Consider the following 141,459-nt stretch of genomic DNA (forward strand, 5'->3'; position numbering starts at 1 on the left):
CCCAAAATTCTACTAAAAAAAATTTTTGCATCTCATTTTCATTCCTCTGAGCATTAGCAGCCTCGTTTCCTGATCATCAGTTTAAGTATCCAGATATTTAATTTGTAATAACCCTGCTCGACAACTCACAAGGAACATCAGAGGGGACATGAGAGAAGTCTGCAGCTAAAGGTATGGGCCCATGCGATTTGCAAAGTAAAGCAGGGAAGAGCCGGATTTGGGATCAGAAGAAAGGGTCTCTAGTTCTAACCCAGCCACTAATTAGCTCTATGACAGCTAATCACCCTTACTAGCTATGTGATCACTAACTAACTGAGTGACATAACCAAGAGCTTTTAACTTCAATTTCTTCATCAGCAAAACACAAATTAGCATATCTCTCCTCTATTTTCCAGGGTGGATATAAAAGAAAGAAATGAGAAAGTCTGTGGGAAAGTGTTTTGTAAAACTCCCAGTGCATTACACTCTATGACAATATTTCACGGCGCTTGGAGTTTCCTCTTAAATGGAATTTTGCCAGTGAGCAGGTGTATGCAGAGAAGACTGCTGGTTTAGTGGGGTGTAGACTGACCTGGAGAAATAACAGTGGGTTTGACAGACTTGAGTTTAATTCCCAGCTCCATAATTTTCTAGGATGTTCTGCAAGCACATTATTTGATCTCTCTAAATAGCAATTTCATCATTGGTAGAATGAAAATAATAATACCACTGTCATGGCTTGCTGTGAGAATTGAGTTAGATAATATGATATAGTGTTTAGCACAATGTTTGGCAAACAACAAACTGTTAAATGTCAGCCATTATTATGGTCATTATTAACCTTATCGATTTAGTTTCATCATCTGTAAAATGGAAATTAGAATTCCTACCATTTCTCTACTTTACAAAGAGGATTATTGGATGAGGTCTGCTCAGGTGTTTAAAGAGTCCTTTAAGAAAAGTCACTATATAGATAGAGCGTTATTATTCCAAGATTCAGTTTTGCTCCCTGGTAACTAAAGTGATGCAAAAGTGTATAAAATAACACAGCTGTAAGGATTTTCAAAATTCTTGGTCAATAGGGGTTACCTTTTTCTTTTTCTTTTGTTCCTCTTGAGCCTTTATTTGTCTCCTTAGATCTTGCTGCAGCCTTTTCTTCTTTCTATCCTGTGTTCTTCATTTGCTATCTATATATTCCTCTCTTGAGTGTGTCTAGTTAGAAATTTTAAAATTAAACTGTGGAGGCTTTGTGTCTAAACCTGTAATTGCTTCTGACATAAAATTAGGAGATGTTATAAGATTACAGAACTGTCTCTTAGACAACAGTGATCAGTGTTAAAAGACACTTAAGAGCATCAAAATACAATGTACAGACTTTATTTTAGATTCTGATTCAAATTGAAAGCACAAAAATATTGAGACAATTGGGAAAATCTGACCATTAAGTGCATGTTTAATGATATTAAGGTATTATTGCTATTTTTTAGTGTGATATTGATATTGAGGTTATTTTTTCTTAAGAGATACATTCCGAACTATTTATAATTGAAATGATCTGGTATTTGCGAATCACTTCAAAGTCACCTCAGGTGGGGAGCGGGGAAGGTTGGAACTAGGTGGTAGGTACACAGGGGCTCATTATTCTATTCTCTTGACTTGTGTATGCTTGAAATTTCGTATAACAAAACTTTTAAAAATAATGATTGGGGGCGGGCCATGGTGGCTCAGCAGGCAGAGTTCTCACCTGCCATGCCGGACACCCAGGTTCGAGTTCCGGTGCCTGCCCATGCAAAAAAAAGAAAAAATAGTGATTGGGAAGAAAGTGTGTTTCAGTAAGCTGAACACAAGAAGTGTAAATGATTAGCGCAAGGAAACCGAAAGTAGAAGGAGGAGGCAATTTGAATGGGAATTGATTTCCTGGATATTTTCCATTGTAAGTTTCCTTCCCCATGAATAAATTTATTTTCAGAAAAACTTCTGGGAATAGGTGCTAAAATTCATAGAGATTTAAAACAGATATGACTCTCAGATATCACCTACAGAAACTAAACTTTTAAAGATTTTGCCCAAGGTTGCATTTCTTAGGAATAGTCAGCGTCAACCCCAGAGCTCATGTGGTGGACTCCAGCCACGTCCTTCCTTCCCATTGCTGAACTGCCCATCACACACCCTGAACACAGAGGAATGAGCACTCAGTTAACACTGGATGAAGATACAAATGATGACCAGTCCACTTACTTCCTAACTCTTCTCTGTTCCTATTGTGTCCTCAGCCTTCAACACCCAACTGAATTCTTACAAATTAGCTGTCCAGTGTCTAGCTAGGTTGTGTGAAGGCAGTTGAAAGGCAGAAGGCCAGAGTGCAGAGAAAGAGGATTTGTGCATCATACACAAATCCTTCACACATCCCCAACCTGATCTTCATCAAGATAATGGAGGCCTCAGGTATGAGATGCCCCCCACCTTGTTCCCCTTCTCCCCCTCTACAAACCTATCCCAAGGTCACACACATCTTTATTTCCTTCCTCCCACTTTCAGTTGTGTCTACTGAAGGTGTATCCTGCCTCCTGTGGCTTTGAGCCAATCTTCCCTCACTTGCCCTTCTTTATCAACTCTTTCCTCTGCCTTTATTCTCTCCTTCTCCCGTGTCGCAATAAAAGTACTCAAGCTTCTTCCATTAAAAAAAAATCCCCCCCTTGGGCTTTCCTCACTCTGTCAGCAAAGCTGCTGTTCTAAAATTGATCACGGCTTTGTATGCACAACTATGTGATACTGTGAGCCAGTGGTTCTATAATTCAGATGCTTTGTATGGTGTGTGAATATAACACAATGAAACTTCATTATTAAAAAAAAAGAGTCTCCTGTGTTTCCTCACTTCCTATCTCCTCCTCCATCCTTTGCCACTGGGCTTTCATCCCCACCATTCCCCTGAAACTGTGACCTCCATACTGGGAGGTCCAATGGAAATGTTTCAATCCTTAGCATTTTGGACCTCTTGGCTACATTTGCCATGGTGGTTCACTTACTTCTTAATCTTGACTTTCATGACCTCACACTTTCCTGACAGCCCTTCCACCGGGCTTTGTTGACTCTTCCTTCTCTGCACCACCCCCCAACCCCCATAGTGCTGGCATATCCCCACTCTAACCTCGACTTCCTGCTCTTCTCTCCTTGCATGCTCCTTGGGCAACCTCATCCTTGCCCATAGTCCTATTTACACTGAATTTACTGATCATTTTGAAATATTTTTCTCCAACTCTGGCTCCTCTTTCAATCTTATAAATTCCTATAGCCCAAAGTTTACTGAACATAGCACTCAAATATCCCACAGGCACAACACATGCAAATATGTCTAAAATTTGAGGAAATAATCTCTCCTTCTCTTCCTGGCTCATTTTACTCATACACATGGGTATGTCATGGGTACCTCATGGTTCTCACTCTCTTCACTCCACTTACCTGCCTACTACAAACACACACACACACACAAACACACACACACACACACACACACATCTTGGCCTTCTCTGGAATTCCTGATCTCAGTTTCTAATACCATCATCCGCTGAGTAACTCAAACTAGAAATAGGGAAGTAATCAGAAACAGCTCTTTTTCTTTCACCCTCTATAGAAAATTAATTACAAAATCATCCTGATGAAAGCTCCTTCACAGTTTTCAAATCTTGCTCCTGTACATCCTTACAGCCACTGCCCTGGTTCAAGTTCTAATGGTGTCTGTTCTCCCTGATTCAGTCCCCTTAAATTCAGTTCCATTATGCAGCCACAATCATATGCTTAAATTGCAACTATCGGGCAGGCCATGGTGGCTCAGCAGGCAGAGTTCTTGCCTGCCATGCTGGAGACCTGGGTTTGATTCCTGGTGCCTGCCCATGCGAAAAAAAAAAAAAGAGTAGAATTGTAAATATTACTATTCTTGTACTCACATCGCTGTAGGCCACCCGAGGCTAGGATAAAATTCAAGTTTTAATAAAGATTCTGAGACATAAATTCTCCAAGATCTGGGTCCTGCCCACCGGGAGAGGTGACCACCATACCCCTGACTCATGCTTCAGGCTCCAACTATTCCAAATTGCTTCTGATCTTCAGCAAATACCATGGGGCTCCACATCTCTGGGCCTCATTTATGCCATTTGCTCACCAGGGATGCCCTCGAGCCCATGAAATCCTACTCATCCTTCAAGGTGCATGTTGAAGACCGTCTCCTCCAGAAATCTCCTCTGAACACCCAGATTTGGTCAGTGTCCCGCCTTGCGCTCCCATGACTCCCACGCATACCTCCCCGCCTCAGCACCTGGCACAAGAAGGTGCTTGCAACTTACTTCTCCTGAACAAACCCTAAGCTCAACAAAGGCAATGAACGTCTAGCCATTCACCCATTTATTCTACTAACTTTCAAGCATCTCCTCTGTGCTAAGCAATGTGCCCAGCATAAGGACTCAAGGTAAAGATCTATTTTTCATCTCCACATCTCCAACACCTGGCCTAGTGCCTGGCACTAAGAATATGCTCAGTAAATGTTTGTGGAACTTAACTGAACCAGCCAGCAGATGGGTAAGTGAGAGCATGTCTGACACAGGGTGCTGGCCAAGCGAGGCGGTATGGAGTAGTAGAAGTGGCACAGGCTTCTAGGGTCAGACAACAAACGTTGACTCCAACTCTACCTCTTCGTGGCTGGGTCCTATTGCCTTAGGGCTTTGCTTTCTCACCTCTGAAATCAGAATTATTAAAGCAATGCCAACTTTCCCTGTTACTGTGAGAATTAAATGAGATATATAAATACGCATGCCTTCTACATTATCCAGTCTTACAAAAACGTGAAGCCGCGTTGGGATCATCAGAATTATAAGAAGACAGAGACCCAATAAGGGTAGCATAGAGGCTGCAGTGGACAGGGCAGCTGGGCCAGAAATAGGGAAACAGCAGGACCTAGTTTTAAAAGCCTTGTGGCTGAGATGAAAGCAGGAGGTGCAGCCACAATTGAAATGTGGCTCTCTCCTATCTTTCAGTACCAGGAAACTGGTTATCAATCTCTTCCCCTCCATAGGCAGTAACAAAAACTTTACCCTTTGCCATCAGGGGCTACAGCTGTGGGCAAAAAGCAACTCTAGCACTATGCACCGCCCTCCTCTGAACATAAAATAAGCTCTTTCTAATTCTCCATTTTTAATGACTTTAGGCAATGGCTTTCTTTCCTCCCTTCCAGCTCCATTCTAGCCAGTCACCTAGAATCAGGCAAAAAGGGAAATCCACAGCAAATGGATCCAGAGATGGGGTCCAGCCGCTGCAAGAGCAGCATGACATAGTGGTGTCAAAAGGGGACTCTGCAGAGATGGGCTCTCCTGTGGAGATTGGCTCCTCCCTTTGCAGAGCGCTTAGGGAGATGGGAGTTCTCAGAGGTGTGCAGGGAGGTGCCTCGCTCTGGGGCATGTTCCAAGCTTACATTAACGCCTGCACTGGGGGGCGGGGGGAGGGACGAGGGCTGTGTGGGTGCATCCTGTGCTCAGAGACGCTAAGCACATCCTCCTTAATTGCTTTTCTTGGGAGACAGACCCTGGTCGGAATCTACCTTAAGCCCCTCAGCTATTGTGAGACCCTTTTTCTTCCAGGGCATTTAACATTTTTTTCTTACTTGGAAGGAATCAAAAGCCTTTTGGGAATTTCATACAGAGGAACTGATGAAGGTCCTGATAAGGACATCGATGCTGCTCAGATAGTGAAAAACATCCTCATCCCCAGGCACGGAGGAAAAGCAAGAGAGCAATTCTAATGTGGGTATATGAACAAAGAAGAAATGGGAAAGCACAAGTGAAAATAAAAAATGCTTTCATTTTTCTAGCTGAATTTGATCACGTGTCCTAGCTTCCCTGAGTATCAATTATCCTCTGGGAAGCTGGGAGGATTAAACAACATAACGTAGGGAAACTGTCTAGCAAAGCTGCTCAACACGGAGCAGGAGCTCCACGATGGGGCTATCATTGTTCCTTTTATCCAGTCTCCAAGAAAACCCTTGGGGGTAAGCTGAGCACATGCGATTGTACCCATTTTACAGATTACAAATCGCAGGTGCTCAGTGGCCTGAGTGGTGGGCCCACAATAGACCAGTGAATGGCCCTAGCGAGACTTGAACACAGGGCCTCCAGGGCTCTATTCATTCTAGGCAGCATTTCTGTGATTCTGCTGCTGATCGACCACAGTCGGAGATTTCTGACTTATTTTTAGTGTTCTGCTTGGCCATCCATGCACACTCTCACTCAGTTCCCAAAAGTGCCTATTATTTGTGAAATGGCTGTTGTGGCTAAGGAAGGACTGTCTTCAGTTCAGAGTTCCTTGGCCCATGGGGGAAAGACCTTAGCCACACTAGCAGGCTTCATTCAACTGGACAAAGAATAGAGGGAGGTTTTCAGATTCCTGCTTATGCAAGGCAATGTGTGCAATTCAAAAAATAAAAGAAAAACAAAAGCAACAAAAGGGCCCCATGCCTAGGGCAGCCTCAGCCAGGATGACACAATTCATGGCCTGCTTTGGCCTGGCCATGGGGACGTGTGGGCACACACCATACTCTCTTCTCCTCACTCACCTCAGTCCCATCGACGTTTCTACTCTAACACACAATTTCTCCCAAGAACCTCACTCTAAAGATTGGGCAGAGGGCGAACAGTTAATAAAAACTACTTTACCAGATAAATTGTCTGTCCACGGAGCTATCATTCCCAAAACATTAACAATAGCCACACCGGCATCGTAATACCACATTGCATTTTTAGAAATTTAACTTTCCCGGAGCACTTATATGATCTCATGATAACAGTTATCTCACTCCCCCACTTTCCAGCACCTCCTCCAATCTTCCAAGAAAACTGAAGTTTCCCAAATCTGTGGGAACAAATAATCCCAAAATAACCCAAATTGCAGGATGGGGTATAGGTTTCCCTTCGTATTTTATTAGACTGTAAGCACGCCAAAGCCAGGACGTACACAGACCTTAAAGCCAGGTTTTGAATTCGTGGTCGAACAACAGATTGAATATCGAGTGGCCCTAATGCTGAAGGAGAACAGCCACCCTTCCCCTTGGAAAAAGTCACCAACAAAACGGCACTGAGGACACATTTAGCTGATGCCAAGAACTCATCACCTCCTGTAGGTGGCAACTGTGCCCTCAACTCTCTGCTTGGAAACTGGAGACCTCCAGTGTATTTTTATCTCACTCCAACTCACTGTGCTCATGAGTCGTTCTGCCCTGGAATTTATCACCCATGCTAGTCACCAGCAATACTGGAGACCCCCTGCCAACTGGAGACAAAACAGATGCTGTGTGCAGCCTCGCTGCTGGGCGGATGACCTGTTTAAAACAGCGGCAAAAAGAAAAATATGAATGAAACAAAAAAATGAAGAGATGATGTCATAGTCCAGTTATCAGCCTATAATATTTGCAGTGCCCCATGAAGAGAGGTGAGGGACGACAGCATCTTGTTCCACCAGAAAGCAGGTTTCAGGGGATCTGGAGAGCTGGAGTTGAGGAGGAGCGGGAGCCAGAAAAGCTATTTGCAGCTTCGAGTCTACTATTTAGGAAGGATGGACACGTTCCTGCACCCTTGCTCCTGACAGAGTTGACAGAATTCATCTGCTCTAAGGAGCTCTGTTAGAGGATAAATGGAAATGATGACAGGAAGGCTGTGCCTTTTCTGCCCTGAGGTGTCGGATACCTCCCAAAAAGCCTTGTGGCTCGGACTGGCCATTTCAGGACCCTTACTCGGGCCCGTTCCAGAGGGAGCTGTTCTCTTACCTGTCCGGGGGTGGGCAGCGCAGCAGCGAAGGCGTGGCTGGAGTGGGCGGCAGCAGGGCATGGCCCGGGGAGCCCCTGAGTGACCGAGTCGGCCGCCTCCTTGTGCACCGGCGAGCGCGGCGCAAGGGCGGCCCAGGGCGCCAAGGCGCGCCTAGAAGAGCTGCTGCAGCATGCTGCTCCCGTGCGGCTCTTCTCCCGGCTTTGCATCTCCTGCAAAGGGAAGGAGCGAACGGCAGGGGAAGGGGGAGGGAGGCGGAGGGAGGGGAGGGGGCACACTGACAGATGATGCGCACAGCCACGCAGAGCTGGGGGAGGCACCGCAGACCGGAGCAGGATGGCACTTTCTCCCGATGACAGCCTGCTCACTGGCAGCTGCCTCTGAGGGGCCGGGGTTGCTCTCAGAATTCAGAGAGAGGCTGAGTGCAGGGGGGGTGATAGAGGACAAGGGTGGGGGGGGGGGAGACCACCTGGGTGCCAGCAGGAAAAAAGAGGTAAAGCTGGGTCACTGGCATGGGGGAGCTTTGGCTCACAAGACTAACCCCAGTGGAAGTATTTGCTTTATGAGATGGTGAAGGGGAAAGGACAAAGTCCCATATTCCTGGCCTGGTTTCAAAGTTGCCTCTCTTTCTTTCTCCATAACCAACAAGCAAGGCCACTATTGCTTAGGAATTTGGAATGGCTACAAAATGTACACCAAGCACAGCTCCAATATCTTTAAGAGGGCATTGGAAAATTAGACACGAAAGAATATGATGCATGAAAGGTTCAGTGTCACTTCTCACTCTATGCTCCAGGCAAGCCTGCTTGCCTCCTCTGCCATCCGTCCCACTTAAGGCCAAGGTTGTTGTGGTGGCAAGACTAGTAGCAGAAAGGGGCAATGGGACGGGGAAGGGATGGAGAGATCAGATCATGTGATGCTTCTGTCTGATAAGCTCCATCTGAGTGGCCAGGAGCAGAACCTTCTGGACAGCCTGAGCCAGTGCCCGGAGCAACCTTTGAGGATGAGAACTGACCCTTGGTGCCCAAATGCAGCAAATTTGCTGCATAGGACCCTGAGCTGACAGTTAATCACTGTGTTTGCTACCCCAGCCAGGAAAAGAGGCTGGCAGGGAAAAGAACGAACAGTGGAAGCCAGAGAAAACCACAGGATGCTACAGCTGGGGAACATTTAACAAACGCTGCTAACTAAGAGAAAAGAGATCTTAAGTAAGGGTCTTCTCTGGAGGGAAGCAACGGGATGCAGAGGGGGCAAAGAACTAGATTGCAAACAGATTTCTAGGGAGCTGTAGTTCCTCACTACATGATAGTTCTGTTCCTTCAGGCCTGTCTGCTGAGGTCCTGACGAGGCTGACCAGGAGGAAGGATGCAGAAGCCCTCGGAGATGGACGCTACGGTTGGGACACTGCCACGGTCAACTTTTGTGATCATGGTCTTGCTGCTGCGTAAAAGGCCACAACAATTCAGCAGCATCTGTTCAATGCAGCACACAACCATTGGGGACCAACTAAGTGCTGTGGAGGAAGTAAAGATAACTAAGACTGTTTTTTCATGTCTTAGGTCATCCAGAAGAGGAGATAGATGTTGAAATAACCAAATCAAATGCCAGGATGAGCAGGCTAAGTACTCAAAGAGTACCAAAGAATGACTGGGAGAGCACGGAATAAAGGAGACTGAGTCCAACTGGGAGATACAGAGAAGTCATCCTGGAAGTTACATCATCTGACCAGCACAATGAAACTTAGGTGCGAGGTTTGACATTCACAATTTAGGAGTGAAGAGAAGTTGAAGCTGAGAAAGAGTATCCAGAGGTGCCTAGCGCGTTTGGAGTAGAGAGAACGTTCTTTCTAGGGAGGCTGGAGTAGAAAGTAGAGGGAGCTAGGAGGCCAGTGTAGAGTAGTACATTGCAATCAGACAGTAAAAAAAAAAAAAGTTAAATAAAGATGTGCTGCTGATCATATCATTTTCATAATCAGACAGGTATTTTTGGAAGATACAAAGTGGAGAGAGATTGGAGGGAAGTGAAGCAAATCATAGGTTAGTGATAATGCCTAGAGGAAAGAGGGTGAGAGCCAAAATAAGACAGTGGACTTAACTTTGACAAAGTACAAAGATCTGGTAAGACAGAGAAGGCTGGACCTGATCTGATATTAGAGATGGGGGGATTCAGAATGGGAAATGATGGGGAGAAGTTGAGAACGAGTCTACTTTGTTATTTGAGAACTAGTTTTGAAGGCTAGAGGACCCAGGAGGAAGAGTAGCTTTGGCCTGGTAAGAGAAAAGCTGTGGTGGGTTTGTCTGGGGCAGTTAGACTCTATTAATATCCTAGGGCAGAAGTTGAAGAGGGGATGATATCACAGTGGAAGATCTTAGCAAAGAGATAGGGGCTTGAGAACTCTCTAAAAGGATGAGATCATGGGAGTAGATGGAATCACTTAAGGACAGCAAGAGAAGAAGGGCTGAGGACGATCCTTGAGAAGTGACTAAATTAATGGAGAAATAGAGAAAGAGGAGCCAACCCAGGATACTGAGAAATAATTATCAGAGAGAAACAGTAGGAGAACCAGAGGAATCAAACATTGCAGAAAACAGTAAAGATGAGCTTTTGAGAAGAGTCAAATACTGCTGAGAAGTCAATGTTAGTGAGAACTGAAATGAACGTGGCCAGCTTTGAAATTCAGTCATTGGTGACTACTGAGAAAGTGGATAGAGTAATGGCCTCAAACTTCAGCTGGCATAAGAATGCTCTAAAAGACTTGTTAAAACACAGATTGCTGGGCCACCACCCCCCTCCCCCCAGAGACGTGCTGCAGTAGGTCTAGGATGGGGCCTGAGAATTTGCATTTCTAACAAGTTTCCGGAGATGCTGATGTTGCAAGTCTCGGGACCACCCTTGACAAGTACTGTCTTTGGAGTGTTGCTTCCCAGATTTTCACATTAAAGCACACACAGAATATCATTTTCACATGGAATACTGGAGTAAATGGAGTCCGGGGTCCTGCCAGGCTCCCAACGGCTGAACGAAGAAATATCTCAGCACACTGTAGCATACTCTAGGCACACAGGTTGGGAAATTCTGGCTTAAGGGAATGAAAATAACAAAGGCAAAATAGCAAAATATGAGTGGATAGGAAGTCCATCAATGCAACAAAAATCGAGTTTGCTTTCAAGAAAAGGACTGTCTCTTTCATCTTTGTATCTCCAGTGTCAAGAAAGTACTAGCGTGTATAAGGACTCTATATTTGTTATAATAAACTGAGTTGAGAAGTTTGGCTGAGATGGAAATGATGCTTAGTTTCCGACAACATTAAGGTGAAGTTGTTTGTTTTGGAGAGTGAGGTGGGGGAAGTTGTTTCCTGCACAAAATACAGAGACAAATGAAGAAAGAAGAAAAATATCCAGGACTGGCAAGTTAGAAACATTCCTTTACTTATCTCTCACTGAGGAATTTCACCTCTTCCTTAGTGAAGAGTGATTTCACTGCACTGAAATTTGTGGTACATTTACACAGCCTTATGATAAGTATTTCTCAAACTGTATATATACTGTTATCTGCTAGATGCAGGGTTTTTGGAACCTTCCTCTATTATAAGAATCCTTTTATTAATTCACTTGTCAATACTCTTTTTTGGGGGAGGGGATGGGAAGAACTTAGTATATGAGAGGAAGAGATTAAATGTATGAGAAACTGACACCATCTAATACCTTCTCTTGTTTTTATTTCTTTGAATTGAAATGAATGTCTCCCATTAAATTGTAAGCTGTCTGAGAGCAGAGACTATGACTAACTCAATTTTTTATTGCCAGCACCTGTCACATAGTAGATGATCAAAAATCTTCGTTTTCAGAAGGAGAAAATAAGAGTGAGAAAGGAAAACAGGAGAGAGGGAGGGAGGGAGAGGAACAAAGGAGGCAAGGATAAAAGGAGATGGAAGAGGAGGGGAGCAAGAGCACAGGTAGAGTAATGACTGCCAAAGGCCTTAATCCCAGAACCTGTGAATATTTTACCATATACGGCAAAGGGACTTTGCAAATGAGATTAAGGTGAAGGATTTTGAGATGGAGAAATGATCCTGCATTACCTAGTTGGGTCCAAGCTAATTATATGACTTGACTGTGAAAGAGGAAATCAGTAGCGGGCCAGAGAGATGAGATGGAAGAAGAGGCAGGGAAGATTTGACTGTGAGTGGGACTCAGTCGGCCATTGCTGGCTTTGAAAATGTTGGAAGGAGGTCACAGGCCAGTGGATGTGGATGACCTCCATAAACTGGGAATGGGCCTTGGCTGGCAGGCAGTAAGGAAACGAGAGTCTCAGTCCTACCACTGCAAGGAACTGAATCTTGTCAACAACCAAATGAGCAAGGAAACAGATACTTACCTAGAGCATCCAGAAAGAAACACGGCCCTGTTGACACTTTGATTTTAAGACCCAGGTAAGACTTCTGACCTAAATTGGTGTGGTTTAACTCATTAATGTTTGTGGGAATTTGTTATGGCAGCTGTAGAAAATGAATACAAAGGAGTTGGTCTTGGAAGTTGTGAGGATGTTCCTTGCATTGTAACAGGAATGAAGCAGGAAAAGATAGTGAATATTAATAGAACAATGCAGAGATACAGAAGAGTGTTGAAGTACCCAAATCAGAAATCAGATAGCCGCTGTCTTTCAGTGAAATAAAATAGGAGGTATAAATATCTCCCTAAGAGTATCACATACATGCACACGCACACACACACTAGTGAATGTCTGAGTTCAGTCTTAAATAATTTTTTAGGCTCCCTACTCTTCCAGAAAACATGGATTTATCTCTAGCCATTGTCGAGGAGAGCTTCTTTTGCTGTCCCATACAATATATTCTGTCATAAGGAATACAACTAATGCTAAAGTTTTAAGAGGAGAAAAGTGTGGGTGGGGTGGGGTGGGGTGGTATACCTTCCCAAAGCAGGAGAGAAGAAACTGTGGCAGCAGACAGAATCTGAAAACCTGAAGAAAGAAAGTTGAAAAAACAACAGAAATAAAATAAAAATAATCCAATCTTTGGGTAGAGGAAAGTTAGAAGATTCCAAGTCAAAAGAAAATAGAATGGATGGATGGATGGATGGATGGGAGAAAAGATGAATAGATGGATAGATAAATAGATGAATAGATAGAGAGAGGTAGCTAATATTCAAAGGAAGAAAACCACTGACCCTTACTAGACAGATCACTTTAGATGTAGATCCATGAAAGTTCAATCCTACCCATTCTTGGGCACAGGTCTGCATGCATGCATCTGCACACACTCTCACAGAGTTTAAATTTTGCAAGCATTTGAAGGTTATAAACTCCATTCACCTCTCCCTATTTCCATCTCGATAGACACAGATGGGAGTGATGCAGAGCAAGTGCTCTAGAGTTACACATGTGTTCTAAGCTCAAATCCCCATTCTGCCACTTACTAGCTTAACCTCTCTATGCCATAGTTTCTTTACCTATAAAATAGGGATACTCATAGCACCTGTCTCATAGGGTTGTTATGAGTTTATATACGTAAAGTGCCTAGTTTTTTATATGTAAAGTGTCTCCTGCTCTGTCTTGACTCCTCAAAACATCCTCTATTCATCTTAGTTTAGTGCATTGTTTTCGATTACCTGGTTTCTGATCTGTGCCATCTCCACAAGAATATAAGTTCCATGAAGGCCAGGGCTGTATCTGTCTTGTTTTACTTTGCTTCCCTCGCATTGTCCCAGGTGCTCAAAAATGAATGACTAAATGGAGTGTTAACTCTCATCCTAGATAATTAAATCCATTGAGTACAGACATAGAAGTGTTTTTAAAATGTTATCAGTATCTAGCTCTGGCCCTTTGGGTAGGTAATTTAATGATTTTGGCTCTCCATTTCCTTTTCTGTTGAATAACAGGCTAGGTTATCTATGAATTTATTTCCAACTGTATAATTATACAATTCTGTACTACATTTCTCCTCCTCGCCTCATTTGAAATAAATTGTTAAATCAGTTTGGATAAAAGATGCTTAGTAATTTGATAGGATCATTACTAGGTATTATCTGTCACTAAGTGTGGTAGATTGCTAAAGGAAAGGCCCTCAATTTGTTCACAGCTTTATGTATCCAGCACTCAAACAATGTCTTCCACACTGACTCTAGTTTGGCCAAGTGACTTGCTATGGCCAAGAAAATGGCAAATGGGGCACAAGCAGAGCCTTAAAAAGCACTTGTGAATTGCTGTTTGCTCTCTCTTGCTGCCCTTGGAATGCTGCAGCCTCCAGGTGAAAAAACTGTCATCAGCTTACTGGACAAATAGAAGCATGTGATTCCATTGCCACTTGCACCAGCCAGGAGCTAGTAAACTTCCAGATATATGAATGAAATCATACTAGCCAATCCGACAGCTCACTGGAGACACAAGTGTGAGCCCAGCCAAATTGGGCAAGCCAGCCCAGACCAGAAAACCTACCCAGCTAACCCACAGAATTATGACATAATAATTGGTTGTGTGCTTAAGCCATTAAATATCAGGCTTTAAATATCAGGTTTCTACACAGCAGAAACCCATGGATACATTATGGAATAGCACAAATTTCAAAGCTCACCCTGGCTACTTCCCGCTGCATAGCCTGCACACCAGCCATTTTTAACTTACCCACCCCAACTTAATTTCTAGTTTATACTAGAATAAACACAGGGGGCCCCACCTCAATCAAGATGGTGAAGTGGGAAACTTCTGGGCTCCATCTCCCCACAGAATCTTTGAACAACCTTCAAGAACTGGCAAAAACATCTTTCTCAAAGTTCTAGGAAAGAGTTAAAGGACGGCTATACTAGGGCAAGTCTTAAATCAAGAAAAAGGCAAATTAGAAATGACAGGATTTCGTGGTACCCTGCTTAGCCCCTCCCCATCCCCCTCATTAGTGCAGAGCCAGCCCATTCTCCCTGTGCAGGTCCCTGTCCTGGTTTTGGAGGGAGCAGAGTAACCCTTGTGCACTTCCTGGGAGCATGTATGTCTAGCCCAGTCTGTGTGGTGCAGCCAGAGGGACTGAACCAGGACTTTTGTCGCAAGCTTACCATCCCAGAACTTTTCCTGTGTGTAAAAGGCAGCTCAAGGAGTTCTCTTATAGGCTGCTGTGAGAGAGCAGTTAAGTCATGCTATGTAGGGCAATAGATTGCTGCTGTAAGACAGTGCAATGCTCAGGCTTATGAGGAAACTGTTCTTAAGGAAGAGGGGACATTCTTATTTGTGTAGACAAGGGAATTCCCAGGGCTATATGAGCATGCCCAGGGCAAGACATGTGCAAGAAGGATCAGGTGGCCCTATACTCTGGTCTCAAGCTATTCTCTTTCCCATAATTTTTTTGGGTGTATGGTCTGGGAATCAAACCCAGGTCTCCCACATGGAAAGCAAGCAGTCTACCACTGCACCACACATGCATCCCTGGTCTCGAGCTATTCTAGAAGTAAACTGTATGGATAAGCTTTGAAGAAGAGCATTTGCAACAGGCCATTCTTTGAAGACTGGATAATGTGTTCTTTTTTTCCCTTCCTGGTTAGATCCTAGCATTCAAGGGAAGCTTTGTAGTAACACTAACTGGATACAACCTTAAGAACAGATGTCAGGAGTTCAAATTACAGTGATAACACATTAAATTATCAAAATATCCAAGTTTCAAAAAAACTCAAAACATACAGAAACAAAATAAAACAAAAAAACAGGAAGCAACAGCCTAGGAAAGGAAATGATTAAAGCATTAGAGACCATGAATGAGGAAGATAACACTTAGGATGCACCAGGCAAAGACTTTTAAAAAATAGTCCTAAATATGATCAAAGAGATAAAGGGAGACATGGATAAAGAGACAATGGAAAACAGGAAAACAATATATGAACACAAAGAGAATATAATAGAGAGATGGAAATTATGAAAAGAAACCAAACAGAGCTGAAGACCACAGTACCAGAAATAAAAAATTCCCTAGAGGGTTTCAACAGATTGGAACTGACAAAAGAAAAAATCTGTGAACTTGAAGATAAGACAATTGAAATCATCCTATCTGAGAAACAGAAAGAAGAAAGAACAAAGAAAAGGAAACAGAGCCTGAGGAATTTATGGGACACTATGGGACATACCTATAAATACACTGTGGGAGGCCCAAAAGCAGAAAAAGAGAGAATATTCAAATAAATAATGATTGGAAACGTCCCAAATTTAACAAAAGATATGAATATACACATCTGAGATGTTCAATGAACTCCAAAGAGGATGAACCCAAATAGACCCACACCACAACATATTATAATCAAACTGTTGAATGGCAGTGCTAAAGAGAAAATTCTGAGAACGGCAAGAGAGAAGCAATGTGTCACACACAAAAAAGCCTCAATAAGATTAAGTGCCAATTTCTCATCAGAAACTGTAGAGGAAAGAAGACTGCGGATGACATATTTAAAGTGCCAAAGGCAAAAACTTGACAACAAAGAATATTATATCTGACAAAACTGTCTTTCAAAAATAAGAGAAGAATTAAGGCACTCCCAGATATGCAAAAGCTGAGAAAGTTTGTAACCACTAGACTGGCCCTACAAGAGATGCTGAAGAGAGAGTTTTGTAGGTTGAAAGGAAATAATAATAGACAATAGACAGAAACCACAATAAGAATCAAAGATCTCCAGTGAAGGTAATGATATATATAAATATAAATGCCAGTATTTTGGATTTGTAACTTCACTTTTTATTTCCTATAGTATGTAAAAGGCAAATGCATAAAATGTAATTATCAATCAGTGGTTCGGAACTCACAATGAATAAACAGGTAATTTGTGACAAGAACCATATAAAGGAGGTGGACAGAGGGTTATAGAAATAAAGTTTGTGTATACTACTCAAGTGAAGTTGGTATCAAAGCAAACAGGATCATCATGGATTTGGGATATTAAATTTAAGTCCCATGGTAGCTACAGAAAAAATATCAGATAAAATGCAAGTTTATGGAGGCAGAAAGGAGACTACAGGTTACCAGGGACAGGGGCCAATGGAAATGGGTAGTACGCATAATGGGTGTCGAGTTTCTGTTTGGGAAGATGGGGAAGTTTTAATAAAGGAAGTTGGTGAGGATACCACAGCATTTTGAGTGTGGTTAATCCCCTGAGTGGTACGCTTGAGAGTAGTTGTGATGGGAAAGTTTATGTCATATATATGTTCCCACAATTTAAAAATATAAGAAAGAACAACTAAAGAGACAACAGATTGTAAATATGTTACCACAATAATAGTTTTAAAAACCCACAGAACTGTACAACACAAAGAATGAAACCCTAATGTAAACTATGGACTATAATTATTAATATAATTACAATAGCATTGTTTCATCAATTGTAACAGTTACCACACTAATACAAAATATTAATAATAGGGAAAACTGTATGTGTAAGGAGGTATATATGGTACCTGTACTTTCTGCACAATTATTCTGTAAACTTACAATTGTACTAATAAACATACATAAATAAATAACTACCCTCTCAAATAAATAAATAAATAAATAAATGTGCTAAAATCTGAAAAAGAGAGAGAGAGAGAAAGACAATTAAATTTAATATGTGATCCTGGATGAGAAAAGACTTAAAAGGACATTATTGGGACATTTGAAAACATTGGAATATAGATTATAATTTTTATATCAATGTTAAATTTCTTGAACCTGAAGACTGCACTTAAGGTGGTTACTTAAGTCAATATCCTGTTTTTAGGAAACGTATATGGCATCATTGATAATGTATACATTATACATAGAGTTGTAATGTATACAATGTACAACTTACCCTCAAGTGTTCAGAAAGTGGATAGGCGGAAGGTGGGAACACAGGAAGGAGAGAGGGAGGAAGGAAGGGGGAAGGAGGGAGGAAGGAAGGAAGGAGGGAGGGAGGGAGGGTGGGAAGGAAGGAAGGAAGGAAGGAAGGAAGGAAGGAAGGAAGGAAGGAAGGAAGGAAGGCAGACAGGCAGGCAGGCAGGCAGGCACGGCTAATGTGGCAAAATGTAATTATATTGTCGGACCTGAGGTATCTAGGCATGGTCCAATTCTCTGTGTGGCGTTTTTGGTAACCTGCTGTAAGTTTGCAAGTACTTCAGAATAAAACTTTAAAACATAATAACAATAAAAAGAGCAAAGATAGGAACCTACACAAATCCAGGCTCACTAAGATAGTTTGTTTCTTCTGAAAGCTTGGTCAAACTTTCTTTGCCTTAGAATGGTTAAATTTTTCTTGAATGTAATATGTATATTAATTTCCTCACCTATTATGACAGTTATCTTGCTGAATGTCTCATTTGCCTAAAGGAATTATCCTTCCTTGTATTTCCTCCCATTGCCTAGTGCAGCCTTTCAATGATTTCCAGACTCGTAAACCTGTTAAATTTTTGAAATTCCTAGGCAGCACAATATCATTGCCAACCTTTTACTTTTCAAATAAGAACATTAAAAAATGCTTACCTACTATCATCATCATTTTATAAAATAAAGATACTCCTAATGCCAATAAAAGTATGAAGGACATAATCTCAGAATGAAAGATAGTTCTCTCCACAAAAGTCAATTTGCGATCTTGCTCTCTCATATATAGGTACATAGAAATTGATCTGAAGATACACAATACACACACACAAATATACACGTACACATACTGCCTAGTGCTATTTTTTTCTCTCGTTTTGCTGTGGTCAGTGATAACTTTACGTTGGACTGGCTCCTGTAGATATATTGGATTTGAGAATCATTGGTCTACATTATTGCATACATAAAATGGTTTCCCGGTGGAATATCAAAGGACTCCACAGTTAGATAAAATGTCTTACATAAGGAATATCTTAGCATTCATAGCTTCTGTAAAAGATGGTAGGCTTTTTTTCAGCTAGAATTCTGGAAACCTATGCTGAAACAGGTTCTAACCCCTCTCATCCCATGAGAAAAAGTTGCAGAGTCACAAAAATGGACACATTGTAATAAATAGATACAACTCACATTTTGCAGGGCATTTTGAAAGAAAACAAACCTTCCTTCTGTCCAGGCTACTAAGAGCTATGCAGCTATCCCAGCTAAAGAGCTCTGTTGAGGGTCACTCTGCAGGCAAAGTCTGAATTTTAAGTAACTGCAAAAGCACCTACAATCATTCATCCTTACTTAAAGCTATTTAAGAAAGCATTCCTTCTTTTTTGGTGTATTAAAGAAGCTAGAGGATTTACCTGAAACTGTTGAACTATAGTGCGATTAGACTTGATTCTTTTTTTTAAAATTATTTTAACTAGAACCCAGGTCTCCAGCATGGCAGGTGAGAATTCTGCCACTGAGCAGTCACCCAGACTTGATTCTTGAAGATGCTTTTTAGGTGTGACCGTGTGACTATGAAAACCTTGTGATTGACTCTTTATCTGGTGTATGAAAAGATGAGTAAGGAAAGAAAAAAGCAAAAAAATGAACAAATAATGTGGGGAGAGAGGGTCTGTGGCATATTTTGGGCATTCCTTTCTACTTTTAGTTTTTTGGAGTAATGAAAATTTTCAAAAATTGATTGTGGGACTTCCGGAGAAGATGACAGCTTAGTAAGGTGTGCGCGTCTTAGTTCCTCCTCCAGAACAACTACTAAATAACTAGAAACAGTACAGAACAGCTCCCGGAGCCACGACAGAGACCAGACACACAGTGTACCCCAATCTGGAACGGCTGGACCGGCTACGAGTCTCCGCTGCAGTGAGGTCCCTGAGTGGCGTGCGCTTCCCCGGGCCGCGGTGGCTGGCGGCCGGCGCCCCTCCCTCCCTCCCTCCTTCCCGGTCTGGCTGAGAGACTCGGAGAGGTGAGTTCCCCAAGCCGCAGGGGCTGGCAGCCGGTGCCCCTCCCTCACTGGTGGCTTCTCAGGCCGGCTGGGAGCCTCAGATTGGCGGTTCCCCAAGCCGCGGCGGCCGGCGACTGGCGCCCCTCCCCCACGCGGGGCTTCCCGGGCCGGCTGGGAGCCTCAGATTGGCGGTTCCCCAAGCCGCGGCGGCCGGCGACTGGCGCCCCTCCCACACGTGGCTTCCCGGGCCGGCTGGGAGCCTCGGATCGGCGGTTCCACAAGCCGCGGCGGCCGACGACTGGTGCCCCTCCCACACACGTGGCTTCCCGGGCCGGCTGGGAGCCTCGGATCAGTGGTTCCCCAAGCCGCTGCGGCCGGCACCCCTCCCCCACAGGCGACTTCCCTGAGGGAAAGGAAAGAGTCTCCAACAGTAGTAGAGACTGAGTCCAACCTAACACCAATAGTGGCATTAATGAACAACTTCTGACTACTAAAAATAGGCCCTCAGCTCAGGCGAAACTGATCAAGGCAGAAGTTGCCTATTGGGCTAACTGAAAAAGAGGAAAGGGGGTGAAACAGAGCCTTCTGTGGCTGTTTCTATGGAGGCTTCATTGCCTCTGGGCTCAGCGCTGGGATTACATAGGTTACAACTGCCCCAAACGCAGAAACAGGCTGCTTTTAGGGCTCTCTACCACCTGAACCTTCCCCGGGAGGGGTGAAACGCAACTCAGGTGGAATCCCTCTCTCAAGGAATTCAGATCCCAGGACTTCACAATTTGAAGCCATTAAAACCAACCTACAACCTTTCCTCTGTCTCCACCACACACCCAGCAGCGAGAGTCTTCCAAAGTTAAAGGAGCCACAACATCTTTTGCTGGTGGGACCCAAAGACAGACAAGCACCACGTACTGGGCATGATAAGAAAAACAGAGCCCAGAGACTTCACAGGAAAGTCTTTCAACCTGCTGGGTCCCACACTCAGGGAAATCTGATTAAATGCCCAGATGCCAGCAAAAAATAAGAAATCACACCACAAAAATTGAAGATATGGCCCAGTCAAAGGAACAAACCAATAGCTCAAATGAGATACAGGAGCTGAGACAACTAATTCTGAATATACGAACAGAAATGGAAAACCTCTTCAAAAACCAAATCAATAAATTGAGGGAGGACATGAAGAAGGCATGGGATGAACAAAAAGAAGAAACGGAAAGTCTGAAAAAACAAATCTACAGTAGAAGAGATGAAAAAAATAATGGAAACCTACAATGGTAGATTTCAAGAGACAGAGGTTAGAATTAGTGAACTGGAGGATGGAACATCTGAATTGCAAAAACAAACAGAAACTATAGGGAAAAGAAAGGAAAAATTTGAGCAGGGGCTCAGGGAATTGAATGATAATAGGAAGCGCACAAATATACATGTTGTGGGTGTCCCAGAAGGAGAAGAGAAGGGAAAAGGAGGAGAAAAACTAATGGAAGAAATTATCACTGAAAATTTCCCAACTCTTATGAAAGACCTAAAATTACAGATCCAAGAAGTGCAGCATACCCCAAAGAGAATAGACCCAAATAGGTGTTCTCCAAGACACTTACTAGTTAGAATGTCAGAGGTCAAAGAGAAAGAGAGGATCTTGAAAGCAGCAAGAGAAAAACAATCCATCACATACAAGGGAAACCCAATAAGACTATGTGTAGATTTCTCAGCAGAAACCATGGAAGCTAGAAGACAGTGGGATGATATATTTAAATTACTAAAAGAGAAAAACTGCCAACCAAGACTCCTATATCCAGCAAAATTGTCCTTCAAAAATGAGGGAGAAATTAAAACATTTTCAGACAAAAAGACACTGATAGAATTTGTGACCAAGAGACCAGCTCTGCAAGAAATACTAAAGGGAGCATTAGAGTCAGATACGAAAAGACAGAAGAGAGAGGTATGAAGAAGAGTGTAGAAAGAAGGAAAATCAGATATGATATATATAATACAAAAGGCAAAATGGTAGAGGAAAGTATTACCCAAACAGTAATAACACTAAATGTTAATGGACTGAATTCCTCAATCAAAAGACATAGACTGGCAGAATGGATTAAAAAACAGGATCCTTCTATATGCTGTCTACAGGAAACACATCTTAGACCCAAAGATAAACATAGGTTGAAAGTGAAAGGTTGGGAAAAGATATTTCATGCAAATAACAACCAGAAAAGAGCAGGAGTAGCTATACTAATATCCAACAAATTAGACTTCAAATGTAAAACAGTTAAAAGAGACAAAGAAGCATACTATCTACTAATAAAAGGAACAATTAAACAAGAAGACATAACAATCATAAATATTTACGCACCGAATCAGAATGCCCCAAAATACGTGAGGAATACACTGCAAACACTGAAAAGGGAAATAGACACATATACCATAATAGTTGGAGACTTCAATTCACCACTCTCATCAATGGACAGAACATCTAGACAGAGGATCAATAAAGAAACAGAGAATTTGAATATTACAATAAATGAGCTAGGCTTAACAGACATTTATAGGACATTACACCCCACAACAGCAGGATGCACCTTTTTCTCAAGTGCTCATGGATCATTCTCAAAGATAGACCATATGCTGGGTCACAAAGCAAGTCTCAACAAATTTAAAAAGATTGAAATCATACACAACACTTTCTCAGATCATAAAGGAATGAAGTTGGAAATCAATAATAGGCAAAGTGCCAGAAAATTCACAAATACGTGGAGGCTCAACAACACATTCTTAAACAACCAGTGGGTCAAGGAAGAAATTACAAGAGAAATTAGTAAATATCTCGAGGCGAATGAAAATGAAAACACAACATATCAAAACCTATGGGACGCAGCAAAGGCAGTGCTAAGGGGAAATTTATTGCCCTAAATGCCTATATCAGAAAAGAAGAAAGGGCAAAAATTCGGGAATTAACTGTCCACTTGGAAGAACTGGAGAAAGAACAGCAAACAAACCCCAAAGCAAGCAAAAGGAAAGAAATAACAAAGATTAGAGCAGAAATAAATGAAATTGAGAACATCAAAACAATAGAGAAAATCAATAAGACCAGAAGTTGGTTCTATGAGAAAATCAACAAGATTGATGGGCCCTTAGCAAGATTGACAAAAAGAAGAAGAGAGAGGATGCAAATAAATAAGATCAAAAATGGAAGAAGAGACATAACCACTGACCTCACAGAAATAAAGGAGGTAATAACAGGATACTATGAACAACTTTACGCTAATAAATACAACAATGTAGATGAAATGGACAAGTTCCTAGAAAGGCATGAACAACCAACTTTGACTCAAGAAGAAATAGATGACCTCAACAAACCAATCACAAGTAAAGAAATTGAATCAGTCATTCAAAAGCTTCCCAAAAAGAAAAGTCCAGGACCAGATGGCTTCACATGTGAATTCTACCAAACATTCCAGAAAGAATTAGTACCAACTCTGCTCAAACTCTTCAAAAAAATTGAAGTGGAGGGAAAGCTACCTAATTCATTCTATGAAGCCAACATCACCCTCATACTGAAACCAGGCAAAGATATTACAAAAAAAGAAAACTACAGACCAATCTCTCTAATGAATATAGATGCAAAAATCCTCAACAAAATTCTAGCAAATCGAATCCAGCAGCACATTAAAAGAATTATACATCATGACCAAGTAGGATTCATCCCAGGTATGCAAGGATGGTTCAACATAAGAAAATCAATTAATGTAATACACCATATCAACAAATCAAAGCAGAAAAATCACATGATCTCTCAATTGATGCAGAGAAGGCATTTGACAAGATTCAACATCCTTAGCTGTTGAAAACACTTCAAAGGATAGGAATACAAGGGAACTTCCTTAAAATGATAGAGGGAATATTTGAAAAACCCACAGCTAATATCATCCTCAATGGGGAAAAATTGAAAACTTTCCCCCTAAGATCAGGAATAAGACAAGGATGTCCATTATCACCGCTATTATCCACATCGTGTTGGAGGTTCTAGCCAGAGCAATTAGACAAGAAAAAGAAATACAAGGCATCAAAATTGGAAAGGAAGAAGTAAAACTATCACTGTTTGCAGATGATATGATACTATACGTTGAAAACCCAGAAAAATCCACAACAAAACTACTAGAGCTAATAAATGAGTACAGCAAAGTAGCAGGTTACAAGATCAACATTCAAAAATCTGTAGTGTTTCTACACACTAGCAATGAACAAACTGAGGGAAATCAAGAAACAAATTCCATTTACAATTGCAACTAAAAGAATAAAATACTTAGGAATAAATTTAACTAAAGAGACAAAAGACCTATACAAAGAAAACTACAAAAAACTGTTAAAAGAAATCACAGAAGACCTAAATAGATGGAAGGGCATACTGTGTTCATGGATTGGAAAACTAAATATAGTTAAGATGTCAATCCTACCTAAATTGATTTACAGATTCAATGCAATACCAATCAAAATCCCAGCAACTTATTTTTCAGAAATAGAAAAACCAATAAGCAAATGTATCTGGAAGGGCAGGGTGCCCCGAATTGCTAAAAACATCTTGAGGGAAAAAAACGAAGCTGGAGGTCTCGCGCTGCCTGACTTTAAGGCATATTATGAAGCCACAGTGGTCAAAACAGCATGGTATTGGCATAAAGATAGATATATCGACCAATGGAATCGAATAGAGTGCTCAGATATAGACCCTCTCATCTATGGACATTTGATCTTTGATAAGGCAGTCAAGCCAACTCACCTGGGACAGAACAGTCTCTTCAATAAATGGTGCCTAGAGAACTGGATATCCATATGCAAAAGAATGAAAGAGGACCCGTATCTCACACCCTATACAAAAGTTAACTCAAAATGGATCAAAGATCTAAACATTAGGTCTAAGACCATAAAACAGTTGGAGGAAAATGTAGGGAAATATCTTATGAAACTTACAATTGGAGGCGGTTTTATGGACCTTAAACCTAAAGCAAGAGCACTGAAGAAAGAAATAAATAAATGGGAGCTCCTCAAAATTAAACACTTTTGTGCATCAAAGAACTTCATCAAGAAAGTAGAAAGACAGCCTACACAATGGGAGACAGTATTTGGAAACGACATATCAGATAAAGGTCTAGTATCCAGAATTTATAAAGAGATTGTTCAACTCAACAACAAAAAGACAGCCAACCCAATTACAAAATGGGAAAAAGACTTGAACAGACACCTCTCAGAAGAGGAAATACAAATGGCCAAAAGGCACATGAAGAGATGCTCAATGTCCCTGGCCATTAGAGAAATGCAAATCAAAACCACAATGAGATATCATCTCACACCCACCAGAATGGCCATTATCAACAAAACAGAAAATGACAAGTGCTGGAGAGGATGTGGAGAAAGAGGCACACTTATCCACTGTTGGTGGGAATGTCAAATGGTGCAACCACTGTGGAAGGCAGTTTGGCGGTTCCTCAAAAAAGTGAATATAGAATTGCCATACGACCCAGCAATACCATTGCTAGGTATCTACTCAAAGGACTTAAGGGCAAAGACACAAACGGACATTTGCACACCAATGTTTATAGCAGCATTATTTACAATTGCAAAGAGATGGAAACAGCCAAAATGTCCATCAACAGAAGAGTGGCTAAACAAACTGTGGTATATACATACGATGGAATATTATGCAGCTTTAAGACAGAATAAACTTATGAAGCATGTAATAACATGGATGGACCTAGAGAACATTATGCTGAGCGAGTCTAGCCAAAAGCTAAAGGACAAATACTGTATGGTCCCACTGATGTGAACTGACATAAGTGAATAAACTTGGAATATGTCATTGGTAACAGAGACCATCAGGAGTTAGAAATAGGGTAAGATAATGGGTAACTGGAGCTGAAGGGATACAGACTGTGCAACAGGACTGGATACAAAAACTCAAAAATGGACAGCACAATACTACCTAATTGTGATGTAATTATGTTAAAACACTGAATGAAGCTGCATCTGAGCTATAGTTTTTTGTGTTTCATATATTTTTTATTTTTATTTTTTCTCTATATCATCATTTTATTTCTTTTTCTGTTGTCTTGCTATTTCTTTTTCTAAATCGATGCAAATGTACTAAGAAATGATGATCATACATCTATGTGATGATATTAAGAATTACTGATTGCATATGTAGAATGGAATGATTTCTAAATGTTAGTTAATTTTTTTAATTAATAAAAAAATCGATTGTGATGATGAATACACAACTATATGATGATACTGTGATCCAATGATTGTGTAATTTGGACGATTATATAGTATGTGAATATATAATATATCTCAATAAAATTACATTAAAAAAAAGAAAGCATTCCTTCCAACCCAGACTGATATTGTCCTAGGACACCAGAAGTGGTTGACAGACAATGCAGAAGCAAATGAAGGAAGAGGAGAGTCTGCACCCAGTAGGGTCATTCACACGGTCCTTAGATGGGAGAGACTGGAAGTAAATATCAGAACACACTACAATTTTTGTACATATGCACATGCTTAGGACAAATGTTTAGTAAACATTGTATATACATTCTGCTTCCCTGTAAATGTGGAATTTTCAAAACTTTCACAGACTCCCATTCCTACATCTCCTTACTTATGAGAATCTGCACCCATATATAGTGCTTAATATAAATGTGTTGAAAGGATGAGTTTTCTGCTGGGGGGAGGATTTATTTATTAATTTAATCAACATGTATTTGTTTAGCACCTCCTTTGAGCCAGGAACTGAGCTAAGGATACCATGACTATGGATACTTCCATGAACAAAACAATTTTGGTTTCTTTCCTAGTTCTCATTCAGCCTTCTACATTTCTGTCCCTCTGTCAGAACCCAAGCAATTTAAGAATCCACCACCATCTCACAAAGGTAATTCATGACACCTCAAAGCCATTCTCAGCCATGGTCCTCAAAGCCTGTCTTTTGTTCCTAAACAGCTGTTGCTCCAAACCTGGTCTCTATCTGACTCTAAACCCTTAGGTTTGGTGTTCTAATTTCAATCCTGCCTTTGATCGTTGTATCAGTCAGCCATTGGTTTGCTACCACTCAAAATGCTAGTGGCTTAAAATAACCCCCATTTGTTACTGATCATTTGTCTCTGAGTCATCTGGGTGATTCTACTTTTCTGGGCCAGGCTTGGCTGATCTTGGCTGGGCTGGTTCATGTATGTATAGGCAGTTGGTGGGTCAGTGGGATGGTTGGTGTGGGATGGCCTCACTGACATGCCTGGTACTTGGCTGGCTGTTGATGGGGTCATGGGGATAGTCTCTCATCATCCATCTGGCTAGCCCTACTTTTTTCTTTAATAGCAGAGATCGTGGTCTCCAGAGAAGGAGCAGAAGCACAAAGACCTCTTGAGGACCAGGCTTGGAGCTGGTAGATGGTTTCTGCCCTATTCTATTGACCAAACCAAGTTACAAGGCCAGCCAAGGTTCAACAGCAGGGAAGTAGACGCTACACCTTGATGAGAGAAGCTGCAAAGTCACATTATAAAGGCATGGATAAAAGGAGAGGTAGCGAATTGGAACCATTTTTAGGATGACTCTACCTGAATCTTGGTACTTAAATTTATTTCTAGGACTTGGATCTCTCAGCTTTCCCTGATGATCTTAGACTTGATCCACTTCTTTGACATTTCCAACCCTGCTGCCTCAGATGGAATCTCTACCTGTCGGGGGCAGCCCCTGAAGCCAGCCCCCTCCTAAGAAGAAGGAAACGCAGACCCTTTCTTTACTGGGTCAGTTCCCTTTTTCTTAAATAATCCTTTTCTTGTCTTTAAAAAAGGAACCCCTTCAGCTATTGTTAAAAATAGATATCTGAACCAGGCTGAACTCCAGCTGACAACTGTAATCAAAATTCTGATACCCAGAGAGGGCAGACCACATAAGAAGAACTGTTGCAAAATGCTACTTTAACAAGGCTTATTCCTTGTTGGAAGACAGAAGTGAAATAATAAAATACTATATTATCTTCTTAATTCTGAAAGACTTGTTTTTCTCATATTTTAGCTTTCTAGAATCAAGATGCCTTACAATCAGAGTGTGGCTCTCACGTGCTATGGTGGGTGCACCCTCCCACCAATTCCCCTCCAGAAAATAAGCTGCATTAAAAACGTAATGCATCTTACAACTGATAGATTCTTATAACTAAGAAAATGCTGTAGTGGGAAATCTCCGTTGCCAAATGCTAGCCAAGTGCATCTTAGAATGATTCAAACTGAAGTAGGAGAAAAGTAAGGGTATAAGAACTGGCAGGGTTTCCAAAAGCTGCTGTGTATCAGTTTGTCCAGTTCAGGGTTTTAGAGGTGATTCTGGTACAGTGGGAAGGATTTCACAAATATCTAGAATCCAGATGTCCCTAGAAGCCATTGGTTGTGATCACTTTCCTCACTTGACATTTACTAGAATGACTGATGATCCCTGGAAGTGAATGAATGCATTTGAGTTCCCCTGTCTGTCCCTTCCCCTACTGCCCTCGGCAAAGGGCTATGCATCAACAACAAGAAAAAAAAATAACAGGGGAGAAAGAGACCAAATCAGGAGGAAGAAGCTAAAGCCACGCAAACTCCACAAACTGGTTGACAGCCTCTGAATAAGGAGCTGGCCTCATCTGGTCCTTGTGTGACTTGCTTCTTTGTTTAGACTGTCTTATTGATCGTAAGTGTTAAGAGGGCAGGCACTGGAGCAAGATTGCTTTGGTTTGAATCTCCTCTCCATCAGTTCTGCACCTTACTTCTCGACCTACTGGGCCTCGGTATCCTTACTTGTAGAACAGCGATCATAAGTGAACTGATTCCCACCTGCTTCCAATTATGTCTGCCACATGAAAATATTCAATAAAGTCAGTTCTTTATTATTATTACCTTCTACATGAAATTTCTGAAAAATAATTCCACAAATTCCTAGAAGCAGCCTAAAGCCCTTCCCTGATATATAATGACTTTCCCCTAATATTAGAGCCACATGCCTCTTTTCCCAAGGCTTCTGCTATCTGATGACTGAAAAAAACAATCATCAGCATTATTTAGGTGAGGGTGAAGCTTTGTGATTGAACAAACTCCTCTATCAGTGTTCAAAATTTCACCAGTCCTGAGTAAGAAAAGGGCAGAGTCATCTCAGCTGGCGTCTGACATTTATCATTATTTTGTTTAACCTTGAAATAATCCTTACTTAATAAGCACAGAACTCAGTGCATATATCAGAACAAGGGGGAATTAGAATGCGTGTGTAAGTGTGGCACAAGTCTGCGTAATGAACGTGTAGTTTCATATATTCAGAATGTCTAGGAAGCTCTTGTAGACTTATTGTATGTCTGCAAAAGAGAGCCTAGAGAGACACAAACTATTTATTTGGGTGAAATTAGACTATCTCTTGTGAATTTGAAAAGGTTAATGCAGAAGATAGCTTATTGCGTAGAGGGAGTTATGATTTGCACATTTCGAATCATCTTTTCATATTAAAATCCACCTCTCCTCTCCTGCTGTATTTTCATCACCCTCGGCACAGGCCCTTCCCCGGGCCAGCAGGTTTTTCTCATGGGGATGGAGGCAGGTCCTTATCAACTTTGCTTATTCCATCTAGGATTAAAGGCATTGAATGGAGACCCATAGCTGAATGGGCATCTCACCACAAGGCTCAGCATTTAGAAATCAAAGGAGCTTTCATGGTGTGTGGTGGAAGGGGGTGGAGCAGAGAGAGGAGAAGGCTGACTTTTGCAGGCATGTCGCACCTCACATCCTCCCGGGAGCACAGATTAGCTTAGGAGCCAGGTTTACAGAGGCAATAGTGCCAAGGGAAGCTGCCTTGAGAACTCTCCTACTGCAGCCCTTGGGGAAAGATGCTTTACCACAGAGAAAGAGGAAAACATTTTACAGAACAGGCCAGACACGCACTACATGGCGATGTCCTCAGGAACTCCCATGCAGCTCCCTTTGGAGGCCCTCCTCCCTGCGCTGTGGCTCCCTAGAGTTGGGTTCCTTGCTGCAGGGATGTCAGGAATCCAAGGGGATTCACAGAACCCTGGGGATCCGGATGGAGTTTTCAAATCCCAGGCGAGGGAGGCAGGGAAAGCCCCTTGAGTGGCCCACAACGTGCTGCAGGCCTGGGGCCTTCCTGGCAGGACTGGATATCTCTATTTCCTGAGCCAAAATGTCTGAGATCTGGAGAAAGGGATCCCTGGAGGCCTGAGAAACGCTGTGCTCCGGCACGGTTCAGCTGCTTGATTAATGACATCTGAGAGGACTTGAGACACATTTAATAGGAGAGCAAACTCTTACAGAGTGCCTGCCCTGGATAAGCTCGGGGACCTCCACAGCCCACAGAGGAGCCTGCAGAGGGCAAAAGCCTGGGAAGAGGCTGCTTGGGCCTCAGCTGAGTCCTAAGTGCATAACAATGTGCCCTGAGAATCGGGGGAGAGAAAGGCTCCATCTGCTCCTGCCCAGTTCTCTGCTCCATTGAGGGGGGCGTCCCTCAGCTGTTAGGTAGGGTCCTGCTCTGCTATTGGCTGGCACATTTTCAAAGATGTTCTCAAAGGCTTTTATGAATCTGCTGTTGCTGGGCAGCGGCTAAAACCATTTGCCCTGGGAAATGGAAGGAAGCAGGTGTAACCACTCACCCCAACCTGACACCCCCCCCACACACACACAAAATGCATGCACTCTACAACTGAGTGAGTTAATTTGTCTCTGTACATTTTAGTGAACATTGCAGTCTCTTACCCCTCAGCTCTCTTCCCTGCACTCCTAAAATGCAACCATGAGCTACCCTTTTCTGAACTCCTTTTTCAGTGGAAAGGAACTGCCAGTCCAGGGTGGTACTCCAGACTAGAGCCCAGGTTCAGCCGCAAGCTGGCTCTGGCTGCTGGAGACACAGGCTGATTCTTCCACCTTCCCATTTCTATAGGCTTATGAGCTAGTGGAGTTGCTGGAAGTCGTAGGTGTCTCAGGAAGACCAAACGATTTTTGTTAGATTTATCTTATGGAGTACAAAAAACCTGAAATAGTAGTTTACTTTAAAATCAATGCAAAGAAGTAAAACACTAGTAAATGTTTCATCACATCCCTTTTGCTTATGCATTATAAATAGGCAGCTTCTGGAGTATTGGATTAAAACAGCAAGACTTGTCTTTAAAAAATGATGCAATCTCTAAATTTGCTTAAGTGATGAAATTTTATATTTGAAGGCACTTTAGCATCCTTTCACAGTCGACATTTAATTTGACCATCATAACAATCCAGTGAGCTATTTAACTTTGAGGAAATTAAGACACCAGAAAAGAGCTGATTTATCTAAGAGTTAATAACAAGTAAAATAGCAGAACTGGAATCCAAAATCAAGTTTTCTGAGTCCCAATCTAATATTCTTCTCAGGCTTCCCAATTTAAATGATTAAATTGCACATATTGGTAATTGTTATAAGAAATTTGGCATATAAACTTGCCCGAGGTGTTTGGTATGCTTTCTTGCGAACTTCTTAAGTATGTCAAATTGATGTTTAGACTCTCTTTTTTCCCTTCCTGTAGCTCTGTGCCAAAAAAGGCAAATAAGTTAAATTGGTGGAATAGAGGCTACAATTGTGAGGATTTGAGCTGATATGCTCAGGGTCACAATTGGGTGTTTTTGAGCAGAACTGTGATATTGTCACAGCAGCGTTGTAGGAAATTCAATCTGGCAGCAAATTGTCTCAGACTCAGAGAAAAGAGACAGGTTAGAAATATTACCTCCCTTTAGCCAAATCCATTTCCAATTTTCTTTTAGGACAAAAAAAGTGTACCCCTTAAGGTGAACCAAAAAGAAGGTCCCTACAGGGCTTACATCAGAGGTAGCTACTGCTGGGAGGATCTAAGATTCCAGGTTTGACCTCAAAGCTACTTTTAGATGTGTCCTGTCCAGTAGCCTGGAAAATTGAATGATACTTACAAAAGATCTTGGCTTCCTGCTGGAGACGGGGTGAGGTCTGGATAAAACTGGGAAGCAGGACTCCCTACCAAAATGGGCAGAGGCAAAGGGGTTTACTTAGGGGACCAGTAAATTCTTACGCTGAAATCTTTGAGCTGCCATCTGCCCTCAGAGCTTGTCACTGCTGGGTTCTCTATTTTGAAATTAATTGTCTTATATTTCATACACTCTTGACAAAGGGATCAACCAGCTAAGCTGACAAACCAATGGGAGAGGGTAAAACCCTAAGCAAAATATTTATAGTTTATCTGTAACATCCTAAAGAAGTTCAACTCTTTAATTTTGCTGTTGAATTGACGATGATGATGGGAATTTCAGAAAAGTTCAGAGGCATGGGTCAGACTGGTAGCAGAGAGATTTTGGAGATGAAAACATTTTCCCTTAGATTTACACCCACTAGGGGCCCACTACCTCCTTATATTCGCAATCTACTTAACTAACAGAATATGACTCAGTCGGTATGTTTCCTCCTCTAAATGGGAGTTCAATGGGTCATTGCAGTATGTAGGCAAATGACGAGAGGTCAGGAGCATTTTGAGCAAGCTCATTCATGCACTCACCCATTCATTCATCCAGAGATTTGCCTATTGAGTGCCCATTGTGTCGCGCATTCCACGATGCTGGACAGATAGATGGCTTCTGAACAGTCCTCACAGATTATACAATTTCAAAGTCAGTGCCCTGATCTGAATTTTGCAAAGACCATTCTTCTCCAGGCTTTGACTTCTACAAACTCCCTACTCATACTCCTTTGAGTGGGAAGACCTCATTCTCTGGCAACCCAAACTTCTGAGAGAGAGAGACTTGTGTTGTAGTAAAAGCTGTAAACCAGAAATGTACCCTAGGGCTAGGATAGTTGTGTCATCTCAAGAGGAAGTTACACTAATCTGAATAAGTCACTGTTCTGGGCCCACAGATCCTACTGATTCCCTCCCCTGACCCCTGAACTAACCTGATGAGATAACAAATAGGCTTGGAGCTTGAATAGGGGTGGACTAAAGGTAGATTTCCACAGGCTTCAACTCCAACAAAGATTATCACTTTTGTTTTTGTGTCTTTAACTCATCACAACTCCAGGATTTTTTTAACTTTATTTTCTCCTATTTCATGCTCACGGCATCCTCCTTCCCCAATTCTTCTGTCCTAAACTAGAAATACAGAACCAATATGAACTATAACCTGATTATCTGTAAAATTTGGGGCAGCACAGACTCATGGATAATAACCACAGACAATTCTGAGAATCATTTAAATTTGCCTTTGGCCTGCATTTGTTTATAGATGAGCATTTCCAAGTAAATTTATCTTCCCATGTTTTATATTCTCCCAACACGCATTGATTGGGAAGGCAGAGAGGTACACATGGGGTGGATTTAGTATTGAGAAAAGCTGGTTTCAGATAAAAACTGGTAGGAGTCAAATCACAAATTTTATCATTCATATAACAAATATTTATTGAATATCAAGAAATGGTACAACCTGGTGCAGGACATATAAAGTGGGAATGATAGGATATAGTCTGGGCCCTAAAGAGGTGGGAGGAAGCAATATATAGAGACTTAGGAAGACAATATGTAAAGGCCACATTTATCATTCAAAAGTTCACACTACAGCTTTAAATATGAGCCTAAATAGCACTGCATTAAACATGGATAGACACAGGGCAAAGTGAAACACAGGCACCTTTTAATCCCATGTGACTCAGAGAAATAGTGATCCTTCCGATAACCATAACTGCAGTTTCTGTATTTCTTTGCTTGTATAATTAGCAGAATCACTTTCCAGGATACATGAGAGTTCATGATAATGAGTTGGCGTGGTCTCACCTTGAGATTGCATGTCTAAATTTATTGAGGTTAAACCATTCCCAGGCAAGCCCCATCACAGGTCTGCCTTTTGGTTCAAATCCTTATACCTGGAATCTGTAAGGCAGGAGCCTCCCAAATACAGTCCTCCCCAGAAAAGAAATGTACCAACTTGGGAAAAGCAGATAAGGCCGTATGAGAACACCTTGGGCCCACACCCAAACAGGGACAAACATACTAAACCTTCACCCAGACTCTTCCCCCTAGAGCAGTTTCTTTTCCATTCCCTCTTTGTCAATCCCACTATGGAAAGAGGAGGTGACATTATGTGTGTGTCCCTTGCTGGGTGTAAATCCCAGATGCATCTTCACTTCCACCACTCCTGGCCAAGAGGACTACCTCAGAGACACAAGGTGTCCTGATATCTTACTGGGAGTGAGGGTGGCCCATGCTATGGGTAAGTGAAGAACTCACAAGAGATGCTGCCAGCCAGGCTTACCAAGGATGAACGTTGTAATTATCAGCCCCATCGGCAGAGGCACTCACACTCACACCACATAAACACACCCATTTGTGCACTGCGCCGAGTCAGATACAAACAGGAGTTCCAGTCATGGGTCGTGACCTACGAAATTTATTTCAGAAGTTTAGGGCAGCATTTTCATACATAGTAAGGGTTAAGTAATGTTGTATGAAAGAACACATCTATGTACATATATATGTGAGGTGTTGGTAAAGATATATTTCTTACTCTGTATCATTAAAAAAGAAAGATATACTCTAGAATATACAGCATTGATATGCCTGAGCATGAAGTGGAAATCCTGAGAAATGATCCTATAGCACTCATTGAATCCATACTAAGGTAAGAGTAAATATTTGTATCATGTACAAGCAAATGAAAAATAAATAAAAAGACAGGGAATGTGTAGGGTGAAGTTCCTTTCTAAACAAGGCTGAGTAGAGGGCAGTTGTCAGTTCAGCTCTGATCCTTGTGGGGTTCACATTCCCAGAAATGCCTCTCATACCGCTGACTCCACGAAGGTACCCAGTAGCTTCTCCTATAAAGGAAGAGAGTTTTAGAGCAAGTGGGGTGAGTTGCAGAGGACATAGGAGCAAACAGGGCCTCTCTTCAATGCCAGATTCAGCACCCCAATATCCTTGAGGAGCTTTCTGGAGATACATCTTATAAATCAGGACAATAATTTGGCTCCCCTATTCAACTGGTGCTGCTTATTATGCCACCTGCCTGGGCTGAGATACAGAGGAGAGATTCGAAGACCAGGAGAGAGCACATCCTTAACCACCACAGTAGGCAGGCCTGATGCCCCCAGAGTGCCTTCCCCACCCACACTGACTCTAGAAAGGAGTCTATATCAAGGTAACACTTGAGATGATCAGTCATTTACACTCAGTATGAACTCATTTCAGATTCTTTTCTAAAACCAGGTATTTAAAGGAGCAAGGAAAGGCCTCGAAGACCCCATGTGCCTTAGAAGAAGGCTATTGTGAAAGTGTGGAGGAAGGAGGCTAGCGAGGCAAACAACCTTTTTTTACTTTGCTTTGCCCAGAGCTCTTCCAGCTGAGGAATGTGGCCTCCTGCCCACAGAGAACACTGCAGCCAACTGCAACTTGAGCCAACTTTCTAAGAAAATTGGCCGACTGAGCTTGGCTTTGAGCCTAGAAGTCCAAATCTAAGTAGAAAGCAGGGTAGAATATGCCTAGAGGTTCAAATAATTTGATTTTAATATTCATCAAACCATCCTTATTCCTTTTTCTGCCCTTCTCTATCCCCACCCTCAAGAGAATAACTAAAACAACCTCCTAATCTGGGGCCAGTTGATCTCCGTGGTGGGGCTAGGAAAATTCTAAGGGCAGAGGCACTGATGACAACCATCTAATCATCATCATCAACGAATAACATTTATTGCACATATTCTATAAACTAGCAGGAAGCTAAGCATTTTATGTAGATTACAGGCATACATCAGATATATTGCAGGTTTGGTTTTCAGACCACTACAATAAAGTACATAATAGCACAATAAAGTGAGCTACACAAATTTTTTTTTTGTTTTCCAGTGCATACAAAAGTTGTTTACACTATATTGTAATCTGTTAAGTGTGCAATGGTATTATGATTACAAAGACAATGTGCATACCTGTGCTGGTTTGAAACTGTTATGTAGCCCAGAAAAGCTATGTTCTTCTAATCTTATCTTATGAGGTCAGACCTATTGTTGGGTGCGACCTTTTGATTAAGTTGTTTCCACGGAGATGTGACCCCACCCATTTAGAGTGGGTCTTAATCCACCAAGTCCTATAAGAGGGAGGCTTTTTGGAGAAAGCACAGATGCTTGGAGACAGAATTGCCCCAGAAGAGGCTAAGCAAGGACCCACAAGTACCCAGAACCTGGAGACAGCCAAGAGAAGCTAAGAGATGAAATCCAAAGTTTGGCCCCGAGAAACTAGGAAGGGACCCACAGGTGCTTAGAGAGAGAAAGCCACTGGAATCAGAAGCTGAAAGCAACGAACCAGGAGCAAGGACCAGTAGATGCAAGCCACATGCCTTCCCAGCTGACACAGGTGTTCCAGATGCTGGCTGCCTTTCCTCCGAGAAGGTATCTTCCTGTTGGCACCTTAGTTTGAACATTTTTCATGGCCTTAGAATTGTAACTTGTAACTTAATAAATCTCCTTTATAGAAGTCAATCAAATTCTGGTATATCACATTCCATAAGCTTTAGCAAACTGAAACAATACCTTAATTAAAATGTGACTGAGATACGCAAAGTGAGTGCACATTGTTGGAAAAATGGTGCCATCAGACTTGTTTGACACAAGCTTGCCACAACCCTTCAATTTGTAAAAAAAAAACAACAACCATGAAGCACAATAAAGCAAAGCACAATAAAATGAGGTATGCCTGTATTTCTTTAAATCCTTACAACAGCCCATGCGGTGAGTTGGACTACTATTTCCATTGTACAGATTTAAAACTGAAGCTTTTAAAATATGGCTTAAAGCCAAGGTCACATAGCCTGTAAGGAGTGCAGATGGAATTGAAAGCCAGGCAGTCCAACTCCAAACTCATAACCAGTAAGTTAAGCAGCAGTAAGCCCTGGGAAGCAGGGCTAGTCAGTCAAGGAATCACCAGGGAAAAGCTTGCTTCCTTCTGTGTGTCTTCCACTTGGACCTCATCCCTTTACAACATGACCTAATGAAGGAATTTGCCCCTCCCAGGTAATAGTGAAAAGGAAACCCTGGCCTGAGTTTCACTGTGCCTGATTTAGTTTGCCAGAACTACTATAGAAAAAAGTACCCCAGAATAGTTGGCTTAAACAACAGAAATTTACTGTCTTCCAGTTCTGGAGGTTAGAAGCCCGAAGTCAAGGTTTCAGGCAGGCCATGTTTCTTCTTAAAGAGAAAAATCTTTTCCACATCTCTTCCCTGGCTTCTGGTGGGTGGCCCATAATCCATAGCATTCCTTGGTTTATGGCAGCAAAACTCAATCTCTGTCTCTGTCACATGACCATCTCTCCATCTCTCTTTACTGACAGTATCCAATTTTCCTCTTCTTATAAGGACTGCAGTCATTTTGGACTAAAGGCCCACCCTGATCTGGTTTGGCCTCATTTTTCACTAATAACATCTTCAGAGCCTCTTTCCAGTATCAACTAGCTGCATTCCCCCACCCCATAACATTTACATCTCTTTCAACATGAAGAATTTAGGATGGCCATTACTCAAATATCCTTGAAGATTAGGAGAAGGATCAAATGAGAGGGAGGAGTCGTAACAGAGAGGATAGGATTTAACAAATGATTGTGACTATTGAATCACTATAGTGATATTTCTTGTTTGTCTCTAGTGTATTAGAACAGCTAGAAGGAAATACCTGAAATTGTGGAACAGTAACCCAAGCCATACTTTGAAATTTGCTCCATAACTACTTGTTAAATTACACTTTGAAATTTTTCACTTTTCTGCATATATGTTATATTTCACAATAAATTTTTTAAGCCTCTTTCCAAATAGGGTTACATTCATGGGACTGAGGATTAGGACTTGACCATACCTTTTTGGGTAACACAATTCAATCCATAACAGTGTTCTTCAAAGAAATGCATGAAGGATAGGCAGACCTGCTCACAGCTGCTCTCCACCACTGCAATCATGCCCTCTTTTTGGAGGCATGGCCAGGTTCCCCCAAACCCAGAGATGAAATATGGCTCAGATCAGGGGTATGAAGCCACCAATGGACTGACAGCATAACACCTATTACTTTCACAGTGTCTTTCAGCTACAAAAATAAGGGCAGGATAATTTTAGAGTTGCACATCTTAGCACAGCTCCATCTCTCCTGCTACCAGTCTGGCTCCCAGACAGAAGCTGATAATGTCCTTCTGTGCTGAAGTCCTTAGACCCAGCCAAGTACCATGGCCTCCAGAGTCTTGGGATTAACTTTGTGCCTGGGGGGAACAGGGCACAGGGCAACCAATGCCTTTTCCCAATGTTTCAGGAGCTTTTGCGTCAGCAGTAAGCTACTTCCTCTGTGACCACATGCATGAGTTCGTGACCTCTGGTCAACCAAGGAGACGCAGTAGTTCTTAACATCTGCTCACTGATGCACAGCTCCGCTGTCTCATTCTAAGCAAGAAGAAGATAGGGAAAAAATTACTTGTGCAGAATGCTGGGAAATCGGACAGCCTTTGACCCAGGAATAGCAGCCTAACTAAAGTTTTCCACACACCTCTGTATTTCTTTCTTTGGTTTTAGTGACTTTGGCTTTTCATGATTTTCCTCATACTTTTGTCAATGTGATTTTATGTATTTATGTGTTTTAAAAGTCCTTTTTGAGGCATCATTCACCCTTTTCTCACTTTCACACTTTTATTGGTCTTATTCATTAGTGGGGAAACTTAGAGTCTCATAATTTCCACTCTTAGCAGTTTTACTCTACGCAGCCCTTCTCTTTTTCTCTCCAAAGACCAAGCATCAATGCTTTTGAATGCACACACACACAAAATAGGAATTGAGCTATGAAGTCCACACCCACTCACACCCACACTAACAGACACACACCTCTTCCTACTTGGGCCAGGGCATGCTTGACTCATATTCACCAGAGCCACTTGAAGACAATGACTTTTCTCTAACTGTGGTGTCCAAATCAGTGTGACACCTAATACCTCAGTTTTAGAACCCAGGAACTGAGTTTCCTTAGCTCTTGGTGAACTGTAAGGGACACCATAGGGCCAAAGACTGGATGAGCATGTGCCATGGAGTGTACCTGTTTTGCCACCAGATGACACTATATTTCATTGACACTCCCTTGCCAAGATGGAATCTAAAGTCCTGACAAGCTATCTCTATCTTTTTTTTAAGAAAAAAAAATGTTTTTAAGAGAAATGCACAGAGTTGCAAACTATCATCAAGCTAACTTTTTATTGACTTTCGCTACTGACCCTTACTTTTTTTGTGCACTTGAAAAACATCTCTTTGCTTCAGTTTCCTCATCAGCAAATGGGAGTAATAAAAAGCATCTCTCCACTCAGGTCACTGTGTCAAATAAATGTGAAACAGAGTTTGGTCGCAAGCAACTTAAGATGGTTGTTAACCAACTTAACCAATGAGAAAGCTCCCAGATGCAGGAGAAAAACTAAATAACCCAGGTCCCAGAAAAAGTAGGGACCAAGGTAGCACTAGGATTACAGAAACCAGGAGGCAATCTCCTCAGTGTAGCCCTGTCAGAATTAATTGACTCAAATTATTTTTCATCCTTGCGTTACTGAACTCAAATTTCCTATGTCCAGGAAAGAGAGCCTGATTAGTGTAGCAAGGGTCACATACACATCTTGTTTGATTGATGGGCCCCAATCCAAAGATTACATGCCTCAGGGGATGGGTGGTTTCCTAGAGGAAAATAGAGATGCTGTTAGCAGAAGATGATAAAGAATGAAGGACAAGAAAAACAAATGGTGTCCACTACGTCACAAAAAGTGCCTAACATGGTGCCTGAAAAACAGAAAGTGATCAATAAATGTAGGTGGTAGTAATATTTCATGGAACTCAAGAAAGTTAAATTATTTTAAAGAACCTCCCATGGAAGCATTTTCCCAAGTTTAAAGGATACATTTTGTCCCCTCCTTTGCAGCCTTTTCCAAGAACCTTCATGCCAATGCAAAGTGACAAGTATCAGGAAACCAAAGGCATTTTTAAGCAATCGCAGGTGTGGACCATAATGCAGGTAGGTACAAAATACTGGCAGGAGACCCACCTATATGTGGGTTTTCTGCATTGGGGAGGGGGATAAGGTCTCAGGAGTCACTGTTAGCCTAAAATGCATCAGGCTGGAGATCAGGAGATGAACCAGTAAGTTCCCTCCTGTATTCAGCTAAGCCTTGATAATTTACCTCCTCTGAGTAACAGTCAAATACACTGATTCTGGCAAGCATTAGCCTTCTGAATAGATGATGTGGCTGCTGCATCATGATGTGTCCTGATGGGTGCCAGGTAGAGCTCCCTGACCCTGTTGTCCATCATTCTGCTATTATATTGTCATTCTTCCAGTTTCCCAGGAAACTTTTCAAAATGGCACAGGTCAGCAAATACTTTACCTTTGCAAAGGTTTGCTGTTGTTCAGCTGAGAACCAAAATAGGACACAGACTGGGTACCTGAGTAGGAAGCAGAGCACCTGACTAGGACGAGGCCCAAGAGGGTGGAAAGGAGGGCTGAGAAGAGGCTGGGGCACACATTAGGGACAAGGATTTAGATGGCTACTCAGTGGACTGGGCTTAGCTGGCTTTGGCCTCACCATGGCCTGTGGAGCCATTCAGCCAAAATGACGTGGCAGCCTAGCATCACCCTAACCTCTGTCTGTGGGAGCCCGAGGGCGTGACATCTGCATTGACTGTCAGGAATATGTTGGCCCCAGATACCGTCTAGATTCCAAAAATCTCCACATGCTGCATAGAGTCTGGGATCTCAGCTCCTTGAACCAGGAGTCTCTATCTTGGGCATTGTACCATGCTAATCCCTATTTTCCTCCTCAGCTTTCCACCATCCTAGTGTTTCTAATTTTTGTTGTGAATCAAAATAATAATTATTGAATAGCTGCATACATAGCTCTCTGAACTATCAGAGTGTAAACCACAGTAAAGGCAATGATTTTTGAGAGCTTATTAAATGCCAAGAACTTTATATTACTTGTTCTCCCAGAATAACCCCACAAGGTAGGCTTGTTACTGCCATTAGCAGGTGAGGAAATCTAAGTCTGGAGCATTAAGTGGCTTGTTCAAGGTCACACAGATACTGAGTAGCAGAGCCCAAACTCAAATCTGCCTAATTCCAAAGCCTTCAACATACTCTTTGCCTCTTAGAAAAGGTTGCTGGACTTATCTTCATTTCCTACTTGTGCTGAGCAGCCTCGCTGCACACTCATGAAAGACTCATGGAAACACAAGTTTTTCCTGAAGTTTTTACTTAGAGGTTCAGAGTATAAATATTAGCAATACTTGGATGTCAACCTATAGTCAGGCTTGACCTCAGTGCTTAGGACACAGTAAGCCCAGACCCTGCCCTACAAGCGAAGTAAATAAATACATCTTGTTTTATCTGAATTGTCTCATGACATCCAGCTTTTTAGTTTGTTTCTAGAGTTCTTATTGATATTTCTTTTCAATGTGTTCACATATCGCCCACAGTTAGAACATAAAAATGTCCCTGGTTTGGTACACCATATGAACAGCATTTGCACCTTTCCAAAATGCGGGCATCCTTTAAAATATCCACATTTTATAATAAACAATACCATCTAGGATGTTCCAGCACAAAAGTATTATTTTCCTTCTGCTCCTCTATTGTAGTCATGGAGACCCCAAATCTGTTTGAAATGAACAGACAAAATGAAAAGCTGTCCAAAAAGTTGGAATCAGGGAAAAGAATAATGGCAGTTCATATTTCAGTGGTATTTGTAACTGAGGAAATCTGTCACTGTACAGACATTACCTCATTCTGATCCTTCACAAAGGTAAGATAAAAGAGGTATTCTCTTCGTCTCTTAAAATCCACATAGGATCAATGATGAAAACCATATAAAAAGGAGTTTGGGTCTGTGGTGCATTGAAATACATAGCTGAAACCCAGTTATTTGACATCAGACTAGTCAAATTAATAATTTGAATTTAATATTTTAACCAGTTAAATCAGCCTCATTGGTCTACACAGACAAGAACTGCCAAATCATTTGTCCCAAGACAAGCCATGGAAAACAGCTGAGAATAAACCCAGGTCTCTCCTTTAAATATACTGCTTTTAAAAAAACCAACATGCTCCTACCCCATTCAACCTTGCTCACCTCAATTACTGCAGTCGCCCCAGATAGCTGCTCACTACCACCAGGGAGCTGTCTCTAAAATACAATCTGATCATTTTACTCCCCATTGACTATGGAATGAACTTGAAACTTCCTGACTATACGAGGTCTTCCGTGAGCTGACCTGTTGCCTAGTTTCCTGTCTCATCTCTCACCCCCACTGCCATGCTGCATCTCTAAGATGTTACTAGTCACTACAATTATTTAAACACTCTGCTGCTGCCTAAGACGTTTCCTTTGCCTGCAGCGTGACCTCCTACACACCCACACGCACCTGAAACCCCGACCCCATCCTTACCTGCTTGTAAAACACCCATTTCTCTTTTATCTTTTGTTATTACTCTCTAAATAACACTTACTCACAAAAGAAGTACACAGAAAATACAGTAAATAAAGGAAAGTAGAAACAAGAAATTTAAAAATACACACCATCCCATTACCCAGTCCTGTGAACATTTTGGCTCATTCCTTACAGTCTTCTTTATGTGCACATATATACACTTTTTTTTTTTACCACACCAATTTCAGTTCTGAGACTCAACTCAAGTGCCAGCTCCTATAAGAAGACATTTCTAACCTTTCCTCCCCCTCATTTCCCCAAACTTCATCACGCTCACTCCCACTCACCCTTCAGGTCTCAGCTGAAATGTCACATCCATAGACAGGCCTTTCCTGACCCCCCAACATAAATTACATCACCCCAGTTACTGTCTTTTTCCTGGTACATTGTTCTTGCCCCTCATGACGTTATCTGAATTTATAATCATATATTTATTTGTGTGTTGGTGCCTTCCTGTCTTTATTCCCAGGAGACCAAGAGCACCACGACAGCAGGAACCATGATTGATCATATTTAGATCTGCATCTGGTACCATTTAACACACAGTGAACATGTCTTACATAAGGAAATGAATGGCAGCTCCCTTCATGCCCCCCCACCAACAACTTACCACACTATCATGGCACCTTATCATTTTATTATTCCAGTTGCCTATCCCTAAACATGTACTCCTAGAAGACAAAGGCTGTCTTTAAGTCTATGAAGTCATACTTACATAGGAATCATAGCTATCCCTCCATACTTACTGCAACGTCCTGCACATGGTAGGTATCCAATCCATTTTGAGGGATGGGAAAAATGAACGAGTGCATTGCTCCATGGGCAGGACAGTTTGTCAGTGACTCCCGTATCAAGCTTTCCTCTTTGGTGATCCTGTTTTTCACATCTTTCTGGTTTTGTTTATTAGCGCTTCCATATGATACCTAAGCGTAGCTAAGTTGTGAAAACATTGCTTCAAGCTCCACGTTTTACATTTTCCGAAGTTAAACATCCACATCACTGAACACATATGGACAATTGAATATATTTCCATCCAGGTATTTGACATCTTCTTGGCTCATTCAGAGTCTAAAATGAAAAAGAAATGGGTGCTTTGCACCTCCATCACCACTACAGAAAGAAAAATAAAATAAATAATAAGGGTAATTAAACCCACATTTCCTGTGCACCATAATCTTTCTACACTCCAAAAACACATTGATTTATATGAGACAACTGTGTAATGTAGAGATATCAGACAGTCTGCTTTCGATTGCAAATAAGAAAGTGGTTTAAATACGAATGACACTTATTATCGCACATAGTAAAAAGCTTGGAGGTTAGCTTATTCAGCAGCTCGGCAGCATCAACAAAGACCCAGGTACTTTCTACTTTTCTGCTATTTCTTTCTTGGAAAATGTCTTCCTCGCAGTTCCAAGGTGCAGGAATAGTTCCAGGTGTCACATTTACAACAAGCAGCATCTTGCAAAGAAAAAAGCAATTACTCCATGTACCTCTCTGAATTAGCAAAGAGAGGCAGAAGCCACCCTACCCGCGCTCAGTTGTCTTCTTCTAGGCCAGGATCGGGTCATATGGCAACGTTTAATCCAGTCATTGGAAAGGGGAATAAGATTATCGTGACTACCTTAAATTGGTGGTTTCCAAACTTTTGCCCACATCAGAGACACTTGGAGGGTTGGTTGAACCACAGATTGCTGGGCTTGACCCTTAGAGTTTCCGATTCAGCAGGCCTAGGATGGAGCCTGAGAATCTGTAATGCAAGTTCTCAAGTAATGTTGATGCTGCTCATCCTGGACCCACGTTTTGAGAATCACTGGCTTAGATCCATCACGATGGAGAGGGACCAGGAATCTCGGTTTCTTAAGAGGAACACAGAATATTGCCTTTGTTATCAAGAAGGCAGGTGGAGGTGGGGGAGGGGGAGTGGCTGTTGGCTAGCCATCAGTGTCTGCCACACTGAGATGGAGCAATAAAAACTGGAATGTGTTCAGAGCTTTTAATGTACCAACAACTCCTCTGAAAACAAGATGCATATTCTTTAATTCTCCCGGTTTCCTTTGAGGTAGCCGTTCATTATGCCCATTTGAAGATATGTAGATTGAAAGTCAGAATGCCATATAAACTGTGTATAGCCATAGTGCTTGCAAGTATGTGGGTTTAAACCCATAGCTGTGTGACTCCCACAGCCCATGCTCTTATCTGCAATGCAATTTAGGAAACAAATTTGCATTCTAGTCCTGCTGCTTTTCTGGGCCTCGGATCATGGAGGTCCCAGGGTCAAATCCAAATGTCACCACCTGGTTACACCTTGGGAATGATTGTAGGTTAGTGGAGAGTGAATGGGCTTTGGGGTCAGGCAGAAAACCATGCTTGTACCTGGGTGACTTGGCTAGGTCTTTTAATCATTCCAATGTTAACTCCCTTCAGGGTATAATGAACATATTAACACTTGTCTTCCAGAAAATTTGAGCAAATATGGGATAAACATGTTTTGCCCAGACCCTGGCATATAGTGAGCAGTCAGTATGAGTAGGCCTTATTGCTCTTCCTAGTTTCATGACTTAGGATACTCATCTGTAAAACTAGGGTCATAAAGAATAGTTATAAAGACAAAACAAGCTCAGAGAAAATGCATTTTTAAGAATTGGAATAACTCTGCATTATAGTTGTATGCATATGGTTAAATGTGAGTCATATTGTGTACTGTTATTAAAAAGTGAAAATCATCTCATCTTCAACCTCAACAAAAGGAGAATGTTGGGTCTGAGGTTGAGGGAAAGATTGGGGAGGCAGAAGAAGTTATCAGAAACATCAATCACCTTCCTAAGGAAAAGAGTCAGGCTCATTTTTCTTCTTGAAACTAGAAGTGACTCCTTCCAGTTTACATGCCCATGATTCTGCACTGAAATTGTTGAAATAAACAAGATGACACATGTGGCCTCAGCACACAGATGGAATCTGCTCCCCACCTCATTTCAATGCATGATACGCTAGATGGAACTTACCTGTAACTAAAAGTTCTGATGGTCTGGTTTTTCAGACCGTCCTGGTGGACCATCTAATCTCAAAGAATCCCGACCCCTTTCTTTCACTTTTGATTCCCTTCCCTGATGTGTTTTCTTCACATAAGTTACAATACTGGTTTACTTGTTAATTATCTGCTTCCTCTATGAGACGGTAAGCTCCAAGAGGGGAGAGATTTTTCTTCTCTTGTTCACTCTTTTCTTTCTTATTCTAGGGATTGAGAACATTCCCTAGAACAATGCCTGGCATACAGTAGTTACTCAGTAAATATGTATTGAATGAATGAATAGATATTTATAAAACAGAGACAAGCTCATCTCTTTTTCAAAACTTGGATTTTTACTGAGTATGAGACAGTGGCCCAATTATGTTAATAGTATGCTCATTAATATTTCATCAAAGGAGAGAATACAAATGAAAGGAGTATGAAAACTATTATCCATGCAGATAGGATCTCATCTAGAGAGCATAAACTATGTGCTGAGATTTGGATATATCTCCACACATCTATTTAGATGTGAGGGCAAAGCACCTCCTGGGACCAAATATGTCCTAAAACAAGAGACTATTGAGAATATACAAAAAATATCAGGACAAACCAGTATTGAAGGAGTATTTCTGAGCCTGGCCAGGTTCTGTTTCCCAGCTTATCTTCTAACGTAGTCTCCTACATGAATCCTGGAGGGAGAGGATTAAGGATAAAAACCAAATGGGAACAGAATGAATTCAGCATTTGAGTAGAGAACAACTAGCACTTGCACCTGGAAGGGAGAATGTCAAAAATGCTATCAAATGTGGGCAGCACCATGGTACCTTCAGAGGTATTAGATATGCCTTCATAGGGCAGTGGTGACAATGCCTGCATTTGGCACTGGCAGCATTTACAGAATCAGCCACACGCTGGTGGACATCAGCAATGGAGCCTTGAGTGGACGTCTATAGCATCATAGTGACATTAATATCTCAGTGATCAGAGATTTCAACTAAACTGACTAGAAAGGAGAAAACCAGTGGACCCCAAATGACAGTTGAGAAGACTCATTCATGAGTACATATTAAGCAACTCAGAATCTGGACCCCCAGAGCAAGATGAGAGAAATGTGAGAAGGGCAAGAGAGCAACAGCACTGCTTATGGCTGCTGTTGTGACTCTCTTTTATAGAGAGTCTTCTTTTTTTATTTTTAATCACCATACTGGTACATGCTTTAAAAAAGATGTAGCCTAAATGAAACTGGGTCATCTTAAGGAACTCTCCTCTCACCTTGAACCCTTTCCTAACCTGTTGACAAATGGAAATGGTATGTATTTATGGGAATGCCTGTGCTGGCTTGAAAGGAAGTATGTCCCCTAGAAAATCCATGTTTTACTCTAAATTCCATTTCGTAAAGGCAGAATAATCCCTATTCAATACTGTATGTAATTAGATCATCTCCCTGGAGATGTAACCCAATCAAGAGTGGTTGTTAAGCTGGATTAGGCGAGATGTGTCTCCACCCATTTGGGTGGGTCTTGATTAGTTTATTGGAATCCTGTAAAAGAGGAAACAGTTTGGAGAATGAGAGATTCACAGAGAGCGGTCTTCTTGAACCAAGGTATCTTTACCTGGATGCCTTAGATTGGACATTTCTATAGACTTGCTTTAATTGGGACATTTTCTTGGCCTTAGAACTGTAAACTAGGGACATTAAATTCCCCTTTTTAAAAGCCATTCTGTTTCTGGTATATTGCATTCCAGTAGCTAGCAAACTAGAACAATGTCTAAAGGGATTCACAGGTAGGTATGCACCTTTTATCCCAAATCAAAACTTCTTTAAAATTGCTTTTAAAAATTATTTTTCTCTACCCCAACACCCTCCAGAAATATTGAAATTTCCCCATACACTCCAGTCTCTTTGTTGTCTCAATTGCTTTTCTTTATTCCCCATCAGTCCTGTGTATCTTATTAGTGTACTCAGCCCTCTACCCTCTCCCCCTCCATCTCTACTTTACTCCACTCGCCACCACAAAGACCAGGAGCTCAGCGGCAGAAAGTATCCTTTCCCTGGGAAGTAAGTATGAGCATTTAAGATCATTTTCCCTGTATCACAGAAATCAAAACCAGAAAAAAAAAAAGGTTTTTATGTGAAAAGAGGGTAAAAAAAATTAAACTTTCTAATGATTTATTAATAATAAATGCATTTTTACAAGAAGAAGAAAATACAGTAGATATAGATTCAGAGAAAATAGTAGGATACCTTGAGACAAGAAAAATAGAACTCTGGACATTTTCAGAATCAGAAGGAAAAACAATTTTTCATTTATACAAATTTTGAGGGGGGAACAGGAGAAAAACAAGAAGCAGGGACATCAAAATAAATGCAATATGCTTATTACATACATTAAATCTAAAGCCACCCTTGTTAAGAAAATTAAAACATGTTACATACTACAACTTGGGTTGCACACCAAGTCATGATGTTTTTCTTCAAATATGATCCAAGCTCCCTATCTAATTTGACCACATCTATTTTTTCCAGTCTAATCCACTAGACTCCAAAGGCTCCAAAGAAAATTTATATAGTCTTTGTTTCTGAACTATTCATACAGCTTCTTATTGGGATATTTCACTTTTCAATCATCTGGTTGCTTTATCATGAATGAAATATCTTAAATATTATATTCATCAGTTCAAATTTTTCCTGAAGAAAAAGTACACCTGAAGGGGAAAAGCCTCTTCTTGATTTTTCTTGGTTTTCTTTTCTTTATATACCCTCAGGCCTTTATATTTGTTTTAGAATACCAAATGTTACAACTAGATTCTTGAGAAATAATGACTGACTTTAACACCAGATTATCATAGAAAAATGACTAGACCTAAGATAGCAGTGGTCTACATTGTATAATACGTAGGTACTGAAAGTTTTTTCACAAAAATCATTAGCCTGCTTTCTGGCTTCAAATTCCTCCTATGTAAGAATAAATCCTTTTGGGTAGAAGCCCTGGGTTTTCTATTATAATGAAAATATCCATGAAAAGGATAATATCTCATTTCTCTGCTTGAAATCATCCATTGGTTCCCGCTGACTACCAAAACACATTCTAAGTTCCTCAGCTGCTCATTCAAAACTCTGAGATGGGTCCCGCTGACTTCTCACCATCATCTCCGCTGTCGGCCTTCAGAAACTCCCCACCAGGGGCCACTGCCCTTCACCTGTGTGTCCTGAGCATGCCCAGGGCAATCTTTCCTCCAGGATTTGCTGACGTGTCCTCCCCTAGAGTGCCCTTCTCTATTTCACCACGTGTGCCTAGCCTATGATGCCTACCTCTAGCGTTCAGTCTACAGTACTTAAAGTCTGCCTTGATTATATATATATTTACCTCCCTGAGTTAGTAAGGCCATCTTTGGTTTAAATGGACAGAAACCCAATTTATCCATTCATTCAAGAAATACTTATTTAGCATCTATCCTATGCCGAGTTCTACGAGTTAAGGGCACAAGAATGAAAGGGGCAGAAAATGACAAACAATTTAAACCCAGTTAAGGACTGAGGGGTGGAGAGAAGGTGGGGACAAATGTATTGGCTCATATAACTGAAAAACTAAATTTCAGTGAGTCAGGGGTACATTTAGTCTAATAGAGAAATGGCTCCCAGAAACACTTCTGCCTTCTGCTGTACGGACTCTTTCAGCTTTATGACATAAAGAGGCAGGGCCAGAGTTCATGTCATGATATGAAAGTGAACAGCACTGGAGATATGTGGATAGTGGAGGAGTAACAAGTTTGAGCCTACTGAGCTAGAAGCTAATCTGAAAAATTCCTCCAATCACACACACGTAAAATTCTGAGCAGAGAATGTGGCTTCTTTAATGTCTAGTCAAAATGTAAGTTCTCTCCTATCAGTCATAAACTCTCTAACTCAATTTTCACCATACTGTCTTTTCCTTCTTCATGGAGATAAGCAAAATTCGACTTAGAACTGCTGTGTTTACAGGGAACAAACCTGTAGCACTACCACAAGTTGTGTGTGTACAGTTGCATGCTTGATGCATCCACTACCCTAGAATACCTGGCCCCTCTTGTCGTGATGAAGAAGGTAGTTCTGGAAACAATTTTGCAAAATTGCCAACAACACAGCAATTTGTTGTCCTGAAGGAAACAAATAAGGAAACAAATGTTTTTTCCTATACATTTATTCATTGAAAAGTCAGTGTATATAGTATAAGAATAATCTGGTTACATAATTGCATTTGTTATCCATTTATGAATCACAAATGACCACAAAACTGAGGATCTTAAAGCAGTGGTTTCTGAGGGTCAGGAATCCAGGAGTGGCTTCACTGGGTGGACCTGGCTTAGGATCTCTTGCAAAGTTGCAGTCCTTTGGGACTGCACTCATCTCAAGGCTTATCTTTTTTTTTTTTTTTTTTTTTTTTAATTTTTTTATTAATCAAAAAAAAGAAAAGAAATTAACACAACATTTAGAAATCTTTCCATTCTACACATGCACTCAGTAATTCTTAGTATCATCACATAGATGTATGATCATCATTTCTTAGTACATTTGCATCGATTTAGGAAAAGAACTAGCAAAACAGCAGAAAAAGATATAGAATGTTAATATAGAGAAGAGAATTAAAATAATAATACTAATAATATATATATATATAAAAAGGAAAAAGAAAAAAACAAAAACAAAAGATACCAACACACAAACAAACAAACAAAAAACCATATTTCAGGTGCAGCTTCATTCAGTGTTCCAACCTAGTTACATTACACTTAGGTATTATTGTGCTGTCCATTTTTGAGTTTTTGTATCTAGTCCTGTTGCACAGTCTGTATCCCTTCAGCTCCAATTACCCATTATCTTACCCTGTTTCTAACTCCTGCTGGTCTCTGTTACCAATGATATAGTCCAAGCTGATTCTCGAATGTCGGTTCACATCAGTGGGACCATACAGTATTTGTCCTTTAGTTTTTGGCTAGACTCACTCAGCATAATGTTCTCTAGGTCCATCTATGTTATTACATGCTTCATAAGTTTAGTCTGTCTTAAAGCTGCATAATATTCCATCGTAGGTATACGCCACAGTTTGTTTAGCCACTCGTCTGTTGATGGGCATTTTGGCTGTTTCCATCTCTTTGAAGTTGTAGATAATGCTGCTATAAACACTGGTGTGCAAATGTCCGTCTGTGTCTTTGCCCTTAAGTCCTTTGAGTAGATACCTAGCAGTGGTATTGCTGGGTCATAATCCATTCTGCCATTCTATGTCTTTTGATTGGGAAATTCAGTCCATTAACTTTTAGTGTTATTACTGTTTGGATAATATTTTCCTCTACCATTTTGGCTTTTGTATTATATATATCATATCTGATTTTCCTTCTTTCTACACTTTACTCCATACCTCTCTCTTCTGTCTTTTCGTATCTGACTCTAGTGCTCCCTTTAGTATTTCTTGCAGAGCTGGTCTCTTGGTCACAAATTCTCTCAGTGACTTTTTGTCTATAAATGTTTTAATTTCTCCTTCATTTTTGAAGGACAATTTTGCTGAATATAGGAGTCTTGGTTGGCAGTTTTTCTCTTTTAGTAATTTAAATATATCATCCCACTGTCTTCTAGCTTCCATGGTTTCTGCTGAGAAATCTACACATAGTCTTATTGGGTTTCCCTTGTATGTGACAGACTGTTTTTCTCTTGCTGCTTTCAAGATCCTCTCTTTCTCTTTGACCTCTGACATTCTAACTAGTAAATGTCTTGGAGAACGCCTATTTGGGTCTATTCTCTTTGGGGTGCGCTGCACTTCTTGGATCTGTATATTTAGGTCTTTCATAAGAGTTGGGAAATTTTCAGTGATAATTTCTTCCATTAGTTTTTCTCCTCCTTTTCCCTTCTCTTCTCCTTCTGGGACACCCACAACACGTATATTTGTGCGCTTCATATTGTCATTCAGTTCCCTGATTCCCTGCTCAAGTTTTTCCATTCTTTTCCCTATAGTTTCTGTTTCTTTTTGGAATTCAGTTGTTCCATCCTCCAGTTCACTAATTGTAGCTTCTGTCTCTTTAGATCTACCATTGTAGGTATCCATTGTTTTTTCCATTTTTTCTTCTTTGTCCTTCACTCCCACAAGTTCTGTGATTTGTTTTTTCAGATTTTCTATTTCTTCTTTTTGTTCAGCCCATATCTTCTTCATGTCCTCCCTCAATTTATTGATTTGGTTTTTGAAGAGTTTTTCCATTTCTGTTCGTATATTCAGCATTAGTTGTCTCAGCTCCTGTATCTCATTTGAACTATTGGTTTGTTCCTTTGATTGGGCCATATCTTCAATTTTCCGAGCGTCATCCATTATTTTCTGCTGGTGTCTGGGCATTTGATCAGATCTCCCAGCTGGTTGAAAGGTTTTTCTGTGGAATCTCTGGGCTCTGTTTTTCTTTTCCTGCCCAGTAGGTGGCGCTCGTGGTGGTCGTTTGTCTGCGGGGCAGTCGGCCCGGGAAACCGCACGTGGAGGCGGGGGTCGCTGGCCGTGGCTTGGGGGAGTGCCGGTCCAAATTGCCCAGCTGGTCCGAGACGCCAAGCGTGATGGGAGGGCCCCGCTATCCAATGTTCCCAGTCAGACAGGGGAGCCACGTGAGTGGAGGGGACCCCAGACGCCAGCCACCCCAGCCGGGAAAACGTGCACCCCTCGGGTATCTCACAGCAGTGGATTCTCCCTACCCGTTCAGCCGTTCCAGAATGGGGTACGCTGTCTTTTTTGGTCTCTGTCGTGACTCCGGGAGCTGTTTTGTATTGTTTCTGTTTCTTCAGTTGCTTTTCTGGAGGAGGAACTAAGACCCGCGCGTCTTACTAAGCCGCCATCTTCTCGACATTGACTTTTAAAATACCTCAAGGCTTATCTTGAGATAAGGTTGGAGAATCCATGTCCAAGCTCACTCACAAAGCTGAGGCTGGGCCTCCGTACCTTGCAGGCTGTTGGCCAGAGGCCTCCATTCCTCACGTCTATAAGCTGCCTGAGTGTCCTCATGACATGGTGCCCAGCTTCTCCCAAAATGGTGATCCAGGAGAGAGAGAGAACACAAGAGAGTAAGAGAGCGCCCAAACAGAAGGCACCATCTTTTATAATCCAACATTAAAAATAATAATGCTATCATTTCTGCCTTATACACTTGTTCACCTGGACCAAGCCTGCTCCGGTGTGGGACGGGACTACACAAGGGCATGAATTCTACAAGGCCAGGTCTCTGGAGCCATCTCTGACGCCACTCATCATAATAACTGCATAGCAATTTTAAAATGTATCTAAGTTGTTCCTTTGTGTGCGCCTTCATTTCAGATTCTTTGCATTTTCATCAGAATTATTGATGATGCCAAATGTTTTAAGCATTGTAGAAGCATCTCATAGAGTTAATTACTAAAACAGACCCCCCCAAAAGTAGCAGATGTGCACAGTACTCGCTGGCTGGACTGCTGGTAACTTCTTATGGACCCAGACTGGAGGTGTCTTTTTGGGGGAGGGGGTCACTTTTCATTATTTTTCCATGTTATTGCAGCACCATTTGTTGAATTTTTGTTTGTTTGTTTGTGTTAGGGGGAAGTGCATGGGCTGGGAATCGAACCCTGGTCTCCAGCATGGCAGGTGAGAATTCTACCACTGAACTATCTTCGCAACCCCCAGACTGGGGGTTCTTAGACCAAGAAAAACATTGTAATCTACTTCTTAGACCAAGAAAAACATTGTAATCTACTCATATAGCTCCCAAACTAGCAAACACTGCCTGTCACCCAGCAAGGTCCTTGAGAAAAAACACACAAGAGAGGGGAAACTCTGATGAGAACTATGGCAAGAGACAGGACCGCAATCAAGGGCCATTTTGCACGAGGAGGCATGGTAGGTAAGGTGTGCTGGGTAGTGTGAGACCCAGGAGGAACTGATCCTAGGAGTGGGGAGAAGGACCTAAAAACAATACGTGGCCACATGTGCCACTGGGTTATAGGCTTGGTTTGTAAGGCTGGTAGTATTCTAGAGGTGGTATATTTTCTGCCACATTCTATGTCTAGAATTCTGGCGGGTTCAACCAGACAGTGGGGCCTGAAGTTATACAACTGTGACTCAGTCAGTCAGGCTTTCTTCAAACCACAGGGACAAGAAAGATATGTTAATGGAGCTTTAAAAAAATAAATACAAGCATAACTCCTTTAACGTAACAAAACATTAATGTTAACAATTGATGAGTAACTAATATTTGCACACATGTGAAAGAGTACACTACAGTTAAGAAATTATGAACACTTAGGTACAAGTAATGCAGGTGTTTCAGCTTCGACCATTATTAATCACTGCTTAAATTTCCTCGGGAAATTTTTAACATCTGGGCCCAGTACTCCTACTCAACAGCTTGCAGTTTGTAGTACTTTGGTTAATTGCAGTGACGCTGGCATTGATTGCCCTTGAGAATGAATTTCATTTGTGACTGCGTATTGCTAATCCCAGAAAATTCCTTGGGTTGTCAAATCTTGTTTTAAACTGCATTGGGGGTCTTCTAAGTTTTTCTCTGTAAAATACGCACATATACATCTTCTAATCAGTCCTGGGTACCCTCTTTTCCTCCATGGTAGAACCAGGTTAATGCAGTCCCCCAAGCCCTGTGCTCTGATAACCTGACATGCCACTGTAATTTCCATTCCATCACCAACTTCTCAAGAATGATAGAAAGTAATGTGCCCAATGCTAATGAAACGTGATGTCCTAGCCATCTTTACAGTCACTCTTAAAGTGAGAGAGAAAACCGGTGATGGAAGAGCTTGCGTACTGCAGTAGGACTGTGACCTTGAAGGAGTCCTGTAGCCACCATGTAAAGGTTTTCGACATGGGCTTTAGTGACATTGGACCCTCCTAGCCACAGCTAGCTTCTTGGAACCAGATGCAGGGACAGTCAAAGGTGAACAGCCCACCAGAATTCCCCACCCCATTCCAGCAACTGATGATGAGCTCTAACTTTGGACAGTGCTTATCACATGCCAGAAACTGTCCTAAGCATTTTCCAGGTATATCTCATTTAAAAATATCACACAGTTATTAAGAACGTGGAGTCACACTGCTTGGATTCAAATCAGATTCTTCTACTTCCTAGCTGTGTAACCTTGGATAAATTACTTAATCTCTCTGTGTCTTCATTTCTTCCCCTGTAGGTTGGGGTACTATCAGCCATGTCTTACTGGACAGTTGGGAGAATTAAAGAAGTTAGTATAGAGTGCAGGGAGGACAGTGTGTGGCACATGGTGGGTATGGCTTAAGTGTTGGTTATTAATAGCACGTCTGGACTGATGATGGTTTATGACTTGGAATTTTTCTCTTCTTGACATTTCAAGGGAGCAAAATTGACATTTTTCTACAGACATGCTTTCTATTCAGTCTCATAAAATGTGAAGAATTTCAAAATAAGACCTTTTCTTGAAAGACTCATGACCTAAACAGAATTAAGTAACTAAAAAAATAAATACATGTAATGTTATAAATTCTAGAACCCCAAATGATTTTGCAAATATTAGAATTATGATATAATCTGTATTACAATTAATTCAATGCTATAAATATTTGTAGGTTCAAAAAATACCTACTTTTTCCTAAAGTAATCTAGCTAATGTATTCTTTTATTATGCATATTAATTGGTGTCCTTTACCTATTTATTTATCTGTAAATTCTTAATAATTGTTTTTATATATAAAATTAATAGCTTTTAAAATCATGAATTATTGCAAAGTTTACTATTGCATTAATAATATATATTCATACTTTATTTGATTGAGAGATTTGAATGAGCAAAGCACATAAAAAAAGTTTCACTTCCATCTACATCTAGAATAAAAACTTAATTGTATTTGACATGTTCTAATATTCTGATATTAACAGCAAATCCAGAAGACATGATGTTTATTTACCAGGTACATTGTGTTGGTATTTTATGATGGTAACCTAAATGATTAGACAAGCTTTGTTCACACTGATGTTCAGGCATGTCAGATCTGACAATGAAGTAGGCGTTTGGCTATTTGGGCTTCCAAAGACCAAACCAGCCCAAAGCTGAAAAACACATTCTGGCTGAATCCCAAAGCCAAAGCCAAGCTTCAATGTATCTCTAATATGAAAGAATATTATATAGCCATTAAGGATGATAGTCAAAAAAGCAAACATGGAAAAATGTTCAGTGACATTAGAGTATATAAGAAAAAAAAGGATATTTCATTATATAAATAAATTATTCCACACTGTTTACATCTGAACTCTTTAGAGCCCAGAGAACAGAGACCTAGTTTAGCTAGCACAGGTAAAAGAAGTTTAGTGCAAGGATAAATATAAAGCAATATGGATAATCTCAAAGAAATCCAAGAGCAGGAACTTAATGGAGCTGAAAAAGAGGAAGAAAAATCACAGGAAGGTATGTGCCCTGCATTCTTCGTCTAGCATGGTGGAATGTCAAGAGGCAATGATAGAACCATTTGTAACAAAGGTACCACATCATTGCAACATGTTAATAACAGGAGGCATATATCAGAATGCTGTATTTTCTGCACTACAGTTTCTCTAATAAAAAAAATCATATTAAAATGATAGGACAAGAAGAGGAGAATTAAGGATATTCTTTAAAGTTACTAACAATAACTACATTAAAATTAGAAAGGAAAGAGGAAGAGAATCGCTGTAAGGTAATATTCATTTGATAGGAGGGATTCCATAGGAAATATCTTAAAAATGACCAATCAAAAATTAGTAGGACAAGTGTATTATTTAAAAATAAGCTAACTAACAAAAACACTAAACATAGAATCACTTAAATTTGGTAATGAATGGTGCTGATGGTGGCACAACAGTGAGAATGTAATTAATACCACCAAAATATATATTTGAGAGTGTTTAAATGGGAGATTTTATGTTGCACATATGGCACTGCAAAAATATTTTTTAAAGTAAAGCCATAGAGCCATATAATGCAAAGAGTACACCCTATTCTGAACTGCGGACTTTACTTAATATAATTCTAATGTTATTGGTTCATAAATAGTAACAAACATAGCACATTAAAGCAAAATGTTAATAATAGGGGAAACTGTAGAGGAGTTTGGAGGTACGTGGGAACTCTGACATTTCTGCATAATTTTTCTGTAGGCATACAACTGCTCTAAAGCAGTCTATTCAAAAAAACAACAGAATCACTTAAAGGTGGTTGCCTCTGGCTAGTGGGAATGGGCGTGAGACAAGAGACCATTGCTTCTATTTTAAAGCTATCTGCTTTCTTTTTAAATACAGGGTTCATGTACTACTTAGATTAAAAATTCCACATCAAATGGTTGATTATATTAGCAATGTTCTTTCCCTAGGACATTTATGTCTGGATAAATGTTAAAGATGTTGGCTTGCATGTAACTTAATTTCATTCACCTCAATTTGTTAAGGCTCAAAAGTGAGTCCTTGTCCCATGTGCACAGTCAATCAGTAGATACTGGGATTTTTTAAAGAGAAAGAGTTTATTGCTAAACACAAAGTAAGGAGATCAGAAGGTCTATGGGGCATAAATCTGTCTCCCTAAATTGGTGAAATTTGCAGTGTTTTATAACATTTAAACAAAGGCAGGCAGGCTTAGGATAATGAGCAAGGTGGTCAGCTATGGGCCAACTTGTCTTACTTCATTAACAATCATTAAGGAGTCTCTGTGCAGGAGCACCGGACTTCAGGGGGCTGAGTGCAAGGTCACCTGACTTCAGGGTTACAAAAGAAGATAAGGGGATACAAGCAGGGCCAGTTACAAGTTGTCTTGCTATTTATAAGGTGCAGTTTCAAAACATTGCCTCAGCAAAACAAGGCATCTAGGTTAGAGTTCAGTGAATGTGATAATTAGGCAAAGTTTTCTTCTAGGTTAGCGTTCCTTTTAATCATGCATATCTTGGCAGTTAAAGCCAATTTATGCTTTAAATATATGGTATAGCTGGATGAAAACAAGAACTTACCTATAGGGTATGTAAGTGGGGATTTCAGAGATTGGGGAAAACTGAAATGGAAACTTTTGCTTTGGAAAGTAGTCAGTGTGGTGGGGTGGGGGATGGGGTAGGGTATAAAAAATGGGTCAGGACCCACTACTAATATACCTTAATGTGAAGGGGGATCCTCTTGGCTGGTGAGGTCCTGGCCGATGTTTCTTCCTTTCTCCTGATATTAGAAGGCAGTACTTCAGCCCACAGCCATCCCATATGCTCTCTTCCACTAGCTATGTCAATTCTGATAATTGGCAAATGTGGGAAACTTCCATTTATATTCAAAACTCACATCCACTGCGAAATTATTTCTCATTTACATTTAGTAACTCCATCAGTCACATCATAATTCATTATTCTAAGAAAATGTGCATTGTTCTGTAAATGTGAATGACTTTAAAAAACAAAGCACTATTTAAAAATTTATAATGTCCTTTCCTGTGTTATAAACTGAACCCTGGTAAATCAATATTAACCTGCTGATAAGTAATTTTGTACATTAAAGATTATATATAGATTTAATACCATTTTCACCTTTTATTTAATGAATATTTAATTCAGAAACCTACGAAATAATAGGTAATTATAGCTCTACAAGAACACATATTGACATGTAGTTTAAAAGACTGTGAAAGGTGCCTTGTGCTTGCAGTGAGTTTATAATTTGAACACAAAGAAAAATTTTAAGGTTGCCAATCAAATATTCATCAGAAGAGAGAAGGCACGGAGGATCCCACTTCCTCAAGGCACATGTGCAAAGGAGAAGCTAAAAATAACACAGGCCAGGTTTGGCAGACCTTGTTTAGGCAGAATTCCAAAAACATCCAAAAAGGGCTGATGAGAAAAGTTTTCCTAGCTTGAAAGCAAAGATGACACCATATAGGGGACAAGTTTGAAAAAAGATTGTGACGATAATGAGCAATGGGCTTTTGAGAAAGGAACAAATGGGCAAGTCCAAGAAGTTTGAATTTCATTTCCCATCCTTTCTTTCAAGATCTTTTTCTTGAACTGTTCTTCAATAGCTCCAAACCCTGACCCTTCAATGGGCCGGGCCCTTTCTACTGTTCAAAAGAAACTCTTTCACTCTAATGTGTAAGGGAAGTTTACATTTTAAAAAGAAGATCATTTGGATAAAGCAATGTATAGCCCACATAGCACAATGGTGAAGTTTAAGACATGCACACTCTCACACCAATAGGTGTTCACATTGCATAAAGATTTTGGCCATGTTTTAAAAAGAAAATTTTATAGTCCTCCCTGTAACCTCCTTCTACCTTGCTGTGAAAGTACCTAGGCCAATAGATCTCCAATTTCAACATGCTTAAGAACTTTTTGCAGTGCCATGACTGGCCAGTCCCATTCCCTGAAACTGAGATTCTGAGTCAGCCCCAGCAAGCTGTATTTTTAACCAGCACTGTAAGCAATTCTGATATAATCATCCTTTGACCCACATTTGAAAATCACTGCATTGCCCTGGAAGAGGAAAGGGTTAGAGAAACCTTCACTTCTCTCTGCGGCAGGGAAATCCATCAGGGCAGGTTTTCTGAAGAAAAGAGGTTCTCTGACCTGCATTCCATCTCTCAAGGGTTTTTAATTAACATTTCATTCCCAAGAACAGACACTAGTCAGTTTGTGACCTGGTAACTCCTTCCGACACTCACTCAGCAAGACATCTACAACCTCTTGAAAATTTAGATAGAACTAGTCTGATAATCGTTTATTTCTAGAACCCACAAAGCTGGCTGTGCAAAGTGATTTGGCTTCATGCTATATTTCTAATTTATCCAATTTGCTGCTTGTTGGTTGACTGTGCTTGGCAGCTGAATACCATACGATTCCTAGATTTCTGCAATGTAAAATAAATCTCCTTTGCTCATATCATGCATTTCATGCTCTATCCTATCCCATAAAGAAACCCCACCAACTGTAGTAAAAACATTTCCTTAGAGTTAGAAAAGATGGGAAAATCTTTTCCAAGCTCAATATCTCGAAATCACCAGTAGTTAAAAAGAAATCTTCTATCTACTTTTTTCTCAAAAGCCCACCCTAATTAAAGTAACATTATTTAGTCTCAGCATAATAATGAGCACAAACACAGGCACTGCAACTACACAGCTGGACTCAACAATGAGATGATCACTTAGGTGGCCTAGCATAAACTCATGGCTAAAAAATTACCATTTAAGTGAAAACACAAAATTTACAAATTCTCAGAGAGTGCTTGCAAATGTCCTTGGATCTCCAGTGTTCTCATCACTGCCACTTGTTCCTTATGTGATTTTATTTGTGGTTCCACATCACTCTGAGCCTCAGTTCCACCTAAAGTAGATTGCTTAATGAAAGGCTGCCAGTTCTATTATAGTATGTCTGGGAGGTAGATCTCATTGGGAGGGACTGAAGCCTGGAAGACCAATTGGAAAATTATTGTAATGGACCACGTGTGAGAAATAAGAGCTGGGACTAAATTAGTGAGAGTGGGAGTGAAAAGAGATAGACACAGAAGACTTCAGAAATTATCAACACTAGTCATTGACTGGATGTATCTGAAGAAGGGGTGTGAGGAATCCCCTCTCTAAAATATACCAGACTCCTTCTTTGCCTAAGCAAATTCAACACACTGAATATAATTTCATCTCTCTTTGATTATTAAAGGCCACAAATCTGAAGTCTTATCTCATCTTTCATTATTACTGATGAAAATTTATAGGATTAGAAATTTGGGGTACATCGATAACAATCTCAATATTTCAGTAAAAATTTCTTTCTGTATAAAGTCCCCCCACCCAGCTCCTTTCACTCTATTATCATTCACTCTTCATTCAAAAGTGACATTTATGAAAGAAATGTCCATGATTTTAGTTGACCTCTGGTTAATTGATATTTTATAGAGTGTGTTTCCTGTAAGTAAAGCTAATTAGGATGTCTACTGCAATACTGCTACAATGCGTTTTTTGGAGTTCATCAGATAATGTTGAGATTCATCTCCACTATTGACACTATGAGTGGTGAGGGACTAGCATGGATTTGAAATCAAAAGACCAAGCCATTTATTACCTGGGTTACTTTGAGCAAATCACATAACCTCCCTACCTTTGATTTCTTACCTACAAAATGGGCATACTAAACACCTGCCACAACTACCTTACATGGTTATTGTGGAGATGAAATAAATAAATGCAACCCAGAATACAAGGCTAAAGATTTCTCAATAAATACTAGAGAAATATGATCTACTATAATTAATTAGGTCTGCAATTCTCTGATGTTCCTTTGCAAACTATACTCTTAGGATATTAACTAGTCTGTGAAAACTAGAAATCCATCTTCAAAGAAATTTGGGAAATTTTGTTCTAAGGTAAGCAGAGCAATCCTGACAAATCTTATTCCAGAGTAATGCTTTGTGGATCTATAGCTACATATACACATACATGTACACACACACACATACACACACACACACATCACTATAACAACAAAACTATCACTTTATGTTGTTCTGTCCTTAATGTTATGAACTATCTTCCAGGCTACTATATTCTGAATGCCAAGAGCAGAACCTGCCCAACAGTGGACACTAAACAAATATTTGGTGAATGAATGTACACATGAGCAAACAGAGAGCAAACTAGGTGGTGGAATTCTAAGAGACTGGGAAAGATTCATACCACTGCCTCCAAATTCTTTCCCTTTTCTGGCTAGTGTTTAAAATTTTAATCAATAGAATTTAAATCCTTTTGCCAAAATCTCTCAGAAGAGGATAAGGCTTCAGCAAAAGTGTTCTCAAACCTACTGAGTTGAGAAAGTGATGGTGGTAATTTTGAAGAACCTGCACAAGAAGCAATGTTACTGATAGAAACTGAATGTTATTTATTATGTAGGTAATAGGAATGTGCTATTGTATGACATTAAAAATTGAGAAGCCCCAGGAGTACACTTTGAAGACAAAAGAAAGATGGTGGCCACAGTAAAAAATAATCAAGTGTTCCTCACCCTGGGAACTTTGAATATGATTTCTTGTGGCACATGCCTCATGTAAGATCCTGGGTAGACAAATATCAATGTTACTTTCTGGAAATTATAAAGTGAGACCATCACAACTTAATACAATCAAATCAATGATCCAATGCATGGGAAGTATAGGTAACCTGAATACAGAAGCAAATATACCTATTGGTTTAACAATCTGCTCTGAAAACAGAATTAAATATCAACAGTTGGAAGTGAGGTAAATAGATTTCACAACAGAAGATGCTCAGACATCCAAATACTGTATTTGTATGCAGTGGCTCCTCATTGTGTCTGATGTAAGTTATAGAGTGTTTTCTGTTAATTAAAACTCAACACAATTTGAAGAAAGATTATTGTCCTGTGTTTCAGATACTCCCAGGAGTGTCAGAAAGAAATGAATGTCATGCTCAATATTCCAGGAAATTAATTTCCCAGAGGAATTCATGAAAGATTGCAGAGATTACCATGTTGCATTTTAATAGGCATTTGTCATATATTCTTTGGTTTTATTGATAGCTAGAACATTTTAGCTGACAAGGGGTTGCAAGTATCAAATCTCTAAGAAATCTTGATAGGTTAGGACAGAGTCACATGGTGTGGGCTAAGCCAGGACTGAGATTTGGGCAAAAATATAAGCTTGGGCTAGAACTGGAACAAAATTTTGGAGTCAACGTTGCCTGTCTCCCAAATCTGAGGTCACTTCAAGCACCAAATGGCCAGGGTCAGTCTGAGGATTGAGTAACTAGAACAGGTGGAGCTGAGGATGACGTCAAGAACTAACTAAGGCTTGAAGTAAAGAGGAAAGTGATGAATGGAGACTCAGACAGATCCGCCTTCAGTACCCCATATATGACAATATCTATATCACCCAATAAAATTAGGACTATATGCAGACACAACACAGCCTAGACTATTCTGTTCAGTGGCATGGCCAGAGCAAAAGAAGTCCTATGTGTCAAATTTATTTTCACTTAGGACTTAGGATAAAAAATAATAAAGGCAGTTGAGTCACAACATGACGTGATTGTCCATGTTCATAGATTTGTATTAATTGACTGGAAGCTAAAGAACTTGACCATAATAATGATAGTTATGATTTTGACAGTATGGTGTATGATATAGCAGCAGCTGAAAAGCTTTATGAAGCCCAAATATTCCACCTGAAAAGAGGGTAATACTTGCCCAGTTAAGAAGATTGGGAGTTCTCATAAAGATGCCACAGAAAAAAATAATGAAAGAATCTTGGGATTGTTGCAAACATATCTCAATATTCCTATGTCCTTCTTTGACTTTGTAGTTGATCCAAATACTTTTCTGTGCATTTTTTGTGTTTTCTCATAAGGTATGGTTTTGCAAGAATAAGACTTGACCAAGACAATCTTCCTGTAATAGAACCTACTAATATTAAGCAAGGAGGTGAGGGAATTGACCTACATTCCCAAGTTAGAAACCAAGGAGTTATAACTTTGTGTTGTCAGCAGAAGGAGGATGCTGGGAGGTTCAGAGCCTAGGATGACCTTGTGTCAAGTCAATAAAAAGTCAATACTTACTATAAGCTGAACTCAGTATTTTCTAAAGAAGCACTGTCCATAGAAATATAACATGAGCCATATATATGGTTTTACACTTTCTAGTAGCCGCATTAAAAAGGTAAAATGAAACAGATGAAACTAATTTTTATAAGATATTTTATTTAACACAATATTTATAGAATGTATTAATATTTTTAAAGTATTGATAAGGTGTTTTACATTCTCTTTTCTTAAAAAATGTTTTGAAATTCAGTGCATATTTTATACTGACAGCTCATCTCAATACAGACTAGCCCCATTTCAAATGCTCAATTGCTACAAGTGGCCAGTGGCTGGCTTACTGGATGGCACAGTTCCAAGGTTTGAAGTGAAATTCAAACACAAAAAAAGCATTTATTGAATATATTGTATGATGAATCATACAATATATTCCCTAACAGCAAATTGTTTAATCTATATCTTATTATTTATAGAGTACTACAATCATCTATAATTAAAGAAAAATTATTGCTCATTTCCCTTTCTTAAGAAAAAAAGAAAGAAAGAAAATGTGATGTTAGGAAAATTGAAAAAGAAAAAAAAAAGCTTTTCCCCCTCCCGATTAATAAAAAATATCTATTCGTTAATTTTTTAGGTAAAATGCTTTGGTTCAACAGACTTTGAAGACTATTGCTTTGGGTAAGTCTGTTTACAGCTCTGAAAAAAATGAAGTCTTTAAGAGCAAAATTTGATGAAGTTGAGGTAGAAAAGAATGTAGGAGAAAAGAGAGGGAAGGAAGAAGGAAGCAGCAGTGCACTGTGCCGGTGACAAATGAGGGAGAGAAGGGCCCAATCTCCTTTTGCCAAGAACCAGTCTGATGCTGAGTAAGTGCATGCCAGTTTGTAATGATTTCTCATCTCCGGCCCTCTCTTCTCTATTCATACAGAGACACAGGCTTAAGCATGGCTCATCTCATTGTGACCAGCTTTATAACCGACACTGATCACCTGCACCTTTCCCACACAAAGGCATAGACAGCAACCTACAAAGGGCCTTTCAGCCCCCCGGAATGCCTTCTCCACCTTCCACCGTGCTGCCCGGAGTTCACACTTAGGATCCTCCTTTGGGTTAGGACAGTGTTTCTCAAATCTCAACCATCTGATTATGTCTATCATTGTTTCTACCATATCTGGGTACCACCTATATCATTACTTACCTAATATTCTTTCTTTAAATCAATACCCCCCCTCCCATTTTTAAACAAAAATATACTTATCAAAGAAAGAAACGTTATGCACTACCAAAAAGTAAAACCTGTGTAATTTACCATAAATAGATTGCAAACCTGAAGATAACAAACACCAGTATTAAAACTTGGTCACACATTTAACACCTGAAATCATCTTGCCTTCTACCAGAGGTAAATTTACCGCTAATTAGGAAATATGGGAAAAGATCTCAAAAAAACTACTGCTAAAATGTGAATATCATAGAGCAGATGTGAGACATTCACAAAAAGCTATGAAAATTGCTTAAGCAGAGGACAGTCTTTAGGTTAGAGTTCTCTTCTTTATTCTGCGTAAGAATCACCTGGGAAGCTTATTTAAAATATAGGTTTCTGGGTCCCACACCAGAGACTCTGATTTATTAGGTCTGGGTTGGGCCTGGATATTTGCCTTTTTTTTTTTTAAATCAAACCTTCAGATGATTAGGATTTAGTTGGTCAGCAAAGTAGCCACAACCAAACCACATCGTAATAGGAGACTGGGAAGCTGTATCACAGATTACAGCTCTGCCTTAGCAGCAGAATTATGAAATAGCAGAAAGGAGCATTATAGGAGGGATTTGAAGATCAGCTTCATTATTTCCACTGTTTTGTGGAAGATACCTTTCAGGAGAGCAAGGGTTAATATAACAATCCTTTCACTTCTGCATAGAAGCAGCAACAAAATCACTTCTCTGTGGATAATAATAACTACATTTATCAGTCCTAGGTGGAATCTTTCTGTGGGGTCTTTTTGCTTTATCTCTTCTCTCCAAGAATATAAAGGTTATATGTTTATTATTTTAGGATATTGGGAAACTATAGAAAACTTTAACTTAATTCTGATAGCCTATGTGGAAGATGTGAAATTTAAATTCGGTATATATAAAAAAAAAAGGGGGGGGAGAGGTTCTGTGATTGGACTTTTTCCAGCAATATGGAGTGAATCAGAATGGATTCTCTAGCAATAAGTTCATTTCTAATAAAAGCTCTCAAATCAATGGGCCAAGCCAGAAACAAAAATAAACTGCAGCAGAGGCCTGTCTACAGTCTCATATGCTTTCTGCTCTCCCCTTATCTTACCCCAAATACTGTAGATTGCTGTATAGGCAATTTCTTAAAAGGCTCCCAATGACCCCTAACTCCTGGGATTCATGCCCTGGCATAGCCCCCTTCCCTGGAGTGTAGGCTGAGCCCAGTGTATTCTAATGAATAGAATACACTGAGCCTCATTGGATGTTCCATCTGAGACTTGGCTCCAAGACTGTGATTGCCATCTTCCTCACCCTCTCTCTCTGGCTCTCCTTGCCTATTCACTCCAGAAGGAGCAAACTGCCACATTGTGAGATGCCCTTTGGAAAGGCCAATGTGGTTAAGAACTGGGGGGAATACTTTAATTTCCTGTGGCTGCTCTAACCATGTACCACAAACTTGGTGGCTTAAAGCAACAAAAATTTATTCTTTCAAAGTTCTGCAGGCCAGAAATCTGGAATCGGTTTCAATGGGCTGAAAGCAAAGTGTTTGCAGAGCCACACTCCCTCGGGAGGCTCTAGGGGAGGATGCTTGCCTCTTCCAGCTTATGGTGCCTGCCAACATTCCTTGACTTGTGGTGACATCACTTCAATCTCTGTCTGGGGTCACTCTGAATCCTCCTCTTCTGTCTGTAATCTCCTTCTGCCTCTCTCTTACAGGACAGTTGTGAGGAAATTTAGGGTGCACCCAGATAGTGCAGGATAATCACCTCATCTTAAGATCCTTAGTCATGTCTGCAAACATTATACCATATAAAATAACATTCACATGTTTCAGGGATTAGGACCTGATATCTTGGGGGCCACTACTCATTCCCCTTATAGGCAACATCTGGCCAGAAACCAGGGAGAAACTGAGACCCTCAGTCCAACAGCACGCAAGGACCTGAGACCTGTCCATGTTAGTGAACTGGGAAGATCTTTCTCCACTGGAGCCTTGAGATGACTGCAGCCTTGTGAAAATACACTGAGTTAGAGGACCCAGCTAAGCCCTGCCTGCATTCCTGACATAGATATTTATGAGATAATAAATGTTTTTTAAGCAACTAAGTTTTGGGGTTAACTTGTTACACAACAACAGATAACTAGTACAGTTGCTTTGATCATAGCTCATAAAATGTCAATTCATGACATTTTATTATATATAGCTGAGATAACAGTCAAGCCAAAACTATTTTATTTTTAAAGCAACCTGAAAAGAGCAAAGGCTCTAGAGTTAAAAAAAAAAAAAAAAAAAAAAAAAAAAGCCCACTAACTGTGTGACCTTGGTAAGTTGTTTAACTTCTCTGAGTTTTTGTTTCTGCCTGTGTTAGATGGAGCTAAAGATAATTCCGTAACAGAATTATTGATAACGCTTAATAAAATAGACATATCAGAAACATCAAATTCAGGATCTAGCATCTAGCAATTATTCAATAAAGAGGAGCCTATGTTATTCTGTGTATCTTATGTGCTATTTTGCTTCCAATGTATTTTTAAAGGAAAATAGCAGTAAATATAATTTAGATTTTCCTCTTAGATTTTTAAACAAAATTATAGTTTCTCCAAGGCCAATTATTGGTGTTATTAAGAAAAAAAAAGAATCTAACATCCCCTATGATGGACACTCCCATCCCAAATGGCATATACCAGCTGCACTCTGGACACCCTTTTTACGGCAAACCCTCTTGGAAACATTAAAAATTGTTCATATAAAGTATGCAATTCAGAAAATGAAGGAACAAATAAAGAAATCAAAACCAAATTGTTTTGCCTGGAGGTGGTAAGACATTCATCGATGGAGAAAGAAGATGCTATCACTTAACAAGAGTAAACTTCAGAACCTCGAAAACAAGTGTGATTCCGGGAAACTCAGTTTAGAGGTCAATGGCAGGTCCAATTAGGTGGCACGTTCAGAGTAAGGAGACTATGATCACTCAAGGGGGAGGCTGGGGAGATGGCTTCAGAAGCATTTTGTGGAACAAGAAGGCTAATGGTAAGGTCAGGTCATAGATGTGAAAGCTAGAGAGACATTTCTCTCTCTCTCTCTCTCTCTCTCTCTCTCTCATGGAAAGTTTCACCTGGAGTCTCATCCCTGTACCTGATAAGCACTTAACCTCTGGCCCTTCCTTATCCTTGAGATGAGTTGTCATTTTGGATCATCCTCTGGGGCCCTTCTAGCTGACATTCACGGCTTCTGTCCTTGTTAAAAAAAAATTGATTATCCCCCTGTAGGTGTGCAGAGAGATACTCAGCTTTCAGAAGAACAATGAAATATGCTGGTTACAGTCAGCTGCTATTTTGATTCACTTTCCACTCTTTGTCTAGTGTCGGTATGTTACTCTTCATTTAGAAAATGAAATAGTGCTTAATACGTGAGAAAAAAAAAGAACCCATAGGATGGCTTGCCGAAAGGTTTCTGCACAGTCTAGTAAGACCATTTATTTTTTCCTTAACACCGACAGTCATCATTGGGGCCCCTGGCCTAGAGTACTGAAATGAAATGCCCGCAGTGCTATGTGAGGAACTGACACATTTTGGATAGAAGTTTTAAAGGCACACTGGCAGTCATGTACATACATGTTTTCTGGAATTAATGAGGAATTAAGGTTTCTTCAAAGAGAAGATAAGTGAGCCAAATTGTTTACACATTCTTTTTCCAAGGTATTATATATTTAATGGCTTTGTTTTTTTATGCCAGAGATTATTATGTGTGGGAAAGGGAGGTGCTGGGGATTTCCTTTTTATTTCTATGTGTTCAGGCCTCCCCCTCTTCCATAAGCCCAAAGGGGATCTCAGTGGCCCTGGTTTCCATGTCTAGGCACTGCTGCTCCCTTTCCTTTTGGCCTTGACCTCTACATCCCTCCACCTCTCGCTTCTGCAGGCAGCTGGCCAAGCGCAGGCTGCTTCCCATCAGCCCTCGGCCACCAGCAGTTACCTGGCAACAGTGCAATCATGCTAACTGGGCAACAAAGCAGCAGCAGAGACCAAAGAGAACAGCCTTTTCCAGAATCCAAAATAGGGAAGGGAAAGGGGACAAATGGCTCTTTTTATCAATGACTTTCCATCCCATCCATAAGGTTCTCCTGAATCACACCTTCCCCTCTCCACCTCCGATTTCTTTCCTCACCTCATAAAAATAGCCTTTAATTGGAGAGTTTGGCACCTGCTACAGAAATTCATATGGGAATAGCGCACTTGGGGATACAATAAATCACCCTTCCTTGAATCCCAGTATAAAATATTCAGGACTTATCAACCCTAGTTTCCATCTCTGCATGTGTTGTTTATCCTCCCTTAAGACATTTCAAAGAGCCAGCCAGGACTGGAAGCCAAGGTTGTATTTTGACCACCCAATAATTCCGCCATAGTAGAGTCCTAAATAATGTGTACTGAGAGGCATGTACTGAGAGGCAGTGACAAATGACTCACTTCTTGCCTTCCCAGCCACAAGTCTACAGTAATTGATACCAGAGAGGGGGGCATAATCATACTAGCTAACAGCAGCTGGCATTTACTAGATGCTTACTCTGTTTTGGTGCTGCATTGAACACTGTACAGGTACATTTAACTTCCAAAACAGCCTAATGAATTCGATGATATTATTTTCTCCATTTTACAAATGAGAAAACCTGAGGCTCAGGGCAACTAAGGGAATTGTCAAAGGTCGTGCATCACATCCAGGAAGAGCTGGGTCACTATTTGAATTCCATTCCGAATTGGAACTTGGTTTCTTAACCACCTTGTTTTGTAAATAAAAGGTAAGAGATAATAAAAGGAAGCTTGCATGAAAAGGCAGACTTGGAAATTATCAAACTGTGAGAATCTATGCATAAAAGTCATGTAATGGAATGTGCTAAGAAAAATTTACTCCTCAGTTAAAGTGGATTTTTAATAACAGAGGCTTGATCAATCTCTTTCAGCAGAGATATGGAAAATCGTGTAAACACCCGGAGGTCTTGGAGATGTAAATTTCAACCTCCTGGGAAGATGACCCCTGAAGACTCTGCCATTATCATCAGGCTGTGATTCTGAGGGAAAAGCAACAGGTCATGTGAGTCAGAACAAACAGCGTGGGATTTGGAGTGAGACACCAGAACTAAAGTCCTGGCTTAGCCATTCACCTACTTTGTGACCTCAAAGAAGTCAATTCAGTAAACACTTATTGGGCCTGTGGCTTGCATAAAGTACTGATTTTGGAGCTGAGGAAATAAGAATGACGAGATAGAGGCTATGTCCTAATATGGGCCATGGGCTCATGGAGCAGGGAAAATTGTGGACAATTTTCAACATTTTCCTTATTTATAGACTGAGATGACTCATACTAATTTCTTAGAGTTTTTTGTGAACATCAAACAAGACAGTAGCTATGAAAAGGACTATATAATGTGTCATGCAAAGTTAGTGGCTGTTTTGGTTTGCTAAAGGTATTGGAATGCAATATACCAAAAACTGATTGGCTTTTAACAATGGGGATTTAACTTACAATTTACAGTTCTTAAGCCATGAAAATGTCCAACTCAAGGCATTAACAGGGGATACCTGGACTCTGAAGACAGGCCAACAGCATCCAGGGACACTTCTTTCACATGGAAAGGCACATGGCTGGCATCTGCCAGTTCTTCTCTCCCAGATTTCCTTGTTCTCAGTTTCTGGCCAGCTTCAGTGGCTTCCTCTGTTTTCTCTGGGTCCTGTGGCTTTTCTCTAAACTTCTCTGGGTGTTTCTCTCTGTGATCTTCTCTTTCTGTTTTATTCTTTTATAAATGACTTCAGTTAGGAGATTAAGACCCATCTTGAATTCAGTAGGTCACACCTCAATTGAAATAACCTAATCAAAAGTCCCACCTACAATAAATAGGTCTACACCTACAGGAATGGATTAATTTAAGAACATACTCTTCTGGGGCACATAACAGCTTCAGACTACACAGTGGTGATTATCAGTGCTAAAGTTGAACTTCCAAAGTAATTATTTGACATTACTATGGTTATTAACCATATGATCTGACCCCTGTTAATCTCTCTAACTTCATTTTCCACTAGCTGTACGTTCCTCTTTCTGGTTGAACAAGCCAAGAATATTCCTGCCTCAGAGTCTTTGCACTGCCCTGACTGTACTTATGTCATTTTTTGCATGCTCATTCCTTAATCTTATTCAGATCTTACTCAAAAGTGAGAATCCCTAGGGAGGGCCTCCCTGTTCACCTTCTGTAAATGAAACACACATGTACACACCTACACATGCATAGTCATACATATATATACAACACATACATGTGCACATACATAATATACAGCTATATACATGCACATGTATACTCTCTATATATACATAACACAGTGCACACATATATACATGCATGCATACATATGTATGTGTATACTCTAAATATACACACGCACACAATATATACATGTATATACACATACACACTGTATTCATGGATACACACATGCATGTATGTACATACATACATACATATATATGTGTGTGTGTGCATATAACTCTCTATTTCCTTATCCTGCTTTATTTTTCTTCAGAGTACTATGCCTTCCTGAATTTATGTATTTTATATGTTTGTTTACATGGTTACAATCTGACTCCTCCACTGAAATGTAAGCGCTCAGGAACTTAATCTTGTTTAACATTCTGTTGCCAGTGCCCAGAACAGTGCCTGACTCATAACAGATGTTCAATAAATATTTATAGGACATATGATTGTTTATATATAACAGCTTCATTGAGATGCAATTGACATACTGTGCTATCACCAATTTTAAAAAGTGTTAAATTCAATGTTTTTTAGTATATTCACAGAGATGTACAATTATCACCACAATCAATTTTAGAACGTACTCATCACCCCCAAAAGAAACACCACACCTAATAGACATCACTACCCATTTCTCCATAGACTCTTACCCCCAGCTGTTTCTATGGATTTGCCTATTCTGAACATTTCATATAAGTGGAATCATACAACTTGTGGCTTTCTGAACATTGAATTTCAAATGAATGATGAATGAATGAACAAAGTGTTAATTTTTTTGCCACATTCTATAAGTATAAGAAGGCCCTCAGAAGGTTTCCTTTGGTGAGGTTTGAACAATTTAACATCAACCTAAGAGACAGAGAATTACGTTTTTTTAAAAAACTTTTTTTTGTATAGTATAACATATACACAAAGCAAAGAAATAGAAAAGCAATAGTTTTCAAAGCACTCTTCAAAAAGTGGTTATAGGACAGATCCCAGAGTTTATCATGGGCTACCATACGATCCTGTCATATTTTAGCTTTTAGCTGCTCCAGAATAAAGGAGGTTAGAGGGCTTAAATACTTTTTTATCATCACAACTTTTCTTTCCTTCTTTTTTTGTGAACAATAACATACATACGAAAAGGTTACAAATTTCAAAGCACAGTACCACAATTAGTTGTTGAACATATTTCAGACTTTGACATGGGTTACAATTCCACAATTTTAGGTTTTTACTTCTAGCTGCTCTAAATACTGGAGACTAAAAGACACATCAATTTAATGATTCAGCATTCATATTAATTTGTTAAGTCCTACCTTCTATGTATAATTTCACCATCACCTCTGATCTTTCCATACTGCTCTTTAGGGTTGTTTGGGCTATGGCAATTCTAAATTTTTTATATTGGAAGGGTCTGTCACTAATATGGGATAGGGAGATGGAACTATCTGATGTTCTGGAGAGGCTGGGCTAGGATTCAGGACTTACCTGGACCAAGGACTATCTGGAGGTTGTAGGTTTCTGGGAAGTTACTCTAGCACCTAGAACCTTTGTGGAATCTTATATATTGCCCTAGGTGTTCTTTAGGATTGGCTGAAATGGTCCTGGTTGGGGGTTGACAGGTTTGTCTACCTGAGGCTTGCATAAGTGCAGCCTCTGGAGTAACCTCTCGACTCTATTTGAACTCTCTCTGCCACTGATACTTTGTTAATTACACTTCTTTTCCCCCTTTTGGTCAGGATGGAATTGTTGATCCCATGGTACCAGGTCTGGATTCATCCCTGGGAGTCCTCTCCCATGTTGCCAGGGAGACTTTCACTCCTGGATGTCAGGTCCCACGTAGTGGGGGAGGGCAATGATTTCACTTGCAGAGTTGGGTTTACGGAGATTGAAGCCACATCTGAGCAACAAAAATGGTCCTTCAGGAGTAACCCTTAGGCATACCTTCAGGTAGTCTAAGCTTCTCCGCTACCTACATAAGCTTCACAAGAGCAAGCCTCATGACCGAGGACATGGCCTATTGATTTGGGTATCCCTAAAGTTTGACACAGTATCAGGGATTCCCTGATGTTAAGGTTTAATAGTTTCATATTCTTTCTCCCCTCCCTCAGGGGACTTTGCCAATACTTTTTGATTATCTGCTTAATGTATTCTAGGATGTTTCCAGGCATTATAATAATCTATACAGGATTAAAGGACCTCTTTCTTATTCTGTGCTTCCTGTGTTTCAGTTGTTCAAATGAGCTATACAGATAAGTTGAATAAGATTATGCACTACAGAAAATTTCAGTTCCAGATCAAATAAACTTTTCTTCCATTAGTCTCAAAGAGTATGTATGGTTCTAAAATATAGACACCGTCTTCCTTATCCCTATGTTCTGAATTACTTTAACCCCAACCTGTTCAGCTTCATTCTTATCTCTAAATATCAAGTTATATATATAAAACAGCTTCTCATCCAGAAATAATAATCACTGCTCCAGACTTAATGTGTCTGCTCTAAAAGCTTACAGTCTAGGCCCCTGTTTTCTTATAAGCATTTTTTAAAGGTGACCATACCATTGTTGTTTTTTTTGCTTCTGGCTTATTTTGTCTCACCAAATATCCCACGTGCATTCACATCGTTGCATGCCTCACGATTTTGTTTCTTTTCGTAGCTGCACAACCTTGATTCATAAGTATACACCATTGTTTGCCAATCTACTTCCCCGTCAGTGCCTCCTTCAGCCACCTGTATTCACTGGCATCATGTAGAGGGCCCAAAGTCCACATTCCGTCACATTTGCAATTTTAGATAATTTCATTGTTCCCAAGAGACAGAAAACCAACAAACACACATTTGCCAAATAGGAAATCTAAACCTCTTCTTAACTCTTGTGCCTCACTCTACTATTTACCTCTGCTGTTGCTGTGGTAGTACTGATGGTTTCCTTTTGAACATAGCTTATAGCATGCAATAGCAGTTTTCCCTCTGTACCCTGGACTTAAACACTCTTTATACAAGAATCATATCTTTGAAGTAAATCTTATGAGAACTCATTCATATTTCTAGTGTGAGTCAGTGGGACACATACGTCTATATAACCCCTTTCAATCTTGTTCATCTTCAATATAGTAATATTACTTCTAGACCCACCAGACAATCACCTTCACTCCTATCTATTCCCTTACATTGGAGTTCAACCTCATTAGCTAACATTTCACCCATCTCTAGCTTCTATGTATCTCTAAGTCCCCCATATTCTGTATTATAAGCCTCTGATTATACCTTTATGCTGGTCATAAAAGTAGAATCATACAGTATCTATCCTTTTGTGTCTGGCTAACTTTCAGCATTATGTCCTCAAGTCTCATCCAACTTGTCACATGCTTCAGGACATCATTTTGTCTGACTGCTTTATAATATTCCATCACATGCATACACCACATTTTGTTGATCCACTCATCTGTTGATGGGCATTTGGTTTGTTTCCATCTTTCAATGATTGTGAGTAATGCCGTTATGAACATCGGTGTGCAAATGTCTGTTTGCGTCCTTGCTTTCAGCTCTTCTGGGTATATACCATGTAGTGCTACTGGGTCATAGGACAACTCAGTATTTAGTTTCCTAAGGAACCACCAAACAGTCTTCCATAGTGGTTGCACCATTATACATTCCCACCAGCAATTCATAAGTGCCCCAGTTTCTCCACATCCTCTCCAACATTTATAGTTTCCTGTTTGTTTAATAGCAGCCATTCTTATAAGTTCTTATCATTGTAGTCTTGATCTGCATTTCCCTTATAGCCAGTGAAAATGAGCATCTCTTCATGTCCTTTTGAGCCATCTGTATTTGCCCTTTAGAAAAATGCCTATTCATAGCTTTAGCTCATTTTATAACTGGATTGTTTGTTCTTTTGTTGTTGAGTTGTGTGATTTCTTTGTATATACAGGAAATCAAACTTTTGTCTGATATGTGATTTCCAAATATTTTCTGTCGTTGAATTGGCTGCCTCTTCACCTTTTTGACAAAGTCTTTTGAGGTGCAGAAACATCTGATTTTGAGGACTTCCCATTAAAGTATTTCTTCTTTTGTTGCTTGTGTTTTGGGTGTAAAGTTTACAAAGCTACCTCCTATTACTAGGTCTTGAAGATGTTTCCCTACATTTTCTTCTAGAAGCTTTATGGTGCTAGTTCTTATATTTAGGTGTTTGATTCACTTTGAGTTAATTTTTGTGTAGGGTGTAAGATGGGGGTCCTCTTTCATTCTTTTGGCTATTGATATCCAGTTCTACCATGCCCAATTGTTGAAAAAACTATTTGTCCCAGTTCAAGGGATTTAGGGGCCTTGTCAAAACTCAGTTGACAATAGATTTGATGGTCTATTTGTGCACTCTCAATTCAATTCCATTGGTCAATGCTTCTTTCTTTGTGACTTCTCTATTTCCTTGTTGATCTTCTCTCTGGTTGTTCTACCTATAGAGGAGAGTGGCATATTGAAGTCTCCTACTATTATTGTTGAAACATCTATCACTCCCTTCAGTTTTGTCAATGTTTATCTCATGTACGTTGGAGCTCCTTGATTGGGAGTATAAACGTTTATGATTGTTATACCCTTTAATTAGTACATAGTGTCCTTCTTTGTCTCTTATGATGTCTTTACATTTAAAGTCTATTTTGTTCAATATTAGTATAGCTACTCCTGCTTTCTTTTGGTTATAACTTGCGTGGAAAATATTTTTCCATCCTTTCACTTTTAATCAATTTGTATCCTTGTGTCTAAGATGAGTCTCTTGTACACAGCATATAGCTGGATTACATTTCTTAATCAATCTTGCCAATCCGTATCTTTTCATTGGTAAACTTAGTCTGTTAACATTCAAAGTTATTACTGAAAAGATGTTTCTTGATTCCACCACCTTATCTTTTTTATTTCATTTGTTGGATCTATATATTCTTTTCCCTCTTTCTTTTTGTATTCTTTAAATTACCCTTAGTGATACTCTTCAATTCTGTGCCCTCTTCCAGACCTCCCTCTCCTATCTTTTTTCATCAGCAGGCAGAATTTCTTGTAGGGCCGGTCTCTTGTTGACAAATTCTTTCTGGACTCCTTAGTCTGTGAAAAGTTTAATCTCTCCCTCAGTTTTGAAGGACAATTTGGCTGGGTACAGAATTCTTGGCTGGAAGTCTTTCTCTTTCAGGATCTTGAATATATCATACCACTGCCTTCTCACCTCCAGGGTGCTAGTTGAGTAGTCTGAACTGAGTTTTATTTGATTTCCCTTGTATGTAGTAGATCGTTTTTCTCTTGCTACTTTTCAGGATTTTCTGCTTCTCTTCAATATTTGACAGACTGATTAGTATGTGTCTTGGGGAAGGTCTATTTGGATTTATTCTGTTTGGAGATCTTTGGGATTCCTTGACTTGTATATTTATGTCCTTTGTGAGGGTTGAGAAATTTTCCCTCATTATGTCCTCAACTACTCTTCCTACCCCTTAACTCCTCTCTTCTCCTTCTGGGACACCAATGATTCTTATATTTGTGCGCTTTGTTTTGTCTATTATTTCCCTGAGTTCCCATTTAATTTTTTCCATCTTTTTTGCCATTTGCTGTTTTGAGTCTTCAAAGTCAATTATCCTGTCCTCTATATCACTTACTCTTTCTTCTGTCTCTTCAAATCTGGTGTTGTGTGCCTCTATTATGTTTTTTATTTGGTCAACAGAGTCTTTAATCTCTGTAATTTCTGCTATTTTTCTATTTATTCTTTCAAATTCCTCTTTGTTCTCTTCTACTATCTTCTTGAACTCCTTTATGTCATTTGCTATCCCATTTATTTTATTAAGTAGAGTTGTATGAACATCTATGATTAGTTGTTCCAACTCTCTGTCTCCTCTGGTGTTTTAATTTGGTCATTAGGCAGAGCTATATCTGTCTGTACTGTGACATGCTTAGAGATCTTCTGCTGTCTTCATTGTATGTAAATACCTTGACAGATTTACTTTGGGAGTTGATTTCTTTCAGTAGTCTAAGGTCTTGTGTTTGTGGGATGGTTGCACAGCAGGGAGCAGGGCACAGGGTGGGGCACTCAGTATGGTGATTTGTTTCAGGGCAGGTATGGGCGCAGGTTGGAGATGTTACACTGATGGTTGTGAATGTGGGTGCCCAGCAGCCAGGGAGATGTAGCTGTGGGAGTGCACCAGTCTGGGGGGGCCTAACCCTGGTGCGTGCTGGTTAAGGCATGGGGCCCTTTGTGTGCATGCATAGAGCTGTGGCATCAGGTCAGCATTAAGCCTTTGTGGATTGGGGTCAGATGTGACCCAGCTGTGCAGGTCAGCACTTTCTCAGAGGTGGGAAGTGAGGCTGAGGGCTGTGGGCATGCGCAGTTCTAGGACTGCTGTAAAGTGCAGTTCCCAGAGCCGAATGACATGATTGGGGCCCCCTGGGCATGTGTGGGTCTGGGAGTGCCGCAGGGTGAGGCTGTCCGACACTATGGAGGCGGGGAGGAGCCGGGGTAGCCTAGGTATGGAGGTTAGTGCCTGCAACCTTTATGCGATGGCAACAGCCTGCAGGGAACAGGGAGGGGGAGATAGTGTTCAGAAGGGGTGCAGGAGAAGTGAGTTGGGCTGTACTTGGGGTGGGGGTAGGGGGCAGGTACGTGCACTGGGGGCTGGTGGGGTGGGGGTGACCTGGAGCATGGGGAATGGGAGCGGGTGATGGGGTTCAGGTGCATGAGGTGTAGGGTGAGTCACGGGGCTGCACAGGTGAGGGTGGCGCGCCTAAGGAACGCGGCCTGCTTACTTCCTAGTCCTGCGCTCCAGCCCATGCACTTCCGTGGCTCTGCGCCTCTGTACTAGGCTCCAGCTTTCTGCCTCTCAGTTCCTTGGCCTCCACAACCAGGGCTGTTGCATGTGGTGCAGAGGCTTTCCCAGGTCAGCAGCACTCCCAATCACCGCCTCAGTCACCCTCCTGTCCCCTCTCCAAACTTTCCGTGGAACAGGGCTAATCTTGAGCCATTCTAGTCAGCCATCTTCCTGGAAATCTAGAAAACCATATGTTTTTAAACATTGAATTAAAAGTGATTTAATTCTCATCTAGGGAGAGGGCAGCAAGAATGGTGCTCTGTTATGCTGAGTGCAAATCATTCTCTATTCATTAAAGCAGGACCTTCACCAAGCAACTTTGGAAGACATAATTCTACACATCCATGGACTTAAAGTAATAAAATGCCCTTTTATTATTTACAAGCATTTTATAATTGACCCCACTTACCAAGCTGACTTTCTCCTTCAATTATTTTAAATTACTAAATTTTACTCCATAAATATACTCTTTTCCAAAATACATTGCTAAACCATTTCTTATATCCAATTCACATAAAAATAAAGTGACACCAGGATAAAAGTAAACCATCAACTATGTTATTAAAATTGGAAACGAACAGAAGGTCATTGGGTATAACCTCTCACCCAATGCTGGAATCTCTTCAATAGCTTCCCCAGCATAAATTCTTCCCAGTGATGGAAGGACATCATAACTTGAGGCAAACCCCTTGTGCTGGTTTGAAAGGAAGTATGCCCCCTAAGAAAAGCCATGTTTTAATATAAATCTCATTTCTTAAAGGTAGAATCATCCCTATTCAATACTGTATATTTGAAACTGTAATGAGATCATCTCCCTGGTTGATGTGGTTTAGTCAAGAGTGGTTGTTAAACTGGATTAAGGGACGACATGTCTCCACCCATTTGGGTGGGTATTGATTGGTTTACTGGAGTCCTATAAAAGAGGAAACATTTTGGAGAAAGAGATTCAGAGGAACTCAGAGAGAGCAGAGAATGCTGCAGCACCACAAAGCAGAGAGTCCATGAGCCAGCAACCTTCGGGGATGAAGAAGGGAAATGCCTCCCAGGGAGCTTCATGAAACCAGAAGCCAGGAGAGTAAGCTAGCAGATGATGCCATGTCTGCCCTGTGCCCTTCCAGCTGAGAGAGGAGCCCTGACTGCGTTCACCATGTGCCTTTCCAGATGAGAGAGAAACCCTGAACTTCATTGGCCTTCTTGAGCCAAGGTATCTTTCCCCGGATGCCTTTGATTGGACATTTCTATAGACTTGTTTTAATTGCAACATTTTCTCGGCCTTAGATCTATAAACTAGCAACTCATTAAATTCCCCTTTTTAAAAGCCATTCCTTTTCTGGTATATTGCATTCCAGCAGCTAGCAAACTAGAACACCTCTCTATCATTCCAAACAACTTTAATATTCAAATATTATCCCTTATAGTAAATTCCCCAAATATCCTAATTTACCTATTTTCCCCCATATACATGGCTGTTTCCCTTCATCTTCATTCTTTTAGTATGACTTTTGCACTCTAGGGTAATGGAGAAGAAGCTTACTTCTTCTTATTCAGGGCAAGCAAGTCGTTCAAATATCTGAAGATAATTATGCTTGCCTTGCTAAGGCTTTCTTCACCAGGCTAAACAAGCCCAGGCCATTTTATGACTTTGTTTTCAGACCCCTCTCTGAAGTCCCACACTACTGTACTTCCTCCACCACCTTTCTGAACACCCATCATTGAAGCATCCGCTGCTGTCCCTCATTACAAAACTATAAAGTGGGCATTTGTGACCTTCCCAATGTGTTTACAATTAAAATGGAACCATACATGCATCCTATTAATTGCTAAAATAGCCTTTAAATGCAAACACAACATATATGGTATTGTTGAGAATATAAAGATGAAATCTTTCATATTTAGGGACTCTTATGGGCTTTCACAGTCATTTGTGGGTCAGGGACAGCTTTGAGCTAAAATGAGCTGATCCCATTTAAACAAAGGATAACACCCATTCAGAAGCTCTGACTTGCATCTCCTATCTTTAGATACATGCAATTTCAATTGAAGTTATCATGAATCGAGCTAGGAAAGCAAGAAAGAGTTGTGTTTCAGCAGCTGTGAAAACAAAAGCAAAAATACCAAGCTACTTTTATTAATTTGTAGCTTTCCCAAAGAGAAGTACATTTTAGTGGCTTCTCATTATTGTGCCATACTGAGAACATTTTGTGTTTTCACAAATCCTTGCAGTGGTATAATGTAAGGGGTAGAACTGATAGCCTATTTTTGTCAGGGCCACAGAAATGCTATCTTAATGAGTATGTAACAATTCAAGGTCTTATCTGCCTCCATCCCATATATTCAGACACCACATCCAATTCAGCAAGAAGGGAGCCAGCTTTGGGGGGCTTGAGTCCCACCAGCCATGGCCACTCCTTAATTTTCTGCCAGGAAGACATCTCTGCCTCAAGAGTGGGCCAACAAGCAATCAGCAAGCAAGCAACAAGCAAGAAGCATCAAGAAGTTCCCTTCCAGTAGAAAATGGCAATGAGAGTTAGTTCAAGCAGTTGTTTGAATCATAGCACCACTGTTTTCTGGTGTATGACTTTGAGAAAATTACTTAACTACCATTAGTCTGTTTCTTCATCTAAAAAAGGTCTTCTAATACATACCTCAAAAGATTATTGTGAGGGGTCATGTAACATAGTAGATGTGAAGTAAACGGAACAGGGCTAGGCACATAGTAGGTGCTTAATAGTGGTGGCTAATAAATTACAGGTTAGGAAGTTGTTTAATGAATATAGAATTAGAAGAAGAGTGGGGTATATATAAGGTCTATTTCTCTAGGGCTGTGAGAGCCCAAAGAACTGCCTCTTTTTCTTCTATCTAAAGAATTGGGACCAGCCAGTGAGGGAGAAGAGGTTTCTTCCCTGAACAATGATGGAGTCATGGTGCAAGACTCTGTGCCCAAATTGTCTAATTCCAGGACCTGCGCAGACAACACCTTTCCCTAGCACTACCCATCTTTAACATCAACAATAGTTTCAGATCCTGAATTTCTCTTTCCTTATGATCAGTAAGAAAGATTCTTATACCTACAGGTAAACAATTCCCTATATCTTAGTCCGGATTGCTTCTGAAGATTTTTTTTTGTATATTTTTATAAAATTTAGTCACAAAAGATGATATTTTTTCCTTGGGGTGTCTTGTTCTTTCATTCAGCTCACCTATTTGGGAGTCCCTCTAACAGTGGGATTGATAGCTCCCCAAAATTTTACCATCAGGCAAAGACAACTAAGAAACATTGAATTTTCAGTTCTATCAATATAAAAGTATCAAATGTCTTCATGTTTATGAAATAGGCAAGGAGGAACAATACATTGTCTATACCGTTAAGTGATCTATTGTCTAGAGGACATGGGTACATAAAGAAATACTACAACACAAGGCAGAATGTGATTCTCATGGTGACTGAGAATGAACAGTGAGCACAAAGAAAAGATTATTTCCAATCTGGCTTGGAAATAAAGGGAGGTTGCTTAGAGAGGTGGCATTTGCATCTTGAAGATATTTTGATGCAAGAAAGGAGGAATTGGCATTGCAGAGGAAATGCTGCAGGAAATATTGAACTTGCTTGGAGAGCAACAAGCAGTTAAATTGGGTTAGAATACAGGGGGAGTGTGGGGGAAATGTCATTTGGAGATAGAACTGAACTGATAGAAGGGATCAGAAGATGGAGAGAAATGAAGACCATGCTAAAAAGTTTGAGATTTGCTAGGTAGGTGTACTAGTGATGGTGCTCAGTTGTTCTGTTGCTATGGACTTAGATCGTTAACACATGAATTTCATCTGTGGCTGATTATATCTGCAGTCAGCTAAGGGGAGTGCCTTCCACAATGAGTGATGTTTAATTTTGTTAGTTGGAAGCTTAAAAGGAGAAGTCAAAAGAAAGAGAAGCAGCTCAGCTCAGCTCAGCACTCAGTGCTGACATAGACCCAGAACTTCAGAGATGAAGAAGGGAAACACCCAGGGGAAAACTGTACCCAGAAGCCAGGCCAGGCCAGCAGACATCTTCGTGTGCCTTCCCGTGTGACAGAGAAACCCAGATAAAAGCTAACTGTCTTTCCTCTGAAGAGTTGTAAATTTGTAACTAAATACATCCCCTTTATAAAAGCCAATCCATTCCTGATGTATTGCATTCCAGCAGTTTTAGCACACTAAAACATTAGGCAATGTGGAGTCCTTGAAATGTTTGGGGCAAAGAATTGGCATGACTACATCTATCATTTTAAAATAAATTAGACTATCAGCAGCTCATTGGATGATTTAAAAGAGAGGAGTCTGAAACATGTACCATTTTCATTCATTCATTTATTTATCAGATATTTATTGAACCTCTATTAAATGCCAGAGATCAGAGTCATAAGTGGTATTTAACAAGACCAACAAAGTTCCTATAGTTATGCACATGTGTAAATGAGGTGAGAAAGAATTTGGCTCTAAGCAGGAGGAAGATATGGTTAAAATCATATTCAATTTCCCAGCTTTCCAGGGCTGTAGCTCAAAGAGATTCAAATGACCTCTGAGTAACATTCTACCAATGATAACTCCAAAAGTTGATAGATTTTTTTCTAGCCAGCAACTCCAAATCAATGATTTTTTACCATGATTTAGCCTATAAAGGTTTATATTGGTCTATATTTCTCTAAATTTTATTCCCAACACTAGAAATTTATGCTTTCTTGCATTCAAAAAAGTATATCAGATATATAATTGAATTAGGAATTCTATGTCAGAATATGAGCAATACTTCCAGACAAATGCTAGATCATTAAAGAAAAGGAACCATAGAAAAGAGGTTGCAATCTCTAGTCATCAGACCAACACAATGCACTAACCTTATATTTGGTCTAATTACAGGGTTTGCATTGTGTTGTGTTTTGTTTTGTTAATTATTTGAATTTGCATGTCTTTAGGCAAGGCATCTATTCTCCCCACAGGCCGCATCATTCATATTGTTTTCAACAAAGACATTCTATTTATTTACATAACCTCTCTGATCCCCAGAGGCATTTGGGTTTATCATCTCTGATTCTTGTCCAACCTCTTTCTTGGTCTCATTAACCTCACAGATGAGAAAACTAAGACCCAGAGAGATCCTAACACTCTTAATGCCACACTGGTAGTTAATGGCAGAGACAAGACTCCCAAGCCAATATTTGCTCTACTCTTTTTCACCTCCTGTCAACATGGCAGAGTCTGGGCTGAGCAACCTGATGGAACATTCTTGAGAGATTACGTTGCATCCTTGGCAACCACAGGGTCGGAACATGGATCACCCCTACTGTGGGGTAGCCAGGAATTCAAGGCCCTGACATGGCATATCCACAGGGTGGTTCCTCAGGAACAGCCTTTCCTAGTGTGGGTAGCTCATTCTTTCCGGGGATATTTGCTCAGATGGGACAGTGGCAGTCTTGTCTCCAGCATTAGAATTTCCTTCCATTGTGCTTCTACAGAAGAGGAACTGACTGTGCAGTAGAGCAACTAAAGAAAGATGCTAAAGTTGGAACTGGGGATAATCCAAGTTGGTGGCCGCTGAATCATGAGGAGAATCTATGCTGCCTCATGTTCTTCCATCCAACTCGAGTGACTCAGTTGTTTAAAACTTGTGGTAAGACACCTGGAAGCCATTTGTCTTTTTACTAAGGACTCATTCATAGGGTAAAAAATGTAATACTGTTCATTTACCATCACTCCATTATCCTGAGAAGCAGATTGCTGCTAATTCAATGCGTTGCTGATTCAGTCAGCACATCACTGAGGCAACATTCTTCTGCAATAGCTATTTATGTCCCAGCACCATTTGAAAAGCCTTTGGTTAGTTCCTTTTTGAAATGTTCAAGTTCCAGAGAGGCAGAACCACACTGGTTGTGGGTCTGAGGAGAGCCCTGTCTGAAGGACAACTAACCAACCTGGGGCCATGCCTTCAAGCTCAAATAACACATCCCTTTTCTCCTCACTCTTGTTTCTAAACATTTGATTGGAAGGGGTCTTTTCAGGACAAGCTTCCTCAAATTAAAAGAATCACAACCCACCACAGCTCTGGCACAGTTCCCAGCTCACTGCAGGCAGGAAGAAGGTGGAAGGACATGTCTGTGGCTGAACATTTGATAGTATTTACTTCAGACATGCCAATGGCCTGGCATGAGATTTCTGTCATCCTGCATAGCTTCTCTATTCTGCAATTTCTCCCAAATAAAAGTGAGATATTTGTCCCACACTGAAATGAGACAAATGATGAAATGAGGTTAATTCTGTAGTATTGGGTAGTTGCATACCCAGCACAAAACCAGTAGAGAAGCAAAACTGTGAGCCTATTTATACAATGAGAAAGTTCTTTGGTTTGTGTTCCCACCTCCTCCAGAAGGACAGAGGTCACAGCCAAAAGAGAATAAGCCATTGCTGTCCTTGCATCCTCCCTTCTTCCCAGATACCCCAGGTGAGAGTCGCTGATAAAATACCTGTGAAGCGTTTTGAATTCCTGGGGGATTGGTGCTATATGAATAGAAAGTGTTATTAACAAAATACTGGACTATGCAGTCATCATGCACTAGACGGAGAACAGACAAAATAATTTCCTTTCTTCTGATCTCTGGCTAAAAGCTTTTTTCAATCACTTAAGTAGAATGTAATCCACTAGTGGACTGTCCCCGTTCGAGGACTGCAGGGCTAAAGTTAGCACTGACCTGAACACACCAACCACAAGGGGGAATGGGCAAGAGTTTCTCTTTGCCTGCCAATTTGTACACCTCCAAACTGTCTCTGTTTCTTCTCCGGAGTTTGGGATACACGGTCTTCCACCAGGGTTTCTCCTTTAAAATGTCTTTAAACCAGGGCAGGATTGGGCAAAATTCTCTTTCTGTCCCTTTTCTCCCCACCCCTGATTTCCACTGCTTATGTTCAAGGGTCCTATCCCTGCCCCATTTGCAGAGGACCTTGCTCACAGCTGTTAGCTTTAGCCCCTTGTAAACACAATCAAGTTTCAGGTCCCCAGGGAGAGCCTTACCAGATGCCAAGGATGAAATGTTGAGTCTGACAGGTCTACTCTTTACTCTTACAGTTGCTCTGATTATCTTCCAATTCCACCCTCTATATAAGTCCAATTCTGGGGGTTACACTTCAAGAAGTATTAGCATGGCCCAGAAAGAAGGAATCAAGAGAGGGAGTGGACACACAGCAGGAGGATTAACTGAAAGAAATGGGGGATTTTCACTTAGAGAAAGACTTCTTAAGGAGATGTATAGGTGTTTTCAAGAATATGAGCATGCATCTGTAGTCTAGCTTTTATGATTACAAGCAATAGAGTCACACTCAAGCCAGCACAAGTAAAGCAGGATTGTTGTAGGGTTTCTCTTGGTACAGTATGGAGTCTCTCAGGGAAATCTAAGAGATGGGGCTACAAAAGGTCTGGGCCTCCTAGAGAAATGAGTGAGAGAGTGGATTTCGATTCAAGGTGGTCTAGAAGCTATAGTAACAGAACCTCAGATGCCTTTTTATAGATGTCATATTTAGCATAACTTATCTATAACACATTCATCTGCTTCTTTCTGCTTCTTTAACAACTAGCAACTTCTTTACAGGTTTTCATTTGAATACTATGGAATGATAGTCCAAGTGGCTTGGTTTATTACTTTTTAGCAGATCAACAAAATGATAGGTTGTGGGTGAATTATGCATTACCTGCCCATGGATCAGGGATCCATACTTTGTTCAATTAGCTATAGCAGGACGCAGAGTTAAGTTATATAAAATACTGCTGCCACTGCTGCTGCTCTGCCTTTCCAGTTTGGGCTGTGAGCAAGATAGTAGCAACTTCTGCCGGAAGCACAGGAGAATTAGGCAGATTAGCACTGCCACTAAGAGCACAGATCCTGGAGTTACAATGCCTGGCTTTGAATTCTTACATACCACGTCCTAGCTGGATAAACCTGGGGCAAGTCACATAGTTTTTCTGACTCTCAGTGTACTCATCATGGGAAAAATAAATCAGGTTGTTATAAGGATTATTTAGGTAATCCCTACTTAGCACTTAAAACATGTCCATCATAGAGTAGCACTCCATAAATGTTTATTATGATTATTTTCTCTAGTACAGTTCTTTTCTCCAACTTTATATAAATATGGATCACTTGAGGAGCTTGTTAAAATGCGGATTCTGATTCAGTAGGTACAGGGTGAGACTTGGGATTCTGCCTGTCTAAGCAGTCTCCAGGTGATGTCAAAGCTTCCGGTCCACAATCCATGCTTCCAGTACTCAGTCTCTAGTATACAGGACAAAAGCAGGAATAGACTGTCTCTAAATGAAGAAAGGATAGACATTTAAAAGGAAAAAAAAACAACAACTCCTGAGCTCAAAATAAGGAAGAACTTTCCACTGATTAGAATTGCCTTCAAATGGAAATGTGAGTGCTGCTTCCTAAGATGGTGAATTCCCTCTCTGGAGACAGGGCCGCCTTTTTCAGTCAGCACAGTAAGTACAGTGTTGAGGGGCCCACAAAAATGTTTTAATTTTAATCTATTTTTAAAGCCAGAAGGAAAAAATGGATAGAAAAATAATGACTAAAAAACCATGAATCCAGATGGGATTACAGTCATCTTAATGCAAATGCAGGCATAAAATATAATTTTTATCACATTTTAAGGAGTCAAGGATCTGTGAAGGTAAACGTGCCCATGAAAGGAGCCATGAAAGTCACAATGTAGTCCTGGCTGGATATAATGACGGGGACTCAAGTATGGGATAAAAGTGGAAATGGAAGACCTAAAGGTCCCTTCCCACTTTGACAATCAGTGTTTCTGTGACTCTAACTTTCTGTGACTCTGTTTTAGGTCTGCTAGCTATAAACCTTGTACCCACACACAGCCACTTCCTGCTTGTCCCACATTCTTGTACATAGACAAACATAGTTTAGCATTGGCAGCGAATTGGCAGTTAACAAGCCATTCCCGGCAATTTATAACCTAGCTCAGCATTCTCCCTATTTGCTTCCAAATTAAAGAAATGATGATTTTTTTTCTTTCAAAAGACACTTGATTCCAGATAAGGCAAGCATTTTGCCAATATTTTCTCATTAATATATATATTAATATATATTATATATTATATAGCATCTTACTGAAGGACGTGGGGTTTTGTAATTGTTTTGTTTTTACTTCTAATGGGGCAATGAAGCCAAGGAAAGATTAAGTGAGGGCTGCACTTCAAAACTCAGTGGGAGAGAAAAAAATACAACAAACTAAGATGATGGTCATTAGGATGATGATGATAAGAATTATTATACTTGTGAGTATAAAACATGCATCAAGAACTCGTACATCATTTAAGCCATGATTTTCAACCATTAGTATGAATCAGGATTACTCATGTAGCATGGAACAGACAGATGCCTGGATCGCACCCCAAATCTTTCTCCCTCAGAGTACCCCGAGAACAGAGCTGTTTCTGTGTTTTGACAAAGCTCCTAATGGGAGTCCTCCATTATAATTCTTAAAACAAACTGACATTAGTTTCAGGAACCTTCCACCCTGAGCTCTGAGGCATAAACCAAGTGACATTCAGTTTTCAGTCTACCCAAAAACTGATGCTATATTTGATGGTCTGCCAACTGTTCCTTATTTTTTTCTTTTGTTTTTTCTTTCCTTATTTCCTTATTTCTTAAAAGTGAGTGATGAGTTGCAGAGGTATAAGAGAAGAGAAATTGGGGAGAGGTTTAAAAAAAAAAAAAGACTAACTAAAGAAAATAAAGGACAGGAAGTAGCAAACAAGACCTGTGGAGTAAAGAGGAAGAGGAATCAGAGGCACCCAGTAAATTACCACTCCACCCGACCCTGTTCCTTCTCGTTGTGCACTGTTTCCTTCCTTGCCCATATACTTTCGTCATTTAGAATAAAGCCCCTGGACAATAGAGCTGGACACCATAGCACAGTGCTCCTCAAATGCCAGGCCACAAATCAGGCTGGCCATTCTGGGCAAAGCTACCACACTTGTGCTAGTGAACTTGGAAAATTAATAACAAACTACTGAGTATGTTACAAAACTGATACACCCAATTTCAAAAGAATGTCTTTTATTCTGGGATTATCACTTTCCTGTTTTCTATATTATTGTTTATTGTTTCTTTATGAAACAATACTGACATTAGATGATATTTTGTTTTTACTTTTAAATATTCTTTCTTGGCAATATAAAGTATTATAAATTCTTTGTCTGTCCCCCATTTTTCAAGATTATTTTTACTGCTCTGTGAAATCCAAAAGGTTGGGAAGCACCACCTTACCCATTTAATTTTACTTACCTCTCCCATTTTAGATATGAATTTCCAAAAAGGCAATGTGACTTATGTTCCAGAGTATTGGTTTAGAAGGGCAAGCTTCAGAGTTTGGCTTTGAGACCAGGATTTGACCCCCAACTCTGCCACTGTCCATCTGTGTGACCTTGGGCAAGTCACTTGATATCCCCAAGCCTCAATTTCCTTATCCATAAGAAGCATGCTTACCGCAAGAGATAGTTGAAGGGTTAAATGAGATAATGTACATAAAACCACTTTGCATTTGCTAAATAAGGTCATTATTATTACCATCATCATCATGATTAGTGGTATAACCCAATTTCATACGGTTAAAGGTAACACTTGGTCTAGACTTTTAGCTTCCACATTGGGCTGATTCCCAGTCCAGTGATCTTCAAACCTCAGGTTGTGTTTTCTATTTAGCTCAAGAAACATTAATCACTTATTTAATATTTCTGACAAAATTGCAATAATCTGACTCTAATCACGGGGGAATATTAGACAAAACCCAATTTGAGGGCCATTCCACAAAATAACTGACCTAAATTCTTCAAAAATGTCAATGTCATAAAAATCAAAGAAGGTCCAGCAAACCAATCCAAATATATGGTTCTGGATTGGATCCCAGGCCAGGAAAAAAAAAGCATTGCTCTAAAAAACATTATCGGGATAATTAGCAAAAGGTGAATGAGGTCTGTAGATACATAACAGTTGTAGCATAGCAATATTAAATATCCTGAGTGAATATTCTTCTTAGGTAATACACACTGAAATATTTAGGGAGAAAGGGAGATGATTTCTCGTTCAAAATGGTTCAGGAAAACAATTATATATATGAATACATATGTATAGTTTATACCCATATGTACAGATAGAATGGCAGAATGTTAAAAGTATTCATTGCATGTAAAGCATTATGTATGATACATCTGATGCTACACAGGACTTTACAGTTTACAAAATATTTTCACATGACCTCTCATTTTATTTGATCCTCATTGAATTCTTAGTGACATATAGTGGAGCCATATCTTGGGGGGAGGGAAGAAGGCAGCGAGGAAGAGTCTAAACTTTCAGCCAGAAAGGCAAAAAATCATATACCATTCCAAAGATATATCCTCTTAGAATATCTTTATATTGATCATGTTATTTTATAAACACAAAGTGTTTGGACTTATGTTGGGGGCCAGATTGTGGCAAAATGCAGTTCTTTTGCCACTCACATTTATGTAGACTATACAGACTCAGAGAGGCAAGAGTCTCCCATTGTGAGAGGGACGTAGGGACTGAGATGGCTGAGGAAACAGAAGATCATGTAGCTCATCTCACACTCTCCAAATCTGTGCTCTTTCTTTGAGTCGAGTGTTCAACAGAATTGTCAACAATGCTTGATTTGGGTTTGCTGAGTCCTTGTAGTTAAATTCAAGAAGGGACTTGGTAAGGCAGTGCACAGAATTTGGTTAAAGGTTGCTCAGCATCCATTCTCACCTATTTTCAGGTACCTTTCAATGCTATGGTGACTGGAAGTGAAAATGACATTTCCTGGATTCTAGTTAAGAGATGGTGTGACTTAGGTTCTACCAATTAGATACTCCCATAAGAGATTTGGAAGGTGGAAATGGGGCAGAAGCCATTTCCCTGCTGCTGTGCAGTTTTTTGCTGGCAGAGAATAGTTGTCAGCATCAGTCTCCACTTCCTGGGTGGACTTGGGCAATAAAGATCATCAGATTCTATGTTCCATTATCCAGACACTTTGGAGGAAGAACAGCAGAAGTAGCTTCTTAGAATGTCTGTCTGATCTCTCACAGGTCTTTAAACTCAGTGGTTCCAGTAGAAGCTGCAATTGCCCCCCTTCATTGGGGCAGAGGTCATCCTTTCCCTTGGGGGTCAGTTCTGTTCTAGAAGTTACTCCTGGAGGTACAGCCTAGAGCCCACTCCTCCTAACAGTTTTAATAATCTTTGAAGCAACTAATCTCCTATATTAGAACCCCTCTACTTGAAATACCTGGAATAGGTTCTGTTTCCTGAACTGAACCCTGATTTTTCCTATTTCTGAATACAAAGAGTCAGGTTTGAAGAGGTTAAAGTATGCACTGCTTGAAAACAGTTCTTATATAAACAAATATAATAGCTGGGATATTGGTGCATCTTGTCCATGGACAGAAAACTGACTGTGCCCCTAAAAATTGGCTTTCTCATTTAGGTTGCCTAGTCCTAAGACAGAGATAACACCTTGCACAAACTACATAAGAGTACCTAGCATTGACTAGGCTCAAAAAATTCCAAGTATTCAAATTAATATTCCAAAGCTTCTCTTCAGAAATTAAAGTAAACTCGCTTTGCGATCCATTCATTTTTAACTTCCTAAGGCAAGAAAGAGAGAGGAATGCTCCAGACTGAAATGAAAGGGGTGACATTAGCTCTCCAGTTTCAACAATGGTGGGTAGAAGTTCTGAAAATATCCAACAGAAGATTTAACCAGGAGCAGGAACTCAAAACCAGAGTACCCACAAATACATCCACTAGCTTATTTCTGCAAAGATAGTAGATAATGAAAAGAAAGTAGATCACAAACAGTTAAATATTTTTCATACGTTTACTGCATAAAAGTCCCTGGCTCAATTATCACAACAAACTCAAGAGGCAAGTACTAATATTATCAGCATTTCCAGGGAGAGGGGTCTCATGTAAATATGAAGTGAAGTGACCTCTCAAGTTCACCCAGCTATTAAGTGAGTTTGGTGGAGGAAGAAGTATGCTAACTCAGGCTTCTCTAGAGGCAAAAGCCTGTGCCTCTAACCACATACAAAATAATGCCGCTCTCCACAAGGTGAATGATTGCCAATATTTTTTTTCCACTCCCCAAAATAGTGTTTTCTACGCTGAGATAGACAACCATTGATTAAACGCAGCAGCCCTCATTAATCGGTTTCTTGAGTGAAAAATAAAACAGCAGGTTCCAACATTTTTATTCTTAGTTTCCTTACTAGAATGAAGGAGAAGGGAAGGGAAAAGGAGAGAAATTAGCTGCTAGATCCAAGATGACATTGAAATCCATTTCTCTCTGCCTCCCTAGCCAACTGCCCCTGGATTCCCCATCGTGTAGCCCTTCACCAGTTCCACAGACACCAGAACTCCTGCACCTCACTGCTGTGCCTCACAATTCCATTTCCTAAAACCATTTGTTCCTCCGCAGTGAATGAGGACCATATAACTTTGTTTCCCTAATATTAACGATGAGTTTTCCCTCAATAGCAACTGGCTAAAACTCTCCAGTTAGAAAGACGAATTGGTCTGCAGTTCATACTCTACTTACCGCCACATTTTCCCCTTCTATCTAGAGGCTCTTGCTGCTCTTGATTAGTGTCAACATGCTGACACTTCTCCCTGCCACCACACAAAGGCCCTACAATTCATTCATAGCTGACACCCAAGCCTTCACTACCTGCTGTTGCAAAAAGAATTTTGGAACCTCTAGGAGTTATAATCTTTCTCCATTTTTCTTTCCTGCTGATAAATTCTGGAGAACAGTAGGGATAACAGCAAGCTCTCCATCATCTTGTGGGGTTTACAGGTAGCTAACATTACGTTCTCAGCCAATATAACCACAAGCTGACGTTAATCACGGTCTGTTGATCTCAGCTTTCATTTCTATTGCCTTGGCGCATCATTCTATTCCTTTCTGAGCTGAGTGCTTTCAGAAAACCTTTCTGAGAAACTCATTATCTAAACCCCAGGGAGGAGGGTAGGGGAAATGCAAAGAACTTTTATTTTGTTTGCAAAAGTAACTGCCGAGCACTTAGGATTTCAAGTTTACAGGCCTTGAAAGAAGACAATTTAAACTAAAATCTGAGGACAGGAAAGTAGTGGCAAGTCTTCTGTGCCAAACAAATGTTCCATTTTGCTATTTCACTGATTTCTTCCAATAATATTTATTGTTTTCATATTTTCTAAGATGATTCCTTGAATACTAATAAGGTTTGTTACTTTTAATAACTAGTGTTAGTCTGAATTTATGAATCTTCCTAAAAAATATTCTACTACTTTCAGTTCTACAAAAGTAACATTCAGCTGGCTTAAGTAACATTCCATAATTGCGGCTTTTGATTATGGGAAGGGAAGGCATAGGAATGATAAACTGCTGTTCTCTTGGGTACGGCAGGATCTTATTTCATTTGCATTTGGCAAGTGCTTAGACTAGTGACTTCCAAATATATTTTGCATATAGCCAAAACCGTAAAATAATGTTAAACATGTTCCCTCTAGGCCAGGCTCTGGTGACACACGCAACCATGTATAATGGCTAAAATAGAAGTTTATTTTTTGCTCATACAATAGGCTAAAGTGGATGTTCCTAGCATTTCCTCTCCCAAGCAATGTTTCAGAGATGCAGAATCCTTTCATCTTGGGCCTCTGACATCCCCAAGGCCTGGCTATTTTCTGCATCTAAGGCAGCAGAAGGAGAAAGAGTATGAAGGAGGCGTATCGGCTTCTTAAAAACTTTGGTCCAGAACTGGCACATATCACTTCCAGTCACCTTCCTTTGGGGAAAGCTGGCCCCATTTACCGCAAAGTGTCTTGGAAAAGTTGTCTCTGGCTGGGCAGCAGCTGTCCTGCTGTGTAACTGTATATTCTGGAATGAAGGACAAATTTTAGCTAGCCGTTTGCCACAACCAATAGTTTATTCATTCCTTTATTCAGTCATTTTTATTTAAATATTTACAAATGATATATGTGTGTGTGTGTATATAAATATATATATACATATATTTATGCTGTACTAATGTGCATATTGTAAAGCATATAAAGAAGCATAAATTTAAAAGGATGAGAAGAAAAACAAGTTTAAGTCAATGTTTTAAATGATCTCCCTGCAGCCTATTGGCATATCCTTTATCTCCCCTGGTAAAGATTCAGTTCCACTTTGAAGATAAACACTAGGCTTTGGAAGGTTCTAGAAGTTCTAGAAGTGCTCTTCTGGTGGATATCTTAAGAAATGAAAGACATCACCCTCCCCTAGTAGTTCCCATCTTTATAGATAGCTCTGTCATCCACACAGTTGCTCAAGTCTCAAACCTAGAAATGGTCTTCAATTCCTCACTGCCCTTTATCTCTTTTCTAGACCTCTATGATAGTCTCTTATCATTACAATTCATTCTCCATGGAATAGCCAGTGCAATTTGTTAAACATGTAAAGAAGATCAGCTTATTACCCTGCAAATTGTCCAATGGATGGACACTTTAAATAAGATCAATCTCCTCACCAGAGCTTAAGGCACAGTAACCAGTCAAATATTTCTTGAATGCTGTTAAATATATTTTTAAAAATCTGAAAAAAACACCAACCTGTCATTATCTTTACTGTTAATTTACTCAGTGGCATCTTTTATAAACAAAAACAAAGATATTTTAATTTATGAAGAAGAAGAAGAAAGAGGAGAAGAGGAGTAAGAATAAATGAAGAGTTTCTGTTTCCAGGTAAAGCCCACTCTAATGATCAGTTATTATTTTTGTTACTATTTTCTCCTCCCAATTCAAGCAGATTCTCACTCACTTGCTTTGCAAGAGGTTTTGTAGAAAGACCAAGAGCAGAAAATTTACTTTATTTCCTGGCTTTTTTCCCCTTACAATATTTCCAGCTTATTGATTTGTACAAATTGATTTAAAAATCCATGTTGTTGCAAGGACACAACAATAGAAAAAACAATAATATAAAGGAAAGAGTCTCATACATTCCAATTTCAAAACTTACTACAATTCAGTGGTAAAGAAAGTGTGGTGCAAAAAAAAAGAATAAGCATACACATTAATTAGAGTTCAGAGTCAAGAAATAAACCCCTGCATCTATGATCAATTTATTTTTTAAAAAATCTTTATTTAAGCTGTTTTATTCATACAATCTATCCTAAGTGTTCAATCAATGACTCCTGGTATAATCACATAGTTATGCCCTCACCACCACAATCTATATGAGAACATTACCATTTCTTCTGAAAAAAAAGAGAAAAAGAAATCCCATACCCTCCCTTATGTCCCCCATTATTGACATTTAGCCTTGGCATAGTGCCTTTGTTACAATCAATGAAAGAATATTACATTGATACTGTGAACTATAGACCTTAGTTTGCATTATTTGTATTTTTTCCCATTTACCATCCCATTATTAACACCTTATAATAGCGACATGCATTTGTTTTACTTCATGTATTAACTTTCTTATATTTGTACAATTAACCACCATCATCATCCACTCAAGGTTTAGTGAAATCATACAGTCCCAGTTTTTGTCCTTTAGCTTTCCTTCTGGTAACATAAACAACCCTAATCTTCCTCTTTCAGCCATAATCACACTCAGCTTTGTTATTTACACTTATAATATTGTGTTACCATCACACAGTATTGTGCTATCCATTTCCAACCTTTACAATCAACTTTATTAAACATTCTGTATTCCTTAAGCATTAATTGCCCAATCTCTGCTCTCTTTCTATCTCCCGATAACCTGTGCTCTCAAATTTAACTTCCAGAGTTTGCTCATTATTGTTAGTTCATATTAGTGCAACCATACACTATTTGTCCTTTTGTTTCTGGCTCATTTCACTCAACATAATGTCCTCAAGTTTCAACCACGTTATTGCATGCATCATGACTTCATTCCTTCCTGAAGCCATACAATATTCCATCATATGTATACACCGCAGTTCACCCTTGCACTCGTCAGTCAATGGGCCTGTGGGCCACCTCCATCCACTGACAATCACGAATAATGCCACCAAAGACATCGGTGTGCAAGTGTCTGTTCACGTCTCTGCTTTTAATTCTTCTGAGCATAGACCCAGTAATAGGATTGCCAGCTCATATGGCAATTCTATGTTTAGCTTCCTGAGGAACTGCCTTCCAGAGAACCTGAAACATTCTACATTCCCACCAACAGTGAATAAGTGTACCAATTTCTCCACATTCTCTCCAGAACTTGTAGTTTTCTGTTTTTGTGATAATGGCCATTCTAGTAGGTATGAGACGATATCTCAAATACAATTGATATGTATTTTCCTAATAGCTAGTGAAGTTGAGCATCTTTCCATATGCTTTTTAGCCATTTGTATTTCCTCTTTGGAACAGTGTCTATCCATGTCTTTTGCCCATTTTTAGTTGGGTTGTTTGTCTTTCTGTTGTTGAGTTGTAGGATCTCTTTATATATTCTGGATATTAAACTTTTATTGGATATGTGGTTTCCAAAAACTTTCTCCCATTGAGAAGACTGCCTTTTCACTTCTTGATAAAATCCTGTAATGCACAAAAGTATTCAATTTTCAGAAGATCCCATTTATTTATTTCTTTTTTTACTGCATGTACTTTGGGTAAAAGGTCTAGGAAACCACCTTCTACCACAATGTCTCTAAGATATTTTCCTACATTTTCTTCTAAGAGTTTTAAGGCCTTAGTTCTAATGCTTAAGACTTTGATTCTCACTTGCCTAGCAAGTGGTTTTATAGCAAGAACAAGAACAGAAAATGTGCTTTACTTCCTGAATTTCTTTCTTTCTTTCCTTCTTTTTTTGTCAAAGAGTAAAACCCCTGTTGAAGAAAATTGTAGGGAAAGTGTCTCAGAGAGAAAGTTAGGAGAGGATTCCCCTCTGAGAAAAAGAAATTGTCCTAGGCCAGGGGGAAGAGAGACAGTTCTGAGGCAGCTTTTTAGAGGAAACGGCAGTGTCTACTTGGGGAAGCTGGCTTCTGGGACCCAGGCTCCCAGTCTTCCCATAGGTTTCAGACCCCCAAAGGCCAAAGGGACCCCCTGAGCTAAAGACAGCAACAGTCTCAGTGGAACCAGTATAGATAATTGCCTAATACAACATGTTGGTCCTGCGTTAAAGACACCAGAATTTTGGCACACCCTCATGGGGATTGGGAGTGTGGGTGTGGGTGGGGAAAGAGTGTTAAGCCCAGAATGACAGAAGCTGATTTTCCTGCCAGCTCAAAAGGCTGAGTATTCAGAGCCAAAATGAAGTTGATATATAGAAATAAAAGAAACATCATATTTCTTGGATACCTTGATTTGTATACTAAGATCTATGCCTATTAACTTCCTATAGTACAAACATTTGCAAAGGATTTATCACGTCGTACGTTAGCACTGATACAATGGCATCCCTATAATAACGTCACTCATACTCACTTGCATTCCAATATGCTGTCTGCGGTGGGGTGGGGGAGAAGGAAGGAAAGGAGTGGAATTATGCATAATGCCAGTGCTGTCTGGGAGAACGCACCTCATGCATGCATATCAGCTGTCATGTGTGTCAGGAAAGAAAAGGCTGACAACCACTGTTCTGTGCCTGTTTCATTCTGAGTTAATTACAATTCGTTGACTTCATCCCTAACCATGCCTACTATAGAACCTCCTTCATAAGGCAGTGAAGGTACTGCAGTCAAGGGCACAGGCTCTGGATTAAGGCTGCTGAGATGGAAATTAAGCTCTGGCAGCTCAACGAGCTATATGTTATGGAGCAAGTTTCCTAATTCCTTTGTTTTTTCTCATCTGGGGATAATAATACACTTCCCTCATGGGGTTATTGTGCAGATTACATGCGGTAATAATTTTAAGGTGCTTAGCACAGTGCCTGTCACATAGTAAGCTTTTTATTAAATGTTATTAAATGTTATATTTAGCTATTATTAAAGTAGCTATCATTGAGGTAGACATTTGGAAGAGCCTGAATGAATGAATGACCTACCCTCTGGTATATCTGGGGTAGAAAGTTAGCCGTGAACTATGAAATTGGCTAGGTTACCCTGTATTTAGATTCCAAAGTCAGCCCCAATTTGTTTTGGGTTTTGAGATGAAATCCACATAACATAAATTAATCACTTTAAAGTGAACAATTCAGTGAAATTTATTTAATTCATTTACAATGTTGTGCAAACATAACTTCTTTGTAGTTTCAGAACATTTTCATTACCCTAAAATAAAACCCCATATCTATTAAGCAATTATTCTCTGTTCTCTCCCCTACTGAGCCCCTGGCATCTGTTGGAGAAGCCATAAAATATCGCTAACAGAAGAGGACCTTTATCAATACTGGGATGCGCGGCTTCCAGCCATGCTAAGAGAAAAAAGAGAACTCGTTACAGCTGTTACTCTTGCCTCTCTTTTCGGCGTGGCTGGCCTGGGCACCAGCATAGCCTCTATCACCCTCCAACAACAAGGCCTCTCCAGCTTAAGAGCTGCGGTGGACGAAGACCTAACCCTCATTGAAAGCTCCATCACCCACCTCGAAAAATCCCTTACATCCCTATCAGAAGTCGTTCTCCAAAACAGGAGAGGCTTAGACCTGCTTTTCCTCAAGTAAGGAGGGCTCTGTGTCGCCTTAGGCGAGGAATGTTGCTTTTACACTGATCATTCCGGTGTAATTAAGGAGTCCATGACCAAACTCAGGGAAGGACTTGCGATCTGTAACTGTGAGCGGGATACCCAAGAGACCTGGTACCAACAATTATTCTATAAATCCCCATGGCTAACCACCCTAATCTCTTCTATTCTGGGACCCCTTTTCATCCTCCTCCTCCTGATATCTATAGGCCCATGTGTAATTAAGCACCTCCTAGCTTTCGTTAAGGCATGAGTTAATGCTCTCCACCTTATGGTGCTTATGCAGCAATATCAACCTATTCCTTCCCCTAGCTCTATGTACAATGGTGCTGTAACCAAAGTATGACAAACCCCCTAGATTAAAGGCCTGTTGCTAAATCGTTTGTTTAAGACACATTGCAGACGCGGCTGAGAGGGAATTAAGTGCTGGGGAAGTTGAAGATTTTATCACGAGCTGCCGTCAACAACCCCCTGTGCACCCTTCCCACCTGCTCCCCCACCAGCTGTTGTGTACCCCTGAGTTCCAAGGGAGTCCTCAGGCTCCTTGAGGCCCCCATCCCCTTCCCGAATACCAGTGGTTTCTAGCCTACCCCCTCCTGCATGCACTCCCGTTGTCTGGGCTTTGGCTTTGTCATAAAGATGCATCGCTTGCATCTCCACAGTCTCCATTACAGCCAGCCTAAGTTGCACATCTCAGTCCTCCTGTGTGATGAACAGATCAGCAGGCAGCCAGTGACAGGAAAGATCTCCTGGGGAGGCAACCTAAGACAGGCGCTGCTGCCCCTCGCTTCCGGTGGCTTAGCTGGTAGCCAAAGACGGGTAAGACCTCCAGAGGAGGCAACCTAAGACAGGCACAGTTACCCGGAAAGCTAAAAAACAAAACAAGGAGAAATTGTTGGAGAAGCCATAAAATATCGCTAACATGGCTGCCGTGGCTGATGCAAGGCAATGCAAAATGGCTGACCGTAAATCTGCCCTTCACCCTAGCAACAACGGTGACCAATCCCAGAAATCTGCCCTCCACCCTAGCAACAACGGTGACCAATCCCAGAAATCTGCTCTCCACCCTAGCAACAACAGCCACCAATCCCAGCCTGACATGTGTCCCTGCATGCTCCCCAGCCTATATAAGCCTGTGCACTTCCTCAATAAAGCAGATGCCTTCCACTCTCCCCTGAGGGTTGTCTCCTGAGTTGTGTGCTATGTGCTCTGTGTCTGTGTGACTGACTCAGTATGGCCACTTACCCCCAGCCATCAGCTAACCAGCCATCAGCTACCCAGCAGGCATCCACCAATGTGCTTTCTGTATCTATGGATTTATCTATTCTGGATATCAAACAATATACTACCCATCACAAACATGCCACGTTTTATGATATCTTTGAGCCTTAACCCATACTGCCCCTTCAGTCTGGATTCTTCTCTCCTTACTATCACCCACCATAATCCTGGCAAGTCATAGAAGTGTAGTTCAACGTTTAAGAGAATAGACTCAGGAGTTACATGGCATTGGTTCAAATCCCTGCTCTATGTCCAGAATAAGAATGAGAGCCTTTAATCCTGTATCATTTAATATAATGGCTGGATATGTCCCAGAGTATATTAAGCAGATAATCAAAAAGTATTGGCAAAGTCCCTTAAGGGATGGGAGAAACAATATGGAACTATTAAATTTTAGCACTGGGGAAACCCTGGACACCATGTCCAACATTAGGGATACCCAAATCAATAGGCCAAGTCCTTGATCTTGAGGCTTGCTCTTATGAAGCTTATGTTTGTAGCAGAGAAGCTTAGCCTACCTATAGGTATCCCTAAGAGTCACCTCTGGAGGATTTCTTTTGTTGCTCAGATGTAGCCTCTCTCACTCTAAGCCCAACTCTGCAAGTAAAACCATTGCCCTCCCCACTATGTGGGACATGACATCCAGGGATGAAAGTTTCCCTGGCAATGTAGGAGATGACCCCCAGGAATGAGTCTGGCCCTGGCACTGTAGGATCAACAATGCCATCCTGACCAAAAGGGAGAAAGGAAGTGTAGCAAATAATGCATCAGTGACTGAGAGAGTTCAAATACAGTCAAAAGCCCTCTTTGGAAGTTACTCTTATGTAAGCTTCAGTTAGATACTGCTATTATAACTTGTCAAATCCCAACCAAAACCATTTCTGCCAATCCTAAAGAATACTTAGGGCAATATATAAGATTCTACAAAGGTTCCAAGCAGTAGGGTAACTTTTCAGAAACCTGCAACGTCCAGATAGGTCCCTGGACCAGAGAAATCCTAAAATCTAGAGGGCCCAGCATTTCCAGAACATCAGCTAGTTTCATCCCCCTATCCCATATTATTGGCAGCCCCTTACAAAATGAAAAAGGTAGAATGGCCATAGCCAAAATACCCCTAAAAAGTGAGAGAAAATGCAAAGTTAATGGTGGAGTTATACAGTGAAGGTTGGGCTTAACAAATGAGTATGAGTGCTGAATAAGTATATTGATATTCCTTTTGGTCTCCAGTACCTTAGACCAGCTAGAAAAAAAAACCTAAAATTGTAGAATTATAACTCATATAAACTCTGAAATCTGTTCTACAACTAATTGTTGCAACTTACTTTGAAATGTATTGCTTTTTTTTGTACATATGTTATTTTTCACAAAGAAGAAAGAAAAGAGGAGGAGTACAACAGAGAAGATAGGATTTTAAAAATGAATATGACTGCAGAATCAATATATTTATATTTCTTTTAGTCTCCAGTGTCTTGGAGCAGCTAGAAGGAAAAATGAAAATTTGTGGAACAGCAACCCATACCAAATTTTTAAAATCTGTTCTGTAACTACTTGTCAAAATGTACTTGAAAATTTATTGCTTTTTTGTATATATGCTGTTTTTCACAATTAAAAAAAACATTAAAAAAAGAAAAAAACAAACAAAAATCCCAACTCCATGCTTTCCTAGCTGTGTGGCATTGTGCAACTTATTCAGCTTCTCTGTGTCTCAATTTCCTATGGGAATGATGATGAGGGTACCAACCTTGTAGAATGTTTATAAGATTAAATGAGTTAATATATGGAATATACTTAGAATAGGACATAGTAAGTAAGTACTGTATTATTCCTGTCTTTATCTTCCTTCAAGTCCTAGCTTCTAGCTTCACCTTTGTGAAGGATATTTCAGTCCCAAGGGTGGAGTTACACACTTCCTCTTCCATGCTTGCACTTTTCTTTACTATAATATGTTCACATTCAATTACAATTGTCAGTGTATATATCTGCCTTGGCATGGTACAAAGTATGAGATATACAGAGACAGTCATCTTACCGTTAAAAGTCTTCAGGCCTAAGAGTCACCCCCAAGAGAGCCTCTTTTGTTGCTCAGATGTGTCCTCTCTCTCCAGCCAACACGACGAGCAGTCTCACCACCCTCCCCCTCTCTGCATGGGACATGACTCCCAGGGGTGTGGACCTTCCTGGCAACGTGGGACAGAGATCCTGGAATGAGTTGAGACTCAGCGTCAAGGGACTGAGAAAAACCCTAGAATGAGCTGAGAATTAACATCAAGGGATTGAGAGACACTTCTCGACCAAAAGGGGGAAGAGTAAAATGAGACAAAGTATCAATGGCTGAGAAATTCCAAACAGAGTCCGAGAGGTTATCCTGGAGGTTATTCTCATGCATTAAGTAGATATCACCTTGTTGTTCAAGATGTAGTGGAGAGGCTGGAGGGAATTGCCTGAAAATGTAGTGCTGTGTTCCAGTAGCCATGTTTCTTGATGATGATTGAACAATGATAAAGCTTTCACAATGAGACTCTGTGAATGTGAAAACCTTATGTCTGATGCTCCTTTTAGCTACTATATCAACAGAAGAGTAGAACATATGGAATAAAAATAAATAGTAGGGGGAACAAATGTTAAAATAAATTCAGTTTGAAATAGTGGTAAATGAAAGCGAGGGGTAAGGGGTATGGTGTGTATAGTCTTTTTTTTCTCTATTATCATTTTATTTCTTTTTCTGTTGTCTTTTTATTTCTTTTTCTAAATCGATGCAAATGTACTAAAAAGTCTTCAGGCCTAACAATAGAGCCATGAAGATGTTATGTGCACAGTAAATAGGTGATTAATGAATGAAAGCATTCATTAAATGCTATTTAACCTTTTCAAGCTTCCCATGCAGCCAGTATTTTCCCCTTCTTGCATGTCACTGTTGAATGATTCTTGTTACTGTGCCTGGTTCTAAAGCCAAATGAGGTAAGATTTTGAGTTATGTCAGAAACAGTACCATAACGATTGGTATAAAAATGTATTTTTAGCACCGTTAACACAACAGATAAATGTTACCACTGGACAGCAGGGTATCTTGGACCAATGCATGCAATCTTTAGGGATGAACATTAAATTTTCCTCACTAGCTCTCAAGCGCTATGTCCCTCCAGCACTGTTGTGACATAGGACATGTCACAACTCCCAGCAGAGAGGGCTGTGAGTGGTTAGTCAGTCACTGTAAGTGGAGAAAGACTTTAGCAGGAGTGATCCAAGGAGACACTGAAAATAGCAAGTCTATCTAAGGCCAAGGGAACTTCCCCTTAAGAAAGTGCGAAAGGGATTATGAAACAAGAAGTTTCCTGGCAATGAAAAACAACATCCTGTGTTAGCTGTCTTGCAAGGGGGAAACCAGCGAAGGCACTGGCTAGCATGGGAAGGCAGTGTGGAGCAGCTGGGAAAATCTGAGACTTGCAATCAGAAGAATCAAATCTTAATTTCTCCATTTGATCAGCTTAACTTTCTCCTCTCTAAAGCAGAGGATCAAATGAAGAAAATGCAAAGTGACCCATAAATGGAAAGAATTGTTCTATACAGTCGGGAAGCACCCCTTCACATGTGAACTCACAGAAAGGTTCCTACCCTGAATATGGGTCTGCCACCTTCTTCATTGTAGAGTTGAAAGAGCTGTCTCTACATTCTTTTCATCTAAATTAGCAAGTTCTTAAGAGGTTTGAAATTTTCCTTGTGATGAAACTTTTTATTATGAATCTGCTTTTTTTTAAAGCACTAGAGCTTTAAATATGTGAAAATGACGCGATATTGAGATCAAACATTCAAAAGATAAACTGCCAGTGGTATGTTTCTGGAACTGCTGCCTCCAGCTAGCCCATCTCTTCTCTAAGTCCTTGAAATATGCCATGGGTAGAATTGACAAATGCTACAAATCAGGGTTTTTTATCCCCCCAGGAAAGCTGGCTTACCAGCATGCTATGGAGCCCAAAAGACTCAATTCCTCCAGCCATCACTCTCTACTACAATGCTTCAAAAAGGAAACTTCACCTGCATAGATAAATATTAGATGGAGTTACAATACGATGACAACAGAGAAAAAAGAGACAAAAATGAAAACCCCTGGTATGTCCAGTATGCATTCTAACCACCTGAGTTTCTGGCACTGAGTTTGCTTGAGTGTTTTTAACTGAGAGTAACTGTCAGAGAATTTTGAGTCAGCCTTATCTGGAGCCTCAAATGAATATATTCAAAAGCCATGTTATAGCTGAAATTCAAACATCTCAATTGCACATGGAGGGCAATTGAATGCTGGAATAACCAACTTGTCAAAATAGGTGATAGAGCCAGAAAAACACTTGTTCTTGGCTGTTATTTATCCCACTTAGGTAATGTAATGTTGCAGCTATAATAACCTTTCAATACATAATGGTTAAATGAAAAGATGACTTTTATTTCATCTTACATGTTTCACTTGTTTTCTTACAGTTTGAATGGATTGTTTCTTTTCTCCTGGAACTCCAAATATTATGCAATGTTTCCTAGGGTGGTGCTTGTGATAGGAAAAGATAATAATACCTTACATGTGTAAGGTGCTTGATGGTTCTTAGAGTTCTTTATTACATGCAATTCTCACTTAATCCTTACAAACATCTTCTAAGGTAAAGTGGTCCCATATTCAGACAAGGAAACAGATGCGCATCATCATAATAGAGCAAACTTTTTTTTTAGTACTTACTATATACCAGACACTGTGTCAAGCACTACATACATTATCCCATAGGATGAAGGTGTACCAGGCAGGACACTTAGTTGCAAAGAATAGCAGCCACTCTTGTCAGCTTAAGTATAAAAAAAATGTTTTAAGCAAAAATATAATTCATGGAATTTTCAAAACCACTGATGCATGAGACTCAGAAAACTTACAGAACCCAAGGAAGACAAAGCAGCCAAGAAGAGTCAGATCTTCCCACGGGAAAAGTCTGGTTAGAACATAGATATTGTGGCCTCAGCTTTCAGACACTCACCATGTCATTAGTACTACTGGACATTGGATACTGGCTGTCATAGCCCTCAGCACTGCTGCACTGGAATGACCACCCAACTACCCCTGCTTCTTTGTGTCACTCTTACAGTCATAACACCCAGGACAAGAACATGTGATTGATGTCCATGCTCTAGCTGTCTAGATTTCAAGAGAACCAGTGCCTGGTCTATTGTGGCTCCTACTGTGGGTTGCATACCCTCCATCTACCAAAATTCATTAAATAGTGAATTCCCCAAACAGGAGAGGGTTCAAATTCTGGAAATTGGTATTATCATAGTGGGCATCTGCCCTAGTCATGGCTGCCTGTTACCTTTTGAATAGCCTTCCTATATCTGGGGAAATGTCCATGTCACCATTCCAACATAGTAAAAAGAATGCAAAGTCACAGTCTCTCTTGTAACTAGGATTCAGGCACATAAATTAGTTACTGCCAGTTGAGCACACTTCATTTCTAAAGTGAGCAACAAGAGGGAAAGGCTCTGCATTGACCTTTCATCTTTGTTGATGAGGAGGAGGCAGAGGTAACTGGTTTTGGGTGACAGCAGCAACAGTGGTGGCTATTTCTTAGGATTTCTGTGTTGTATTTCTGACACACAAGTAACAGCTGTGGGGTGGCAGAAGCAGTTTTCAATTAGATCCACAGCTTAATTTGGGGTATTGTTTCTGAAGGCTTATGCTCAGGCCTCTGTCTTTGGTTGACTCAATAGGTCTGTGATCTGTGCAAATATCTTTTAAATAAACTGTTTTTCTGCTTATTCATCCAGAGAAAGCTTCTGTTGCTTGTTGCTAAGAGCTCTGGTCAATACAACTATTTTTTTTCTTATTTCCCAGATGTGGAAACTAAGGCTTCATGATGCTAAATAATTGACTCAATATCACAAAGTTGGTCAATAGCAGAGCTAGGATTTAAACAATGACTGTCATAATCCAGAGCCAATATTTTAAACCAGAAAGATGATGCCACAATGTCATAAACTGATGAGCCAGAGTTGAGTTTGTTTGTTCTTTTAAGTTAGAAGGAATCACAGAAATATTGCATCTAATCTGAAGTTCTGAGGCAGAAAGTGTTGAACCTGAGTCAAATTCTTCTGACTTGTAATCTGATATACTGTCATCGTCATAATCCAGTCACATTTTGCTTCATATATTTTGGGATTAATTTTAACTGCATTCAGCTTCATGAATATCGTACCATGAAGCAGGGATGTGATTACCATTGTGTCTTACACCCCACTCCTTCCTTCTATATTCAATTTCCAACTTACTAAAGTACATCTTTTAGTATTTCTTTCAGCAAGTGTCTATTTTTTAAATTATATGTTTATCAGAAAATGTCTTTATTTTTCCCTCATTCTTGAATGACAGTTTGGTTGGATAGAGATTTTTATGTTGAACACTAGTCTCTGTTGTGGCTAAGAAGAAGTTTGCTATTAAGCAATTTAATTTAAAAATGGGCAAAGGACTTAAATAGAAAATTCTCCAATGAAGTTCTAATAGAAGCCACATCATGTATGAATGTTGAAAACCATTATGCTAAGTGAAGTAAGCTAGACATAAAAAGACAAATAGTACTCGTTCCATTTAAATGAAATATCTAAAATAAGCGAATCTATAGAGATAGAAAATAGGTTAGAGGTTACCAGGAGCTGGTGGGGAATGGGAGTGGCCAGGGGAGTAATGAGAAATTATTGCTTAATGGATAAAGAGTTTGTCTGGGGTGATGAAAAAGTTTTCAGAATGGAAGGTGGTGATGGGAGCACATTGTAAAAGTAATTAATGCCACTGTATTGTACACTTAAAGTGGTTAAAATGGCAAAATGTATGTAATATATATGTTACTATTTAAGAAAAGACATCTGCTATTGCTCTACTGGCCCTTCTTTAGTGGTTAAGCTCTGCAGTATTACTACAGTGAGAGGTTTTTATCTTATTTATCCTGGTTTGAGATATGTTTTGATTTTTATTCTTAAGACCCTGATTTAAGATAGGGCCAGATAGTGATGTAGGAAGGTGTGGAATTTAATTAGTCCTTGGGCAACTAGTAAATAGTCATAACTGTCTGGAACAACTGCTTAGGGAACTTCTGTGACTGGACACACATCATACATCAGTCTGGAATATGTGGAAGGGCCAGGTTCACAGTGCAGAGCTGTAAGTCAAGTTTCTCAAAACCTGGAGGCTGTTGGCCCTCCCCCACTGGCATAACAAGCTGTTTTGGAGTCACTTCCTCATGGGAAAAAGAAGTAGTCTCTACTAGGAGCAAGGCAAGCAGAGCTCAAGTAAGCTTCAATTAAGAATCTAATTAACAAATTCAGACAGCTGAATACAAGCTCTGAACACAGATAAACCCAGAGCAAGCACAAAAGAAACCCTGAGGTCTCTCCCAGCAGAGAGGAGGTGGGGCTAACTAAACAAACAAACAAACAAAAGAGGCTTTTGGAGTTTTCCAGAATACTGGAAAAGGGCTATGACCCAAGAAAAGGGGCACATATGGCCAGTACCTTCAGCTTTTGATTGTGAACCCAGGTGGGGGAGGGGGATTTTTAAAAAAACTATTTTGGCTGCCCATTAAAAAAAAAGCCTGAGGCCTTTTCAGTTGTCAGCACTGACCCAGGCAAGGGCAGAGCCAAGGTACATTAATTCCCTAAAGGGCATATCTTCCCCAAGAAAGTGGGGATGGGGAGAGGTGTGCAGACCCTCCATAAGGGGTGGCTTTCATTCAGAGAATTAAGACTCCAGGAACTGGAAAACAGAAACAGCTTAACAGCTTAAGCCCATCTTCTACTTCAGCCTGTCTCAATCAAGTCCCTGGCAGAGACAGAGTCTGCTGAGAATTAAAGGCACTGTACCATTTTACACCAATGGGGACCTGCGGGCTAACAAGCGCCACCTGCTGGGTAGGATAGGAAAAGCACAGAGTCAAGAGGCTTCTCAAGAAAGACTAGCAACCTGCTGGGTCTCATCCTCAGGGAAACTTGATACTGATTACATCCTCTTCCTGAGACCTAGGCCCGTTTTGTCTGGGAAAATCTGATTGCAGTCAATCATATCTAGGGAGACCATCTTAAGAAAAAAATAAAATTCCATTTAGACACAGCAAGAACCAGAAAAACAAGAGCTGAAAAATTCTGATCAGTTAAACAGAAGCTATGCTAGAGGTTTAGAATAAGTTGAACTGAATGTCAAAGAACAAAACCAACCAACAAGAAAACCATAGCTAAAAGAGAGAAAATGACCTCCAGAATAAATTAATCAAGGAAATCAGATGCCTTCACATCAGCAAAAAAAAATCATAAATTATACCAGAAAGAATAAGATATGACCCAGTCAAAGGAACAAACTAACACTTCAAATAAGATACAGGAATTGAAACAACTAATTAAAGATGTTCAAACAAACCTTCTAAATCAATGAATTGAGGAAAGATATGGAAAAAGAGATAAAAGACATAAAGACGTTAGGTGACCATAAAGAAGAACTCAAAGGCTTGAAAAAAACAAACAGCAGAATTTATGGGAATGAAAGGCATAATAAAAGAGATGAAAAACACAACAGTGACTTACAACAGCAGATTTGAAGAAGCAGATGAAAGGATTAGTGAACTAGAAGTCCTACACACAAAACAACAGATAGGGAGAAGAATGGAAAAATATAAGTAGGATCTCAGGGAACTGAATGACAACATGAGGCACACAAATATGTTATAGGTGTTACATGGTCCCAGAAAGAGAAGAGAAGGGAAAGGGAGCAGAAAGAATAGTGGAGGAAATAATCACTGAAAATTTCCCAACTCTTATGAAAGACAAATTTACAGATCCAAGAAATGCAGCATACCTCAAACAGAATAGATCCAAATAGACCTACTCCAAGACACTTGCAATCAGATTGTCAAGTGTCAAAGACAAAGAGAATTCTGAAAACAGCAAGAGAAAAGCAATCCATCAAATATAAGGGAAGCTCAATTAGACTATGTTTGGATTTCTAAGTAGAAACCATGGAGGCGAGAAAGTGAAATATATCAGTGGTATGATATATTTAAGATCCTGAAAGAGAAAAACTGCCAAACAAAAATTCTTTTTTAAAAATATTTTTATTGATAAAACTTAACATATGCTAGTATAGATACTAGCATAATTACCACAACATTATTTCATCAATTGTAACAAATTTATGACATTAATGCAAACTGTCAGTAGGGAATGTTGTGTATTGGTTGATATATGGGAACTGTTTAATATCTTCATTTTATTTCTGTAAACCTACAAGTGCTTAATAATAAAAATGAATATATTGAAAGAAAAAAAGAAACCATTTTCTTTGCACATCCATAAGAAGCAATTTTTCATCATTAAAAAAAAAACTTAGCATACAAACATTCTTAATATACAAACATTCCATACATGGTGTACAATCAATGGCTCACAATATCATCACATAGTTCTGTATTCATCACCATGATCATTTTTAGAACATTTGCATCATTCCAGAAAAAAAGAAAAAACTCATACAATACCATATCCCTTACCCCTCCCTCTCATTGACCACTAGTATTTCCATCTAGCCAATTTTATTTTAACCTGTGTCCCCCCATTAGTTATTTGGTTTTTATCCATAATTTTTATTCATCTGTCCATACCCTTGATAAAAGGAGCATCAGACACAAGGTTTTCACAATCACACAGTCACATTGTAAAAGCTTTACCATTATACAATCATCTTCGAGAAACAAGGCTATTGGAACACAGCTCAACAGTTTCAGATACTTCCCTCTAGCCACTCTAATACACCATAAACTTAAAATGAATATCTATATAATGCATAAGAATAACCCCCAGGGTAACCTCTTAACTCCATTTGAAATCTCTCAGCTACTAACATTTTATTTTTTCTCATTTCTCTCTTACCCTTTTTGGTCAAGAAGTTTTTTTCAATACCTTGATGCTGGGTCCTGGCTCATCCCGAGATTTCTGTCCCACATTAACAGGGAGATTTACACCCCTGAGAGCCATGTCCCATATGGGTGGAGGGGAGGGCTGTGAGTTCACTTACTGTGTTGGCTTTGAAAGAGAGGCAACATCTGAGCAATAAAAGAGGTTCTCTGGGGGTGACTCTTAGGCCTAACTTTGAGTAGGCTTAGCCTATCCTTTGTAGGAATAAGTTCCATAGGGGCAAGCCCCAAAACTGAGTGCTCAGCCTATTGATTTGATTGTCCCCACTGCTTCCAATAATATCAAAAATTCTCCAAGTGGGGAAGTTGAATATTCCCCCTTTCTCCCTGCATTAGCTAGGGTTCTCTAGAGAAACAGAATCAGCAGGAGATATCTGTAAAATATAACATTTATAAAAGTGTCTCATGTAATCATGGGGATGTAGAGTACAAGGTCTGTAGGGAAGGCTGCAGGCTGGCAGCTCCAATGAGGGTCCACAACAAACTCTCAGGAGAGGCTGTCTGGTTGAAGCAGGAAGAGTGAATACCTCTTCTGAATCCTCCTTAAAAGCCTTCCGGTGATTGGATTAAGCACAACTCATTGCAGAAGACACTCCCCTTAGCTGATTGCAAATACAATCAGCTGTGGAGGCAGCCAATGTGATCATGATTTAAATCCATTATATGTCTTCATAGCAACAGACAGACAGCACTTGCCCAACCAGACAACCTCCGGGCACCACCACCTGGCCAAGTTGACACATGAACCTGACCATGACACTCTTCATTCCCCAAAGGGGACTTTGTAAATATTTCTTTAATCACTGTCCAAATCATTCTGGGATTTATCAGGGTATCACACTAACCTGGACAAACCAACAAAATCTCACACCCTATTCAAGATCCCATGTACATATGGTGTTCAACTAAACTGGCCAAACAAGTTAAATTAGGAAATGCACTACCCAAAATATAAATCTTGCACCAAATAAACATCTCTACCTTTAGTCTCACATAGAAGTTGAAGTTTTAATATATGGATGATATCATCCTTTACCCAGTCTTCTGATATACCTTAGTCCTATCCAGATAAGCTTCATTCATATCTCTACTTGATGTCTGACCCAACTTTTTAAGCAGTTCCTGTATGGGGTAATGCTGACTCTCATAGCTTCAGAGCTCTACCTCTGAGTCTCAGGTGTCACATAGATACACAAAGTTTCAACCAAGAATTCTTTATCTGGCAAAACTGCCCTCCCAAAAGTAGGGAGAATTTAAAATATTTTCAGACAAACAGTATGCCAGTTTGAATCTATTGTGTACCCCAGAAAAACCATGCCTTAATCCTGATCCAATATTGTAGGGCAGAAACTTGTGATTAGATTATGTCCATGGAGATGTGATGTGCCCAATTGTGGGTGTAACTTTTTGATTAAGATGGAGATGTGACTGCGCCCATTCCAGGTGGGTCTTGACTAGTTTACTGGAGTCCTTTAAAAGAGGAAACATTTTTGAGGCAGCTGACAGAGAGATCAGATGTAGGCTCTTGGAGAACAGAGATGCAGCTATTTGGAGATGCTTGGAGACCAACAGACATTGCCATGTGCTTTCCCATTAGATGCTGAGAAAGCCAGAACCTGGAGAGAGCCAAGGGAAGCCACGAAATGAAAGCCAGTTCAGAAAAGCAAAGTGAGGAACCCCCGCATGAACAGAGGGTGGAAGCAATGGAGCCCAGGAGCAAGGGAGCAACAGGTGCCAGCCACGTTCCTTCCCAGCTGACAGAAGTGTTCCTGACCCATCAACCTTTCTTGAATTAAGGTATCTTTCCTTTGATACCTTAGTTTAGATATTCTCATAGGCTTAGAACTATAAACCTGTAACTTAATAAAGTCCCTCTATAAAAGCTGTTCCTATTTCTGGTATTTTGCATCCTGGTAGTTGAACAAGCTAAAACAAACAGACACAGACAGTTTGTAAACAAGAGTATTTCTACAAGAGATACTAAAGGGACTTCTAGAAGCAGATGGAGAAAAATGATGGTGATTAAGTGTACAAAAATAAGAGAGTTTTTACATGAGGGAGGACAAATGAATGTCAGTTGTGCAAGGTGATGAAAATGGGACAGTATGTGGAAAAATACAATCAATGCAAACTAGGGTCTATAGTTAACAGTAACATTGTAATACACTTCCACTAATTGTAACAAAGGCAACATATCAAAGCTAAATGTCAATAAGAGGCAGATATAAGGGATGGGTATGGGGTTCTTGGTGGTGGTGGTGTTTCTCCTTTTTATTTTTATTTCTTTATTCTTCATTTTTTTTCCTCCTTCCTCTTTGTGGAAGAAATAGAAATGTTCTCATGTAGATTGTGATGATGAAAGCATAACTATGAGATTATACCAGGAGCCACTGATGGCTTATTGAAGATGGATTGCATGGTGTGTGAACAAAACTGTTTAAAAAATAAACAGAAAGATACAAGCACTGGAGTAAATGTGAAGAGAGAGATGTACTTATTATTGTTGGTAGGGAAATAGAATGGGGCAGCCCATCTGGAGGGCAGAGTGTTGGTTCCGCAGGAGGCTAAGTATAGGGTTGCCATATAATTCTGCAATCCCGTCATTAGGCATATACTTAGAAGAACTGAAAATGGGAACACAAATGGACATTTGTACACTGGTGTTTTTGGTGGCAGTATTCAAGTTTTGCAATGCATGGAGGTGGCCTAAGGATACATCAACCAATAAATGGAGGGGTGAACTGTGGTGTATACATACAATGAAATATTGAGCAGCTGCAAGAAGGAATGAAGTTGTGGGCATGCAACTATGAATGAAACTTGAGGACATTATGTTGAGTGAAATAAGCCAGAAACAAAAAAACAACTATTGTAAAGCATCACTAACATGGACTAATTATAATGTGAAAACACTGAGAATTGAATTTGAGAGCAGAGATTATCAGGGGACAGAACATGGGCAGAGATAGGGCAATCGACAATAAAGGGATGTAGAATGTTCAGTAAGGCTTATTGTAAAAGTTTGTAGATTGTAAGCTCTTACAGCAGTCACTCTATTCCTGAATTTTAACTGTTATTTCTAAATTCTGAGATGCAGAGATCTCTGTGCATAACCTGGTCATTCCCTGCAACTTTGGGTATCTGTGTCACACTTGAAACTCAGAGTTAGAGTTCCACAGCTAGGAAAGTCAGTATTACCCCATACAGCAACTGTTAAAGAAGATGAAAAAAAAGATCAGACTTCAATTATAGATATTAGGCTGATGTGGCTAAGACTAAGGTAAATCAGAATACAGGGTAAAGAATTATATTGACTGTGTTGTAAAACTTCAACTTCTGTATGAGACCAAAGGGAGAGATGTTTATTTGGTACAAAATTTATGTTTTATGTGGTGCACTATCTAATTTAACATGTATGGTCAGTTTATTCAAATAATGTAATTATATCAAAACTTGAACAGGAAATGAGATCTGGTTATTTTGTACAGGTTAATGTAATACCCCTATATATTCCAGAGTAATTTGGACAGAAAAAAAAAGTATTTGCAAAGTCCACTTGAGGAACTGGAGGGAAAAAGTGGAAATATTAAACTTCCCCACGTAGAGAAGACCTGATATTCTCACAAGCATTGGGGACTACCAATTCATTAAGCCAAGCCCTCGATCTTGGGGCTTGCCCTTATGAAACTTGTTCTTGCAAAGAAGAAGCTAAGCCTACTTATAATTATACCTAAGAGTCACCCCCACAAAACCTCTTCTGTTGCTCAGATGTGGCCTCTCTGTCTAAGCCAACTCCGCATGTGAGCTCACTGCCCTTCCTCCTACATGGGACATGACTCCCAGGAGTGTAAATCTCCCTGGCAATGTAAGACATGGCTCCCAGGGATAAGCTTGACTCTGGCATTAGGGATGTGAGAAAGTCTTCTTGACCAAAAGGGGGAAAAGAAACTGAATAAAATTTTAGTAGCTATGTGATTTCAAATAGAGTCTAAAGGTCATTCTGGAGGTTATTCTTATGCATTATATGGGTATTCCTTTTTAGTTTCTAGTGTACTAGAATAGCTAGAAGGAAATGCCTAAAACTGGTGAACTATATTCCAGTAGCCTGAGTTACTGAAGATAATTATATAACTATATAGTTTTTATGGTGTGACCATGTGATAGTGAAAACTTTGTAACTGACACTCCCTTTTTCCAGTGTTTGGGCAGATTAGTAAGAAAATAAAGACAAAAAATAATAATAAGGGGGAGATACGGTGTACAGGATGTTTTTGGGTGTTCTTTTATATTTTTATTTTTTTAATATTTGGTGGTGAATCGATGTGGTGGTATTTGATGGTACCATGAACCACTATTATATAGCTATTATATAGCTATCAGTTTGGATAGCTATATAATATATGAATATATCTCAACAAAATTGCATTTAAAAAATGTAGACCAAAAAAAAGAAAAAGAGCATTACCATAGAACCCGGCAATTCCACTCTTAGGTATATACCCAAAGAAAGTGAAAACCGGGTCTCAGAAAATTGTGCACCAATATTCATAGCAACATGGGTTAGTATAGCCAAAAGGTGGAAACAACCCAAGTGTCCTTTAAAAAAAGAATGGATAAACAAAATGAAGTATATATGTCCAGTGGAATATGATTTGGTCATAAGAAGGAATGAAGAAGTGACTAATGCTGCAACATGGATGAACCTTGAAAACATTATGCTCAGTGAAGTAAGCAAGATATATAAGGACAATATTGTATAATATCTCTTATATGAGATATCTAGAATTAGCAAATTCACAGAGACAGAAAGTAGATTAGAGGTTACTAGAGGAAAGGGGAGTTTTTGCATGGTCAATATAGAGTGTGCAAATAAAAACTGATAAAATAGAAAAAATTTGATTAAAAAATGATTTTTATTGAAAAGAAAGAATAAAAAAATATTTCTTAAAAAACAAAACCAAACCTGTGTTTCATCAGTTTTGGATAACTCTCATTCATGATCTCTTTTTATATTGTCTTTTCTCTGTGGAATAAGCTGCTAGTTGTCTTCCAATACCCATTTTCCTCTATTTCCTTTAGAATAGAACTATCACACTGATTTCTGGGCACGTGACTGGAACTTCTCCCTGCCTCCCCAGCACCTTTGTGTGGTCATGTGATAGGAGAAGTAATGTGTATGCCTCTGGATAGCGTCTTTAAAAGAAATGGGTAAGCATGCCCCTTTTCCCTTCTCTACATCCTTCCCCAACCTCTTCCTGGGATGCAGAGGATCAGAGCTAAAGTTGCCACATGAGATCCTGAAATAGAAGTCACAGATTAGAAATAGCAGAGCCACCCTAAGAGCCATTGACACCTGGACTGTTACATGGGAGAGAAATAAATACCTATATTACTTAGGCCTCAGTATTGTGGAATCTATTTTTTATGGCAACCTTGACTATATCTTAACAGTTATACCTGTATTTTCTCATCTACTCTTTCCTAATGCCTTCCTTATTATACGAGTGTGTATGTGTGTGTGTGAGTAAATGCATGACCTTCTCATTGTAATCTCCATATCTCCTAATCATGTTCTATTTTCCATCTTGTTATTTTTCTGTGCTGCATTTGGGGTGACTGCCTTGGTTCTTTCTTCCAGTTCACCAGTTTTCGTTGGATGTCTAATATGCTGTTTAACACGTTCCTTTGACTTTCTAATATCGACAAATTTATTTTTAATTTTTAGACTTTCTCTTTGGTCATTTTTCAAATAAACATGGTCTTTTTTCATAATAAAATCTTCTTTCGCTCAATCCCTTCCTTCATGTCTCTGACATTTAAAACATATTTATTTCATTGCCTTTTTCAGATTTTAAAAATTAAGCCAGTTCTTGGGTTGTTAACATTTCTGTTTATTTTCTCTTTGGTTTCCCCCTCAGGGTGATTCATTTCCTCTTGTAGTTTGTAATCATTTATTAATAGTTCATCTTCAGTAGGGCTGGTTATTCCTATGGGATACCTATGTGCTCAAATTATAGAAATGTTCCAAAACAGAAGTTTGTTTCTGGTGATATTCTGAGGATTCAAACCTGAACCAGTTTTTATGGTAATTTTTCAGATTGAGATTTCTTATTTCCCAGGAAGCATAAATTTGAATCCTTGATCTACTCATAGCAAGGTCTGGGTGACACATTTTCCACCCACAGTCCCAGACCAACTACACGCTTCTTTCCTGCTTACGCGTAACTTTTGTCAGTGTTTCCTCTAGTCCCTTCTTTATGGATAAGCTGCCCACCTTGGCTCCAAGCTATATTCACAGACTCTTTCACAGCTGGAGTTCCAAATAAAATATAAGGCCCCCAATTAAATTTGAATTTCAGATAAACAATTTTTTAGTATATTTCCCATAAAATATTTAGTATATATCTCCATTTAAAAAAATTGTTGTTTACGTGAAATTGAAATTTAATTGGTGATCCTGTATTTTTATTTGCTAAATCTGCCAACCCCATCACAGTGCCTTGCCTAAACTTACACTGAGGACACATATTTTATCTCCCACAGGGCCTCAATACCCCAGTTCCTAGATCCTAGGACTTATATGCAGGTCCAACAATGTTAGTTACAATTATCACTCGGGCTCTGAGTTCCCCCTTTTTCATCTTGAGGACTGGGATATTTCCCTTACTTTTTCCAATACTGGGTGTATTTAAATGTCTTTATATTCTGCCATATTTTATTTAGACTTTCTATGTGATAGCAGGGAGAAGGAAGTTCTCCCCATGACAGGTTACTTGCCTGTGTTGTCAGAAATCCTTTTAGTATGTCCCTCATCCTCTAGGTGAGCACTATATTATTCCATCCAAAGGAGCACAGGGGGATAAATTCACCCAAAATAATTGGAAGATAAGAGAATGTCCAGGAATATAGCCTCATGACTTATACACCAGGGATGCTGCCCATCTCAGAAAAAGAAAGATTTTCTATGGATGGATTCTTCAAAGAGATGGAAACATGTCCCACTATTTGCCAAGGTTTTTTTTACCCAAAACCTGGGTACCCAAGGATTTCCTCTACATTCTTTGGGCATAGGAAAGGAAGTGAAATTCTGACTTACTGCATTTTATTTTCACTGGGCCTACTAAAAGTTAAGAAGCTAGGTGGTAAGGTAAAAATAGAAAATTATTACAGAAAGGGTTGAAACATGTATATTTTAAGACCTTAAATTAGTCAAAATTCAAGAAATGGAAGATACCGAGTCATCAGATGAGGAATATAAAGTGGTTCTGTATTGAAATATTTCAAAGAAAGGCCCCTTTCACATTAGTTCTAAATAAAGTTCTCAGAATAGAAGAAGACTATTTTGTTTTGACTTTAAGCATGGAAAATCCCCTAGACCAAACATTCCAAAATTATTTCCAGATATTTTCTGATTTTTTTTTTTTCAATAATCCCACATCCTCACATGGTTTCCAGAAAGGGCCTTTTTTGGCCTGGACCCAGAGTCCAGACAAATCCAAAATTCAGGCTTTTGGCATAACCTTGAGGTATGTTTACCTTTCTGTCCTTGCAGTGTGTGTGTGTTTTAAAGGTATAAATTTGTTCAAGATAAACATTTAAACATTTAAAATACTTTTTAAACTCTATTTTTTTTTTTTAATTTTTAAATCTCTATTTTGGCACATCTACATTTTTCGGTATTCTAGAAGCCTTAAAAATTAGTCCATGCCCTGGGCTTTTTGCCCCCTCTGAAAGGCTCTGATGCTAAAAATTCATGTAGTATAAGCTGTAAAGAGTGTACATACCTCCCAAACAGCTCCCACTGTTGATGTGAGCTTAAGAAAAGAAGGTATAGATCCAGCTAAATTGAAATTATTTTGTACTTCAAAAAGGAATGAAGTAGTCTGATACTCACCTCTAGACCCAGAACTTATTTGTTCAGTGGCTTCAGCCTACCCCCACCTCCTTTTTCTGTAGTAATTCCTCCAGAACAGGGCTACCCTATTCCAAGAACATTCACTAGACGACAGTCCAAATAATGACTATCCAGACTTTCAGAACAAAGTAAATCAGAGAACCACAGATTTTTAATACATGTTTTATCATAGAGTAAGCCATGTAAATTGGAAAACATATGGAAATTTCACAAAAACACAAATAAGGAAATGGAAATTACATTTAACCTCACCACTATGAGAAAATTTCTATTTTTCTTAATAAATACATATTTTTTTTTTCATGGGCAGGTACCAGGAATCAAAGCCAGGTCTCCGGCATGGCAGGTGAGAATTCTGCCACTGAGCCACCATTGCACCGCCCAATACATATTTTTTTTAACAAAAATGGAATCATTTTCTACAAGCTTCAGAATTTGCTTTCTTCACTTTTCTATATATTGTGAACATTTCCCACATATTAAATATTTTTATGGTATCATTTAAATTACTATTCATTCCATATTATAAATATGTGTTAATTTATTTCTTCAGTCTTCAATTTGGGAGCATTTAGAGTATTCCAAGTTTCTATTAAGTCTGTGATAATTATCCTTGTAGAAGTCAGCCATCATTACATCGTTAGGATAAATTCCCAGAAGTGAAGTTCATAGGTGAAGACTATGCATATTTTCAAGATTTGGTGTACACATTGCCAAATTACCTTGCAAAAGGTTTATAAATCGAACCAGCAGAAGATGAGAGTATCTATTCACTTGCTTGAAAGAAGTTTGTATAAAGATAAACTAGTAAGTGAATATCTATAATGCAAGGTATTTTTCATTTTTTAAAAAGGATTTACAACATGGTTCCTTAAAACAGTGAGCTCTCCTAGTACATTTAAAACATAATTCAGGGAAGATGGCAGAGTAGGGAACTCCAGAACTCAGTCCTTCCAACAAGACAACTATTAAACAAACAGAAACTGTCTAAAGCAACTATTTTGAAACTCCTGAGGCCAGAAGAAAAGTGTACAGTATCCAGGGAAGAGTGAGAGGAAGAGGCTGATACATTACGGTAAAGAAGAATAAATTGTTCTCCCTGTGTGGGTGGTTACCCTCTTTCATGGCAGATCATCATGGGGGCTTAGCTCCTGGGAAGCTTTTGCTGATGACAGAAAGGGACATAAAAATTCTCTTATCCAAGATCAGGGTGGGCATGGCTGATCACTGATCACGGTTTTTTTTTATTAGCGACTTTAGATGACTGGGAGCCGGGCTCTGAGGGTGGGCATTGCTTCAACCTAGCCTCAGACAAAGGCCATAGTGGAGAAGTCTAAAGGATGCTACAGTTCCTCAGGGCTGGGGATGGGGGGTGGGGGCAGTGGAAGAGCTTCAAGTGAAGGGCCAGGAAAGTTCAACTTGGAGGAGACATTGGAAAAGTTCTTGGTAACCCCTTTATAGGTCCCTGGTCTTGTTTTGTTTGGAAAAGAACGACTGGGAAAGTTCTCTCTGGCACGCCCCTCCTCCCACAATTTGTCCTCCAGGCAAAAGCAGCTTGATACAACAAAATAAGTATAAGAAATTATAGAGGTAGACAGTCTGGGACAAAGCCCTGCAAGCTTCAAACACCTGGGAGAGGGAGGTCTGTCTCCTGGGAAATAGGAACTAACCAAACTGCTGTAAACAGGGGAACTCCAAGACATCGAACACGCAAAAGCCCAGGACAAGTCACTGGCCCAGAAAGAGAGGGAAAACCCTGCACACTGTATCTGCCTTGGCCAGCCCTTCCTGACAGGAGAGTTGAAACTCAAGAAAATCTCTGTCTTACAACCAGATGTTTAAAAAATCATGAGACAGGCATCTCAAGGAATCAATTCCAGAGTTAACATTTTTAAATATTAACATGTAGTGTGCAAAAAGAGTACAAGACAAACAAAGAGAAAGGAAATGGTGACCCATCCAAAGGAAGAGAATAAAAAATCCAAAAACACAGATGATGAAGAACAGAATGTGAACATAATGAACAAAGCCTTTTTAAAATCGTCTTAGAAACACTCAAGAAGATGAAGAAACATACAGAGAAAGGATATCAGAAAAACAATGAATAAGCAATATGAGAGTCTAAGTAAAGAGACGGAAACTTTAAAAAGGAACCAAACAGAACTACTGGAGTTGAAGACCACAATAACTGAAATGAAAAATGCCCAGGAGTGTTTCAAGAGCAGATTGGTGCTGGGAGGAGAAGAATCTGTGCACACAAAGACAAGATACGTGAAATGAGTCACACTGAGGAGAAGAAAGAAAGAAGAATTATTAAAAGCAAAAATAGTCCTAGAAACCTCTGAAACATCATCAAGTATACAAATGCATTATGGAGTCCCTGAAAGAGAAGAGGGAAAGGTACAGAAGAATTATTCAAAGAAATAATGACAGAAAACTTTCCGAACTTAGCAAAAGGCACGAGTATGCAAATCCAGGAATGCCAGAGAACACTAAAAGTATAAACATGATGAAAAATACATCCTATCATATATTGATCACCCTTTGAGTGCAAAAAAACAAGGAGAGAGTTCTGAAAACTGCAAGAGAAAAGCAACTTGTCATGTACAGGGGAGCCCCAATTAGATTGAGGGCCAATATTTCATGAGAAATCATGTAGGCAAGAAGCCTGTGGGTTGAAATACGTAAAGGGATGAAAAAAGACAACTGTCAGCCCAAAATTTTACATCTGACAAGACGTTCCTTCAAAAATGAGGGACAGATTAAGACATTCTTTGACAAAAAATAAAGCTGAGGGAGTTCATCACAACTAGACATGCCCTACAAGCAATGCTAAGGGGAGTTCTTCAGACTGAAAAGAAAGGACACTAGAGGGTAGTTCAAAGCAGTATAAAGAAATAAAGACTTGTGGTAAAGGTAACCATTTGGGTAATTATGAATCCTGTATTATTATAGTGTGTTGTTTGATATGTAACACCAAATTTTACGTCCTACAGATGCTAAATAAAAATGTACAAAAAAGTAATTATAGTGCAATGTTCATAGTAAGGCTTCTGTTAAAGAAATAAAATAAAATAACATAATTTAAGAAAGTAATTATAAGTCTATGATTTTGGACGTACTACATACAAAGATACAAGGTAACAAGTAAAAAAAAGTGAGAGGTATAGGAAAAATATATGGGCATGCTACTGAAGTTAAGTTCGTATCAACCCAAGTATGATTGTTATATATTTAGGGTGTTAAATTTTATCTACATGATAACCACAAGGAAAACAGGTGAAAAATAAACAGAGATAGAAATGAGAAGGTACTCAATATGGTATAAACAAAAAAATCAAATAATAAAAGTAGACATTACCAGAAGTGAGGGACAAAAAGGTATGATGTTTACAAAGACTAAACAGCAAATTAATGTAGAACTGTCAATTTTTACACTGAAGGCTAAATAGCAAAATGGCCAAAGAAAGTCCTGTATTATCGTAGTAATGTCAAATGCAAATGGATTAAACTCTCAAGTTAAAAGGCAGAGATTGGCAGAATGGATATAATAGTTTGACCTTTGATGATACTGTGAGCCAGTGAGTGCATCCTTTGGATGGTTTCTATGGTGTGGGAATATATCTCAATAAAATTGCATTTTTTTAAAAAAAAGCTTGCCCCTACCATATGCTATCTGCAAGAGACTCACCTTAAATTCAAAGATACAAGTAGGCTAAAAGTGAAAGGGTGGAAAAAATATATCATGCAAGTAATAAGCAAAAGAGAGCTGGGATAACTGTATTAATATCAGATAAAATAGACTGTAAGTCAAAAACAGTCATTACATATTGATAAAAGGGACAATTCTACAAGAATATACACAAATTATGAATATATATGCACCTAATGGCAGTGCCTCAAAATATATTAACAAATACGGGCAAATTTGAAGGGAGAAATTGACAGTTCTACATTAATAGTAGAAGACTTTAATGTTCCACTTTTAATAATGGAGAGACTATCTAGTCAGAAGATTAATAAGAAAATATAAGATTTGAGCAATACTCTAAACCAACTAGACCTAACAGACATATATGGAACACTATATCCCACCAAAACAGACTACACATTCTTCTTGAGTGCACACGGATCATTTTCCAGCATAAACCAAATGTTAGGTCATAAAAAAGTCTGAATAAATTTAAAAATTTTGAAATCATACAATATATATTCTCTGACCACAAAGAAATTAAACTAGAAATCAATAAGAGGAAGAAATGGAAAATTCACAAATATGTGGAAATTAAACAACATACTCTTAAACAACCAATGGGATAAAGAGGAAATTAGAAGCATAATTAGGAAATAACTTGAGACAAATGAAAATGAAAATACAATATACCACAACTGATGAGCTGCAGTGAAAGCAGTGCTAAGTGGGAAATTTATAGATACAAATGCTTACATTGAAAAAGAAGACAGACTTCAAATCAGAGACCTAACCTCAAAATTGGAAGAAATAGAAAAAAAAGAGCAAACTAAATCCAAAGCAAGCAGAAGGAAGGAAATAACAAAGTTTACATAGGAGATAAATTAAATAGAAAAAAAAATAGAATCAACAAAAACAAAACAAAAGTTTACAGTTAATGTAAAAAGTTGGTTCTTTGAAAAGATCAATAAAATTGACAAACCTTTAGTTAGACTGACAAAGTAAGAGAGGATACAAATAACGAAAATCAGAAATGTAAAGGGGGACATTACTACTGACCCCACCGAAATAAGGACTACAAGAGAATACTATGAGCACCTGTACCCAAAAAAATAGATAAACTAGATGAAATGGACAAATTCTTAGAACACAAGCTACCTACATTAACAAAAAGAAACAGATCTCAACGAGCCGATTACTAGTGAAAAGACTGAATCAAAATAAAAAACTTCCCAACAATGAAAGGCCCAGGACCAGATAGCTTCACAGGGAAATTCTACTGCATTAGTCAGCGTTCTCTAGAGAAACAGAACCAACAGGAAAGATATGTAAATATGAAATTTATAAAGGTGTCTCACACAATGTGGGAATGGAAGAGCCCAAAATCCACAGGGCAGGCTGTGAAGCTGGCAGGTCTAATGAAGGTTCTGGACAAACTCCACAGGAGAGGCTTGCTGGCTAAAGAAGCAGTGAAAGTGTCTCTCTTCTTTCTTAAAAGCCTTCAACTGGTTGGATTATCTGGTGGTGGGGTGTGTGCCTTAGTTGACTGCAGATGTAATCAGCCACAGGTGCAATCAACTGACTAATGACTGAATACACCAATCTTCTGGTTTATCAACCAACCACAAACTATCCTTGCAGCAATGGTCAGGCCAGTGCTTGCCTGACCAGACAAATGGACATCATCATTTGGCCAAGCTGACACCAGAATCTAACCATTACATCTACCAAACATTCCAAGGATACTTAATTCCAATTCTATTAAAAAAAATTGAAGATTATGGAAACTCCCTAGTTTATTATCACCCTTACACAAAACCAGATAAAGATACCATAAAAAGGAGTACTACAGACCAATATCCCTTACGAATATTGATGCAAAAATCTTCAACAAAATACTAGAAAACAGAATCCAACAGCATATTAAAATAACTATACACCATGATCAAGTGGGATTTGTCTCTGGTATGCAAGGTTGGTTCAACATAAGCAAAGCAAATAATGTAACACAGTACATTAGCAGAATGAAGGAAAAAGACCACTTGATTATCCCAATTAATGCATAAAAGGCATTAGACACTTGACAATATCCAGCACCCCTTATTGATAAAAGCACTTAGAATGCTAGGAATAGAAGGTAACTTCCTCAATATGATAATAAAGAGCATATGTGTAAATCCCACAGCTGACACCCAACTTAATGATGAAAGTCTGAAGGCCTTCCCTCTAAAATTAGGAAAAAGACAAGAATGCCTTCTATAACCACTTTTATTCAACATTGCACTGGAAGTTCTTGCCAGAGCAATTAAGCAAAAAAAAAAAAAAGAAGAAGAAAGAGAGAAAGAGAGAAGGAGAGAAAGAAAGAAAGAGCACCCAAACTGAAAAGGAAGTAGTAAAACTTTCCCTATTTACAGTTGATACAAGCCTGTATACAGAAAGTCCTGAAAAATCCACAAAAAAACCTCCTAGAGTTAATAAATGAATTCAGCAAAGTGGCAGGTACAATATCAACTCCCCAAACTGCATAGTGTTTATATATACAAACCGTGAAAGACTGGAAGAAGAAACAAAGAAAAAATTCCATTCACAATAACAACTAAATGAACCAGATGTCTAGGAATAAATCTAACCAAGAATGTAAAAGACCTATACACAGAAAACTACAAAACGTTTCTAAAAGAAATAAAAGAAGACCTAAACAAATGGAAGGCATTCCATTTTCATGAATTAGAAGATGAAATATTGTTAAGATGTCAATCCTACTCAAAGCAACCTATAGATTCAATGAAATCCCAATAAAAATTTCAACAGAAATGGAAAAGCTAATCACTAAATTTATATGGAAGAGTAAAGGGTCCCCAATAGTTAGAGTCATCCTGAAAAAGAAGAATGAAGTTGGAGGACTCACACATCCTAATTTTAAAACTTATTACAAAGCTACAGTAATTGAAACAGCATGGTACTGACAAAAGGAAAGACCTATAGATTAATGGAATCAAGCTGACAGCTCAAAAGTTAGTCCTCTCATTTATGGCTAACTGATGATTGGCAAGCAGCAAAGACCACTTAATTGGGAAAGAGAAGTCTCTTCAACAAAATGGCTGGGAAAACTGGATCTGCATTTGCCAGAAAAAAAAAGGGGGGGACCCCTACCTCACAACTTATACAAAATCAACTTAAAATTGATCAAAGACCTAATGATAAATGCTAGATCTATTAAATTCCTAGAAGAAAATGTATGAGAGCATCTACAGGACCTTGTTTTAAGCAATGGTTTCTTAGACTTTATACCTTAAGCATAAGGAACAAAAGAAAAAGTTGATGAATAGGATCTCATCAAAATTAAAAACTTTTGTGCCTCAAAGGACTTTCTTATGAAAGTAAAATGACAACCTACATAATGGGAGAAAAGATTTGGAAACCACATATATGATAAGAGTTTAAAGTCAAGAATATACAAAGAAAACCTTCAATTTAACAAAAAAAAAAAGACAACCCAATTAAAAATTGGGCAAAGGACTTGAATAGGCATCTGTCCAAAGAAGATATACAAATAGCCAGAAAACACATGAAAAGATGCTCAACATCATTAGCCATCAGCGAAATGCAAATCAAAACCACTACAAGATACCATTTCACACCTATAAGAATGGTTGTTACATAAAAAAAAATAAGTTAGAGAGGATGCAGAGAAATAGGAACACTCATTCACTGCTAGTGGCAATATTAAATGGTGCAGCTGCTGTGGAAGACTGCTTGACGGTTCCTCAGAAAACTTAGAACTACCATATGACTGAGCAATATCATTACTTGGTATACAACCGAAAAAATTGAAAGCAGGGATTCAAACAGGTATTTGCACACAGAGGTTCACAATGGCATTATTCACAATTGCCAAAAGATGGAAGCAACCATAGAAAAAGATGGAAGTGTCCATGAATCAATAAATGGATAATTAAAATGTGGCATATGCATACAGTAGAATATTATTCAGCTGTATAAAAGGAATGAAGTCTTGATACATGCAACAGCATGAATGAACCTTGATGACATCTTGTTGAGTAAAGTAACCCAGACACAAAAGGACAAATATTACATGATCTCACTGATTTGAAACAATTATAATAAACAAACTCATAGAGCCAGAATCTCGAATATAGGTTATGAGGGGATGGGGTGAAAATATGGAATAGGAAGTTAAGGCTTAAAATGTGCAGGCTTTCTATTTGGAATGATGGAGATAGATATTTTGGTTATGGGTGGTAGGAATGGTAGCACAAATCATAAACATAATTCACAGCACTGAAATATATATATGTGAATGTGATTACAAGGGGAGATGTTCGATTATGTATATGGTAATAGAATAAAATTATTTTTTTAAATCTATGAAGCTATACTACACAAACAGTGAACCCTAAGTTAAATCATGGAGTCCAAAAATAGTATAATTATAAAATGAGCTATCCTCAATTGTAACAAATGTTCCACACCAATAGGGTGGTATGTGGGAATCCTGTATTTTACACCTGGTTATTCTGTAAATATACAACTTCTCTAATTAAAAAAAACTATTCAACTGAAAGTATAATTTTAAGCTTCTGCAGAAAATTTCTGTAATACAACTAATAAAAAAATTAGATATATCTCTATTTGATTATTTTTTGATGGAGATTGCTACCTCTAAAAGGACTCTTTCTCTTTCTATTCTCACCCAGACTAAGAGGAGATACCACAGTACAGTGCAATTATTCTGCTCTTAATCCATCTTTTACTTCATATTCAGTTTCCCATTATGCACTGGATAAACACAGCAGCCTGACATGATGAGAAGCCTTCCCTGAAGACTGCAGCCCACACTCATCCATCCCTTCACTGAACTTCTATTATACTTATTGTCTGTACCACACAATTAGCACTTTATTATATACTGTCTTGTTCTCTAATTGTCTGTACCACACAATTTAGCACTTTATTACATTCTGTCAGATTCTATAATTGTGTCATGTATTTTTGTCTTGTCTCTCCACCTAGATTACATGCATTAGGGAGGCAGGGACCCTGTCTGGTTCTTCTTTGGCATTCCTTATGGCACCAAATGCTGTGCCAGGCATAGCAAACTAAGCCTTCATGAAATGCTACTGGTTTATTGGTTGGTTGGTGGGTGGGTTGGTGAGCGGGTTGAGAGACTGATTGATTTTCTGATGGGGTTTAAGTAGGCTGAGTTATCTAAAACCAAAAGTAAGAAATAGTTAAACTCAAAATAAGGTGCTGGGTAACAGAAGACGTGGGCAACATGGTCATTTCAGCCACTGTCCTTTGGTCCAAGCTGCTTTGCTTCCTAACAAGTCATTTAGTTTCTCTCTACCTGAATTTTTCTGTAGATGTATATCAGAAAAAACCCAGACATGTGATCCAACAAATTCTGTTTCAAAAATCACGTTTTTCATCTGAAGATTTTATATTATCATAACATTTTTCAGTTGAGGAGATACTGCCATGTAGAAGGGATTCATGCTTTGGAATCAGAGAGAATTCTTACTAACTGTATGATCTTTGACAAATTGTTTAACCTCTCTATCTCTCTCTGTCTTTTAAACTAAATTCTCATTCCTCATCCCTAAAATTATTCCACTGGGAATGATTATTTGTGATATTGCCATTGAATGTCCTCAAACCTGGTGCAGCATTCTTTCTTTCTCTGATTCCTGCAAACATCATGCATTGAAGTGCTAAGTATTGTTATTAACATAATAAACATAATTAACACCTCTGTTTCTCTCATACACTAGTTGAAGAATGTTTGCCTAGGCTGTCATTAATGAGGTTGCTTTTCAGTATGTGTGGAGAATAAACTCAGATAGTTACATAATTTCCCTATCTTTCCTGGCTGAAGAGTCAGTTACACTTAGTGGTCTACCTCCTAACATCTAATTTACTTCTAGCAATAATAAAAAAGAAACGCCCAATATCTAGTATTAACAAATTCATCCTCTGTCTGTCATTTTTACCTTTACTATAAACATTTAGGTGAGCCAAGCATTGAGTTAACCATATGTCTCTGAATTTCGGATGATACAAATAAAATGTTCTGTCCCTATGTATTGGCTGCATTTTCCCCTTCTGATCAATATGTTTTACCATACTGTACACTTTCATGTTTTTGTCCTTGCTTATTCAACTGGCAGGTGCACGATAAATTATAACCAGCATATAGTTGTTCAACATGCTATTCTCCCAAAACAAGGTGAGTTTAAGCTTTGCTCAGAAATGCTGTTCTAATCCTGGGTCTTTTCCACCTTTGAGGATCCGAGGAGGGTGGAAAGCCTCATATAGCTGTTTCATAGGCTAGAGGACTGTATTTAAGAATAGCTTCCCTCCCTCTGTATGTGTTACCTAAGGATACCTTTGGTAAAGATGGACTGCTTCCTTCTGTGTATCTATACTAAATGGCTATGCTCACTGATTCTTTTAAAAATATTTATGGTCTTCTAGGAAACAGGCAAGGCACAGGTGCTGGAGATAGGAAGATAAATTTCATACATTTTGGGCTTCAAGGAACCCTCAGTCTAAAGAAGGAAACAGACATATTGACAGATAATTACTACTCAGAGAGATAATTGTGAAAAGAATACTTGTGGCAGGGTATCGGTTTGAGCCCATTTGCGCTCACCACTATCTAACGCAGGGGTTAAACCTAGTTGTGGGAGCTGATTAGCCTCAAGGGAAGGAAACTGCTTAAAGACAATTTTGTAGCAGCTTTGGGTGGAGATGGGGCAATGAGAAGGAAAAAATGGTGTGTCTCCAACTTTCATGCCCTGTCCTAGCATAGACTCATGCCTGAGCCCTGTGGAGGCAGAAACTGCAGGAGGAGAGGGAAGGGGCTCAGTGAGACACTGAACATGTGCTATGATGCTTTGGAGCCCAGATGAAAACTGCAATGCAAAGTAGAATAGAAGGGGCTACTCTCCAAGCCTTTAGGAATAGTGTGGTTGATGGACGGGAGCATTGTGAGGGAGCATTCCAGCTGAGAGGCTGTGATGGTGGCTGAGGTGATATGCTGCCCTACAGTGGCTTCATGTCAGACAACGTCGACAAGGAGCTCAAAGGGGAAGAACAGGAAAGGATAGGAGGAAATACATGTGATACACCACCATGCCCCCACAGAAATAATTGGGGAGACTTGATGGGAAGGAGAGCTACACTAGGCAGGTAGAAACACAAGCCAGTGAAATGTGTTCTTACCACTAAGATAATAACTATTACCATAAAGACTGAGGCTTTGGGAAAACCTAGGGAAACAATGGTCAAAGGACTTCCTTTCTGGTCATGAGGTAAGCAGAGTGATACTTATAGTGGTTAGCAATACGCCAGAGGTCTGGTAGATGAGTCAAAAGGGAGACTCAGACACCACCATTCTGGGGTAGAGGGACTCAGTGATGGTAAGAGGGGTGGCACCATGCTTCTTCTCTCCTAGAGATGAAGGGGCTCAGGGAAAGTCCTTGGTGGGGGATCCAACCAGATGGAACTAAAGGAAATGATCCCGAGACTGGAGACAGATGGTGTCAGATGACTAAACAGAAATGACAAGAATCAAATTCTAAAAAGAAGACATCCCCTGAACTGAACAAAATGAAATTCTACTTACATGCACATAGTTGAGTAGAATTTAAATAAAAGAATTCAAACTGTACTAAAGGGTACACTGAAAAATAAGTTCCTTCTGACCTCAGTACCTTTTCTCAGAGAAAAGTGCTGATAGCTGATAGCCACACAGGTTATTAAAATATTTGAATACTTCCTAAAAGTTGGTAAATAGTCATTCCTTCAAGTCCCTAGTGGGGCTTGATTTCAATCCCTCCTTAAAGGGTCAAAGCTGTGACATTAGAGGACCTCCAGGATTCCTCTAGCTCTAAGGCCAGCAGCTCTCCCTGTTGGCCACTGGTGAGTTATTCATTAAGTATTTAAACTGTCTGTTATCCTTGCAGAAACTACCCATATATAGGTACATTACTACACATACGTCTTTTTTTATTTTAACATGATTAGAAGAATTTAATAAATACTGTTCTGCATTTTGCTTTTTTTGTTTTTTTTCACCTACTTGATCAACCATTTAAAAGTGATCAAATATAGATTGCTTCCTTTAGGAGGCAGCAAAATTTAGACTATAGCTAAAACACCTAATCTGAGAAGTGAAGCATGAGAACAAAAAGAGAGATCTTGGAAGAACTTTCCTGTAGGCCAGAAGAACCTGCCAATGGGGACAGTAGAATCGACATTGAAAGTTGAAATCTGAGTGGGTTTGCCTAATAATGTCCTGAAGGCTTAGACAGCACGAGCTAGAAAAGACAGGGCCACTAAATCTCCTCGGGTTCTCTCCCAGAAGCCATCAGAGCTCCTGCCCACTGCTACCAGCTGACCGAAGGAGCCAAAGCCTCCCAGAGCCCAGAACCAGGGCAAGCCAGCCTTGGGTGGAAGAAAATTAAATTTTAAATTTCACTTACCTCACTGAATTTTTTCCTTCATCAAAGGGGACTGAAAATGAAAGTTCTTCATAAAATAGCTAAAATATTTTTCTCCTAATTGCCCCATCTTCATCTCATATGCTGAAGGAAGCAGAGTTTTACTCATAAAGAGAAAATACCTGTAAATTATACTTTAGCCAGAGTTTTACATATTGTCTACATTTCCAAAAGTCAAGGTCACTAGGTGTATTCTTCTTACAGCCATCTTTGTCTTCAAAACCTAAAGAACCAGTAATGAGGGTAAAAAAAAAAAATCACATAGATTTCCATGTCTGGTTTCTGTGTTTCTAGACATTATTTTAATATCAATGGGAGAGAGAAAGTAAAGAAGAATGTTTAAAATTGGAGGCATCCACTGCATAAATTTTAAGAAAAGGAGGGTAGGGAAAATAAGGACAGGAAATGGTTATCTAATATTTTTATTCTTTACTAATTGTTTCAGTTTGCTAAAGCTGCCAAAATGCAATATACCAGGAATGGGTTAGTATTTTCAGTGGGTTTTATTAGGTTAAAAATTTATAGTTCTAAGGCCATGAAAATATCCAAATTAAGGCATCAAGAGGAAGACACCTTCTATGAAGAAATAAGAAAGGTTGCTGGTATCCAGGATTTCTCTGTCACATGGGAAGGCACATGATGACATCTGCTGGTCCTTCTCTCCTGGGACCTGGTTTCCAAATGGGTCTCTCAGGTTTTTGGGTCCTTCTTACTTCTCCTGGGGCATTTTCTTTCTCTCTAAACTCTCAGCTCTGAATTTTCTCCAAAATATCCCTCTCTTTTTTTTGGGGGGGGGTGCACGATCTGGGAATCAAACCCAGGTCTCCCACATGAAAGGCAGGCATTCTAACCACTAAACTACCCGTGCACCCATCCCTCTCTTAAAGGACTCCAGCAAGGGGATTAAGACACATCTTGCCATCTTGAATGGTCTGGATCACATCTTCACAGAAACAACCTAAGCAAAAGGTCCCACCCTCAGTAGGTCTGCACCCATAGGAATGAATTAAAAGAACACTGGCTTTTCTGGGGTACATAACAGATTCAAACCAGCACACTCATATTTCCAGAAACTTCCAGTCTGAAAAAAAGCCATACAAGAGAAAGCAATTTCTGTAGATAGACTGTCATCTACTGGTGAGTTTTTATCTTACTCATAAGATGAGCAGCTACTGAACTTTGGGACGTTTTTAAAAGACATGCTTCTTTGTTTTTGAGACATCTGGATAACCTTTGGAAACACTGCCACAAGTAGAACATAACTCACTCGTGGGCTTCCCGAAGGCATAAGGCTCATGTAGTCAATAGCTAATACAGGGTGGACATTCTTCAAAAGGAAATTTCGTCTCTGTAATTATTTGAATACAGTCAAAGAGGCCTTGCTAAGCAAAATTAATGTATTAACTTTTTTAAATTTTTTTATTAATTAACGGAAAAAAGAAATTAACTCAACATTTAGAAATCAAACCATTCTACATATGCAATCAGTAATTCTTAACATCATCACATAGATGCATGATCATCGTTTCTTAGTACATTTGCATCGGTTTAGAGGAACTAGCAACACAACAGAAAAAGATATAGAATGTTAATATAGAGAAAAGAAATAAAAGTAGTAATAACAGTAAAAAACAAACAAACAAAAAAAACAACCAGACAGACAAAAACAAACAAAAAACAAAACAAAACAACAACAACAAAAAAAACCTATAGCTCAGATGCAGCTTCATTCAGTGTTTTAACATGATTACTTTACAATTAGGTATTATTGTGTTGTCCATTTTAGAGTTTTTGTATCTAGTCCTGCTGCACAGTCTGTATCCCTTCAGCTCCAATTACCCATTATCTTACCCTGTTTCTAACTCCTGCTGGACTCTGTTACCAATGACATATTCCAAGTTTATTCTCGAATGTCGGTTCACATCAGTGGGACCATACAGTATTTGTCTTTTAGTTTTTGGCTAGACTCACTCAGCATAATGTTCTCTAGGTCCATCCATGTTATTACATGCTTCATAAGTTTATCCTGTCTTAAAGCTGCATAATATTCCATCATATGTATATACCACAGTTTGTTTAGCCACTCGTCTGTTGATGGACATTTTGGCTGTTTCCATCTCTTTGCAATTGTAAATAACGCTGCTATAAACATTGGTGTGCAAATGTCCGTTTGTGTCTTTGCCTTTAAGTCCTCTGAGTAGATTCCAGCAATGGTATTGCTGGGTCGTATGGCAATTCTATATTCAGCTTTTTGAGGAACCGCCAAACTGCCTTCCACAGTGGTGGCACCATTTGACATTCCCATGTATTAACTTTTTCTTCTGTTTACTACCTCACTAGTTTCTCCTTGCTGATAACCAAATGAGGCCCAAATATCCAAAGATTTCCCCATGAGGCTGTGATTAAACAATACGTGCAGCCCATTGGCCACATCAACCTAGAGATACAATTCAGGAACAGGATTACAACATCAGCAATGAGGCAGTTTCCAAGATGTAATTCATTCTGGTAAAACTTCTGGAATCGAAATGCCCAAATCCCTCTCTTCTTGCCTCAAACAGGCATTACATCCCCTCCGTCCACCTCCTGTATCCTTGGTTGTTCCCTAGTTTCCCATCCTCTGTGCCAACAGCATGTCTTGTAGCCATAAGGGTTTCTACTATTGCATTCTCACGAGGCAATAGGAGGCACCCTCCTCTCATCATTGCTAAATTCTGTTTTCAGGCCACAAAGCTAAAATTGCTCTCAGTAATCAACATACATTTTTATTCAACAACTATTACTGCCTACCATGTAGCAGGCACTATGTTACAGTGACCACAACAGACAGACCACTGTCCTCATGAAGCTTATACACTAATGGTGAGAACTAAATGCAGTAATAAATTGACACATACAAGTTGTAACTGGAAGGGGAAGCCACTGGGTTTATGAAGAAGATGTCATTTAGATTGGGAGGATCTGAGCAGGGCCATCTTAGGAAGTGTCGTTTGAGCCAAGAGCTGAAGGATGAGTAGAAGTCAGCCCGAGGAAAAGCCTTCTAGACAGAGATTACCACATGCACCTTGATCTTGGTAAGAACTTGCCAGTTTTAGGCCAGAAAACTAAAATTAACTCCTCAGATAAATGACAACTCCACAAAATTCCAGGCAGTTTAAAATCTGTGGTCACAACAGTAGCATTCAGTGGAAACAACCCAAATGTTGATCAACTGATGAATGGATGAACACAATGTGGTATATCAATTCATTGGAATATTATTTGGCAATAAAAGGAATGAAGTTCTGATACATGCTACAACATAGGTGAACCTTGAAAATACTATGCTAAGTGAAAGAAGCCAAATATAAAAGCCTGCATATTGTATGACTTTATTAAATGAAATACCCAGAATAGGCAAGTATATAGAGACAGAAAGTAAATTAGTGGCTGCGTAGATCTGGGGGATTGGGTGGAAAAAGGTAGTGATTGCTGATGGGTATGGGGATTTTTTTTTTTGGTGGGGGGGTGATAAAAATTTATTGTGAAGATGGTCGCACAACTCTGTGAATACACTACAAACCATTTGAATTATTCATTTTAAATAGTTGAATTGTATGGTATGTGTTCTAGTTTGTTAGCTGTCGGAATGCAATATACCAGAAACAGAATGGCTTTTAAAAATGGGAATTTAATAAGTTGCTAGTTTACAGTTCTAGGGTCAATAAAATGTCCCAAATAAAACAAGTCTATAGAAATGTCCAATCAAAGGCATCCATCCAGGGAAAGATACTTTGGTTCAGAGAAGGCTGATGAAGTTCAGGGTTTCTCTCTCAAGTGAGAAGGCACATGGTGAACATATTCACAGTTCCTCTCTCATCTGGAAGGGTACATGGCGAACATGGCATCATCTGCTAGCATCTTCTCCTGGCTTCCTGTTTCATGAAGCTCCCCAGAAGGCATATTCTTTCCTCATCTCCAAAGGTCGCTGACTGGTGGACTTCTGCTTCTCGTTTCTATGTCGTTCTGCTCTGCTATCTCTGAATCTCCTCATTCTCCAAAATGTTTCCTCTCTTATAGGACTCCAGTAAATTAATCAAGACCCACCCAAATGGGTGGAGACACACCTCTACCTAATCTAGTTTAACAACCACTCTTGATTAAATCACATCTCCATGGAGATGATCTAAGTACAGTTTCATACATACAATGCTGAATAAGGATTAGAAGAAACGGCTGCCTTTACAAAATGGGATTAGGATTAAAACACAGCTTTTCTAGGGTACATACATCATTTCAAACCAGCACAATATGCAAATTATATCTCAATGTAGCTGTCATTTAAAAATCTACAGCCATATATCCCAGGTTAAGAATGCCAAATATGCTAATACAACTTTTTTATTCAATTCATTTTTTATTTTCATTCCCTTCTCCTTAGAAAGGTAAGGTGCATCCCCTGAAGAGCTCAACCAGTAGACAGTTGAGAATGACTGCAGCATACTGTCCTCAAAATTGTCCCATCCTGGGACCTCAAAAGTCCTTATATACAGGACTTTTCTCGCCTCAGGAGATGTCCTTTTACTATTAGACACTCAGCTTCAGAAGTTAAACCTTGAAGGAGAAGGATCTTTGTCCTGGGGACCAGTGATAGCCCAACTTCTAGTAATGGCCTACTCCTGTCTCTGAAGATCTCTAGACTTGGATACAGAGATAAACCTCAGCTTTTCCATCAATCCACACTGACATACCTGAGTAACTCAGAATTTCCAGAAGCAACTCCACATGTGACCTGGTTATATGTTATTCTGATTTACAATATATAACAACACTTTAAGATCCAACTTAGTTCTCCTTCCTTTGTGGGTGTTCCCCAATGTAGCAGGGAAATGTGTTTTGGCTGTAGAAAATCCATTTCCTCTCTTCTGGTCCTTACCCCCCGATGGGGTGCGGGTGGGCGAACACCTCCCTTACCAAAAGGCAGTTCAGAAACCTACGATGAGGTGCTCTACCTTTTGCTCCAGGGATGGAAAATGTGGTCAGTCTGACCAATTACAATGTACCATACCCCACGTGGCCTATTCCCTACACGAATGGGTTGCAAACTTGAATTGCAGCAAACAAATTCTGATGTGAAACCACATATATTTTTAGGTAACAAAGAACAGCTGAAGGGAGTAAAGGTATCCAGACCAACCTCTTGGGCTGTAGGTAGGTGAATAGGTACTGTGCCCAGCACTGTGGGAAATACAAAGATTAGGACATGGTACCTGCTTCAAGCATCTCATCATGGAGTTGAGGGGGTGGGTCAAGAAATAAAAAGCACAGAAAGCTAAGAAATGATGACTACGTAATACTCAACAATGATGATAGAAGGTCACTTATCGGAAGAGTGTTAGAGGACCGGAGCCCAGTACCGAGCCTTTCCTGTCTCTCTTCCTCTATGTTCTACACATCATCCAAGTCTTAGCTCTAGGATCACCTTTCCCAGAAGGACTTTTCTGAAGCACTCTATTGCCTCTTCATAAATATACACACATTCACATGCCATAGCCTGGATTAGAGTCTCCTTCTCAAGATTTCTATAATGTCTGTACACAGATCTAACACTGCACTAAACACATATTCCAAGATAAATGTCTCCTCTACAATTCAAGGTTTAGACTAGAAGTTTCTTGAGAGGATTTAGTACATATTGTGATGCATCTTCTCTCCTCCCCCATTCTGGCAAGACCTATGTTTCACCAGTCTAACAGGACTCTCCATTGGCCTGGTTGAACTTCTCTTGGCATTGCTCAGCAATCTGAGATTCTTCCAACTCCATCCTCTTTTCTTCCTCCTCTCTTTCCACGGGTGTCAGACCTGCATCTCAGTCTGAAAGCTCTCCCCGCCTTCTCTGGCTCCCTCTCCCAATAAATCTCTTGCACATCTAATTCCATCCTGGCATTTGCTACTTGGCAGACCCTAACTAATGCATTATTGCAAGAGGCTCCTTTTTTTTAACCATATTTATTCAGTTTATTTATGTATTTAGAATATGTTCATTGGTTGACAATTTTAAGTCTAATGGCCTCTTATCTTTTGAATATTGAAGTGAGACTTCAAGAATTACTGACATTGCTCCAGTAGGATATAATATTTTCATTAATACACATGAATACTGTTATATCTTTAGGATACCTTGTTTCATGTAACTTCGGTTTTTTGTTTGGGGGCAGGACAATGGGGAGTGGGATCTCATAGAGTATTGGTTAAAAGTACTGGCTTCCAGACTGCTTGAGATCAAATCCCAATTCCGCCATTCACTGTGTCTATGGCCTTGGTCAAGTAACTTAAGCTCTTTAAACCTCTGTTTCTTGTCTGTAGAATAGAGATGATCTTTCACCTGTAGCATACGAATAAAAATAATAAGGCCCAGGGGCTTCAGGGAAGATGGTTGACAGGAGTGGAGTGAAACAAGAGAGAAGACAAGGAGAAAACGCCCAGGACTGCAGATCCCGGGGTGTGAGTAGTCTAGGAGGGTCTTGAGGCAGTTTTGGTGGGGAAGAGGATCAGGGGAGAGCTACTGGGACTGGTGCCTGGGATCCCCACCGGGCGGGCTGCCGTGCACCGGGGAGGTACGATTGCAGGGAACTGACCCTCCCTGGCTCCAGCCTTTACAGCTGCCGGCTGAGGAAACCTCCCCACGTGGTTGCGGTGGGCAGCGCCTGCAGGGAGCCCGGAGGCCAGTGATTGTCCACGGTGGGCCAGGCCTCAGGATGGAGAAAACGATCACCCCGTCGGGTGCAGGAAAATCCAGCCCACAGTCGGGGTATCTGGCAGGCCCACTAGCGCAGCGGATCAGCTAATCAGCTGATCCCCCATGTGCTGGTTGGCTCCCCAGTCCCCCTGCAGAAACCGGTTGTCTGCTGCCCCTGGTGGAGCAGCGCCCCCATGCCTGAACAGCCTCCCCCTGCTGAGCACGCCCACCTCAAGTCCCTCAGGCCAGGAGAGGCGGCACTGAGGGAGGGGGAGACTGGAGCCCGTCATCTGCTGGCCGAATGCGGTAAGTGCAGGTTGGCTGCACCAGGCAGGGAGGGGAGAGCTTGAGGGAGAAGGTCGCTGTCTGTCGCCACCTTCTGGGAAGAAGGGGTAAGTGCAGAAAAGCTAACTACCTATCTGCCTAGGTGTTTATTTTTATTCTTTTTTTTAAATATTTTTCATTTATTTCTTCTTCTTAATATCTTTTTATTTTTAACCCCTTTTAAAACATATTCTTTCTATACATTTTTATTGTAATATATTTGTCCTTTTCATTATTTTAAAAATTTTTATAGATATTTTATATCATATTTTATTCATTTTCTATATTTTATTTCACATATTATTTTTTACTATTCCACTTTATTTATTTTTATTATTACTATTATTTTTTTCTCTTGAATTTTTCTCTCCCTCTGGTAAACACCAGCCTGTCTTCACTCCCAGTATGTCCTGGAGTGTCTCTTTTTGATTCTGGTGCCTACTACTGTCGAGGTGTATTTTGTTGTTGTTCTTGTTTTTGTGTTTCATATTTTTATTATATTATTATTTTACTTTATTATTATTATCTCTTTTTTTTGTTTTATGTATGTGTGTGTGCGCGCGCGCATAGGCTAGGAGTCCACCTTGGGTCTCCTGCGTGGTAGTCAGCCATTCTGCCACTGGAGTACCTGTGCACTCCAGCCTACCTTACAATAGACCCTTAGGTTGAACTGTATCCCCTACATGAGAATGGACCTCAATTTGGCAGAGAATAACTGACAAAGAGTAAAAGAAAACATTCAGCAGAAACTAAGTAAATACAAAACTTTAGAAGAGTGAAGGAAAAAAAAAGTTATTATTGAATAATACCCATATCAAGATAATCAAATGCCCTGAACACAACAGAAAATAAAAAAAAAAACATGAAGATCCATGCAGAAATGGTCCAGCCAAACGACCAAATCAAAATTCCAGAGGGGACACAGAATATGGAACAATTACTCAAGGATATTCCTAAAGAAATAAAGGCTATCAGGAAGACACTAGAAGCATATAAAGAAGAATTTAGGAGGTTAAATAGAAAAATGGCAGGTCTCACAGAATTGAAAGATACAGTAGACCAAATAAAAAATATACTGGAGACACACATTGGCAGATTCAAAGAAGCAGAAGGAAGAATAAGTGAGCTAGAAAATAGAACTAGTGTCCACAAAAGGCCAAATGGCAAGAAAGATGGAAAAAATGCAATTGGACCTTAGGAAAATCATGGATAACAAGGGGTGCAAAATATAAGAATTATTGATGTTCCAGAAGGAGAAGAGAAGAGTAAAGGGTTGGGAAAGTTAGTTGAAGATATAGTCAGAGAAAACTTCCCAGCCCTTATAAAAGACATGAATATACATATCAAAGAGGCCTGGCAAACTCCAAATAGAATAAATTCAAACAAGCCCACTCCAAGACACATACTAATCAGACTGTCAGATGTTGAAGACAAACAGAAAGTCCTGAAAGCAGCACAAGAAAAGCAATCTACTACATACAAGAGAAAACACATACGACTGACTTCAGACTATTCAACAGGCACCATGAACGCAAGAAGGCAGTGGTATGATATTTTTAAGATTCTGATGAGAAAGGCTTTCAACCAAGAATTCTTTATCCAGCCAAGTTATCCTTCAAAATTGAGGGAGAGCTTGACATCTTCAAAGATAAGGAAAGACTGAAGGGTACATGGGTAGTTCAGTGGTTAGAATGCCTGTCTTCCATGCGGGAGACCCAGGTTCGATTTCTGGATCATGCACCCCCTGCCCTCCCAAAAAGAGAAAGATTGAGAGAACTAGTTAACAAGAGACCAGCCCTACAAGAAATACTAAAGGGAGCCCTGTCAGCTGATAAAAAAAAAAAAAGGATATGGAGGTCTGGAGGAGGGCACAGAATTGAAGAATACAAGTAGAGGGCACAGAATTGAAGAATACAAGTAAAGGTAATTTAAAGGAACAGAGAGAGAGAAGGAAAATAATGTACAGATCTGACAAATAAAAAATATTTGGAACCCACATATCAGATAAAGACATGATATCCTGTGTACATAAAGAAATTATACAGCTCATCAACAAAAGAGCAAACAACCTAATTATAAAATGGGCAGAGGAAATGAATAGACACTTCTCTGAAGAGCAAATACTGATGGTTAAAAAGCACATGAAGAACTGTTCATCTTCACTGGCTACAAGGGAAATGCAAATTAAGATGACAATGATATATTACCTCACTGCTATAAGAATGGCTGCTATTAAACAAACAGGAAACTATAAATGTTAGAGAGGATGCGGAGAAATTGGAACACTTCTTCACTGTTGGTGGGAATGCAAAATGGCTTAGCCACTGTGGAAACAGGAAACTATAAATGTTAGAGAGAATGTGGAGAAATTGGAAAAATTATTCACTGTTGGTGGGAATGCAAAATGGTTCAGCCACTGTGGAAATCAGTCTGGCAATTCCTCAAAAAACTAAATATTGAGTTGCCTTATGACCCGGCAATACCAATACTTGGTATATACCCAGAAGAGTTGAGGGCAATGACACGAAAAGATACCTGCACACCAATGTTCATAGCAGCACTATTCACAATTGCTAAGAGATGGAAACAGTCCAGGTGCCCATCAACTGGTGAGAAGATAAACAAAATGTGGTATATACGTATGTTCTAGTTTGCTAGCTGCCAGAATGCAACACACCAGAGACGGACTGGCTTTTAATAAAAGGGGACTTATTTTGTTAGTTCTTCAGAGGAAAGGCAGCTAACTTTCCACTGAGGTTCTTTCTTACGTGGAAGGCACAGGATGGTCTCTGCTGGTCTTCTCTCCAGGCCCCTGGGTTCCAACAACTTTCCCCGGGGTGACTTCTTTCTGCATCTCCAAAGGCCTGGGCTGAGCTGCAAGTGCTGAGATGAGGAATGTCCAGCTGCTTAGGCTGTGCTGCATTGCGTTCTCTCATTTAAGCATCAGCCAATTAAGTCAAACGTCACTCACTGCAGCAGCAGACACGCCTCCTACCTGACGGCAGATGTAATTAGCAACAGATGAGGTTCACGTACCATTGACTTATGTCCGCAGCAACAAAACTAGGTATGCTCACCTGGCCAAGTTGACAACTGAATCTAACTAATACAATGTACAACGGGGTATTATGCAGCATTTAGACAAAATGATGTTCCGAAACATATGACAACATGGATGAACCTTGAGGAAATAATGCTGAGTGAAATAAGTCAGATGCAAAATGACATACTGTATGATTCCATTATTATGACTCTGATAAAGCCACCAGTGTTTTGGAGCATCTAGAAGGAAAAATATGAGTTGAGGGCATCATAGCCCATGACAAACTCTGGGAACTGTTCTGTAACTGCTGACTGACGTGTGCTTTGAAAATTATTGCTTTTCAATAAGCTGAGCCCTCAATCTTGGGGTTTGTTCCTATGAAACTTATCCCCGCAAAGGATAGGCTAAACCTACTTAAAATTAGGCCCACGAGTCACCCCCAGAGAACTGCATTTGTTGCTCAGGTGTGGCCTATCTCTCAGCCAACACAACGAGCAAACTCACTGCCCTCCTCCTCTCTACGTGGGACATGACTCCCAGGGGTGTAAACATTCCTGGCAATGTGGGACAGAAATCCTAGAATGAGCTAGGACTCAGCATCAAGGGATTGAGAAAACCTTCTAGACTAAAAGGGAGAAAAGAGAAATGAGACAAAATACAGTGTCAATGGCTGAGACATTTCAAACAGAGTCGAGAGGTTATCCTGGAGGTTATTCTTACGCATTATTTAGATATCACCTTTTTAGTTAAGGTATAATGGAGAGACCAGAGGGAAGTGCCTGAAAATGTAGAGCTGTATTCCAGGAGCCATGTTTCTTGAAGATGATTGCATAATGATATAGCTTTTGCAATGTGACTGTGTGATCGTGAAAATCTTGTGTCTGATGCTCCTTTTATGTACAGTATGGACAGATGAGTAAAACACATGGATTAAACATAATAGGGGGAACAAATGTTAAAATAAATTTAGTAGATTGAAATGCCAGTGACCAATGAAAGGAAGTGGTAAGGGGTATAGAAAAAATAGGGGAAACAAAGGCTAAAACATATTGGGTAGATGGAAACAGCAGTCAATGAGAGGGAGGGGTAAGGGGTGTGGTATGTATACAGTTTTTTCTTTTTTCTCTTTATTTCTTTTTCTGAATTGATGCATGTGCTGATTTGAAAGGATGTATGGACCCTAGAAAAGCCATGTATTAATCAAAATCCCATTTCATAAAATGGCAGAATAATCCCTATTCAATACTGTATGTTTGAAACTGTAATCAGATCATCTCCCGGGAGATGTGATTAAATCAAGAGTGGTTGTTAAACTGGATTAGGTGACAACATGTCTCCACCCCTGTGGGTGGGTCTTATTAAGTTTCTGGAGTCCTATAAAAGAGGAAACATTTTGGAGAATGAAATCAATTCAGAGAGAGTAGAGCAGAACGATCAAGCCATGAGAAGCAGAGTCCAACAGCCAGCGACCCTTGGAGATGAAGAAGGAAAATGCCTCCCGGGGAGCTTCATGAAACAGGAAGCCAGAAGAAGCTAGCAGATGACACTGTGTTCGCCATGTGCCCTTCCAGATGAGAAAGGAACCCTGACCGTGTTCGCCATGTGCCTTTCTAGATGAGAGAGAAACTCTGACTGCATTCGCCATATGCCTTCTCACTTGAGAGAGAAACCCTGAACTTCATCGGCCTTCTTGAACCAAGGTATCTTTCCCTGGATGGATGCCTTTGATTGGACGTTTTCTTGGCCTTGGAACTGTAAATTAGCAACTTATTAAATTCCCCTTTTTAAAAAGCTATTTCATTTCTGGTATATTGCATTCTGGCAGCTAGCAAACTAGAACAATGCAAATGTTCTAAGAAATGATCACGGTGATGAATATACAACTATGTGATGATATTGTGAGTTATTGATTATATGCCAAGAATGGAATGATCATATGGTGAGAATGTTCATGTTTGTATGTTGTTATGTTTTAAAAAAATTGTTTTTAATTATTGCTTTTTTCTTTCTTTTCTTTGTTGTGTATACATATATATATGTTATATTTTACAACTAAAAACAGCTAAAAACTATAGGCAGTTATAGTAATATTAGATAAAATAAATTTCTGAAATAAAAAAGCTGAAAATATTTAGTAACATAGCTCACTACTATAGCAAAGTTGATATTGTAATAACTTTTTACCTGTTTTTTGAGAATTCACAGTTTTTATAGTTAATCAAATGGTATTTAAATGCTGTTTAATATTTAGAATTGAAGTAACTGTGATACCTGTATTTATAATTTTTTTTCTTCCTTGCTTTAATTTTAAATTGGTTTGTGAAACATATTGTACAAACAGGTTTTACAATGATTACTTAGATTATTTTTAAAATGCCTACGGATCAGTTAACATAGATATCCATTTTAGGTGGTTAAGATTTCCATTTGTTTATTGTAAAAATATTTGTATCTTCACATTTTACTGAAATAAGGAAAATACTTAGTTACATGCGTCATTACTATAGCAATGCAGTTATTTGTAAGAACTTTCTACTTGACATTTTGAGAACATTCACAGTTTCAACAGCTGATCAAATGATATCTAAGTTAGTGTTTAACACTTAGAATTTAAGAACCTTGCTATCTGAATATGCAGATTTTTTCCTTGTTGCCTTAATTTTAAATTGGTTCATGAAACTTATTGCGTAAACACAGGCTTTACGATGATTGTATCTGTGCTTTATTTAAATATGCCTATGGTTAAGCTAACTAAGATATCAGTTGTTGGCAGTTCTAAGTGTATTGTTTGTTTTTTTTAAATAAAAGAAAAATAAAATAAAAAAGGAAAAAAAATAATAAGACCCACCACTAGGCTTGCTTTATGATCAAACGTTAAACAACTAGATCTTATAGGCAGTGTAAGCACTCACTACAGCACTTCTGGTGATATGGACAATGAAAGAATTATATGGTGTATTTGTAAGGTGCTTTGGAAACTAAAAGCCCTTTGGAAAATTTACTCTCTCTAAGTAAAATAAGCATCAAGGCATGACCTTTTCTGAACAATTGAAATTCATTGACGTCAACATGAAAAAGCTGAGGAATTTTTCCTTCTGTGTTTTTGATTTATCAACATAGTGTAGAAAACAGATTCTTAAAATTCCTGCAAGTAGAGACATGCTGGTTAAAAGACAGTTTCCCCTCTCAAAACTGTTTCAGGTGCTTTCCAGAGCAGGTCAGGAAAGAGCCTGTATTACCGCTAGCCCATCT

The 141,459-nt window shown here is 39.6% G+C and overlaps 1 long non-coding RNA gene across 2 annotated transcripts; it reads right to left on the bottom strand.

The window, feature by feature from the left end:
• Positions 1-36,329: 36,329 nt before the first annotated feature.
• Positions 36,330-97,663, bottom strand: LOC143678897 (uncharacterized). 2 transcript variants are annotated; one of them, XR_013173466.1, is made up of 3 exons: positions 97,324-97,663; positions 42,871-43,192; positions 36,330-38,056 (listed from the first exon to the last, which is right to left on the bottom strand). It is a non-coding gene; the product is annotated as an uncharacterized LOC143678897 (long non-coding RNA). The 2 variants fall into 2 exon arrangements; XR_013173467.1 differs by lacking the exon at positions 36,330-38,056 and adding an exon at positions 39,281-39,322.
• Positions 97,664-141,459: the final 43,796 nt, after the last annotated feature.

The sequence above is a fragment of the Tamandua tetradactyla genome, chromosome 4 (assembly GCF_023851605.1).
Source record: "Tamandua tetradactyla isolate mTamTet1 chromosome 4, mTamTet1.pri, whole genome shotgun sequence".
NCBI lineage: Eukaryota > Metazoa > Chordata > Mammalia > Pilosa > Myrmecophagidae > Tamandua > Tamandua tetradactyla.